Source organism: Ranitomeya imitator, chromosome 3 (genome assembly GCF_032444005.1).
Source record: "Ranitomeya imitator isolate aRanImi1 chromosome 3, aRanImi1.pri, whole genome shotgun sequence".
In the NCBI taxonomy this organism is placed as follows: Eukaryota; Metazoa; Chordata; class Amphibia; order Anura; family Dendrobatidae; genus Ranitomeya; species Ranitomeya imitator.
In genome coordinates, this window is record NC_091284.1 from 387,571,099 (window position 1) to 387,715,277 (window position 144,179).

The following is a 144,179-nucleotide window of genomic DNA, read 5'->3' on the forward strand; positions in this document are numbered from 1 at the left end:
ACCAAAAATTGATATTCTCACTCTTAAGTATATTTGTTCCCCTGGAGGTCCCAGGTGGAAGATATTAATGTCATATTTCCTATCACTATGTTGTCTTTCTTTACATACCACACATGAATAGGATATGCAGTATCCATAATTCATGGTGATATTGCGTTCCTGTGGGTTTCCAACTACCAAAGCTTTTGTAATTGTATATACAGATGCGAATATGTTACCTGATCATGGATATATCCAAGGATTGTGTCAAACTCAGATTATATACCTAATGTATGGAAAATATTGTACTGTCATTGTCATATAACGCCTTCTTAGGGCAGTCTCACTCGTCCAGATAATTCCGGTACCGGAAAAATCGGTACCGGAATTATCCGTGTCCGTGTGCCCGTGCGTTTCTGTGGCACATCAGTGTGGCACACGGGCGGCACACGTGTGCCGCCCGTGTGCCCACTGGGTACCACACGCACCGTGCAGGAGACAAAGCTAATGTTTAGCGCTGTCCCCCCCACTGGTGCTGAAGCCTCCATTCATATCTTCTCTGCAGCAGCGTTTGCTGTAGAGAAGATATGAATATTCCTTTTTTTTTTGTTTCTCGTGTTTACAATAAAGATCCATGTCCCCACCCCCCTCCCTCCCCCTGTGCACCCGCCCGCTGTTCTTAAAATACTCACCCGGCTACCTCGCTGGCTGGCGCTGCTTCCTGTCCTGGCCGCAACTTCTCCTGTATGCGGTCACGTGGGGCCGCTCATTTACAGTAATGAATATGCGGCTCCACCCCTATGGGAGGTGGAGCCACATATTCATGACTGTAATCGGCGGCCCCACGTGACGCTCATACAGTAGAAGGTGCGGCCTTCTCCCACGAACACTGCCATGTCTCCGTGTTTGGCACACGGAGACACGGTCCGCAAAAAATCAATGACATCTGCACAGATGCTTTGATTTCAATGTGTCTACTTGTGTCAGTGGCTCCGGTACGTGAGGAAACTGTCACCTCACGTACCGGAGCCACTGATGTGTGAAACCGGCCTTACTTGGAGCCAATATGTCTGCCTGCGAAGCAGTGTTTGTCACCTTGCATTGATTAGCACAATTATAACTACACTTATCACTTATGACATATGCCATCAATGATGCAGACTTTTGAAATGTGTGCTGATAAACTGGATAGTCCCTTTCTTCTTCAGTCAGCAGGACACGACATTTATGGTTTCCATAAAGAATTTCACATTTTGATTCATCTGACCACAGAAAAGTTTTCCATTTTGCCTCAGACTATTTTAAATGAGCTTTGGCTCAGAAAAGACGGCAGTGTTTCTGGATAGTAATAGGTGAACCCCCAGATGATCCGGATCGTCGGGTTCGCCCGATTTTTTTTGTAAACTTGGAGCTCGGGGCCGGAGATGACATGAACTTGCGTCTGAACAGATATGGGATTGGGTGGGGGGGGGGCTGTAAAACAAAGCATAAAATGAATAATAAGCATTATAATTATACTTACTGGTCCAGTGACACGTTTTTCCGTCTCGCCTTTTCCCACCCGCATTTTCTTCTGGGGCCGCTCATTATCTTCTGGGTGATTCACTGCACTGCTCGGCACTCAGCAATTTTCGGCTGACATGGCAGTGTTTGTGCGATGACGTCACCGCACGAACACTGCTGGAAAAATCCGAAGACTGCCGAGTACAGTGAATACCGCCAGAAGTTAATGAGCGACCCCAGAAGCAGATGAGGCTGGGAGAAAGTGGGATAGGAGGATGCATCGTTTGACATGTAAGTATAATTATAATGTTTATTATTCATTTTATGCTTTTACAGGCCCTGGACCTGAACTGTAACATGGGTTGCCCATGGAAACCCGTTTTCGGGACCTTGTGACTGAACACTATGTGTTCAGTACGGGTCCAGAACTTTACAGTTCAGGTTTGCCCATCCCTATTTCTGGATTGTGTTGATATATCGGTTTTTCTTGACTTGATATAACATTTGTGGATGGCAACTGTGTTCACAGACAGTGATTTCTGGAAGTATTTCAGAGCCCACACAATGATTATCACAACCAAATCATACCAATTTTTAATGCAAGGAGTGTAAATCTTGAGCATCCAAAATTGTCTGATGTGCACATAGATTTCTCCAAAATTTCTGAATATTTTGATAATATTATGTAGTGTAAACGGTAGAATATTCAAAGGCTTTGGAATTATTTCATTGAGGAACATTTTTTTAAATTCATTGAATGGTGATCATCTGACCATCTTTTCTTCTGAGAGACTCTGCTCTCTAACACGCTCTTTTAAACCACTTAAAGACTGCCAATACACCTTTTATAGTTAAGGGTACTTAAACCACAACGACGTTAATTAACGGCACTGTGGAAAAAATATATAGCGTCCCCCAGAGTCGGATTTTCTCCAGGGTCTTGGCTGCCGGGAGTAGCCGAGACCCCAGAGGACATGATTCGAGTCGTTTTTACTGACACCAGGGTTGTGATTGCCGGTGTTAACCGTATACCGCCAACCGCAAAAAAAAGTGCGATTTGCCATTTAATTTCTCTGTCCTCCAATGTGATGGCACATCAGAGGACAGAGAAATAGGGTCTCCGATCACCCCCGATACTTACCAGTGTCTCCCGGTGTCCCTGGATCCTCCTGCTTCTCCCCACAGGCGCTGGTGTCTTCTTCCGGTAAGAAAATGGCGGGCATGTGCACCCGGCAACAATAGGAAGATTTCTCCTATTGGTTCATTTTGGTCACTGTGATAGACCCTATCACAGTGATCAAAATAAAAAAATAGTAAATAAACCCCCCTCTTTATCACCCCCTTAGTTAGGGAACAATAATAAAATAAAGAAAATGTATTTATTTCCATTTTCCCATTAGGGTTACAGTTGGGCTAAAGTGAGTTGGGTTAAAGTGAGTTGGGCTAAAGTGAGGGTTAGGTTTGGGGCTAAAATTAGGGTGAGCGTATGTTTCCACGTTAAGGATTCATTCAGGATTTGCTGCGGATTGGATGCTGCGTACAGCCACAGCGTCCAATCCGCAGCATCCAAATGTTACAGCATAGTGGAGGGGAATTTATGAAATCCCGTCTCCACTATCCAGGCCAATTCCAGGCCGCAGCATGCCTCATTTATCTTGCTGAGATGCTCCGTCTCCTCAAGATAAATAACCCAGTTTATGAACATGATGCGGTGATTCCACATATGTTCAATGAACACATCCGGAACCACTGCGCATACAACAGGGGGCGGCGCTTTGGGCAGAGCGGGGTTTCCACTACATCCAAAGCACAGTGATTACGCCCCGTGGAAACACACCCTTTGGGTTACAGTTGGGATTAGGGTTAGGGTTGGGATTAGGGTTAGGGTTGGGCTTAGGGTTTGGATTAGGGTTAGGGTTGAGATTAGTGTTAGGGTTGAGATTAGGGTTAGGGGTGTGTTGGGATTAGGGTTGAGATTAGGGTTAGGGGTGTGTTGGGGTTAGGGTTATGGTTAGGGTTGGGATTAAGGTTAGGAGTGTATTGGGGTTAGGGTTGTGATTAGGGTTATGGTTAGTGTTGGGATTAGGTTTAGGGGTGTGTTGGGGTTAGGGTTGGAGTTAGAATTGGGGGATTTCCACTGTTTAGGTACACCAGGGGGTCTCCAAATGCGACATTGCATCACCATTGATTCCAGCCTATTTTGAGTTCAAAAAGTCAAATGGTGCTCCCTCCCTTCTGAACTTTGCTGTGCGCCCAAAGAGTGGGGCATAAGCGTACTCAGAACAAATTGGACAACAACTTTTGGGGTCCAGTTTCTCCTGTTATTCTTGGGAAAATAAAAAATTAAGGGCTAAAAAATCATTTTTGTGGAAAAAAATGATTTTTTATTTTCACGGCTCTGCGTTATAAACTTCTGTGAAGCACTTGGGCCTTCAAAGTGCTCACCATACATCTAGATGAGTTCCTTAAGGGGTCTAATTTCCAAAATGGTGTCAGTTGTGGGGAGTTTGCACTGTTCAGACACATCAGGGGCTCTCCAAACGCGAAACGGCGCTCCTTCCCTTCCGAGCTCTGCCGTATGCCCAAACATTGGTTTACCCCCACATATGGGGTATCGGCGTATTCAGGAGAAATTGCACAACAAATTTTGTTGTTTATTTTCTCTTTTTACACTTGTGAAAATAAAAAAAGTGGGTCTGAATAAAATGCTTGTAAAAAAGTTACCATATTTTTCGGCGTATAAGACAACTTTTTAACCCCTGAAAATCTTCTTAAAAGTCTGGGGTCGTCTTATACGCCAGGTGCAGACCAATGTGCATATGGTGGGTGGGGGGGAGTGGTCCCGAGGACGAAGAGAGGGGCGTCTCACAGGAAAGTGTGAGTGGAGTATCCCCTTAATACCTCATTGTGGCAGCGTGGGGTTTCTGTGCTCGTTAGCAGTGGCGGTGGCTTCTCTTTGTGCCGCGTGGGTGCTCTGTGCTGTGGGGCGGCGGCATATCTTCGTGCAGCGTCAGGGCTCCTCTGGCATTTCCTCAAAGCCTGGAGGCACTGGCATCTCCATTGCTGCGATGCGGTGGCCTCCGGGAAAATGGCCGCTGGGGTCGGCGCATGCTCAGATTCAGATCTCGTCCCGAGATCTCAGGAGACGAGATCTGAATCTGAGCATGTGCCGCCCTCAGCGGCCATCACAGCAATGGAGCTGCCGGTGCCTCCGGGCTTTGAGGAAATGCCAGAGGAGCTCCGACGCTGCACGAAGATACGCCGCCGCCACCCCACAGCACAAAGCCCCGACGCGACACAAAGAGGAGCCGCCGCCGCTGCTCCCCAGCACATAGACCCCACGCTGCCACAATGAGGTAATAGGGGGATACTCCACTCACACTTTCCTGTGAGACACCCTCTCTTCGTCATCGGGACCACTCCCCCCCAAAGGGCACATTAGTCACCGGCCCTATAAGATGACACATGGCATATAAGAAGACCTCCAACTTTTAAGAAGATTTTATATTTTAACTGAAATAGTTGGGGGGTCGTCTTATACGCCGGAAAATACGGTACAGTAATTTTTTCCTTCCACATTGATTCAGTTCCAATGAAGCACGTAAAGGGTTAATAAACTTCTTGAATTTTTTTTAGCACATTGAGGTGTGCAGTTTAGGTAATTTCTGTCATGTACACCCCTCAAAGTGACTTCAAATGTGAGATGGTCCCTAAAAAATATGCTTTTGTGAATTTTGTTGTAAAAATTAGAAATCGCTGCTCAACTTTTAACCCTTATAACTTCCTAACAATAAAAAAATTTTGTTTCTACAATTGTGCTGATATAGTGTAGGCATGTAGGAAATGTTATTTATTAACTATGTGTGTGACATATCTCTCTGATTTAAGGGCATAAAAATTCAAAGTTTGAAAATTGTGAAATCTTAAAAATTTTCACCATATTTCCATTTTTTTCATAAAAAAACACAAGTAATATCGCAGAAATTCTACCACTCACATGAAGTACAGTATGTCATGAAAATAACAATCTCTGAATCAGCCGGATCCGTTAAAGTGTTCCAAAGCTATAACCTCATAAAGTGACAGTGGTCAGAATTGTAAAAATTGGCTCGGTCATTAAGCTGCAAATTGGCTCCATCAAGGGGTTAAACACAGTCATGTGACATAGTTGAAAATTGACCACTTCCTTTTTGTTAACCATGTTCTAATGTTTTGGGATGTGCTGCTGCATTTCTAAATATATACGGTATTTCTTTTCAAATGAAATGGAAAATATCTAACTTTCATCTTCTGACACGTGATCTGTTATGAATAATCTACAGCTACAAGAAATTTCCAAATCACTGCATTCTTGTTTTCTTTACACAGTGATAATTTTGGGGGGGGAATTGGGGTTGAAGATGTAGCTGAGCAGTGAGCAGTAGGGTTGAGCGACTTTTACTTTTTTAGGGTCGAGTCGGGTTTCGCGAAACCCGACTATCTCAAAAGTCGAGTCGAGTGAAATTGGCCGATTATGGCGGAAAGTCGGGGATCGACCGAAACACGAAACCCAATGCAAAGTCAATGGGAAATCTTTTCTTTTTTTTCTCTCTCTCTCTCTCTCCTCCGTCCCTGAACAGAAAAGCTGGTGTTACACATTGCAAATCGCTACAGCGCACAAGCGACAAGATGGCGATAGGCGTCCACGCCCCTAAGACCTATGTCATCACTCTGCCCACGCTCCTTCATTGGCTGAAAAAATGGCGCCAAACGCATCATACGAAACGCGACTTTGGTGCGAAGATCGCCGACCGCATGGCCGATCCCACACTAGGATCGGGTCGGGTTTCATGAAACTCGACTTTGCCAAAAGTCGGCGACTTTTGAATTTGTACGATCCGTTTCGCTCAAGCCTAGTGAGCAGCACTACCAGACATAGCCCATGGACATTGTGTGTGAATGTTTAGGGACCAAATACATTAGCATTATGGGATGTATATGGTCCATGTGGTGCAAGACAATAAATCTTTTTTAGATGTTTTTCCTTTGTAAAAATTCTTTTTTTGCTGTTAAAGGATTTAGATACACCTAATAGCAAGTGTTTGGTGAACCTGAGGTGGGTTTGTCCTGAACAAGAAGAGCTTATGATGGGGGGAAGCAGCAACCTTTTTCACGATAGGACACACATTTCTGATTTCCCATTACGCTTAAAAGCACAACCCACAGCAATCGCAGAAAAAAACTACACCCCAACTTGCTTTATTCTTTGTTTGCGCAAAAATTATTCTTTCAGTTATTTATAAAATAATCATTTACATAGATTTACATTTAGAGGAACAATAAAATAAGGTCTTGGTGGCATAACATAGCACAACCACACAACTAAGGACAGTTTAAAGGGAACCTGTCATGTTAAACCTGCAGTCCAAACTGCAGATATCATGTTATAGAAAGGAGGAAATGTGAGATTTAAAAATAGCTTAAACATTCTGCATAACTTCTAATTTATTGCTCTAGTTCTCTGCTCTATGATCAGGAGTCCAGTGGGCGGTCCTACATAGTGTCTGAGTGCTATATCTCTGTCGGCTTATTCATACAGGTTGATGGTTCCTGTGCAGAACCACTCACTGGAATCTTGACCAAAGAAAGTGCAGAGGATTTAAAGAATAATATACCAATTATGAAGAATATTTACCCATAAAACTATCGAGACATACTAAATATCAATCTTTTCGTCTCCACCTGCTCTATAAAATGCTGCCCACAGATAAGACTTTTTTTTAATGTAACAGGTTCTCTTTAATTATTGGGAATTGGAGATAAAATACAAGCACACTTAAATTACAGTTTAAAAAAGATGAACTCTATCAATGGTGTCTTTCTATAAATTCTTTGCAAGAACTAATAATGGGAATGGAAATAGAGATGTTAATTTGCAAAATGTATAAATTGCAGACGGAAAAAAGACATTTCTAATAAAATATGTTTTAATGACAATAGGGCCTAATGAAGAACATTTAGCTCTGACCTCCTAAAACAAAGACTTCAGAAGACTGACCTCCCACATCTTATCACATCCTTAATACACAGACACAAGTTCACTAAGCACCTCCATTTCATCTCACTGCAAACTGGGACATAAGCACCCCTTACTATTTGGTTTTCACAGTATATCGGTAAAATCTACTTTGGTGCATGCCATATATTTACAGCTTGATTGCCTTCTTCTGAATGATTATTTCACATTATAATATTACAGCGACACATGAGGCATGTAATTCACATATATAATGACATTAAGCGAATTTGCATGCACTACATAGAGTTAATGTATAGGCACAGACACAATGGCATGGGAAAGACAGTCAACATGGGGGAAGATGCCAAGCAGAATGTATAAAAACCTAAGCGCCTCCTAATAGAGTACAAAAACACTGCCCAACAAAAAAAGAGGAAAAGCAGAAGATTTCAAGCGACTTTATACACCAAATACAGTACATACGCCACATTTTCTAAATGGCATTTAACATAAAAGGCATGTAATTGTGACAATACGACAACACACAAATGAGAAGCAAACTAAAGCACATAAAAAACACAAAGACCAGTAGACATGAAAGCAAGTCCAGACATGAAAAACACAAGAGGACAACAGACATACTGTACAAAAGAAACACGTAGCACAAGAAACATGTATTCACTGTAATACATTACTCTGCACACACAAAGACAGGGACAAAAATGACATAAAAACAGATAAAAGTAATACACATAACACATACAGGAGACAGATGATACAGAGCATAGCACACACATACAAAAGGAAAACACAGACACATACGTAACAAGACATGCACAAATCCCGCTAGAAGACTAAAGAGCCATGCTTCACAAAGTCAGAAATTAGCATATAAGCACAAAAGTTAAGATTCTGTGCCTGTAATATTATCTCATGAAGATCAAATCTCAACAGAAGACATATCACACTAGTTGCTCTCAGGAAATATATAATTCACAATTCTGAAAATATACTAAGCTTCCTTACAATGGCAGACTCTCTAAGGCTACGTTCACATTAGCGTTGCGCCGCCGTGCGTCGGCGACGCAACGCGCGACGCACGCTAAAACGCACGCAAACGCGCGCAAAAACGCGCGCGTTTTGCGACGTGTGCGTCGTTTTCCGACGAAAATCGAACGCACAGAAAATGCTACATGTAGCGTTTCCTTGCGTCCGACGCTAGCGTCGGAAACGACGCACGTGGCGAAAAACGCCACCAAAACGACGCACGCGTCCCCTATGTTAAACATAGGGGCGCGTCGCCGCTGCGTCGCCGGTGCAACAGCGACGCACATTGGCGGAACGCCAATGTGAACGTAGCCTAATACTGGTACCAAAAAGAAATATATCTGTGTACTGTGTTAGCCATTGGATAGCAAAATATTTAGATTGGAGAGTAATTAGTGGTGGATACCTTTCAATGGCTAACTGAAAAGATGGTAATAAATAGCGAGCTTTCAGGACTACTCAGGTCAGGCATAGACTAATACAAAATCTGAAGAGTCACATATTTATATACAACACAGCACTGAAATAATGCAATAGATAAGACAGGTGACGTGAAGCTGAACTATCATTATGTGAGAGGGATAAACAGTGTTGCCGTAAATATTGGAACAGTTCATAGATAAGGAGTGTGAAATTTTTATTGTCCTGTGATTGGGGTCTGGTTCTGTGTTGTGATGCCCCCAAAATGGTCTGAGAAACACATTCCATAGTTGATATAGAAAGACAGAAATCAAGGAATGAATGTGTCACATCTTTCTACATCAACTAAGGAATTTGCTCCAACACAGAATCAGACCCCAAACACAGGACAATAAAACTTTCACACTCCTTATCTATGAACTGTTCCAATATTTATGTCCAACACTGTTTAACCTTCTCCCATAATGATAGTTCTGTTTCACGTCACCTGTCTTATCTATTGCATTATTCCTTTACCCTATTGTGCATAAATACTGTATGTGATTCTTCAGATTTTGTGTTAGTCTTTGCCTGATGAAGAGACCTGTGTAGTCTGGAAAGCTTGCAATTTGTTACCATCTTTTCAGTTAGCCATTAAATGGTATCAACCACTGAGGACTCTCAAATCTAAATATTCTTCTCTAATACTGGTGCATTAATGGTGTAGTGCCCCAAAGTAACCAATTCAACTTAATGTGTCCAAAAATTGTGACTGTGGATATTGCACTTTTTTATTATGCAGTAGTATCCCTCAATGCTCCACTGTGGGTTATTTAATTTCGTAGATATTACCCACTACTTGCAAATTGGACTAAATAAGTACTAAGGGATATTACCTTGACCAAGAGGTTATTCTCAAAATGTTAGTTAAGTGCTTACACATACTAATGCAGGTAAGCTTGGTCCTCTGATACAGATCTTTACTTTCTAGACATCACCTGAATTTAGCTGATAGGTGATTGCTACCATAACAGGTGTCCAGACTGTAAAAACAGCATAAATCACTCCTGAAATAATCCACATTTTGACTTATACTCCCTGAAGAAATGATGGTGCCTATAACTTGTCTGTCTGCGTCAGCTCATTTACAAAACATAGGGCTAAATGAAAAATCACAGAAATAAAGCAAAACCAATCATGACTTAAATAACTTTTTTTTTCAACTTCGAAACCATTGTACATTGACAATTATGATAAAGACATTTCTTAACGCCCCTTTAGTAGAGTGGGAAAATACAAGGGTGCACTATGGCTTCATTGAGGTCTGCAGTATCTGAAACAAACATACATTGCATTCTATGTCCGGTGGTGGGCATGACTCGGTGAATAGACATCTTCCAAAGTCATAATTGAAGTCAGACACATCTTCACTTATCAAAAGAATGTGGCAAAGAAAGGAAATTGTAGAGGTCAGTGTTTAGGAGGAAAGTGGTCGATAGCACATGGTCACTGAATAATTCTAATGACTTCTAGAAATTGTCATCTGTTCCTCCCAAAGTTAATAGTTATGTTGCTCACAAAAACCTCCTCTCGGCTTGAAAGGACCCATTGGGATGGTTTATATGGGGTGTGGGTCCATCCAGCAGGAAATTGCCTCCATATGATGTCAATTTTCAGTTTCTCTCCTATGTCCTGGGAAATACTTTAAAAGAACAGTATTATCATTAACCTTTGATGGCGCCAGGTTCAGTTAGAGAGGCGGGAGCATATGCGGATGCTGCCAAACATGCTGCTGCTTCACAAAATCCTGTCAGCCCTGGTGGTCCAGGCAAGCCAGGTCTACCGGGTTGGCCTGCAGCACCTTCTGGGCCTCTTTCTCCATCTTTTCCATCAATTGCATAACCAGGAATGCCAGGAAGACCTGAGAAAGAGAGAATTATCTATTAATCTGGTATTAAACATCTCTCAAGTCTTCATTCCAAAGAATTGCTGCTTATAAATGTAGCATAACCCTATGAGGTCTATCTTGTTGGATGAGATTCAAATTTTGTCCGAAAAGAAGGTTGCAGAATAATCGTAGTATAATCAGGCCAGACAACATCTGTACCAGTCTCACCTGTAATTCCATGAGGTCCAGGAAGACCTTGGTGTCCACGGCCCTGTTCTCCCCAGTCTCCCTTTTCTCCTCGTTTACCTGAAACAATTCAGAAAAGTCTTTACCATGATGCAAAGATTGTAATTTCTGTATATTACATATCTGAACTGTAAGTGATAAGGTTTTCCAGAGCGATTTCCTACTAGTAGTTCTGTTTTAAATTCATATAGTGATATCAGGGTTATAACATCTTTACCTGCCTTTCCTGTCAGTTACGGATGCATATGGACGGATGTTTCCATTTTGAAACAAAACGATGTGTAGAACATATGGGAGCATATGCATGGATTGGCACAATTCAGTATGGACCATCAAGGAGGCAACTTATGCCCTACGATTGCTTTTCCTATGTATTTCTTATGTGTTTTTTTGTTTTGGCCGATCTTCCATTAAAATCTCACTCTTGTTTTTCTCCCTCCCCCCTTTTTTCACTATATCTTTATGTTCATGTATTCTACACCGCAGGATTTATACTCACCGCAATGTCCCCTGCTACTGCCCACACTTTATCCAGTACTTAAAATGGCCACCGCGCTGTGCGCCTGCGCGGTACATTTCCCAGCAGTGTCTGCGTCGCCGAAGGCATCCTTAGGACCCGGCGCGGGTCTTTCACGTCACAGGAAATGTTTTCCTTGACCCACGCCGTGGCCCGGATGGCCGGATGTGACGTTCCGGCATTGTGGAGGGTACTGCGCTTGCACCGCATCTGGCGCGGCATTTTTGAGCAATTAGGACACTTAATTTGTAGCGCATATATACCGGACTTTGTTGAGTGTAATGTACAGCCCCCCGAGGAAGCCAACCACGCGAAATGCGCATCGGGGCTATATATCCTGCCTGTCGAGGTCCCTCCTTCCCCACATGGGTAAGCAATTGCGGTGTTTGGGCTACTAAGTATGGGTACTTTTGCCACAATATGATAGGCTAGTGTTAGCCTGGGCTCTCCCCACAAGTGTAATGACTAGTGAGATGTCCACTTTACAAACCCACACTTGCCTGTAGCACCAAACAACTATGGAGGCACTTTTGTTTGGCGGTTTTTTGGATTTTATTCTTCGTGTTCTCTCCCCTACTCTCTCGTCATGTGTTTTGTATTTTGGCTTGTAGCCGGTATTTATTGTAAATTGAGCTTTGTTTAAATAAAAATTGTTCTTTATATTATAAATGTATGACTTGGGCTCTATTTTATAGATACATATCCACACTTATGAGAGTATACTCCTAGTTGTTTATAGGTTTAATGTATTGTTCGGAGTCGCAGTAGCGCTCTCATTCTTGGGTCTTATATTTTTGGACCGCACACAATCTATGTGTTTCCAGTATGTCAGTTACTGTTAACCTTAGTAGCTCTGGTGCCAATGCAAATTTAAAAAGTGAAAGTTGCACATTATTATTATTATTTATCCTGCAGGAATAACCAGACTATGCAAACAAAAAATAGTTTCTCTAGAGAATATCTGCTCACTCGACTTTATTGCTTCTTTGTTAGCATCAGGGGCAACAATACAAATCTATTAAGATTAATTTATGAACATTAAATTACTATAATTTGTTTATTAGAAAACATGCTCTATCTTACCATAAATTCATTTAATTAGAACACTTATCTTGAAAACATATATTTTCTATTTTTTTGTATTTTTTTTGCCAATTCTAGGTACACAACTTTACAAACCTTTGGGTCCTGTATTTCCAATTTGGCCCATAACTCCAATAATTCCTGGGATACCCCGAGGCCCATGTGGTCCATGTGGACCTTGTTCTCCAGGTGAGCCTGGTGGGCCTGGAGGTCCAGGGGGTCCCATAACGCCAGCTCCACCAAGGGCTGCTCTCTTAGCACTGACGGCTACTGCTGATAGTTGTTCTGTGGACAAAAAAAGTTGTTTAAATAACACACAATACTGTCTTGTCCCCTACATCTACCTCCAGGTGAAGTGACGTCAATCATTCTTGATAATTCAATGTTAGGTTGCTGAATATCAATACTAGAAACAAGACAAAATCTATGCTAAAAACCGTGACAAGAAAGGGTGCCTACTATGCACTTCGATTTCATTACTCGCCTACATATTCCCTATTAGTATGTATAACTTGTCAAAAAAAGAAATCAAAAACAAAATGAAAATTGTAATTTTTATAAAGTAAAAATGGCAGTGTTTTTATGAAGCCTAAAAAGCATGCAAAGCATACATGACCATGGATAGATTCTATCAGAAATACTATTGAAGATTCTGAATCATCAATTCTGCACTAACGGTAGAGAAAATAGTAGACAGAAAATTGAAGGTCAACTTGCTGGATAATATGCCAGCCCCAGTAACAGGGGAAATCAGCAATAAAAATAATATTTAAATGTTGAATTGATCTCAAAAGACATTGTAGAGAACATAGTAGATGGGGGAGCACAATGAATAATATCTAAGAAGGCAGAAAAAAAATAAATGAAACAAATTTAAAAAAAAAAAGCCACTGTCAGTCTGAAAAAAGTGTCCAAAAAATACAAATAAATTGCAACAGGAAGGAGAACACACACACACAGTGTTTTGCCATGATTCCAAAAAATAAATTATTAAAAATGTGATAAATAGAAAAGCTCTTCATTTTTTCGTCTACTTTTTCCTGATATAGTAAATAAATATATAAATATTAGACATAAAAATTAAAAATATGTGCCTGGTCATGCACATATGAAAAGGGCCTGGTTTTGAACTAGTTAAAGGGAAGCTGTCAACAAATTTTTGCTACTTAATCTGAGGGCAGCATAGTGTAGAGGCAGAGACCCTGATTCCAATGATGTGTCACGTACTGGGCTGCTTGTATAGTTTTAATAAAATCACTGTTTTATCCACAGCAGATTATCATTAGAGAGCTATTAAACCTGCTGCCGTGTTGTTTTCCATATTCATGGGCTCTGTATTACCCCGCCCCCATCATTGATTGGCAGCTTTTTGTGTACACTGTGCATAGGCAGAAAACGGCCAATCAGTTGTGTGGGTGGATCATACAGAGGTTAGTAATGAGAGAACTGGTAGATCTGCAGCAGAGAAAACCATGATTTTATGGGAATAATAGCCAGCAGCCAAGTAAGTGACACATCGCTGCAATTAGGGTCTCTTCCACTATATTATGCTGCTCTGAGATGGGGTAGCAAAAATCTGCTGACAGAATCTCTGTAAAGAGTACCTACAGATTCACGAGAAAATTATTATAGTGCAAAACTCTGAAGTATACCTGAATCTGTGCAGAAAGTCACTTATAGGATCTTTGGATGTGACTTATTTTAGAAATACTCACCTTGCAACATTTTCAGCACAACTTCAATTATGTGTTGATCTCCTGCATCTCTTCCCTGAAATGAGAAAATATTACTGGAACCTTATCAGGCAGAATGCTGTGAAAGTCATGATGTCACTTTGAGATTCGCTTGTCCTAGACATGACTGTCTGGCTTCCTTACAGTCGGATTAATATTTATGAGAAATCACTTAAGATGATATTGTACTGGTTATTAAAGAACATTTTGATAATACTCACAGGAACGCCTGGGCGTCCGGGCATCCCAGGAACACCTCTTTCTCCATTAAGTCCTCTTGGTCCTGGTAGTCCAGCAAAGCCTTGTATTCCAGGCTGCCCAGGATCTCCAGTGGGTCCCGTATAACCAAGTTCTCCATATACTCCTTGCTATAAAGATGCATACAAATCATTCAACATATGAGCTGCCATTGTAAAAAAAAATATTAAACTAAATAACATTAAATGCCTTAACGAACTAACCTGCCCCTTGGGACCTGGTTCGCCTGAGTCACCCTAGAAACAACAGAAATATACTTGAGACACATTTGAAAACACTGTTCAGTGTTACCCATGTCGTTACTGTATATTATGAAAGTTCTGAAAGTTTACCTGGGCCCTCCATCTAATACTTCTACATAATGCTGCATTATACTTATAAATAAATGTTCTTTTCTATATAGGGATATTACCAAAACGTCTACTCCTAATTATAATGTCCAGATATTATGTGGCTAGAAAAAGTATTTGACTCCACTATTGGAATTTCTACTTATGCAACACCTATATCTAAAAGCATCTGCTACAGTTTACCTTTCATTCCATGTGACTTTAAGGCCTCTTTCACACGTCAGTGTGTCCAGTACTTGTGGTGACAGTTTTCACACGTACCGGAGACACTTACACATGTAGACCCATTCAAATCAATGGGTCTGTGTACATGTCAGTGTATTGCCAGGGATCGTGTATCCGTGGACAAAACACGCTGACTTGTCCATTTTTTACCATCAGAACAGGCCGCAAAACGTCCCACACATGTGCACACGGATGACACACTGGGATATTATCTATGTGACGTGTCCTGGTGTCTGAGAAGCAGTGATTCAGTAAGCGCTGTTCCCCGGCGCCAGGTGCTGAAGACGGCTCTCCTCATTCTCCCCTACTCTGCCGGCGATCAGTGCGAGCTGGGGAGAATGATGAGAGTTATATTCAAGTGACAACAATGACAGCAGGGGGCGGTTAATGGGATTATTACTCCCATCAGACTACACCTACTGTCACTATTAACAGTGACAGTAGGAGCGGCTGATGGGAGTATTCATCACCCGATGCCTGCGCTATAAATAAATAAAAAATTTGGCGTGGGTTCCCCTCTCTTTCCATGAGAATTTCCCACTGTGATCTGCAGTGAAGTCACTCAGCTGAACTGTGGTGACCTCATCACTGACTTTTTCCCACTGTGTTGAGGTCACCGCAGTTCAGCCTGGCCGGGAACGCAGCCTCACTGACCGGTGGTAACCACGATGATGTCACTGCTGGTCAATGATGCTTCGCTCACAGCAGTTCAGTCACCAGTGGTTCTCAGCCTGGACGGTTGCATCTTGGCACTGTCCAGGTTGAAAACTATTGATCCCCCACACATGGATTACGGTGTGAGACAGGACAACGGACATGTGAGGGATATTGTTGTTTTTTATTTTAGTTTTATTACAGGAGACGAAGGATTCAGTGGAATTAGGCATTAGGTGATTATAACTGTGTTTATTATTTTTAAATAAAAATGGAAAACTGTGTTTTGTTTTATTTTTAATAAAATACTTTATTCTGGTGGTGTATTTACAGTACAACCATAGGATTAGTAATGGATAGGAGTCTTGTAGATAACTCTCCATTACTAAGCCGTGGGCTTCATGTCACCTGACAATACAAAGGTGACATCAACCCCACAAATATGAACACCACTTGCCACCACTACAGGGCAATTGGGAAGAGCCGAGCAAAGCACCAGAATTGGTGCATCTAATAGAAGTGCCTTTTCTGGACAGCCATGGGCAGCTATTAATAGGCTGAGGGGTCCATATCAATGGCCCCTTACCAGCCTGAGAATACCAGCCCCCCAGCTGTCAGCTCTAGCAGTAATTTAAAAAAAACAGCATGGGGACCTCTCTATTCTTGATAACCAGCCTTGCTGAAGCTGACAGCTGAAGGTTACACCCCCCAGCTGTGAGATTTGCCTGACTGTTTATAGAAAATACAGGGGAACCTACACCAATTTTTTTATTTATTTATAGTGCAGGCGGCAGGTTATGAATACTCTCATCAGGCGCTACTGCTGTCACTGTTATTAGCAGCAGCAGGTGTAAGCTGATGGGAGTAATAGTCTCATCAGCCGCGGTCTGCTGTCATTGTTATATATTTATATTTCATAAGATATTTTGTCTTTTGAATGCTCCGCACAGTCAGTCAGTAATGTGTGATGAAAACACTAAAGATGTAGCAAAGTTGAGTTTGTGTAATGTAGCAAAGCTAAGTAAGAAGGATACAGCAGGCTTGATAGTGGCCTTACACAGGTCAATAAACCTACTGATTTGTCTTGACTGAGCCTTGAAAACCCTGCTCTGCTTCATTAGCAAGTAACAAGGACAAAGAAATGTGAAAACTTTGTCTAACCCTGATGCAGAAGATTCACTCACCTTCTCTCCCTTCTCACCAGCTAATCCTGCAACTCCGGGATCTCCCTAAAAACATACATCATTTTATTGGCAACCGTGATCATTAACAAGGGAGAAGAAAATAATTATTGACTGGAATGTGTGCATGGTGCAATATGTGCATAAGGCTGTTTTCACACATCTGACAAACATGGAATATGTTCGATTCATAAGGCCCAGCCAGACTGGCAGGTCTCCTCACCCGAGCGAAATGCCTGATAGGCATACATGAGGCAATTACCTTGGGTCGGAAGACAGGCAGTCAGGTTTTGCAATCTGAACATGGCCCGTGTCACGGACATGTGAAACCAGCCTAAGTACTACATATAACAGTGAACCAGACACATAATAATTGCATTTTAAAAAAAACATGAAAACATACATACCAGTTCGCCCTTCGCGCCAACTTTTCCTGGGAAGCCCTATTGAATAGATGAAGCCATAAGTGGATAAAGGGCATCCAATGCATTTCAGGGAATTGTTTGCTAATATAATATATCATGCCTACAAGCTTTGCTTCCTTTTTAAACCTTAGAATTTAGTTACATTTACTTACTAATTCTTTTAAACAATAGAGAAGTAAAGCAAATAAATTACAGATTGTCTGCACTCCATATAATCCCAACTTCCCATGTGTTTACCTTGTCTCCTTTTACTCCAGGTATACCCTGTGGTCCGGGTATGCCAGGAGGACCCTGTTCACCCTTCGCTCCCTAACAAAAAAGAAGAAAAAAACAATTTAATTCAGCTCAGAACATAAAATATTTTAACTGCCAACTTTAGAGAATGGGAAAGAAAACATTTCAACAGTTTTATCGTCATCCGCATGATACCATTATTCAGTGTTGCCATCGGCCACATATGCACCTGACTGTCAAGTGTTGGCTCAGTACTTATACAACCATGCTCGCTTACCTACTGCACAGTATTTGCTTTCTTCTGCAGATCACGTGTCATTAAAGGGGTTATCTGGTCTCGTGGTGAAAGCCCGTTTAGACTGTATCATATGGCTAACAATGCAGTGCAATTGGAAATGGTCAGAGGACAGTTTTTGGTTGATGACTTTTAAGTTTTGGTCAATGATAAAGTGGATAAAGAAACCCAATTTACTAAACATATAGAGAGAATTTTTTATGAATTAGTAACTTTTACACAATCTTTCAGGGTAAAATAAACAGAGCTTTTCATATTAGCAATGTTCACTTTCACAAGAAAATATGGCATTAGAACTAAAGGAAAGCGCGAGAATTCAAGTAGCTATTCTAAGCACAGATAAATGAATCTTTTCAAATTGAGATTCACCAGCTTCGAAGAATTTTCCCAGGAAATTTGATTGCAAATGTATCAATTCACAACAATTCAATAGTGAATTAAAAGTATTCCAGAGCCTCCAATTGCCGTGACAAGACACGAATGACACTCTCTGGTCTCCTAGGGTTGTATCCATTCCCTTTTCAAGCCGTTTAACACAAACGCAGCCTTAGTAATGCCAAATTAACCTCAATGTATATGGCTAAATCAATGGAACCAGTGTTAACTAGCAGCCTTTTTAATAATATAGTGCACTTCGGACTTTTGATGCTTTCCAAAATTAAAAAAACATTCCAAAAGTGATCCATTTACTGTTGGAAGATGCCTGCTATTTACACACATGGGGTTAATACGGAGGAAGCGATGACTTTTTAACAACCAAACCAAAAATAATCTTTTTTTTTTAGGTTTGTCGTTTGCAAACTGAAGATGAAATGACTTGACTTCTTTTAGCTAGCAAAACATTACTAATTATCTGATTTGTAGAGTAGCGCAGGTTTCATGCTTGTTCATAAAATAATTAAGCAATGGGGAAGCAGAAAGCCCAGACAGTAGGGCCAATTAAGAAGCAATGGGAATGACCAGTTGAAGATATATACAACATATACATTAGATTAGTTGAAATGTGATAATTTTGAAAAAAAATTGTATTTTTTTGGCAGCAGTAAGGTTCACTAAAACGAGGGAAAGATGTCCCCTTTTTAGAATGATCAATTGATTTGTTGTTTGGAAAGTGAAAAAGCAATGTTTTTTACAAGCCTTCTGTCACAGGGTCCTTCTCTGATACCACACAATCAACAGAGCAAGAGAATACTGAACCATTCCAAAAGCTTTATTTAGGCAAAAACATGAAAGGTCCATATATACGATCCACCACACAAAGGATAAGATAGTCCAGAAGCCGAATGCAGTTCAGTAACCGGATAAATGTCCAAGGAGATGAGAGTCCAATAATCCAGCAGACAGAGGATAAAAAATGGTCCATATGATTCCCCTTCTCTCTGACGTGCTGTGTTCACATCATCATTCCACACCAGACTCGATGTCTCACCTCCCTAATTTTTACAAGTCTCCCTCCTCATTCACAGGTTAGGGGGGTGGGTCTCAGGGGCTCATTGTTTCAACAAGCTAGTTCAATATGTCATTAGCATATTAGCAAACAACATTATTCACTGACCCTGTACAGGACTGTGGGGGCTGATATCAGATGGCAAATAACAACTCATCCTACAAGAGAACACCATGATAATCAGTAAAATATAAAAATACACAAAATGATACCCACATAACATATCACACCATCACACCTTCTAAACATGATTCTTTTTTGGTATCAGCTACAGGCTTTTTGTTTGGAAAATGAAAAAAACAATAACTATTCAATATACCATCCAAAAATTATTCTTTTTTGTAGGCCAGCATCAGGTATATTATTTTGAAAGTGAAAAGGAAATGGAATTTTACATGCTTTCCAATAATTACAATAATTATACCTTTTTGAGATCTGAAACAGGTTGGTTGTTTGGAAAGTGAAAAAGCCATGGCTGTTAAGGTCTCTTATGTTCCCCCAGCAACAGTACAGTATACATATAGAAAATAAATGTAAGGTTTTCCACACTTAATCCACTTAAGTGAGATGGCATGTTATCTGTAAAGTTACATTTTGCAACACCTCCAGACACTGTAATTGCTGCTACTGCTGTGACGTCTTACAGTAGTAGAGCTGGTACAGGTGAGAAAGTGTTGACCCAGATGTGGAGTGAAGAGGGGTCTTCTGGTCAGACTCGTGCTCGGTAAGCATCTGCTTGGCAAAAACTCCAACAAGCAGGGAACGCAGCTTATCCTGTTGATATACTAATTTTTGACTCCTTTTGGAAGTCAAAATAGATTAATTGATTTTGCTTTTATAGTAAGGCATAGTAAAGCATAGCATTCCAACAGTCATTCCTTTGCCTGATGATAATGTTTAGCCAACAAGTAATTAAGCAAGCAGTTTGCCATGCATTGCTCACCAACATGACTGAGGTCCCTAATGGTTCACTTATATCATCATTACGTTAGTTGGTCACCATAGTAAGCATCATCAGCAATATCACACTGGCTGTCAGCCCCGTCCCCTACCTGCACCTTGAATAACTCAATGTCCCTCTTCACATCTCCCTACTCTCAGTATGTGCATGAAGAGTTGCTGCTCGTCTTTCACATACTGCTGAAATATTACTGAGGGTCCTCAGTAGCTCAGGTACATAATGAACATGTGAATGTTACTAGTCCACTTAGAAGATAAGGCACCAAATATATCATCTGATGACTGTGCTGCATTCACTTCAAGTGATACCTCACACTTATAGTATTAAAGACCTCTTCTAGGTGGTGCTTACACATAGAGTGATGGTATATTTCACAGGCATTGAATTTCTTTAATCCATATTAGATGACATCAACAACTCAATAAAGTGCAAGGTGTGGTGTCCAGCAGAAAGGGGAGTGAGCAGGTGAACAAGCCTGATGGACGACAGCCGTTTCACGCTGTTACTGCACTTCAACAGGTCCATATACTGCACAGTCCATAGTCATGCATAAAACATAATGCACAACCCATAGTCCTCCATAAAGTATAATGCACCTCGTCGTCATCGATAAAGTATAATGCAGAACCCATAGTCCTCCATAAAGTATAATGCACCTCATCGTCATCAATAAAGTATAATGCACAACCCATCTATCCATTACAGTAAATGGCTGCCCACTCTCCCCAGTCCCACAAGCTCGCTGTCTTGGGGTAATCCTTGACACTGATCTCTCCTTTAAACCGCATATCCAAGCCCTTTCCACTTCCTCACTCCTTCAACTCAAAAATATTTCACGGATCCGTACATTCCTAAACCAAGAATCTGCAAAAACCCTAGTTCATGCCCTCATCATCTTCCGCCTCGACTACTGTAACCTCCTGCTCTGTGGCCTCCCCTCTAACACTCTCTCACCCTTCCAATCGATTCTAAACTCTGCTGCCCGACTAATCCACCTGTCCCCCTGCTATTCCCCGGCCTCTCCCCTCTGTCAATTTCTTCACTGGCTCCCCATTACCCAGGACTCCAGTACAAAAGCCTAACCATGACATACAAAGCCATCCACAACCTGTCTCCTCCATACATCTGTGACATCTCCCGGTACTTTCCTGCACGCAACCTCCGATCCTCACAAGATCTCCTTCTCTACTCCCCTCTTATCTCCTCTTCCCACAATCGTATACAAGATTTCTCTCACGCATCACCCCTACTCTGGAACTCTCTACCACAACATATCAGACTCTCACCTACCATCGAAACCTTCAAAAAGAACCTGAAGACCTACCTCTTCCAACAAGCCTACAACCTGCAGTAACCACCGATCGACCAAACTACTGCACGACCAGCTCTATCCTCGCCTACTGTATCCTCACCCATCCCTTGTAGATTGTGAGCCTTCGCGGGCAGGGTCCTCTCACCTCCTGTACCAGTTGTGACTTGTATTGTTCAAGATTATTGTACCTGTTTTTATTATGCATACCCCTCCTCACATGTAAAGCGCCATGGAATAAATGGCGCTATAATAATAAATGATAATAATAACCCATAGTCCTCCATAAAGTTTAATGCACCTTATTGTCATCAATAAAGTATAATGCAGAACCCATAGTCCTCCATAAAGTATAATGCACCTCATCGTCATCAATAAAGTATAATGCAGAACCCATAGTTCTCCATAAAGTATAATGCACCTCATAGTCATCCATAAAGAACAATGTACCTTATAGTCATCCATAAAGTATCATGCACTGCCCAGGGTCATCCATAAAGTATAATGCATGGCCCCTAGTCCTTCATAAAGTATAATGCACAGCTCATATCCTCCATACAGCCCATAGTTATCCACAAATTATAATGCGCAGTCCATAGTCATCTATTAGGAATAATGCACAGCCCATAGTCATTGATAAAGTATAATACCCAGCCCATAGTAAACCATGTAGTATAATGCACAGCCCATAGTTATCGATAAAGTATAATGCACAGCCCATAGTAAACCATGTAGTATAATGCACAGCCCATAGTCAGCCATGTAATAGTATGGCCACTGATTTAAAAAAAAATAGTAATCTTCCCTTCGCTCCCCCCGCTTGTATGGTGTCCGTTTCTGAAGCTGGCAGCTGACTTCAGCTTGTGATGGAAGAGCATGATATCACTGTCATGCGTCCCCATTCATGTGCACGCCGATGTCAGTGAGTCGCCTGCCAGGGCCGTTGGGTACTCAGTACTGGGTCCGGTACTTAAAGGGGATGTCATGGTGGCTGCGACCTGGTCCATGGCCCTGGGCGCTCAAGTAAAAGGGGAAGGTCTTTTAAGGGGATTTCAAATAAATTTTGTGTTCGTGACGCCACCTGTGGTGTTCGGTCACTGGGGACCAATGCTGCTTAAAGGGGTCCTCTGGGGTGATGTTATGGCAGCTAGATGGTATAACTTCCCACAGGTGAAGTAGGTCCCCAGGGCTCCGGGTGTATAGATGAGGATGGTGAGTGGTGCAGTAAAAAACGGAGGACACAGGTTTGCAGTCTCTTTAAGTGGTTTACTGAAGGCTTCAGTCAACCACAGTCCAGGACACAGGATCACAAGTACAGTTATAGTTCAGCCGGCTTGGAAGCGAATTCAGAGTTCCTTTTACCAGGTGGAGTTAAAAGCCTTCCTATTAGCGATGTTGTAGTCCCTTACTGCCTTTGGTTTCTGGCAAGGTCCTCACAATTCTCTCTATCCTCCATGAGGGTTAGGACACAAACCCGTATGACAGGTGGCTCAAGCTTTTTTATAGGGTCTCTATCACGACCCGGGGTCTATGTGCCACTGTGCCTCCTGGGTATTATGGCGGACAGGTTACTTGTAGTCTAGCTGTCCTGCCGGTTTCTGCTGTGCTTCCTAGAGTCCGACACCACCTCAGTCTTCTAGTTACCGGTATCTGTGCTCTGCCAGAGGAGGTAGCCCAGTTGCAGCTGTACTCCCCAATGGTCACTCTCCTGTGCTTTGCTCTCCTGCTCGCTCACTAAACACTGTTCTCCCTTCCGTACTCTCTCAATCCTGGAGCTGCAGCACCTCAGGCTGCACGACCCCTCACACATCTCTGCCTCAGACTGCTCCAGTCTGCTGTCAGACACTAACTAACTGAAACTCCCCTCACCAACTGCCTTTCCCTCCAGACCAGAATGTATTTATAGGGAAGTTCCCTCTAAACCAGGTTTAGAGCTCCCCCTTCTGGCTTGGAGTGTGAACATGTTGTATGCTTTGTGATTACCTGATAAAAAGTATCCTTCATCGCTTCCAAGCGTGACATCACTCTCCCCATGAGGAAAGCAATGCCACTGTGACAACCAGGACCCTGGGGTGTCACATCAACTACTGGCCTTTGATTGGCTAGCAACGTGTATTTTCGCTCAAGGACCAAGTGGGTCTCTGCACTGCAGTTCACTTCAGCTGCACGTGCGCCCAAGGACGCACATCTAGTTTAAGTTTCTGTTGGTGTCGTTGGTCCCTGTCCGGCCAGGCCCGGTCACAGCAGCAACCGCAGTCGATACACCACTGTTCATAATATAATCACAGCTTTATGCTGCTCATACAGAAGCTTCACCATATGCTGCCTTCAGATCTTCAGTTCTATCACACTGCAATGTCCAAAATCAGAAGATTTTCTGGCAGATCATTCTGTTTCTGCAAAACCTTGAGGGTGTCCTTTGCCATGTAAGAACAGTTGAAATGCCATACATTCTCCTGGCATCAGTGCTATCTTCTTTTCTTTAAAAATTTTGCACGGTAAAATTTAGGATGTGTGCCATGTAGGGAGCATGTTTCAATTATCCCAAATGCAGCACAACTGCAATAACCCAGACATTGTTGCTTACTACAATTCCCAGCTGTAAATGAAAGGGAGCATTCCAGTGTGCCATTGGTTGCTTTATGGGAAAGGAGCAATTCATCCACTGTATGGCTTTTGATTTTCACGCTGATACGCTGTAAAACATTTTGGCAGCATTTAAGCCTACAAGAATGAAAAGATTGAGAGAAGGGAGTGGATGTATTCCCAGCCTTTGTAGAGGCTAGCAATGAGGTGGCAGACATTGAGGAGCATGTGAAAGATGCATAGGAGAGGTAGATAAGCACCGCCTGGTGTTGAAACCAGACTAAGTGGCCTACTTTAGAAGTTTCACCCCCTGTTCTGGTTGTGGAGGTAGATTTCTATACTTCATAACATTGACCATGTTTGCTGTGAAATACAGTGCTCAGCATACATGAGTACACCCTAACAGATTTGCAGAAAAAAATCTTTAATTTCATTTCAGCATCAACATTTTCAATGGGATACCATATTACAAAATACTTCCACAAACGTATGCCATTGATTGCTAAGAAGAATTGTTATTTTGCACACTCAAAGAAGTAATTTTTCTAAAAAATTCATTCAAGATTATGTTGCAAAAATGAGTACACACCAATGAAAGTTTTAGTAACAAAGGTAAATTTTCAACTAGAACATTCTAATTAACAAGAACTCAATCACAGGTAAGTCTAATTAATAATTAAACAAGTGTCCAGCAAAATAGTTGACTTCAAAAGGTGCGTTACTTAACAAAGAAACCACTTCCCATTTAATGCAGTGGCACCACATGGAAGAGAAATGTCACGAGAAAATTATTTATTTACGCTGCAAGAAGATCAGCAAAAGTTTACTCCCATATACAAACAAGAATTTGATTCGTATCAAATTGATTACCTCATTACTACAAACAACAGCCTTCTTAACATCAAGGCATAACTAAAAGTTTTGAGTGTGCTTTTCACAGCACTCTAATAATCTGAAAATGAATTACCGTAGTTGCATCCATATCAACCAAAAAGGGCCACTTCCACAGAATACAAGTATACAAACCATAGTTACCGATTGTCCCAGGTATTCAGGCACTCCTGGGCCTAAGCAGACTGTGATCAATGTATACCCTGCCCAAAAGTTGGTATTTGTGGACGATTGGAGGCATTGACATTGAAAGCAGTAGGACATTCCCAAGATGGATTAGGATGGGGTTAAGTTTAAACATGTTGGCAACAGTGATTTAGTATTTTTTACTGAAAGACCAGCAACTTTAACTTAATAAAGAGTGAAAGGCTTAGATAAGCAAAAAGACTCTATAGAGAAGGTTATAGCTCAAGGGATATCATTGTAAGAGAAGCAGTCTTTAAACCGAACCTTAGCTCTGCAAAGCATTTGGATTTGTTTCTAAGATATATCAATAATATCCCACAATACAAAAAAAATCCTATTTACTGAGAAATCTAAGCCCATGTGCACAAGTTGAGCATTTGGTGCATTTTTTACCTCAATATTTGTAAGCCAAAATCAGCAGTGGAACAATCAGAGGAAAAGTATAATAGAAACATGTCACCACTTCTGTATTTATCACCCACTCCTGGTTTTGGCTTACAGATACTGAGCTACAAAACTCATCAAATACTCAACATGTGCACGTAGGAAGAGTTATAGCTGTAGCAGAAGGATTACCAAACCATAGGCAGCATAAATTAGAACTTGTCTGAAAGATTGTAGCCAGGTATATTATTCTCTGAAATATTCCAGCGTTTTTAGAAAAGATATAGTTAGAAGATCTTGCAAGGAATCTGTCACGTGATTCATGCAACCCAACTCACTCTAATAAACTCAAGATGAATTACCGTATTTGCGTCAACATGATTATTAGGTGGACCAAAAGGGACCACATCCTCAGAAAACCAGTATGCCAATTGTCCAGGATATTTGGGGACTGCTTGGCCATCATAAATCAGAGCCTGGCTGCACGATTGCATCCAGGTATGTTCTTCTCTGAAATGTTCTGATGTTAGAAGGTCCAGCTGGGGTCCATAGCCAGAGATGGGACTAGTCTGGCTCCATCTCTTTCTAAGATCCCCAGCTGGGGTCCATAGCCAGAGATGGGACTAGTCTGGCTCCATCTCTTTCTAAGATCCCCAGCTGAGGTCCATAGCCAGAGATGGGACTAGTCTGGCTCTGTCTCTTTCTAAGATCCCCAGCTGGGATCCATAGCCAGAGATGGGACTAGTCTGGCTCCATCTCTTTCTAAGATCCCCAGCTGGGATCCATAGCCAAAGATGGGACTAGTCTGGCTCCGTCTCTTTCTAAGATCCCCAGCTGGGGTCTACAGCCAGAGATGGGACTAGTCTGGCTCCATCTCTTTCTAAGATCCCCAGCTGGGGTCCATAGCCAGAGATGGGACTAGTCTGGCTCCGTCTCTTTCTAAGATCCCCAGCTGGGATCCATAGCCAGAGATGGGACTAGTCTGGCTCCGTCTCTTTCTAAGATCCCCAGCTGGGGTCCATAGCCAGAGATGGGACTAGTCTGGCTCCATCTCTTTCTAAGATCCCCAGCTGGGGTCCATAGCCAGAGATGGGACTAGTCTGGCTCCGTCTCTTTCTAAGATTCCCAGCTGGGATCCATAGCCAGAGATGGGACTAGTCTGGCTCCGTCTCTTTCTAAGATCCCCAGCTGGGGTCCATAGCCAGAGATGGGACTAGTCTGGCTCCGTCTCTTTCTAAGATCCCCAGCTGGGGTCCATAGCCAGAGATGGGACTAGTCTGGCTCCGTCTCTTTCTAAGATCCCCAGCTGGGATCCATAGCCAGAGATGGGACTAGTCTGGCTCCGTCTCTTTCTAAGATCCCCAGCTGGGATCCATAGCCAGAGATGGGACTAGTCTGGCTCCGTCTCTTTCTAAGATCCCCAGCTGGGATCCATTGCCAGAGATGGGACTAGTCTGGCTCCGTCTCTTTCTAAGATCCCCAGCTGGGGTCCATAGCCAGAGATGGGACTAGTCTGGCTCCGTCTCTTTCTAAGATCCCCAGCTGGGGTCCATAGCCAGAGATGGGACTAGTCTGGCTCCGTCTCTTTCTAAGATCCCCAGCTGGGGTCCATAGCCAGAGATGGGACTAGTCTGGCTCCGTCTCTTTCTAAGATCCCCAGCTGGGATCCATAGCCAGAGATGGGACTAGTCTGGCTCCATCTCTTTCTAAGATCCCAAGCTGGGATCCATAGCCAGAGATGGGACTAGTCTGGCTCCGTCTCTTTCTAAGATCCCCAGCTGGGGTCCATAGCCAGAGATGGGACTAGTCTGGCTCCGTCTCTTTCTAAGATCCCCAGCTGGTTCTTTTAACTATGTATTCTCTGAAATGCATTTCAGATAAAAATATACTTTTCTGCAATCTTGCAGCCAGTTTCTGATTCATGCTTCCCCATGGTATGGGCAGCATGAATAGTGTGACAGGTTCCCTTTAAGGTAAACATACTCAATGTATCAAAACAGTAGAAAGACAAGGGAGTGAAAATTCAAGTGTGGAAGAAATTTACCAATTCTTCACTCTGTGAATTTGACTCCTGCAATTTTACTTTCCCACGTTTCTCTTAGGGTATGCTAACACTAGCGTAAACAAAATTGCTCCCATTCTCATCCAGAAGAGTGGTATGATTTTTTTTCTCACTTGTCATCCGTATGCAATAGTTTTTTTTACTCAGCAGCTATTAATCATTTACAGGACCATTTATAGTTTCCTATATTACAGAACTGTAATGTATCCATAACAATCAGATGCCGTACTGATGGTCCGTATGGCTGGCAATTTTTTTTCTCACACCCATCAGATTTCAGAATGAAATCTCAGCATACTGTGATTTTTTTTCATGCCTAATACAGCTGAAAATACGGTCCGAGAGCAATATCTTTTTTATCAGATTGCACTCGTCTGATTTACACACTAGTGTGAGCGTGCCCTTTCCGCACTTTCCTTACACTCACTTTCCGCACCCTCTATTACTAATCCTAGAAAGGGGTGTATCATGCTGAGAGGACAGTGATCATCTTCCTTCGTCTTCTTCACCATCCATGAAATACATAGTGGATGCTTTCCTGAAACAGAAAGTACTTGCAAGCAGCATAATACAAAGAATAGCAGGTTTACCCAGAATCCTTTGCAGTAGGCGGAGCTATGCAAATCATCTCTTTCCACCCCAGTCTAATCCACAGCGCTTGGAACCGCCAAGCGTGCAATGCTGCGGATTAGTTTCTAAATTTACACAGCCAACCAATTCCTACCTGTGGACACGTGTTTCGGGCTTTAGGCCCTCATCAGCACAGGGCTGGAATTGGTTGGCTGTATGGAGTGGGGCTCGGTGAGCAAGCGATACATATATGCTAGCCACCTTAGGGAGAGACCCAAGTTGGGTTAAATGTAGCGGGACGAAAGAGACCGAAAAGCCCTCTACTTAAAGGAAATACATAGTGAATGCTTTCCTGAAACGGAAAGTACTTGCAAGCAGCATAATACAAAGAATAGCAGGTTTACCCAGAATCCTTTGCAGTAGGCGGAGCACTACGTGTCCACAGGTAGGAATTGGTTGGCTGTGTAAATTTAGAAACTAATCCGCAGCATTGCACGCTTGGCGGTTCCAAGCGCTGTGGATTAGACTGGGGTGGAAAGAGATGATTTGCATAGCTCCGCCTACTGCAAAGGATTCTGGGTAAACCTGCTATTCTTTGTATTATGCTGCTTGCAAGTACTTTCCGTTTCAGGAAAGCATCCACTATGTATTTCCTTTAAGTAGAGGGCTTTTCGGTCTCTTTCGTCTCGCTACATTTAGCCCAACTTGGGTCTCTCCCTAAGGTGGCTAGCATATATGTATCCATGAAATAGTGATAAATCTTTAAATCTGGCATGTGAGAGTGCTTTTCTGAACACAGAATTTTACAGACACAGATTGTGAATTACTTTGCACTAGTTACAGCACCATAGGGAGGTGTAGTGGCTGCCAGCTCTTGTTACTTTTCAGTTTTCTGTTATTACACCCAAAAATACAATAATCTGCAATATATTTCAAAAACAGCCCTCATCAATTTTTTTAGATAGTAGTAATATTTTATTGAGTTATTACTTTATCTATACAAATACGAAGAGTCCAAAGTATTGTTTACTCTGTGTCCTCCTTATATTCATATCCCATATAGCTGCCTTTTATTCTAAGGGGAGCGTACTGCTATAAATTCTTATCATAACAAGCTGTCTAGAGTTCCGGGAAAAAAATGTCCTAGAAATATATTATCATGCTCTGTAGCCACCCGAAGTTACTTTGTGAAGTGTCCTAGGTGTACATAAAATACACATCCAAAAACTGAAAACAATGACATGATTGTAAAAGTATCAGGAAATATTTTAGAAATCGGATGCATTTTTTTTCTCGTATTTTTAGGATATACATATATTGATTTGATATGTTTTGCCACATTTGCTCAAAGCTAATTCTTCTATACATCCTTCCCAATAAAGGCAGACAGACTTTTATTTTAATGCAAAAATCTTTACACTGAAGGTTTCTTTAGCTACATGCCATCATTGCTGAAAATAAATTGGCAAAGAAAAATAGGTAATATGGTAGATTTTCACACAAATGGCAATCGCGTAGGCTACGGCCCTTTAATACAGTATATATGTATAAGTTAAAATTTACTAAGTAGTGCCCTCTAGTGGCAAACGGCACTGCAGCAGCACATAAGCATTGCAGCTAAAGAAAAGCTACTATCAGCACTGCATCCTAAGGTCTGTTAGAATCTCTGAATGTTGCCTTGCAAAAATCTCCATCTAAATCCATCTGGCTGTCTATTTATCTATCTTGCCAACTTCATTTATTTTCTATTCTCCATGTACAGATTTCAAATCAACAAATACTTACTACTTTCCCTTCCACTCCAATAGGCCCAACCGGTCCTCTTTCACCACGGTCTCCCTAAAAAGAAACACAACAGTGAAAGTCAGCTTGCAGTAACATTTATACCAATTTCTTCTTCTATTTTCAACCATATAGAATCTAATGAAAACCAATTATATTCATTGTTTAATCTCATCAAATGTTATAAGAAAGTCAAGTTGTGCTGATCATGACTAATGTATTTATTATAATGAATGTAATGATATTCACTTACCTTTAATCCAACAATGCCTCTGGGACCTGCTTCTCCCGGTGGTCCTCTCTCTCCCTAGTAAATATAGATGAACTAAAATTAATTATCCATTTTATTATTTAGAGAGATGATGTCATGCGATGCTCCCTCTATTCCGTTGTAACGATTGGGCAGGACAGCGACCAGGGCAATCTTCATTCTAAACTAGGTGATCAAAAACAGCAACAGGTGATTACTACTAGTTTTGGAAATTGCTAGACCAGTTAAAGAAATTATAGTGGCATCCCAAGGATCTAGGGTTTTGAAGGGTTGATGTCAGTATCCTGAGTGGTCTATGGCAGAAGAAGGGTTAATATTGCATAACTGGTATATAAAGGAATATTCAATTCTACACGTACCAGCTACATGAAGGAAAGTTGAGACTAGAACCCCTCAAACAGTTATCTGCTCTCCATAAATTCTCTTTTTTCACAGACTGGTCCAAATAGCCCCATCTCTCGCATAGATTGCTCCCACAGTTCCCCCCACTTCATTGCTTCTCAAAGTCCTCCATCTTTAGACAGTTTGCTCCCCATGATCCCCGCTGTACAGACTGCTCCCTCCTCTACCATTACAGACTATTCTCTATGATTTCATCTCAAAGACTCCTTAATATGTGGCTCCTTCTCCACATAGACATTCTAGTGAATCCATGGTCGGTAGGAGGCAGAACAGTGATAGTTTAATTTCCTATTTTCTGCATCTTAATATATACTTACCTTGTAATGTCTTCACATCCTGTTCCATCCAGATGTGTCCGGATCCCAGAATTCCAAATGGCGGAAGTTCACCAACTGCCATATTGGGACACCCAAATATCGGGTATCTCAATATGGAAACTGCTGGTGGTACCAGCCTCTTACACGGTACCACCAGCGGAACACCGTCACACCACACACACACACTGTATATGCCGTAGGCACCACACAAACACACACGGTATATGCCGTATGCACAACACACACTGTATACGCCATACGCACCACACACACACTGTATACGCCGTTTGCAGCCTCTTGCACGGTACCACCAGTGGAACACAGTCGTGAACACGCCGCCGCCGGGATTAGCGGCGCCAACTTTGTACAGAAGGAGCGCATGCTCAGTTTTAATGTGACCGCTGCTATCTGTCTGCACAAAGATGGCGGCGGTCTGATTTACAGCGCTTGCGCAAATTCCGCGTGAATCATTCAGCTGATCTTGGTGGCAGATGCACGATGTGTCTACAGGCAGAGGGAAGCCGTTCACATTAACCCCTTAAGCACCGTGGGTGGTTTGCACGTTAATGACCAGGCCAATTTTTACAATTCTGACCACTGTCCCTTTATGAGGTTATAACTCTGGAATGCTTCAACAGATCCCGGTGTTTCTGACATTGTGTTCTCGTGACATATTGTACTTCATGATAGTGGTAACATTTCTTTGATATTACCTGCGTTTATTTGTGAAAAAATGGAAATTTGGCGAAAATTTTGAAAATGTTGCAATTTTCCAACTTTGAATTTTTATGCAATGAAATCACAGAGATATGTCACACAAAATACTTAACAAGTAACATTTCCCACATGTCTACTTTACATCAGCACAATTTTGGAACCAAATTTTTTTTTCTTAGGGAGTTATAAGGATTAAAAGTTGACCAGCAATATCTCATTTTTACAACACCATTTTGTTTAGGGACCACATCTCATTTGAAGTCATTTTGAGGAGTCTATATGATAGAAAATACCCAAGTGTGACACCATTCTAAAAACTGCACCCCTCAAGGTCCCCTCAAAACCACATACAAGAAGTTTCACCTTCAGGTGTTTCACAGGAATTTTTGGAATGTTTAAATAAAAATGAACATTTAACTTTTTTTCATAAAAAATTTACTTCAGCTCCAATTTGTTTTATTTTACCAAGGTATACCAAACCTATAACATAATGCACACAACTCATAGAATCATAGTAAACGTAATTTTATTAATCATGAAAAAATCACATAGCATAAATAGAAGGGAAAAACAAAACAAGGTGGAAAAAAGAGGTACGGGATAACACAGAGACCAAAATACCATATATTATGACTCATAGCATCGACTGCTGAAGATAAGTAAATCTCCAATAAACATCCAAATATATGCAAATGATAATTCCAATATTAGTATCCACAAAATATAAAAATAACAGTCTCGTCTGTAACGGGATCACCAACTATAAAATACTACATAGTACCATATAAGTAATTGTGGTGCCACAAGGTGTATAATTCCGGAGAATTTAATTTAATAGTGCCAGAATATTAATAAATATAAGGATGGGGTATAGATAAAATACCGTACAGAAGACTTTTTGTAAAAGTTATAAGCTATGTGCACAAATTATTATAGCAGCAAGATGCAATTATTTATATGGCAACACAGCGTGGACATTGCACATAGAATCCATCTGGCAGAAAAGGAAAAACCCCTTGCACAATAATGTAATACAGATAGCAGCACAATATAATCACTAGTATAGCAGCACAGTGTGCTCTTAATGCACCTAGAGCCCATAAACCAGACAACAGAGCGGCTATATAAAGCAGTGGGATACTTAACTATATGGGTGGTCCCGTGATAGCCAGCACCCGCCCGACACGCGTTTTGCCTGAGCTTAATAAATAAAATTACATTTACTATGATTCTATGAGTTGTGCATTATGTTATAGGTTTGGTATATTCTGGTAAATGCACACTATATGTTTATTGCTTTTTATATATATATGTGTATTCATTATTTTACCAAGGGTAACGGGAGAAAATGGACCCCAAAAGTTGTTGTACAATTTGTCCTGAGTACGCCCCAAAATTGACAGGAATTGAGATGGGACGCCATGTTGCGTTTGGAGAGCCCCTGATGTGCCTAAACATTGAAACCCCCCACAAGTGACACTATTTTGGAAAGTAGACCCCCTGAGGAACTTATCTAGATGTGTGGTGAGCACTTTGACCCACCAAGTGCTTCACAGAAGTTTATAATGCAGAGCCGAAAAATAAAAATTCTTCTTTTTTCCCACAGAAATTATTTTTTAGCCCCAAGTTTTGTATTTTCCCAAGGGTAACAGGAGAAATTGGACCCAAAAGTTGTTATCCAATTTGTCCTGAGTATGCTGATACCTCATATGTGGGGGGAACCACCGCTTGGGTGCATGGGAGGGCTCGGAAGGGAAGGAGCGCCATTTGGAATGCAGACTTAGATGGAATGGTCTGCAGGCGTCACATTGCGTTTGCAGAGCCCCTAATGTACCTAAACAGTAGAAACCCCCCACAAGTGACACCATACTGGAAACTAGACCCCCCAAGGAACTTATATAGATGTGTTGTGAGAACTTTGAACCACCAAGTGTTTCACTACAGTTTATAACGCAGAGCAGTGAAAATAAAAAATCCTTTTTTTTCACAAACATTATTTTTTAGCCCCCAGTTTTGTATTTTCCCAAGGGTAACAGGAGAAATTGGACCCCAAAAGTTATTGTTCAATGTGTCCTGAGTATGCTGATACCCCATATGTTGGGTTAAACCCCTGTTTGGACACATGGGAGAGCTCGGAAGGGAAGGAGCACTGTTTTACTTTTTCAACGCAGAATTGGCTGTAATTGAGATCGGACGCCATGTCGCGTTTGGAGAGCCCCTGATGTGCCTAAACAGTGGAAACCCCCAATTATAACTGAAACCCTAATCCAAACACATCCCTAACCCTAATCCCAAAGGTAACCCTAACCACACCCCTAACCCTGACACACCCCTATCCCCAATCCCAACCCTATTCCCAACTTTAAATGTAATCCAAACCCTAACCTTAACTTTAGCCCCAACCCTAACTGTAGCCTTAACCCTAGCCCCAACCCTAACCCTAGTCCTAAGCCTAGCCCTAACCCTAGCCCTAGCCATAACCCTAGTCCTAACCCTAGCCGTAACCCTAATGGAAAAATTGAAATAAATACATTTTTTTAATTTTAAAATTTTTCCCTAACTAAGGAGGTGATGAAGGGGGGGTTGATTTACTTTTATAGTGGGGTTTTTAGCAGATTTTTATGATTGACAGCCATCACACACTGAAAGACGCTTTTTATTGCAAAAAATATTTTTTGCGTTAGCACATTTTGAGAGCTATAATTTTTCCATGTTTGGGTCCACAGAGTCTTGTGAGGTCTTGTTTTTTGCGGGACGAGTTGACCTTTTTATTGGTAACATGTTTGGGCACATGACATTTTTGGATCGCTTTTTATTCCAATTTTTGTGAGGCAGAATGACCAAAAACCAGCTATTCATGAATTTCTTTTGGGGGAGGCGTTTATACCGTTCTGCGTTTGGTAAAATGGATAAAGCAGTTTTATTCTTCGGGTCAATATGATTACAGTGATACCTCATTTATATCATTTTTTTTAATGTTTTGGCGCGTTTATACGATAAAAGCTATTTTATAGAAAAAATAACTATTTTTGCATCGCTTCATTCTGAGGACTATAACTTTTTTATTTTTTCTTTGATGATGCTGTATTGCAGCTCGTTTTTGCAGGACAAGATTACGTTTTCAGTGGTACCATGTTTATTTATATCCATCTTTTTGATATTTTTGTTTGGCGGTATGATAAGAAAGCGTTGTTTTTAGCCTTGTTTTTTTTTTTACCGTGTTCACTGAAGTGGTTAACTAGTGGGACAGTTTTATAGGTCGGGTGGTTACGGATGCGGCGATACTAAATATGTGTACTTTTATTGTTTTTTTATTTAGATAAAGAAATGTATTTATATATACATATATATATACTGTATATATATATTTAGGAATTTTTAAAAACATTTTTTACACATGTGAATATTTTTTTTTACACTATAACATTGCCCCGGGGGGGCATCATGTTATAGTGTAAGATCGCTGATCTGACACTTTGCTGTGCACTGTGTCAGATCAGCGATCTGACGTGCACTCCTGCAGGCTTACCAGCTCTTGCTCTGAGCAGGCGCTGGTAAGCCACCTCCCTGCAGGACCCGGATGCAGCCCCGTGGTCATTTTGGATCCTGGCCTGCTGCAGGGAAGAGGAGGTAAGAGACCCTCGCAGCAACGCGATCATATATCATTGCTCTGGGGGACTCAGGGAAGCATGCAGGGAGCCCCCTCCCTGCACGATGTTTCCCTATACCGCCGGAACACTGCGATCATGTTTGATCGCAGCGTGTCGGGGGTTAATGTGCCGGGGCGGTCCGTGACCACTCCTGGCACACAGTGCCAGATGTCAGCTGCAATAGTCAGCTAACACCCGGCCGTGATCGGCCGCGCGCCCCCCGTGAGCACTGCCGATCGCATATGACGTACTATCCCGTCGGTGGTCATACGGGCGCACCCCACCTCGACGGGAGAGTACGTCTAATGTCAGAAGGGGGTTAAAGGGGTTTCCCACGAACGAAAGTTCATTTTAAAAATTGCCTGTGTCTGACCGTGTACAGAGCATACCACATCTTCTGGGCAGGGGAGGAAGCAAAAGACAATACTGACATTACAGCAAGGGATCACAGAGGATTCATTATGTCAGGTAAAATATTTCACTGACTGTTTTTAAACAATATTTTACCTCATAAAATGTATCCTCTGCGATCTCCTGCTGTAATGTCAGTATTGTCTTTTGTTTCCTCCCCTGCTCAGGAGCTCTGGTATGTTCTGTACACGGTCAGACACAGACAATTTTTAAAATGAACTTTCGTTCGTGGGATAACCCCTTTAAAAAAAATATCAACGCCAACATGGCTCCTCCTAAAAAGTACGCCAATGACAATGAAAGGAAAGCAGCAAAGGCACAAGGTTGAAGACAACAAAGGGCAAATGAGACTCTTGAAGAGCAACAGCATCGCTGGGACAAAAACAATGCATATAAGAGTAGGAGACAAGTACATGAGTCCCCTGATGCAAAACAACGCAGCACAGGAAGGAGAAAGTCAGCAGACAAGGGGGATAGCACATGAGGTAGGTCACAGAAGAGCGCACAGATGGGAGAAGTCAACACATGGGGAAAGAGAGAGTGGCTGAGTGGGTGAGCACATGGGGAGAGATTCTCAATGCTGCAAAGCCTGCCCCCATCGTGACATTACCGACCTCCCGATGCGATAGCATAGGGCCTCCATCTAGTACACTTATAATATAGGTGAGCACAGAGAGTCAGAGAGAATTGTGATTATGACTGGGAGAGTGCACTAGATGGCAATGCTAAGCTGCATTCTAAAATACGGTAGAATGTGACCAATTTGATGTCCTTGACAATATATTTCTCATGAAAGGAAATAGCAATAAGATGTAAAATAAAACATATAAAACCAATTTCTACACTTACCTCCTTTCCCGGTGCTCCAATAAATCCTGGTTCTCCACGAGATCCTGGCTCTCCCTTTAAAAAATAATTATATGGCAGGTTACAGTTGACAGTCTATAAAATTTTTGTTTGGAATTTATAATATTGTTAACAAGCTTTACAATGTCAATTACCTTCTTATTAGAGTTGCACAAAACAATTCACAGGACCCTGGTGTAGCACCCATGTTGGTACTCTGTGGCAGCCTGACCATAGTACTGTGAACTTTGTATTGCCTGCTGGCATCGCAAGGGCTTCTTCTGGTAAGTAGGCTGCAGTGAGGTCATCATGACTTTGCAGGACGCACTAATTTAAAATAGCACCCAGGATGACACCTTGATCTGGCTGCCACAATGTGCCAATATCGCTTGGCTTAAAAGGGTTGTCCACTATTAGGACAAACCCTTCTAGATCTGAATGTTTTCCCACATGAAAATAAAAACACTTATACTCACCTCTCATGCCGACACTGTTCCTGAGGTGTCGATACTCACGTTCCCGGGGCTCAAGAGCAGTTGTTGTGAGATGTGAGCTCTGCACCCAATCAGAGCTGGCGTCACTGTCCTTGCCTCGGATGTATTAGAAATCAAGTGAGCAACCAGCCATAGCTCTCATTTCCTATTGATTACAAATACATAGACAGTGACCCCAGCATTGATTGGGTGCCATGCTCACATGTTAGAACAGCCGCACGTGAGCCCCAGGAACAGGAGGTGAGTATAAGTGTTTTTTTTTTTCCATGGGGAACCATTTAGATTGAGCAGGGGTTGTCCTAGTAGTGGGCAATCACAATTAATGCTATTTCTCACTAATTAAATAAAATTATTAAGAGTTACAATAACATTTTTGTTAAGTGTCAATTAAGTGAGTCAAGTTAGCACATTGAAAAAGCTAACAAAAACTCTGTCACTCATCCTCTAACTTACTAATCCTACAAATATAAAACTTGATTTGATATTACATTAAAATACGCTAAAAGCTAAGTTAATAAAACTCGAAACCTCAAGTAAATCGAGAATGATAAAGTGTTTTTTTTATAAAATCAATATACGGTAACATAAGATTGCACTGATCAGCTATGAAATTCAAACCTAATATTGTGTAGGGCAAAATAACTGTGACTCAACAGGATGTGGACTTCATAAGACCTCTGTAGGTGTCCTTTGTTATTCAGCCAAAGATGTTATGAAGTTAGACATCAATGGATTCCAGTTATTTTCCAGCAAATGCCACAAATGCTAAATTGGATTAAGATTTATAGGAGGTCAAGTTTACACCTTCCTTGTATTCGCCAAACTTTTTCTGAACAATTCAGTGTGGCAGGGAGCATAAATCTTTTGAAAAGCAGTCATGGTCATTAGTGAATACTGCTGCGTTGAAGGACTATACTTGATTTGCAAAAATGTTCAGGTACTGTAAGTGGTCCATGTCAATGTATGATCTACATGAATGCCAGGAACCCATTAGAACATTGCCAAAAGCATTACACTTCCTTCACCAGCTTGCCTTCTTCCCTTCAACCTCTTCCATGTGTAAGCAACGCAAACACAAGTGGTTATTAGTCCAGGCCACAATCTTCTACCAGTTCATGATCTAGTTCTTATGTGAACATACCCTCTCACGTTGCAGCAGTGGGTTCTCACGGTGAACTGCGGGGAACTCTCTGCTGAGACTATTTCTCATTGTGCTAGCGGAGATCTCACTGAGGTCACCGTAGCTCAGGGGCAATAACCGAGATTAAGCCACCACTAGTCAACATAGCTTCAGAGGAATGGGCATTAAGTGAGTATAACTGTGTTTGCTATATTAAATAAAAAAGTAATAGTGTGTTTTTTTATTTCAAATAATAGACTTTATTCTGAATGTGTGTTTTTTTACAATGCAACTATAGGATTAGTAATGGAGAAGCATCTTATAGATGACTCTCCATTACTAATTTATGGACTTGATCTCACCAAACAATACAAAGGTGACATCAACTGCACAAATATTAATCCCTTTACCCCCGAGGGTGGTTTGCATGATAATGACCAGGCCAATTTTTACAATTCTGACCACTGTCCCTTTATGAGGTTATAACACTGGAGCGCTTCAACGGATCCTGGTGATTCTGACATTGTGTTCTCGTGACATATAGTACTTCATGACAGTGGTAAAATTTCTTTGATATGACTTGCGTTTATTTGTGAAAAAAACTGAACTTTGGCGAAAATTTTGAAAATTTCGCAATTTTCCAACTTTGAATTTTCATGCCCTTAAATCACACAGATATGTCACACAAAATACTTACTAAGCAACATTTCCCACATGTCTAGTTTACATCAGCACAATTTTGGCATCAAATTTTTTTTGTTAGGGAGTTTATTAACCCTTCAGGTGCTTCACAGGAATTTTTGGAATGTTTAAAAAAATGAACATTTAGCTTTTCTTCACAAAAAAATTACTACAGATCCAATTTGCTTTTTTTTTACCAAGGGTAACAGGAGAAATTGCACCCCAAAAGTCATTGTACAATTTGTCCTGAGTACGCCGATACCCCATATGTGGGGGTAAACCACTGTTTGGGCGCATGGCAGAGCTCGGAAGGGAAGGAGTGCCAATTGACTTTTCAATGCAAAATTGTCTGCAATCGAAATCAGACGCCATGTCGCATTTTTAGAGCCCCTGATGTGCCTAAACAGTGGAAACCCCCCACAATTGACACCATTTTGGAAACTAGACCCCCTAAGTAACTTATCTAGATGTGTGGTGAGCACTTTGAACCCCAAGTGCTTCACAGAAGTTTATAATGTAGAGCCGTAAAGATAAAAAATCATATTCTTTTCATAAAAATTATATTTTCACCCCCAATTTTTTATTTTCTCAAGGGTAGCAGGAGAAATTGGATGCCAAAACTTGTTCTGCAATTTGTCCTAAGTACGCTGATACCCCATGTGGGGGGGCACGACCGTTTTGGCGCATGGCAGAGCTCGAAAAGGAAGGAGGGCCGTTTTGGAATGCAGACTTTGATGGAATGGTCTGCGGACGTCGTGTTGCGTTTGCAGAGCCACTGATGTGCCTAAACAGTAGAAACCCCCCACATGTGACCCCATTTTGGAAACTAGACCCCCCAAGGAACTTATCTAAAAGTGTTGTGAGAACTTTGAACCCCCAAGTGTTTCACTAAAATTTATAACGCAGAACCGTGAAAATAAAAAATATTTTTTTTTTACCACAAAAATGATTTTTTTAGCCTCCAACTTTTTATTTTCCCAAGGGTAACAGGAGAAATTGGACAGCAAATGTTGTTGTCTAATATGCCCTGAGTATGCTGATACCCCATATGGGGGGGGGGGTAAACCACTGTTTGGATGCACGGAAGAGCTCGGAAGTGAAGGAGCACTGTTTTACTTTTTCAACACAAAATTGGCTGGAATTGAGATCCTTATTGCCTTCAGAAGGACTAATATAAGTAAAAATAATAACTACAAATCCTAAAATGTCTATTAGGATAGGTTAATGCTAAATAACTTTTCCTCATCCTAGAATGCAGGCATGAAAAATAATGGTTAAATATACCAAACCTTTTGTCCAAGACCGCCTTTAGAACCAGACTGGCCAGGTAAACCCTAGAAAACATATATAAGGCAACTTATATTATGAAAAGACCACCAAAGTATAACTTCAGAAAAGCATGATTACCAAGAAAATATATCACAACAGATTTAGAGAAATAGAACTAGCTGTGTTATTTATCAATGTATGGAGAAACCTTACTTACAGATAACCCTTGATGACCAGGAGAACCGTGAATGCCATTTTGGCCAGTGCTGCCCTAGACATGAAAAAAAGAAGAATTAAAACAACACATAAAGGCAAAAAATCATTGTGATATTACTAATAAAAGATTGATTACATAAATAACCCACCTTTGATCCAGGAATTCCTGGGGTACCATCCTTGCCATCAATACCTGGTAGGCCCTGTAGTGGCAGAATAAGAGTTGCTAATGTTACTTTCATCTCCCATCAAAAACTTCAATACTACCCTACTTCAGCACTCACTGGTCAAGAGGATTTGATATTTACTTATGCTTACAAGTGCCTGAAACCTCTTATAAACTATTGCTTGAAGAACTTGAAGGGCAGTGGTACATAATTATATTCCACTATTTCCTATTGATCACTATTGCTATGTTAAACAAAAACTTACATTGTTGCCCTTTGGTCCCATTGCTCCAATCTGTCCAATACCTCCCCGAGCACCCTGCAATAGAAATTGGTTGATGACTTAAGAAACACTTGGATGGAAACACAAACTACATGCATAGAATTAGACTTTGAATCATAGCATAGCTGCCTGCATGTGGCGCATGAGGTCCGTGGAACCAGTGTGCCACAGGGCTGCACCTGCCTAGGAAGGAGTGAAACTTAGAGGCTACCTGGTGTTCACTGGGGTTTCTGAGGCTGGAGACAGTCTGTGCTGCTGTTAGCCCCCATGTACCACTGCTAGGCAGGCGTCGATACTGCAGCTGCCAATCCCAGGGGTCGGGTTCGCTGACACTCGGAGACATGACTGAGGTCACTGACTAGCCGAAACTGGATACTGACAGATTGTACTGACAATGTGGATGGAGGAGATAGGTTCTTGTTCACACCCATAGATATCAGGAACAGTTCTGGAGCTGGCCACACTAGGACCAGGAACAACAGACACAGGCCTGTCCACACCAGGACCAGAGTTTGGGTATGGATACCGCAGATGCGGCTTCAGGAATATGATGCCACTGAAGCAGTGACAGGAACATGGGCAAACTATACTGGAATAATGGAACACATGATGTGGGAATAACTTTATAATAAGTTAATCAATATGGAAAAAATGGAGCTATAATAATAAATAATAATATACTATGGGAACGTAGGATACAGGAATAGTACTAACAGACTAGGGATGGGGGACCTGGTAACATACAGTTGCACACACTAATCCACCTAACAGTAACTATAGGGGTTGCTCAGGCACCTCCATATTGGGGAGGGTGCCTTTTGTACGAGATGCCTCACAGGTATTGACTGGGAGACATCTAGCAGATGTTCACATTAAGTAAATGCCTCCCAGCTGTCAGCTGAGGGCATTTCACCATGTTCGCATACTGCCCCGTTAAAAGCAGGGTGCGCACGCACGAACACAGACCAGGAAGCAGGAGCACACCATGGACCACGCCGGAGCAAGGGCGGTGAGTAAGCCTGAGTCTCCACATGGTGGGAGGAGGGGAACCATGTGGAGGCGCCGACAGACGCTACAGTAGATTCCATAATGTATTTATATATTCTTGGTTACAAATATGTTGGGAAGATAAATATTGCAAATTACTGTAAGTTCATTTGTACCATATTAGGTTTGTGTAATGAAAATAGCTGAATTTGGGATTTTTTTAGGTGTAAAATTGTTAAAGAAGAACATTATTATTATTAAACATTGATACCTTATCATCCCTGTCCCCATTGGGGCTGACAATCTAAATTCCCTATGAGTATGTCTTTGGAGTGTGAGAGGAAACGCACACAAACAGGGAGAAAATGAAAACTCCTTGCAGATGTTGTCCTTGGTGGGTTTTAAACCCAGGACTCAAGTGCTGCAACGTAACAGTGCTAACCACTGAGCCATTGTGCTGCCCATCAACATGAAAATAATTTAGGAATAATCCTTTTTCAAACGAGGGAAACTTACAACTTGACCTTTACATATGAGTTGTTATATGTATTTTACACAATTTCATAGGACATTAACATCGCTTCCATACCTATAAGAAGGGTCCAATGATAAAGGTAAGCGCTTCTAGACCATAACTGGTGCACACTATACCTAAGTGGATTTACTAATTTCCTAACTCACTTCTCTATTCCAGATGTTGGTGCATAAAAATAAGAACGAAGAGACAGTGACCATGTTCACAAAATGATAGTGCAGCTCCCTTAAAATATACATCAGTGAATTCTACAAGGATTAGGTGTCTAATATTAAATATAATTATAATATTAAGTCTCATATTAATATTAAACAGAAGATGAAACAAGTTTGACTTACCCTGTCTCCTTTCTCACCCGGCTCTCCTGGAGGCCCTTTTGGCCCCTCCTCACCCTGCAACAGACATAAAGGAGTAAAGACTTTGCAAGGCCGGACTCATTAAGGATAATAACCATCCTAAGTGCAGTTTAATTAAACACTCTTACTCTCCGGGGGATTCTGTAATGAGGACTGAGAAATCCGCACTAACAGGATGTGGGATTTCACCTTTGTGCTCCCTGCTGTAGTAAAATGTAATGTTCTGAACATGTATCCAAACTAGCAAAAATCACTGTATAACGTTAGACAGCATTGTATAATACTGGATGCACTACTTGTATAATATCACACACGCACAAATACGGCGCTGTGTTATGTTATGTCAACTTACAGGCTTCCCTGCTGCACCGACTGATCCGATCATTCCCTTATATCCAATGGGACCCTAATAAATTGACAGGAAAAAGTTTACTGTTAGAATCAATCACAGATCTGTATATTAATGCTTTTCTCCAAAAAGTCTATTTCTATCCATGGCATGGTCGCATCCTCATGTAGACAAAACTTAATAATTCACTGTTTTGGAATGTGTTCAAACACTAAATAGTTGCTGACAGTAGATGCAATTTTGGAAACAACAGCACTGTGAGTTTCCTGAGTACAAAGGCATCGCATATAAAATTCTAGTCTAAAAACTGATACACCTTAGCTATAATTTAACAGTACCATTTCCATAAACAGGTACAGAGAAACACAACAGGAACTTCTTAAAAGGAACCTGTCACCTGAATTTGGCGGGAACGGTTTTCGGTCATATGGGCGGAGTTTTCAGGTGTTTGATTCACCCTTTCCTTATCCGCTGGCTGCATGCTGGCCGCAATATTGGATTGAAGTTCATTCTCTGTCCTCCGTAGTACACGCCTGCGCAAGGCAAAATTGCCTTGCGCAGGCGTGTACTACGGAGGACAGAGAACGAACTTCAATACAATATTGCGGCCAGCATGCAGCCAGCGGGTAAAGAAAGGGTGAATCAAACACCTGAAAACTCCGCCCATATGACCGAAAATCGGTCCCGCCAAATTCAGGTGACAGGTTCCCTTTAACTTCGAAAACTCCATCTTTTGTCTGCAATGGTGATCCCATCATAAAACAATAACAGGATCAGGAAAGTCATTAAAACAAGAATGTAGCCATCCAGACAACATATAATCTAACGCAAAAATATGTCCATTTTGGATTTACAGAGAAGTTCTGGTTATAAAACTGATTTACCGTCTCTCCTTTGGGTCCACTGTTTCCTGGAAAACCACGAATACCCTGTGGGCCCTGTAATAAAAAAATAAAATACTGTACAACATACTGTATACACAAAAAATGGCACATATACTGTAGATGAAATCAAAAGTGTTATATACAAGGGGTGGGCAATTAATAAGATGCCACATGAGAAACCAAGATTCTAGCGGAGAATCAAACCAAACGGCTGAAATTAATTCTGTATTGTATTCAATATTAATATTATTGCTATTATTATTATTTAATATGAATTGTAATGCTTACTATTGAGCTTAAGTATGTTGACTAGCTGTTACTGCCAACAAATGTTATGTACTTATTGTAACATGCTTTATTTACCTGTAGCAGCTAATGAAAACTATATAATTTACTGCTTTTCATAAAGTTTATAGAAAACAGTAAATCATACTGCTTATTATTCAGCCGTTACACCTTGTTCAACAGCTCCCAACACACATTATAAAGCCTCCACAACCCCTCAAGTAGTATGATACCCCCCAGTCACCCACACAGTATGATTCCCTTCAAACCCCCACACACAGTATGATGGCTCCCACAACCCTCTACACACTATGATTTCCCCACAACCCCCCCCCCCCCACACACACACACACACAGTATTATGGCCCCGACAGATCCCCAAACACCTGATCCCCACACAGTGTAATGCCCCCACATCGTCCAACACACAGTATGATCCCCAACGGTCCCTTCACACAGTGTGATCATTCACAGTATCCACACACAGTATGATCCCCCATCATACCTCCATACACAGGCAAACACAGCTCTTCACACAGTATAATCCCCTACAGCCCTCCACACACTATGATGCCCCATCACACATACAGTATAAACCACTACATTCCCCCCATACAGAGTGTGATGTCCCCTCAGCTCACCACGCACACAATATGATGTCTCCACAGCTTTCCACACACAGTATAATATCCCCTCTCTCCCCCCCCCCCCACAGACACAGCATGAAAGCCCCCATTGATCCGCACTCAGAATAATTCCCCAGAACCCTCACAAAGGATGATGACCCCCACTTCTCCCAGAACACAGTTCAATTTCTCCAGCCCTCCTCACAGAATAATTTAAACCAAAGCCTATCACAATGTATTATTTCCCCAATAACATCACCACAAAATATGATGGGTCCCATAGTCCCCAAAACCGTATGATCACCCACAATTCCCCTTTCACACAGTATGATGTCTCCACTGCTAGCCACACACCGTATGATGATGTGGTGCCCCTGAGAGTCCATCGCCACAGAAGTACTGCATCTCAGCCAGAGGTGTGGTACTCCGCTCTCAGGTAAGGAAGGGGCACTACCCAAAACCCACACACTAGCATCCAACACTAGACCTCTATAGGCCTGGAGGGAACTAGGTAGAGGGTGTGGGAAGAGGGAGTGGAGTTGTCATAGCAACAAGAGGGAAGAGTCGGTTAGGGAGTTAGACAGTTGGAACTGAGGACTTGAGCAGTGAGGAGCTTGTCCCAGCACCAGAGGACAGAGAGAGAACAAGGAAGATAGAGAGAAGCTCCTGACAGAAAGAAGAGAGAGAAGGGGTCCTAGGAGCACGGGTAGTGAGAAATCCACCCAAGGTGCCCGAATCCATGCCGACTGTAGTTGGATAGAGGGACAAGGTTGCAGTGGGGAAATGGCCCCCAGACTAGTGGAGAACTACAAGGCTCAGCTAGCCAACCGGAGGCTGTGGTATCTGTACGTGTCACAACCACACATACCCGCTGAAAAGGCAGCCACATAGGATCAAGGGGACCAGAAGGACATCGCCCAACAGGATCCGAGGATGCTGGCTTGGGACACTGTGTATGAAGGCGCAGGGCATGAGAGGCAGGAGCCAGAGCAGTGAGATGGCCAGGAAAGGAACATAAGAATGGGGTCCTGGCTAAGTGTACTCCAAATTACCTGAGAGCTGGCTGGACCACAAACCAAGAGGACACAGCACCCCGGCTGGGGACTGCTTCTAAGAACTGTCAGTAAACTGTGGAAAACTGCACCCTGCTGTGTCCTCTGAATTATTACTGCGTCACCTGCCCTGCATCACAACATTCACCATCATTGACTTCAACTCTTTAACTGTCCTAGGGTCTAGCTCTACCCGTGGAGAGCTGAAACATCTCTGCTGCATCACCATCTGCCCCAGTGGACCTGAACCGCAGCGTTGGCCATTTCCCTATTGCCGAGCACCACGGGTGGCATCACGAACAATTCCCCTACAAACTTTATTTTCCCCTTTCATTAATTTTATTGGACGCCCTGGGCCATGGACCGGGTCACTGCTGCCGTGACATTCCTTTTAAGAACCGCCGGACCTGACTTGAGTACCCCACGGTCCTGGCGGGCACTCCAATGGATCCCCACAGCCTTCCGCACAGTATGATGGCCACCCCAGTCCCTGAACACACAATATGATCCCAGACAATATGATACGCCTACAGCTTTCCTAACAAGTATAAACTGACAATAAGAAAAAGGATGGCAAAAACTATCTGCTCCCCTGTTCCACTGCGGTCTGTGCTGTATGTGGGTTGTGGTTGTGTGCATCAGGTGCAGTCTAGTGACATCATTAATACATTTTTAAGCCACTTATTTACAGAAAATTACTAGAAATTACCGGGGGTCCTGGGATTCCTTGTTCACCAGAAATGCCAACATCTCCTTTTGGTCCCTGTAATTAAGAATACAGAATGATACAATTTATTTACTGAAATGTACTGTATGTATTGTTTTACTTTATAGTAACTCAGTAAGGGGTCACACATGAAGAATATGTTACTATTGGTCATGTTTAATTCACTCACCAAATAGATTGTAAAGACAGTTCCTAACGATCCCTCTTGTCATTTAAATTAACCATAAATCTTGCATATGACCAGACATTATTGTATGCAGGCAGGGCCGGACTGGCCATCGGGCAGTTCTGGCAAATGCCAGAAGGGCCGATGGCAGTAGTCGGCCGCTCGAGTGTGCCGCTGTCGGCACACTCCCCTCGCTGTCAGCACACTCCCGGCCTCGCATTCAACTATACCGGCGTCATAGACACCGGTACAGTTGAATGCAATGATGGGGACAGAGCGTCTGCTGTCGCTCCCTCTCCCATCATTCCCCGCTCTGTCTGCCGCTTACACTGCGGGTGCGCAATGACGTCATATCATCGCGCACCTGCTGTGTGACCGGGCGGGCAGACTGCAGCTGCTGAGAACAGAGCCAGGAGCAGCGCGGGGCAAGAGGAAAGGTGAGTAGAGTCAGTGTTTTTTTGTTTTTTTTATTACATGGCATGGCTGCATTACATTCTATGGGGCTGGGCAGCGCTGCATTATATTGTATGGTGGCTGTGCTGCATTACATTCTATGGGGACTGGCTGCATTACATTCTATGGGGTCTGTGCTGCATTACATTCTATGGACGCTGGCTGCATTACATTCTATGGAGCTGTGCTGCATTACATTCTATGGGGCTGTGCTGCATTACATTCTATGGGGTCTGTGCTGCATTACATTCTATGGGGGTTGGCTGCATTACATTCTATGGGGCTGGGCAGCGCTGCATTACATTCTATGGGGGCTGTGCTGTATTACATTCTATGGGGCTGTGCTGCATTACATTCTATGGGGTCTGTGCTGCATTACATTCTATGGGGACTGGCTGCATTACATTCTATGGGGTCTGTGCTGCATTACATTCTATGGGGGCTGGCTGCATTACATTTTATGGGGGCTGGCTGCATTACATTCTATGGGGCTGTGCTGCATTACATTCTATGGGGTCTGTGCTGCATTACATTCTATGGGGTCTGTGCTGCATTACATTCTATGGGGCTGTGCTGCATTACATTCTATGGGGCTGTGCTGCATTACATTCTATGGGGGCTGTGCTGTATTACATTCTATGGGGCTGTGCTGTGCTGCATTACATTCTATGGGGTCTGTGCTGCATTACATTCTATGGGGGCTGGCTGCATTACATTCTATGGGGCTGTGCTGCATTACATTCTATGGGGGTTGGATGCATTACATTCTATGAGGTCTGTGCTGCATTACATTCTATGGGGCTGGCTGCATTACATTCCATGGGGACTGGCTGCATTACATTCTGTGGGGGTTGGCTGCATTACATTCTATGGGGTCTGTGCTGCATTACATTCTATGGGGGTTCGCTGCATTACATTCTATGGGGTCTGTGCTGCATTACATTCTATGGGGGCTGGCTGCATTACATTCTATGGGGACTGGCAGCATTACATTCTATGGGGGCTGGCTGCATTACATTCTATGGGGGCTGGCTGCATTACATTCTATGGGGACTGGCTACATTGCATTCTATGGGGGCTGTGCTGTATTACATTCTATGGGGGCTGTGCTGCATTACATTCTATGGGGGCTGTGCTGTATTACATTCTATGGGGGCTGTGCTGCATTACATTCTATGGGGCTGTGCTGCATTACATTCTATGGGGCTGTGCTGCATTACATTCTATGGGGACTGGCTGCATTACATTCTATGGGGCTGGCTGCATTACATTCTATGGGGACTGGCTGCATTACATTCTATGGGGGCTGAGCTGTAATGCTGGATACAGCTGTAATTATGTTATATAGTCGTGTTACACTCCCCTCACTTCTTGTAACCTACAAGTGTACAAAGATATTATACAGTCACCATGTGACAAGTGGGCCTGGTGACTTCAAATGCCAGGGCTGAATTTTAGTCCCAGTCCGGCCCTGTATGCAGGTATGCATTCATACCTGCATACAGCCATCTCCCCGTAAATAATTATTTACTTACTGTTATTCCTTGTTTTCCTGACTCACCAAGGGGACCTGGGCGTCCTTTGTGGCCCTAGAAATCAAGAAATCTGATTATTAAAAACAATCTCATAGTTTTGGTATCGTTAATAAAAGGTTTGGTATCAAATTGCTAAATACATAATGTTATACTGTATAAATAAAAAACAAACCGCTATAATACAAAAATGCTTTAATACAAAAATGCTATAATACAGTAAAAGGATGTAAATTAGTTCTAACATGGCTTAACCCCTTCACGACCTTGCCCTTTTTCGTTTTTGCGTTCTCGTTTTTCACTCCCCTCCTTCCCAGAGCCATACCTTTTTTATTTTTCCGTCAATATGGCCATGTTAGGGCTTGTTTTCTGTGGGACAAGTTGCACTTTTCAACGACATCATTGGTTTTAGCATGTTGTGTACTAAAAAACGGGAAAAAAATTCCAAGTGCGGTGAAATTGCAAAAAAGTGCAATCCCACATTTGTTTTTTGTTTGGCTTTTTAGCTAGGTTCACTAAATGCTAAAACTGATTTGCCGTTTTGATTCTGCAGGTCATTACGAGTTCATAGACACCAAACATGTCTAGGTTACTTTTTATCTAAGTGGTAAAAAAAAATTCCAAACTTTGCTAAAAAAACAAAAATTGAGCAATTTTCCGTTACCCGTAGCGTCTCCATTTTTCGTGATCTGGGGTCAGGTGAGGGCTTATTTTTTTGTGCGCTGAGCTGGCATTTTTAATAATGCCACTTTTGTGCAGATAAGTTCTTTTGATCGCCCGTTATTACATTTTAATTCAATGTCGCGGTGACTAAAAAAACGTAATTCTGGCTTTCCAATTTTTTTCTCGCTACGCTGTTTAGCGATCAGGTTAATCCTTTATTTTATTGATAGATCGGGCGATTCTGAACGCGGCGATGCCAAATATGTTTTGGTTTGATTTTTTTTATTGTTTTATTTTGAATGGGGCGAAAGGGGGGTGACTTAAACTTTTATATTTTTTTATTTTTTATTTTTTTCATATTTTTTAAAACTTTTTTTTAACTTTTGCTATGCTTCAATAGCCTCCATGGGAGACTAGAAGCTGGCACAACGGGATCGGCGCTGCTACATAGCAACGATCATCAGATCGCTGCTATGTAGATGAAATGCAGGCTTGCTATGAGCGCCGACCACAGGGTGGCGCTCACAGCAGGCCGGCATCAGTAACCATAGAGGTCTCAAGGACCTCTATGGTTACCATCCTGACGCATCACCGACCCCCGATCATGTGACCGGAAGCGCCGGTTAAATGCCGCCGTCAGCGTTTGACAGCAGCATTTAACTGGTTAATAGCAGCGGGTGAATCGCGATTTCACCCACTGCTATTGCAGCTGACATGTCCCAGCTTTGAAGTGGGCTCAGCGCCGGAGCCCACCTCAAAGCAGAGGACCCGACCTCCGCTGTAATAGTACGGCGGAGGTCGGGAAGGGGTTAATGCTACTTGGATGTTAAAGAATAATACCTGCCAGTATTGTGCCTTAACGTGCTACAATATACGTATCAAGAAGGGGCAGTCATTTTCTTCTAAGCTATGGTTAAATAATAAATTAATGCTTAAGGCTAAACAGGGGAACACTGTTGTTTTGCTGTAATAAACATGACCAGGGCAAATATTTGCAAGAATGAGCTGTGAGTTTTCTCTAATTCTACAGTCCAAATGGATACTGATGGGCATTCAAAGTCATATGCATAAATATAAATATATATATATATATATATATATATATATATATATATATATATATATATACAGTTAGGGCCAGAAATATTTGGACAGTGACACAATTTTCGCGAGTTGGGCTCTGCATGCCACCACATTGGATTTGAAATGAAACCTCTACAACAGAATTCAAGTGCAGATTGTAACGTTTAATTTGAAGGGTTGAACAAAAATATCTGATAGAAAATGTAGGAATTGTACACATTTCTTTACAAACACTCCACATTTTAGGAGGTCAAAAGTAATTGGACAAATAAACATAACCCAAACAAAATATTTTTATTTTCAATATTTTGTTGCAAATCCTTTGGAGGCAATCACTGCCTTAAGTCTGGAACCCATGGACATCACCAAACGCTGGGTTTCCTCCTTCTTAATGCTTTGCCAGGCCTTTACAGCTGCAGCCTTCAGGTCTTGCTTGTTTGTGGGTCTTTCCGTCTTAAGTCTGGATTTGAGCAAGTGAAATGCATGCTCAATTGGGTTTAGATCTGGAGATTGACTTGGCCATTGCAGAATGTTCCACTTTTTGGCACTCATGAACTCCTGGGTAGCTTTGGCTGTATGCTTGGGGTCATTGTCCATCTGTACTATGAAGCGCCATCCAATCAACTTTGCAGCATTTGGCTGAATCTGGGCTGAAAGTATATCCCGGTACACTTCAGAATTCATCCAGCTACTCTTGTCTGCTCTTATGTCATCAATAAACACAAGTGACCCAGTGCCATTGAAAGCCATGCATGCCCATGCCATCACGTTGCCTCCACCATGTTTTACAGAGGATATGGTGTGCCTTGGATCATGTGCCGTTCCCTTTCTTCTCCAAACTTTTTTCTTCCCATCATTCTGGTACAGGTTGATCTTTGTCTCATCTGTCCATAGAATACTTTTCCAGAACTGAGCTGGCTTCTTGAGGTGTTTTTCTGCAAATTTAACTCTAGCCTGTCTATTTTTGGTATTGATGAATGGTTTGCATCTAGATGTGAACCCTTTGTATTTACTGTCATGGAGTCTTCTCTTTACTGTTGACTTAGAGACAGATACACCTACTTCACTGAGAGTGTTCTGGACTTCAGTTGATGTTGTGAACGGGTTCTTCTTCACCAAATTAAGTATGCGGCGATCATCCAACACCGTTGTCATCTGTGGACGCCCAGGCCTTTTTGAGTTCCCAAGCTCACCAGTCAATTCCTTTTTTCTCAGAATGTACCCAACTGTTGATTTTGCTACTCCAAGCATGTCTGCTATCTCTCTGATGGATTTTTTCTTTTTTTTCAGCCTCAGGATGTTCTGCTTCACCTCAATTGAGAGTTCCTTTGACCGCATGTTGTCTGCTCACAGCAACAGCTTCCAAATGCAAAACCACACACCTGGAATCCACCCCTGACCTTTTAACTACTTCATTGATTACAGGTTAACGAGGGAGACGCCTTCAGAGTTAATTGCAGCCCTTAGAGTCCATTGTCCAATTACTTTTGGTCCCTTGAAAAAGAGGACGCTATGCATTACAGAGCTATGATTCCTAAACCCTTTCTCCGATTTGGATGTGGAAACTATCATATTGCAGCTGGGAGTGTGCACTTTCAGCCCATATTACATATATAATTTTATTTCTGAACATGTTTTTGTAAACAGCTAAAATAACAAAACTTGTGTCACTGTCCAAATATTTCTGGCCCTAACTGTATATATACACACAGTATAAATTTAGATAACATAGTGCTTTTCACTAAATTAGGATATCATATCAGTTAATTTATTTCAGTTCTTCAATGCAAAAAGTGAATCTCATATATTACATAGAGTCATTACAAACAGCGTGATCTATTTCAAGTGTTTATTTTTGTTAATGTTGATGATTATGGCTTACAGCCAATGAAAACCCAAAAGTTGTTATCTTAGTAAATTAGTATACCTTACAACACCAGCTTGAAAAATGATTTTAAAATCAGAAATGTTGGCCTACTGAAATGTATATTCAGTAAATGCACTTAATACTTGGTCGGGGATCCTTTTTCATCAATTACTGCATCAATGCGGCGTGGCATGGAGGCGATCATCCTGTGGCACTGCCGAGGTGTTATGGAAGCCCAGGTTGTTTTGATAGCAGCCTTCAGCTCATCTGCATTGTTGGGTCTGGTGTCTCTCATCTTCCTCTTGACAATAACCCATAGATTCTCTATAGGGTTAAGGTCTGGCGAGTTTGTTGGCCAATCAAGCACAGTGATACTGTTGTTTTTAAATCAGGTATTGGTACTTTTGGCAGTGTGGACAGGTGCCAAGTACTGCTGGAGAATTAAACTTCCATCTTCAAAAAGCTTGTTAGCAGAGGGAAGCATGAAGTGCTCTAAAGTTTCCTGGTAGACGACTGCGCTGACTTTGGTCTTGATTAAACACAGTGGACCTACACTAGCAGATGACATGGCTCCCCAAACCGTCACTGATTGTGGAAACTTCACACTCAAGCAGCTTGGATTTTGTGCCTCTCCACTCTTCTTCCAGACTCTGGGACCTTGATTTCCAAATGAAATGCAAAATTTATTTTCATCTGAAAACAACACCTTGGACCACTGAGCAACAGTCCAGTTTTCTCCTTGGCCCAGGTAAGATACTTTTGGCGTTGTCTATTGGTCATGAGTGGCTTGACACAAGGTATGCGACACTTGTAGCCCATGTCCTGGATACGTCTGTGTGTGGTGGCTCTTGAAGCAGTGACTCCATCAGCAGTCCACTCCTTGTGAATCTCCCCTAAATTTTTGAATGGCCTTTTCTTAACAATCCTTTCAAGGCTGTGGTTATCCCAGTTGCTTGTGCACCTTTTTCTACCACACTTTTTCCTTCCACTCAACTTTCCATTAATATGCTTAGATACAGCACTCCGTGAACAGCCAGCTTCTTTAGCAATGACCTTTTGTGGCTTACCTTCCTTCTGGAGAGCGTCAATGACTGTTTTCTGGACATCTGTCAAGTCAGCAGTCTTCCCTATGATTGTGGGGCCTATTGAAACAGACTAAAGGACCTTTTTAAATGCTTAGGATGCCTTTGCAGGTGTTTTTTGTTAATTATTCTAATTTACTGAGATAATGACTTTTGGGTTTTCATTGGCCATAATCATCAACATTAACAGAAATAAACACTTGAAATAGATCACTCTGTAATGACTCTATATAATATATGAGTTTCACTTTTTGTATTGAAGAACTGAAATAAATGAACTTTTTGATGATATTCTAATTTAGTGAGGAACACTTGTATGTATGCATGTGTGTGTATGTATATAGTATATATATATACGTTATATATATATATATTTATACAAATATATATATATATTACTATCGTATTTTAACTCCTTATTGCCATGTTTTTGGAGAAAGAGTGCTGCCATCTTTAGGCCATGTTCACACGTTCCTGATTTCCCTGCTGTTTTTTCTGCACTAAAAACCGCAGCTCTTGGCAGAAAACGCAGGTGCGTTTTTTGGTGCTTTTTGGTGCGTTTTTTGATGCGTTTTTGGTGCGTTTTTTGATGCGTTTTTTGATGCGTTTTTTAATGCGTTTTTTGATGCGGTTTTTAGTGCAGTTTTTTATGCAGTTTTCTCTGCAGAGTCTGTGTGTTTTCTAGGAAGTTTTTTTAGGGTTAAAATGGCTGAAAATACCCTAACCCTACCCCTAACCCTACCCCTAACCCTAACCCTACCCCTAACCCTACCCCTAACCCTAACCCTACCCCTAACTTTACCCCTACCCCTAACCCTAACCCTACCCCTAACCCTACCCCTAACCCTAACCCTACCCCTAACCCTAACCCTACCCCTAACCCTACCCCTAACCCTAACCCTACCCCTAACCCTATCCCTACCCCTAACCCTAACCCTAGTTCTAACTGTAGTGGGGGAAAAAAAAATTCTTTATTTTATTATTGTTACTACCTATGGGGGTGATAAAGGGGGGGGGGCATTTACCTTTTTTTTATTTTGATCACTGTGAGGTTATCACAGTGCTCAAAATGTGGCCGGAACGAATCTGCCGGCCGGCAGATTCGGCGGGCGCACTGCGCATGCGCCCGCCATTTTGGAAGATGGCGGCGCCCAGGGAGAAGACAGCCGGACGGACACCGGGAGGCCCAGTAAGTATAAGGGGGGGAGATTAGGGCACAGGGGGGAAGTAGGAGCACGGGGGGGTGGCATCGGAGCATGGGGGGTGGGATTGGGGCACGGGGGGACAGCCACACTCCACCCACGCACTTCCTGCTGCAGCGGTTCTGCACCACAAACCGCAGAAAACCCGCAGATATTTTTTTCGTCTGCGGGTTTTACTGCGGGTTTGACCTCACAATGGAGGTCAATGGGTGCAGAACCGCTGCAGTTCCGCAAACAGAAGTGACATGGTCCTTCTTTTTTACCGCAGCTATTCAGCGCGGCTTTTTTTCAGGATTTTCCGCAATGTGTGCACAGCAGTTCCTGTTTTCCATAGGGTACATTGTAATGTACCCTGCATGGAAAACAGCTGCGGACCCGCAGCGGCAAAATCGCTGCGGTTCCGCATTAAAAAAAGGATTGTGTGAACATGGCCTTAAACTCTGAAATGTTAATAAAAATATGCTGTTTTTAAAAAAGTTACAAAATCAGAAAAGTGTGTGCAACAAAATCTTACCTTAACCCCTTGCAGACCCTGAGGACCCTTTGGACCAGCTGGGCAATTTGATGGGCACTAGAAAATAACAGCAGACTGAGCAGTTTAGTCATTAATTTGATAAATGTTACATTATACAAAACATTTAAACTAGTAAGTGCATTGCAAAAATAGATAGAATATGTAGAATAAATATTAGACAGTACGTCCAATGTCGGGAAAGGGTTAGTATCAGAGTATGTGAGTGTGCAACCTTCATTAGATTGAGGTGCATATTTACAGCTACCATAGCAATACTGGAGCTGGAATTTCAGCAATGGATGCAGTGTTTTGGGGGATTTTATAGTTATGCTATGGGTTTTAGTAGTAGCCAGGTGAAAGTAACTGGAACCAATAAGGGAATTTTGAATGTTAAATTTGGCCACTTAGGTGTTTTTAATAACAATAGTTGTAAAATTATATTTTTGATAAACGATAATGAGGGATGATAACACAGGTCTACAAAAAAAAAAAAATTCTGGTGACAAAGTTTTTTGAATGGATTTTGAATAATTTGAGGGTGCGGAATTCAAAAATCCATTACCATTGGGGAATTTGTTCTAGTTTTTTAGATAATTCTTCCATGAAAATAATGCATTTCCCCAATGCAACTTGTGTGTGACAACAAATGCAATATATTTTGGTCTTTTGACTCTTTAACAATGTCTTAGGTAATGAAACATCCCATATAATTATTTTGCATTTCAATTTGTAGTCTTATAATGCTATAAAAGCCAGAATTCTCCTGTGATTATTAAATATCTCAGATACTATAGCCAATCTGGCAAAACCGAAGTCATATTATTTATCAGCACCACAAACTTAATATAAAACCATTCAAACATCGTTGGCACCAAAATCACTCTGTACCAGTGTAATATATTTAATACTAGTGTGTTTTAAACATTGATATTTTTCCTTTTAGGATGAAGCATTATTGTGGCCTTATTTACCTAAAGGCACAGAAGATGTGCTTGTAAGCAGTTCTAGGATGTCTGCTACATGTGGATAAAGTAGTAAGGTCTGGAAATTTGTATTTTTGAATTGTAAAGCTATTCCATACATGGCATGAAATAGCTGAGTGAGTGCAAAAAGTGACAGCCACATTTCTGTTGAAAAAATGTTGTTTAAGTCATTGTCACTCCAGCTCATCACCAAACTCTTTCATTATCGAAGAAAGCAAGTACGATATTGAAATCTATAATCATTATAATTAAGAACCATGCCCCTGAAGAAGCAGAGAGTGCGAAACCCTGGGTCAGGAAGGATAATATGCTGTTGTTTTCATGTTTGAATGATGTGCTATTTTACTGATGTTCCCTGTGAGCACCGTGATTACGCTTGGGGAATAAAAGTGGTTTCCTAGTTCTCACTGTGTTTCGCATTTCTCTTTCTATCTCATAGACTAGACCAACGATTCATTTTTTATTTTTAAGACGGACTAAGACCATTTCATGTTGGTTTAAAAGAACATCTATCTCAAATTCTGAACATATATGGTCTGGTTCACAAGTGTCCTTTACAAAAAGAATATCTTACTACAGCGTTCAGCTATATTTCATATATTAAGAAGTATGTATCATTACAAAAAGTAACATAAGACTTTCCTAACAAACACTGCATGGCATGACATTGCCATTTCAGCCAATAAAGTGCTCGGTCTCATTGTCTAATTCTGTCTGGAAGATAAAAGAAACATCTGATCAGCTGCCTTAAGAAACAAAGTGACTTTTGCTTTTTAGCATTTTTCATAAATGTCCCCAATTATTCTCAGTAGAACGCTATTATCTGTCTTTTTGTTTAGCCAACATAAAAGTATTTACCCATTGTCAAGCTGTGAATATTTCCAGACAGCCAATTTCAAGACAGACTACACAACTCCTAATATTGTACTGGGTTTAAATGTCCTCTTTGATCACTTGCTTGTCAGCACTTATTTATTTTGCTTCAAAGAAAATTTCCCTGTGCAGCAAGTTCAGAATAAAGAAACCTCAATTCTAAAGGAAATATTTGGGGAATCAAATAAAAACAATGGAAGCTCCAGCGTAGTAAATGGATCACCCCCCAAGAAGGTCACTCACCAGGAAATCGGCACTGCCTTCCAAGCCTTGGAAGCTCACTGATGGACCCTAAAACATAAAGGAAATCCCATTGTACATTGCATGCACTGAAACTACAGGACTAATCCATTGAGGAATGCTACTGTCTTATTAGCTATTTATACTCTATACTCGTAAAGTCACATAATTACAGACTCAGCATTTACTGTTCATTCTGCAATTTAGGAACTGCACAGGGACAATGTGTTACACCGATAGTACTGAGGAAAGAAAAAAGAACGCTGATAACAAGTTTCGCATAATGAATGTCAATGCAAATAGCAAAATACAGACTATAGAAAGAAGAATGCACTCTCAGATCATACCCTAGAGGTAAATGGTGAAAGGTGACAGTTTCATAGAACATCCTGAGAATATATGCGAACAATATGCTAAAATAAGTCTCTATGGAGGTCAGTTATTAATGGGAGATTCAGCTAGCGGAATTGCACAAGTGACTATTTACATTGTCAGCGCAGTCAGACTAATACGCACTGGGGGACATTTATAAACCAGCAATGAAAGAGAAAAGATTCATAATGAAAATGTTGCAAAATCGTAACAAATATAAAAGTAACAATGTACGTAAATAAGAAAAATGCCAGAAATGGAGCAGTGCTTAAAGGGGCTGTCCTGGTATAGGCAACTATTTACAGGTAGCCAACTACTGCAGCCCGGTTATGCTGAAACAAGACCAGTAACAGCATCTACAACACTCAGCAGCTCCGATCAAAGCATTTACATCTGGCGACAAAAATAGCTGATCAGTGGGGGCGCCGGAAGTCAGAACCACATTGATCTGTATTCTGTAGATGGGTTATTGTTATGTCCCATGAATGAGACATTTTACAGACTGTCCTGTACATTTTACATGCTGTATTGCAGTCTCTCATATTGTTATTGTTGCTATGTGTTCCTGTGTTTTGCATAACTGAAATCCTTCCTTTCCATGAAGTTTGTCCCTTCTGTCTCCCTGTCTCCCTCTGCTGGGTGGCATGTCACTTCCTTCTTCTTCTCCCTGTGTGTCAGTCTCCATCTTGGCTTCATTAGAAGCACATGTGCTTTTAGCCTGTCTGAAGAAAGTCTTTTTTACCTGCTGCTGTTTGTATGCATTCAACACAAATTCTTAAAGAAAGTCTCTTCTGGATTCTTCATAACATGTGTGCCTGCAGCTGAGTTAAGCTATCTGCGAACGTCGCCAATTGTAAGTAAGGTGAAAAGATCCAGCATCTCACAGAGCCATATTTGCAGCCACAGGCCCCGGGGACAGAATAGTTATAAAATACCTATGCCCGGACAACTCATCAAGGGCAGAAGATTTTACCAACTGCATAGTCTTGCTTCTCCTCACCTTAGGTTGTCTCATTTTAGAACTGTCCGTAGTTATCAATTACAAAGCCTAGAACTCATGACATCTTTTTTTCCATTTTTTGTCTTTTAGTATTCTGTGCTATTTTTTGCCTTAAATTCTTCAAAATGGCACAGACTGGTTCATAAATTTTAACAAAAACAAGCAAAAACTTTTTTTCCGGATAGCCTACTTTTTGACTTTATTTTGCACCTTTTTTGCAACTCTTTTAGAGTAAAAAGTCACAAGATGCTTTAAAATGTTGCAGAAAAATAAAATTAAACAAATATTGATACTGATACTGAAGTACAATTGCACAAAATTTCTGACATTTCAAAAAGTCACAAAAGATACATTAGGCTAAATCATCTCGAAAAATTAAACTAGGTCCAGAATGCAGAATAAAAAAAACCGATGAAACCAAGTAATATTAATTTAAAAAGGTAGTAATGTTAACTTTAAAAAGGTGCCATGTCATTAACGAATCAGCTAAAAAAAAGTGTTAGAACCCTTTTTACTGCAGAAAAAAATATAAAGTCAATAACAAATCAGAGCCTATATGTTATACACTTAATTGCTTATGCAGTGCAATTGTGGAGTGTTGAGGAACAGGTAAGCAGACTATTAAATATCAAACATTTTAACTTTTTTTTATTTGTTATTTAAAAGCTATAACAACGCAAACAAAATATACATACTTGTATTTCATATGGTGTTAATTGTAATGACCCCTAAAAAGTGTTAATATGTTCCTTTCGCAACACAGTGAAAATTAAACCATTGATTTTTCTTCCTTTTATGCCCAAATATTTATATTTTTAAAGGAAACACGCCAGCACGAATTTGTAATGTAAAGTAAAGATATGTCTGTAATGATGCAGTAATACTGATTACATTGATACCTTTGGTGAAGAAATCTGCTTTGTGGTTCTTCTTCAATCGCCATTTGAAGTTTTCTGCTAATTAGATTTCGGTGCACAGGGGCCGGACTGTACCCAGGGTCTGCTCCCTGTCTGTGATTCCCTGGCCCGTCTGCCTGCCTCCGGTCTGTGATGACCTGCTTCCTCTGTTTGAAATCTCAGCAGTGACCTGTCATCCACAAATCAGAGGCCGGCGAAGGAGCACAGATAAGGAGGTGAAGACCCCTGCTACAGTTCGGCGATCTGACAGGCAGCGCAGGAGGCTTGCCGGCGCCTGCTCTCAGCATGCACGGATAAGCCACCTCCCTGCAGGACCCAGAAGGACTCCGTGGCCATCTTGGATCTGGGGGCCTGCAGGGAGGAGACTGGAGGAACAACGTGATCACATCGCGTTGTTCTGAGGGTCTCAGGGAAGCACACAGGGAGCCCCCTCCCTGCGCCATGCTTCCCTATGCCACCAGAACGCTGCGATCTTGTTTGATAGCAGTGTTCCGGGGGTTAAAGTGCCGGGTGCGGTCCGTGACCACTCCTGGCACATAGTGCCAGATTTCAGCTGTGATAATCAGCTGACACCCGGACGCGATCGGCCGCGCTCACTGATCGCGTATGACGTAATATCCCGTCGATGGTCATATGGGCCCGGGTCACCTCGACAGGATAGTACATCTGATGTCAGAAAGGGGTTAAAGAAGAACCACAAAGTGGATATCTTCACCAACGGTATCAATGTGATCAGTATTACCGTATTATAGCGCCATTACAGTCATGTCTTTACTTTATATGACAAAATGGTACTGACAGGTTCTCTTTCGCAATACAAGAATATTTTAATCACAGTTTTCCTTCAGTGTTAAAGGGGTTGTTCAGCACTTTTATATTGATGGCCTATCCTTAGGGCATAAGCAGACGGCCATATAAATCAGACTGATATCGGAACGCAGTGCATGTATTTCTATGCAGCTGTCACACTTGTGTCGGGAGAGCCGCCGGCCAGTCTGTGCACTGTGTTCCAATCTCGGTCTGATTTATAAGGCCGCATGACTGTGCCTTTGGGATAGGTTATTAACATCAGTTCTATGGAGGTCCAACACCCAGCTGTTCCTGCTGTTGAAGGCAATCAGATGTGGTCAGTTATAGAGATATACAGGACAGTTCTGTCAACAGTATAGTAGCTAGAGCAGGTACCCTGCGCATCCACCCCCTAATCAAAATGAATACAGTTGTATCTGCAGAACCCTGCTGGAGCCACTTTATAGTTGAAGGAGGTATGCTGTTAGACTTCCCAACTGATCACATTTAGTCGCCACCGGCACCAGGAACAGTTGATTGATGGGGATATAGGGTCTTTCAACTATCTGATATTGGTGAACTATCCTACGAATAGGTCATCAACATAAAAATACTTGATAACTCCTTTTAGAATATATCTGTACATACTGGTTTTCCAGGAGGCCCAGGTGGTCCAACAGGTCCAAGCGGTCCTTTAATTCCCTGAAAAAAAAAGAAGAAACAAACTAATATACTTAATGTAAAAAGAAATAATTTACTTTTACCCCCAGAATATTCCCCATAAATTGACCTAACAGGAAACAACTAAGTAGCGGTCAGAATAGTAATGGAAAAAGGAATATGAGTTAATTAAAAGACTACCACAAAATAAAAAAAAAAATGACTGGTTGTACTGATAAGCCAATAAAATAAAATGTAATGTACATATATGCATCAAATAAAAAGCTGTGTGTTTGTGCAATATTCTAACTCTACACTGGACTTCATACCAATATTGGCATTATTGTGTAGTAAGTATGCACTAAATTTTGAGCAACAGCCCCGCTCTATTTCTTGAGATCCATGGCGAATTTATTCACTGCAAATCGAATATTTTGGGAATATTCGGTAAAGCTGACAAACTCAAATTTTAAAAAATCTGCTCATCTCATTGTCTAACTACCTCTGCCCTAAAGGTATAGAGGTTTATCTATAAAAATCCGCCCCACATTGTAAAACAAAAACACTTTAAAAACTCTTTCCGATACTCTTCTTATTAATTTTAATTTGTTTGCTGTTCATACGAGAAATGTGTTTTAGATTTTTTTTTACCATGAGATTTTTCATAAAAAGAAAATGAAAGCGACTTCTTTGAGGCAGGTCCCTTGTGGAATCCGCTCCAAACTTGACAGCGTCAAGCCAAAAGGCTGCCAAACACAGTGTAGAAAACAAAAGATGCTTCAACAACCTCTTTAAAAATGCTTAAAAAAATCTCAGGGATAAAAAGCTTCCAAAAAACAATAAAAGAGTAGCATTTCCTAAGGTTGATTATTCTTGTTAAACTCGTTAGATTTTCCCATCTCCCCAAATCTCTGTGAATTAAACCAGTATTTTAATTAACTCGATTTGATAAAGGTATATAAGACTTGGCTCATTTTCTTAAAGCTACTTTAATATACCTATATGCCAGATGGCATAAAAAAGAAATGTCTACTTAGCTGCACTAAATACAATACAACAATCTCACTACTGTTCTACAGTTTCTCTTATTGATAAATTCTTGCATCTTACATAAATATGCTAAATTTCCCCCATTTCAAGGATTTGCATATATTTAGCCATGAGAATATTAAAGGTTCTTAAGTTTATAGACAATAAATAAAGATAGTCAGCCAAGAAATGGAAATATACAATAAGCCTTTGTAAATATAAACCTTCTTTCCATTGTTCACGATTTCTCAGTTTTATGAATGCAGCCATCAGTGAAAACAATGGATATTGTTTATTCTTAGGCTGTGTGACAAGTTGGATGATAAAATCTCCTAGCTAGCATTCTCATTTGTAACAAAAGTGATTCTGATTAGATGACTTCAGGGCTTTGTGCAATCCAGTCTAGTTCTTCACATGTGCAGTTTAAACCAGAAGTTTACATACACTATATAAAAAGACACATATTCATGTTTTTCTCAATATCTGACATGAAATCACAATAAATGTTTCCTGTTTTAGGTCAATTAGGATTACCATAATTATTAATATTTGTTAAATGCCAGACTAATGAGATAATGTTTTAAGGCGTTTTTATTACTGCAAAGTCAAAAGTTCACATACATTTTATTAGTATTAGGTACCATTGCCCTTAAACTGAATAACTTGGGTCAAATGTTTGGGATATTCTTCCACAAGCTTCTCATAACAGTTGGTCAGAATTTGGGTCCATTCCTCCTGAAAAAACTGATGTAACTGATCCAGGTTTGTAGGTCGCCTTGATTACACCTGCCTTGCTCGCACACATAAATTTTCAATAGGATTGAGATCAGGGTTTTGTGATGGCCTCTCCAAAGCATTGACTTTGTTATTCTTAAGCCACTTTAGTAACATTTTGGCAGTATGCTTTGGGGCATTGTCCATTTGGAAGACCCATTTCCACCCAAGCTTTAACTTCCTAACCGATGTCTAGTGATGTTGCTTCAGTATTGCCACATCTTGTTTTCTCATTAAGCCATCTATTGTATGAAGTGCACCAGTCCCTTTTACAGCAAAACAACTCCACAACATGGTGCTGCCACCCTCCGTTTCACAGTTGGGATGGTGTTCTTAGGCTTCCAAGCTTCTCCCTTTTTCCTCCAAATGTAATGATGGACATTATGCCCAAAAAGTTCAATTTTAGTTTCATCAGACCGCAGGACATGTCTCCAAAAATTAAGGTCTTTATTCCTGTGTGCATTTGTAAACTATCTGGCTTTTTTATATTCCTTTTGAATAATGGCTTCTCCCTGGAGAGTGGCCTTTCAGCCCATGTTGATACAGTAGTTGTTTCACTGTGGATATTGACACAATATTACCAGCTTCCGCCATCATCTTCACAAGGTCTTTTGCTTTTTGTCCTTGGGTTGATATGCACATGTCGGACCAAAGCACACTCATCTCTGGGACACAGAACCCATCTCCTTCCTGAGCAGTATGATGGCTGAACATTCCCATCTCGTTTGTACTTGTGTATAATCGTTTGTACAGATGAATGAGGCACCTTCAGGTATCTTGAAATTGTACCCAAGGTTGAGCCACAATTGTTCAAGTCCACAATTCTCTTGCTGGTATCTTGGCTGATTACTTAAGACTTTCCCATGATGCTACACAAAGAAACAGTGTGTTTCAGGTGTGCATTAAAATACATCCACAGGTGTGTCTCTAATTAACTCAGTTGTTGCCAGCTTTTCAAACACATGACATCATCATATCGGCGTTCCAGAATTGTTTATAGGCATAGTAATCTTAGTGTATGTAACAAGGTGGCATGGGGTGGTAGTTACGGGCGAGTCTACTGCAGTCAGTCAGTCCACACTCTGACCCCTTACACATAAAATAACAGTTCTGGTCCTCGCCCCAGGTCACAGTGGGTTCCTCAGTTCAGCAGCTGTTTTCCATGACAGGACAGCGTCCTCCGGATGAACCACACTTCACACTATATAGGGCCCAACAGTGGCAACTTGTATTTTAATGATGAACAAGAAGAAATAAACAAGAGATGAAATAATTCCTGTTCTGTCCCTAATCACAGCAATGGCTGCAGCAGCAAAGTCCATGACTCTCAGCAAGCTCTCCGGAGCTAAAGTCTCTGCTGGGGCACAAATCCAGTTACTGTGACTAACAGTCCTGGCAGCCATTATTCTCCCCAGCCGGTGGTCCCTTCTGTCTCAGAAGACTTCTCCTTCTGTCCCAAGCAGGGACACACCTGTGCCCCCAGACGGGGACACACACCCTGCCTCAGGCCATCCTGCCTGGGCTCTGAACAGGAAGCAGGAGCTTCCTGCTTGCTTCAGGCTGCAAGTCCAGCCCCCTAAATTAACCCCTTCTGTCTCTGCCTCTGTCATGTGCATACTAAACACATCACAACAATTATACATGGCAGACACAGCACATAGATTCAGTACAGACATATGAATGCATACTAATGATTACATACAGGGGAGGAGAGAGGGAGCAACCGAGGGTCTTCGCCACCTCCTTACATGTATGTAGACATTTTACTTTGCAGTAAGTAACAAAAATGCCTTAAAACATTCTCTCATTATTCTGGCATTTGGCAAATATTAATAATTATGGAAATCCTAATTGACCTAAAACGAGAAAGGTTTATTCTGATTTCATGTCTGATATTGAGATAAACATGCATATGTGTCTTTTTATATAGTGTATGTAATCTTCTGGTTTCAGCTGTACATGTCTACGGTACATGTTTTTACACATACCGGAGACATGTATCCACATATAGACATTAAATCCTATGGCGATCCTCACATGTCCGTATTATTTTCACCACCTCCAGGTAATGCAGCACTGAGTGACTCAGAAAAGCGGTGATATTAGAAATGTTACAGCTCTTCAGAGTCGCTGTGCATGATCCGAAACATCTGAAAGTGGTAATGTTACTGATGTCGGATTTGTTTGGACTACGTCGGACCTGCTTGGGATTTTTTAAAGAAAGTGGTGAATGAGGGAATGTGTCTTTGTTTTATTTTTCTGTATTTTGTGTATATGTCCTTTTCAGATTACCATTCACCGGACTATGCTGGATTCGCTGGACTACGTTGAACAGCTGTGGAATTCATAGTGTTTCAATAAAGTATTTGTGTGTGTTTCCTTTTTTTGCTGGGTTAGTAATGGGGGTGTCTCATAGAAATTTCTCCATTACTAACACTAGGGCTTGATGTGAGCTGTACTTTTGGACAATTCACAGCTGACATCAAACCCAAGCCACATTATCCTGATTGTCAATGCACCAGGGCATCGGTAAGAGCCAAGGCAACAGAATTGGAGCATCTCATGTGATGTACCACTTCTGGGGTGGCTGCTGGCTGCTATTTTTAGGCTGGGAAGAGCCCAATAACCTTGGACCTTCCCAGCCTGATCATATCAACTCACAGCTGTCTGCTTTACCTTTGCTTCTTACAAAAAGTGGGGCTGACCCCATGTTAATTTTTTTCCATTTATTTATTTCATTGGTTAATACAAAGCTGTACAATAAACTCCATATGCAAGGCACTGGAGTTTATCTATCTATCTATCTATCTATCTATCTATCTATCATCTTTGCACATCTTTGACACATAAAAACAAGCCTTTTTTTCTGTTCTACGTTTGGTACACACTTACACATTGATGGCCAACAGAAAACCACACTGATAATAAAAATATACATGCATTTTTTTAAGTAGACATGTGATGGGTCCTAAAGGGGTGGTTCAAAACTAACATTTATTTTAATCCTAAATATCTGCCTATTTCATGTCATAATCAAAGCCCTTTTCTAATATACTTTAATTAAAAAGTCTCTATCATACCATCACTACGCTATCTGCTTTATTTTTTGTACCTATTTCCTGTTTGATGACATTTTATGTGAGAACCCCTAGTGCATGCTGCGATTTTCAAACAAGTCTACATCAGCGGGCAGCCTCTGCCCACACCCTAAAATAAAGCATAATCAGTGACATCCTTTTCAGAGGCTGGGCTAGTCTCTGGCCTACTGAGCATGCATTGGTTTTCAATTCAAGCGTATGCTCAGTAGGATCTTATCACTGTGCAATATGCAGAGTGGCAATGCACTCCCTTGTCAGCTCTGATGAGAAGTGATGAGGTCTCACAAGAGCGCACTGTTAATACTCATTGTAGTTAGATTACCCGGGGAACAGGGACTAGTTACGCCACTGCAAGTGACATTAAAAAAAAGTCACCAAGTGTACCAATTGGTGGTCATATTGTGCCGCCGATCGTTCCATATTAACAAATCTTTAATCATTGGCAAACTTTTAAAATAGCCCTCCATTTGTTTAACAGGTTGGCCATCCATATGTTTTAATACAAAACATACAACACTATCTAGATGTTTTATAGGTGCTGCCCAGGATTGGAAAAACATGAGTGCTTTGGATTAGAAACTTGTCCACACTTGTCCATGAGCTGAGTCTAATATAGCAGCTAAGCTCCATGGAAGTGTACGGGGTTGAAATAAAATACCCCACACAAAGTGTCGACATGTGTGGCTATATTTCTGAAAAATAAACATTTTTTCCGTTATCCTGGGCAACTCCTTTACAATTTTTTATTCATTAGAAACAAGTGACTTCTGTAAAAAAATACCTGTAATTGCTATTTCATCTGCATGAACACAATAGCATTTCATCTATGAGCATTTGATCAGAAAGCCATTTTTCATTTGTAGATACATTGGTAATCATCTTGCTGCTGAATTTGACAAGCATCGTATAACAAATCTTACCTTTTGTCCTGTTGCTCCAATTTCTCCAGGAAGCCCAACAGGTCCTGGATTACCCTAAAAAAGCCATATTGTCAATCCTTTTACAAATAAAGTTGTAATATTAGTAATAATAATGAGATAGGCTACACTTACTGGAAGTCCAGCAACACCAGGGCCCTAATATGAAAATGGTGAGATAAATAAATAGTTTATATTGTTCCCATAAAAGTACATTTCAGCGATCAAAGAAACATTCATACTCACTGGTTTTCCAGGTGTCCCTGGGAGTCCTGGCTGGCCCTATGTAACACAATTAAAAAATGCTATTAAATGTAAAGAAATTGCACGCGTCTTGTAATTCATGAACTATCTATAACCAATACTGTATATTCTATCTGCCTTCCTTCCACTCTGTTCCTGCTATTTCTTCCATCCCTAGTAATAAAGCCTTGTTCACACATCCATGTCCATTCTGCAAAAAAATAGACTGTTTTACGTGTGATGATCTGTTTTTCCACTGCTTGTTAGTTTTAGTCACTGGACGTTACACAGATGACGAACACTGCCCTCTCAGTGAGGCCTGATTCAAACGTCAGTTTTTCACGTGCCAGTGCTATCTGTTTTTTTTACGGATAGCCCTTGTACCTATGATATGAAACTATTCACATGGCAGATTTTTTTCCTTAGCCCGAGTAATCGGTGCGAAATCACAGAGACGTGTCCAATATTGATCCAAGTGTCAGATCAAAATCGGCAATGCAAGTCTATGGGTCTGTAAAAAACATCTGACAGTATTCGGATGCCATCTAAGTGCTGTCCGTTTTTTTTCACTGACTGATCTGTAGATACTGTATGTAAGGGAGTGACAGGGGCAGTCATTTGCTTCTCACTCTTAAAACAGTGTTTATGCAAAGTGTGTGATTTTATATTATTTTCGGAACTATATTAATATGTGGAGATGCATAGGACTTTATAGGCACTAATGTTTGCAGTTAATGTAATGTACTCTGATAAATGTATAATGTGATTTATGTATAATATATACGGAAAGTACGGGGTTAAGTATAGGACAGATGTATAGAATAGAGAAGGAAAAGTGCAGTTGTGGTCACATTAGTTATGGGAAGTAAGTTGCACAGGTTTAGGAACAGTAAAATGGTGGGGAACAGCTCAGCCAAGGAAGGGGGCAGGGTCAGTTAATAAGGGTGAGCACGTCCTGATTTTAGTCAGACAGATGAGAGTTGGAGATTAGACCTGAGATAGGTAAAGTGTTAGCAGGAATTAAAGGCCAGAGGGATGAAGGGTAGGAGAAAAATGGACGATTTGGCAGTATTAGAACGTCGGCAACTGTTTTCAGCGGACAGTCCTGTAACATCCAGGGCCTAGGGCCCGAACTAGGCACTGGGAAGCATGCATTGTTTCCTTCCAACAAGAGGAAGCCGGGGGCGGGAAGTGTGGCTTATGTGAGTAAGGCCGGGGTCACACTTGCAAGTGCAATACGTGAAACTCACGCGAGTCTCTCGCATCAATACCCGGCACTCGGGACCGTAGTGTGTGGCTGAATGTATTTCTATGTAGCTGAATGCTCCGGTCCCGAGAGATGGCGGCAGTGTCGGGTATTGATGGGAAAGACTTGTGCAAGTTTCTCGCATTGCACTCGCAAGTGTGACCGTGGCCTAATAGTAATGAGTGCTAGTGATCGTTACTCAGGTTTGCCCACTGTTCTCGGGTATGCCCTAAGTGTCACAGGTCTAACAGCCGCGAAACATGTGGGCATGGGGATGTGAACATGTCACTTGAGGACCCGCGATACTCGGTGCATACCCGAGCAACCTAGATAAAGTCAAGTAACGAGCACTTGCGCTCATCACTAGTTAGATGTTTAACATGAATCAATGGTCTTCTTTTACTCTGGTGTACACTGCATGGAAGGACCTTTCTACTTTTGATTTTTTTTCTGCACTGGTGCTGCAATGTAATGGAAGGAGATACCTCTGCCTGGAGCCCAAGCAGCAAAGGAGCCCTGCTCTTACTGCTGAATGTACCAAATTACCAATCATGCAGGATTATTTTTCCATTATTTTTCTTCATTTTGAAGTAACAAAGAGGAGCCCAGTTTAAGAAGGCTGCCGATCGATGCACTGTAGATAAAGTCAGTAGTGTGCATTTGTGCAAGTTAGGAAATAGCCCTCAATAAAGGCTATGAAAACACAAAGTTCATCACTTACCTTTGCTCCATAACGACCTGGTGGACCAGGATCTCCCTTAGCGCCAATTAGTCCCTGCAAGAAAAGTGAATTTGTTGTCATGACAAACTATAGTGTAATGGACCAGGCTGTAATGAGGTCCATGGCAGATTGTTCTTGGTGTAATTAGAAAGCTTACTCATGTCTATTATTTATTTATTATGCTTAGTATCAACAAATTTCGCAGTGCTTCACAGACATCATCACTGTACCCATTGGGACTCACAATCTAAATTCCCTATCATTATGTCTTGAAAGTGTGAGATACCCACGCAAAGATCATACAATCTTTTTGCTGATGTTGTCCTTGGTCAGACTTGAACCCAGAACCTCAGCGCTGGTAAACAATAAGCCATCATGCTACTACTACTGTATATTTTGACCCTAGATTTTCACTTTGGACTGTACATTAATTGTATTTCCCACTGTTTTCTGATAATTAAAACACAACATTTAAAAAAAACACTTATTTGCCGTTTACTCAGCGGAAGCAGAAACATAAGTGATGGAGTATAGTTCTTGGTAAAGGTTGAACTTTTTACCTAATGTGCCATTAAATGGTGGCTCAGTGAGTAGCACTACAGCATTGCAGCTATGGGGTCCTGGGTTCAAGTCTCACTAAGGACAACGTCTGCAAGGAGTTTGGTGGGTTTCCTCTAGATACTCTGGTTTCCTATCACATTACAAAGACATACTAATAGGTAATTTAGATTGTGAGCCTCAATGGGGACAGTGATGTCTGTAAAGCGCTGTGGAATTAATGACAAAATATAAGTGAGTAAAATAAATATATTTTTTTATATTCATTATTCAAGGGTGGATTGCCCCAAGACAATCATTATGTGACAAGATCCAACCAAGTGACTACAGAATATATTGTTAGAAAAGAAGGTATAAAATAATTTTCTTTAAAGTAATTATCCAATGACACAAAAACTTTTTCTTTGGTTTCCAAATGTAAATTAAATTAACCTACCAATGTATGTTAATCCTTTTAGGTATCTTGACAAACTAGTTGTGTGACCGCCACTTTCACTCTAAGGCCGGTTTCACACGTCCAGATAATTCCAGTACCGGAAAAAATCGGTACTGGAATTATCCGTGTCCGTGTGCCCCTACGTTTCTGTGGCACATCAGTGTGGCACACGTGCGGCACACGTGTGCCGCCCGTGTGCCCACTGGGTACCACACGCACCGTGCTGGGTACCACACGTACCAGCTTCTGGTGCTGAAGCCGCGATTCATATCTTCCCTGCAGCAGCGTTTGCTGCAGAGAAGATATGAATAATAGTGTTTAAAATAAAGATCTATGTGCCCCCCGCCCTCCCACCCCCTCTGCGCCCACCCGCTGTTCTGAAAATACTCACCAAGCTCCCTCGTTGGCTGTCGCTGCTTCCTGTTCTGGCAGCATCTTCTCCTGTATGCGGTCACGTTGGGCCGCCGATTACAGTAATGAATATGCGGCTCCACCCCTATGGGAGGTGGAGCCGCATATTCATTACTGTAAATGAGCGGCCCCACGTGACCACATACAGGAGAAGATGCGACCAGAACAGGAAGCAGCGAGAGCCAACGAGGGAGCTTGGTGAGTATTTTCAGAACAGCGGGGGGCACACAGGAGGGTGGGGGGTGGGGGCACATAGATCTTTATTTTAAACACTATTATTCATATCTTCTCTGCAGCAAACGCTGCTGCAGGGAAGATATGAATCGCGGCTTCAGCACCAGTGGGGGGGACAGCGCTTAATGTAGCGCTGTCTCCTGCACGGCACACGGACTGCACACGGACAACGTCCGTGTGCTGTATGTGTTTTACACGGACCCATTGACTTTAATGGGTCGGTGTAATACGTGCGCTCCCACGAACACTGACATGTCTCCGTGTTTGGCACATAGAGACACGGTCCGCAAAAAATCAATGACATCTGCACAGATGCATTGATTTTTATGTGTCTACGTGTGTCAGTGTCTCCGGTACGTGAGGAAACTGTCACCTCACATACCGGAGACACTGACGTGTGAAACCGGCCTAAAACAGGAAGAGAGCTTGCTCTACCTCTCTTTGTTGATGATATGCTTAAAGAGTTGGCCATCCAGCTCAGTTCATTAACTAAGCCAGCCTCCTTTTTCATCATGGCTGATTTAGTGCTGTGTGTTTGACACAATTCATTAGCCGGCCCACTTTAAGCAAATATCTAACAATCAGGAAGTTGAAAGTATATACATAAATTAACAATCAAAAGTATACATAAGGTTCAGCTTCTACCAAAGCCGTCCATCAGACAATGACTAAATACAATTTTTAACAGACCAAATAGCAAAACTTAATACTTTGAAAAGTCCAAAAATTTGGACGCAACTTGGAGTTTCAGCAAAATTTTGTGACTTTTGGCGTTTTCAAGCCAGTTTTCTCCAAGCTTAGCTCACATGGCTGGAGATGGGATGGAGCTGGGGCAGAGCTTGAGAAGGGCAGGTGCACCTTGGGGGCAAGTCACCACAGCTTGTTTAATTCATGGCGAGCTGTGGTGCTCTGCTCCTTATGTCAGAAATCTCACACCCGTCCCTAACGAAGCTGCACACCACTTGTCAGACACTCCTTATTCATGAGGAAGCGTGCACCTCTTCGTGAATCAGTAGCATATGACTCCAGCACGCCCTCTCATCAATACTGGCGTGAACAATGCCAGTCTTGATGAATCGAGTCTTTTGTATCTACTTATTATTACTTTTGATGGAAATGTATCTAAACCAACTTTAGGCCAAGTCACTTTTTGTCCCTTTGGCAAGTATAATAATCCCATTTTTTTTAAAATGTCTTAAGTACTTAATGGGTTTTCCAGGCCTATGAGAACTGAAAAACGTTATAATTTACTTGCTTTTAAAATTCTGCTCTGTTCCTGAGCTGACACATGTGGTGATGTGACCTACTGCTCCACACTATCTGCCACAGAAATTGCTCGGCAGCTGCTCTCCAGTTATCACTGAGCAGTGATATCAAAGAGCACGTGTGCTGTGGTCCTCAGCAAGTTTACAGTGATGATGGATGTGTGAGAAGAAAGAAGAGCAGAAAGGCGGACAGTTGATCTTATTAACTTGAGATGGGAAGATGCTGGGCATATTAGAGTGCTAGATTATATTATTACTCATGAATACATTATAGTACTCATGATCCTTTGCTGTACACTGAGCCTGTGTTGAGCTAATGTCAACACATGTATTATTACTGACTATAGAAATAAGTCAGCATACCACACACTCGGTGAAGTAGGAGGAAAGTTATGAAGAGAAAACTGTGTGTACAGCGATTTAGCCATCTTGAGACTGTTTAGGAGTTTCAGGATGGTGCTTTGTAGCTGAAGTGGAAAAATACAGAATTTTGAAGGGTGAGAGTTGTGGGACAGTTACAGCTCTGCCTTATGAAAAATTATAGTCTACAGGCCTAGAAGGAGAGCTGGCAGGAAGTTCAGAATGCAAACAATAACAAACCATTGGAATGACTGCAAGGTGTGCTGGCGGGCTGCATTTTTGCAACGGGGTTTAAAAAAAATGTTGCACCATTAGCCTCTTTGCGACCTGTGATGTACTTGTATGTCAAAAGTCGCGTCTCTGCCTTTGATGTGGGCTCGCACGACAAATCCGCATCTTCCCAGAACATGACAATTGATTTAATAAGCCATCATGTTCCTCCAACAGGCATAGGGGGAGTGAAGCTCTGCCTGCGGCTGTTAACCTGTTAAATCCTGCTGTCAATCTCTTTAACAAGAGCCGGTAGGTGTGCACTTCATTCCAGGCTCGCATTGGCATGCCCACAATATGATCACTGTGCGCTGATGTGTTACCATGACAGCTGAGGGTCTGCAGAAGACCTATCTACCTGTCATTACGATCCTCCTGTGAAAGCCAGCCCATAATTTTAGCTATATAAAGCACAGATTGCAGATTGCAGTTGTTGCTGCTAAGGGTGGCCCAACCAGTGATTAGGTTTAGAGGGCAATCACTTTTTCACACAGGGCCCTGTAGGTTTGAATTTATTTTTCCCATAATAATAAAGAATTTTATTTAAAAACTGCATTTTGTGCTTACTTGTGTTATCTTTTTCTAATATTTAAATTTGTTTGGCAATCTGAAACATTTAAGTGTGACAAACATGTTAAAAAAAAATTAGGAAATCAGGAAGGGGCAAACACTTTTTCACACAACTGTATACAGTATATACACACTCTGCACACATGCATATACAACATATCTACACACTGCACACATACATACAGTCATGTCCAAAAGTGTTGGCACCCTTGAAATTGTTCCAGAAAAAGAGGCATTTCACCCAGAAAAATATTGCAATTGCACATGTTTTGTTATACACATGTTTATTACCTTTGAGTGTATTGGAACAACACAGAGAAAAAATGGCAAATTGGACATATTTTCACACAAAACCCCCAAAATGGGCTGGACAAAATTGTTGGCACCTTTCGAAAATTGTGGGTAAACAACTTTGTTTCAAGTATGTGACTCTTGTTCAAACTCACCTGTTGCAAGTAACTGGTGTGGGCAATACGAAAATCACGCCTGAAGCCAGATAAAAAGGGAGACGTTGACTCAATCTTTGAATTGTGTGTCTGTGTGTGCTACACTAAGCATGAAGAAAAGATAGAGGAAGAGAGAAGTGTTGAGGACTGGAGATCCAAAATTGTTGAACAATATCAACAATCTCTAGGTTACAAGTCCATCTCCAGAGATCTAGATGTTCCTTTGTCCATGGTGCACAACATAATCAAGAAGTTTACAACCCATGGCACTGTAGCTAATCTGATAGGTTGTAACGCAGGATAGTCTGGATGGTGGATAAGTAGTCGCAATCAAGTTCCAAAGAAATTCAAGCAGTCTTGTAGACTCAGGGTGCGTCAGTGTCAGAACAAACTATTCATTGATATTTGAACAAAATTAAATACTTTGGCAGGAGACCCAGGAGGACCCCACTGCTAACTTGGAGATATAAAAAAACTAGACTGCGTTTAAGCAAAATGTACATGCGTAAGCCAAAATCCTTCTGGGAAATCATCATGTGGAAAGGTGAGACCAAGATACACAGTATCTACAGTCAAATATCATGGAGGTGCAAAGACATTTTGGGGTTGTTTTTCTAGCTCTGGCACTTGGTCCCCTGACTGTTTGTAAGGCATCATGAAATCTGAGTATTACCATAGGATTTGGGGTCGCAATGTAGTTCCCAGTGTCAGAAAGCTGGGTTTGTGTTCTAGGTCATAGGTCTTCCTGCAGGACAATGGCCCCACACATACTTTAAGAAACACCCAGAAATGGATTGAAATAAAGCAGTGGAGAGTTCTGATGTGGCCAGCAATGAGTCTGAATCTAAATCCAATTGCACACCTGTGGAGGGATCTTAAAATTGCTGTTGGGAGAAGGAACCCTTCAAATATGAGAGACCTATAGCAGTTTGCAGTAGAAGAGTGGTCCAAAATTCCAGTTTAGAGGTGTAAGAAGCTTGCTGATGGATATAGGAAGTGATTGATGGCAGATATTTATTCCAAAGGGTGTGTAGCAAATATTAAGTTGAGAGTGGCAATGATTTTGTTCAGCCAATTTTTGGGGTTTGGGGTTTGTGTGAAATTGTGACCAATTTGCCTTTCTTGCTCTGCTTTTTGTATTGTTCTAATACACACAAAATAAATAAACTTGTTTATAACAAAACATGTGTAAACTGCAATAATTATTTTCCAAGGCAAAATATTTAATTTTCTGGAAAAATTTCAAGGGTGCCAACACTTTCGACCATGACTGTATACAGTATATACACTCTACACACATACATATATATTTTGAAGACACACATACAGTGTATACACGCATTACATACACATACAGTACAGACCAAAAGTTTTGACACACCTTCTCATTTAAAGATTTTTCTGTATTTTCATGACTATGAAAATTGTACATTCACACTGAAGGCATCAAAACTATGCATTAACACATATGGAATTATATACTTAACAAAAAAGTGTGAAACAACTGAAAATATGTCTTATGTTCTAGGTTCTTCAAAGTAGCCACCTTTTGCTTTGATGACTGCTTTGCACACTCTTGGCATTCTCTTGATGAGCTTCAAGAGGTAGTCACCGGGAATGGTTTTCACTTCACAGGTGTGCCCTGTCAGGTTTAATTAGTGGGATTTCTTGCCTTATAAATGGGGTTGGGACCATCAGTTGTGTTTTGCAGAAGTCTGGTGGATACACAGCTGATAGTCCTACTGAATAGACTGTTAGAATTTATATTATGGCAAGAAAAAAGCAGCTAAGTAAAGAAAAATGAGTGGCCATCATTACTTTAAGAAATGAAGGTCAGTCAGTCCAAACAATTGGAAAAACTTTGAAAGTGTCCCCAACTGCAGTGGCAAAAACCATCAAGCGCTACAAAGAAACTGGCTCACATGAGGACCGCCCCAGGAAAGGAAGACCAAGAGTAACCCCTGCTTCTGAGGATAAGTTTATCCGAGTCACCAGCCTCAGAAATTGCAGGTTAACAGCAGCTCAGATTAGAGACCAAGTCAATGCCACACAGAGTTCTAGCAGCAGACACATCTCTACAACAACTGTTAAGAGGAGACTTTGTGCAGCAGGCCTTCATGGTAAAATAGCTGCTAGGAAACCACTGCTAAGAGCAGGCAACAAGCAGAAGAAACTTGTTTGGGCTAAAGAACACAAAAAATGGACATTAGACTAGTGGAAATCTGTGCTTTGATCTGATGAGTCCAAATTTGATATCTTTGGTTCCAACCACCGTGTCTTTGTGCGACGCAGAAAAGGTGAACGGATGGACTCTGCATGCCTGGTTCCCACCGTAAAGCATGGGGGAGGTGTGATGGTGTGGGGGTGCTTTGCTGGTGACACTGTTGGGGATTTATTCAAAATTGAAGGCATACTGAACCAGCATGGCTACCTGTTATGAAAGGCAATTCAGTACCAGAATTAGGTTCATCGTACAGCAATCCAAGCGCCAGGAAAAATGCATCGATATTACTCAATGCAGGATCTCCTGGCGCAAGAGAAAATGCCCAGTCCTGAGGGTCGCCGCGCAAAAAAGAAATAACAATCAAAACCTGTTGAACTGGATCACCAGAGGAGCGAGGTTTCAAGGCCAGAAATAATTTACAATTATTTTTGAAACTCAGAAACTTAGTTCTATCTCCAAAAAACAAATCAGGAATAGGAATTCTTGGTTCGAACATAGATTTCTGATCAATAGTGTCTTGAATCTTTTGTACTCTTGCCGAGAGCTGATCCACAAATGAAGACAGACTTCTAATGTCCATCGCTACACCTGTGTACTGAACCACCCAAATGTCTAGGGGAAAAAAAAGGCAAAACACAGTGCAAAGAAAAAAAAAATGGTCTCAGAACTTCTTTTTTCCCTCTATTGAGAATCATTAGTACTTTTGGCTTCCTGTACTGTTATGAAAGGCAATTCAGTACCACAATGGACATAGCGGTCAGAGCACATACAGTGATCTGACAATAACCCAAAATCATAGAACGAGCTCTGAGACGTTGGAACTCTGCAGATCGCAATCCCTAATCCTCTCCAAACAACACTAGAGGCAGCCGTGGATTGCGCCTAACTCTGCCTATGCAACTCGGCACAGCCTGAGAAACTAACTAGCCTGAAGATAGAAAATAAGCCTACCTTGCCTCAGAGATATACCCCAAAGGAAAAGGCAGCCCCCCACATATAATGACTGTGAGTAAGATGAAAAGACAAACGTAGGGATGAAATAGATTCAGCAAAGTGAGGCCCGACTTTCTTAACAGAGCGAGGATAGGAAAGATAACTTTGCGGTCTACACAAAACCCTAAAGAAAACCACGCAAAGGGGGCAAAAAGACCCTCCGTACCGAACTAACGGCACGGAGGTACACCCTTTGCGTCCCAGAGCTTCCAGCAAAACAAATAGACAATCTGGACAGAAAAAATAGCAAACAAATAGCAAAGAAGAACTTAGCTATGCAGAGCAGCAGGCCACAGGAAAGATCCAGGGAAAAACAAGTCCAACACTGGAACATTGACAGGAAGCCAGGATCAAAGCATTAGGTGGAGTTAAGTAGAGAAGCACCTAACGACCTCACCAGATCACCTGAGGGAGGAAACTCAGAAGCCGCAGTACCACTTCCCTCCACCAACAGAAGCTCACAGAGAGAATCAGCCGAAGTACCACTTGTGACCACAGGAGGGAGCTCTGCCACAGAATTCACAACAGTACCCCCCCTTGAGGAGGGGTCACCGAACCCTCACCAGAGCCCCCAGGCCGACCAGGATGAGCCACATGAAAGGCACGAACAAGATCGGGAACATGGACATCAGAGGCAAAAACCCAGGAATTATCTTCCTGAGCATAACCCTTCCATTTAACCAGATACTGGAGTTTCCGTCTAGAAACACGAGAATCCAAAATCTTCTCCACAATATACTCCAATTCCCCCTCCACCAAAACCGGGGCAGGAGGATCAACAGATGGAACCATAGGTGCCACGTATCTCCGCAACAATGACCTATGGAATATGTTATGTATGGAAAAAGAATTTGGAAGGGTCAGACGAAAAGACACAGGATTAAGAACCTCAGAAATCCTATACGGACCAATGAAACGAGGTTTAAACTTAGGAGAGGAAACCTTCATAGGAATATGACGAGAAGATAACCAAACCAGATCCCCAACACGAAGTCGGGGACCCACACAGCGTCTGCGATTAGCGAAACGTTGAGCCTTCTCCTGGGACAAGGTCAAATTGTCCACTACATGAGTCCAAATCTGCTGCAACCTGTCCACCACAGTATCCACACCAGGACAGTCCGAAGACTCAACCTGTCCTGAAGAGAAACGAGGATGGAACCCAGAATTGCAGAAAAATGGCGAAACCAAGGTAGCCGAGCTGGCCCGATTATTAAGGGCGAACTCAGCCAAAGGCAAAAAGGACACCCAGTCATCCTGATCGGCAGAAACAAAGCATCTCAGATATGTTTCCAAGGTCTGATTGGTTCGTTCGGTCTGGCCATTAGTCTGAGGATGGAAAGCCGAGGAAAAAGACAAGTCAATGCCCATCCTACCACAAAAGGCTCGCCAAAACCTTGAAACAAACTTGGAACCTCTGTCAGAAACGATATTCTCTGGAATGCCATGTAAACGAACCACATGCTAGAAGAACAATGGCACCAAATAAGAGGAGGAAGGCAATTTAGACAAGGGTACCAGATGGACCATCTTAGAAAAGCGATCACAGACCACCCAAATGACTGACATCTTTTGAGAAACGGGAAGATCAGAAATAAAATCCATAGAGATATGTGTCCAAGGCCTCTTCGGGACCGGCAAGGGCAAAAGCAACCCACTGGCACGAGAACAGCAGGGCTTAGCCCGAGCACAAATCCCACAGGACTGCACAAAAGTACGCACATCCCGTGACAGAGACGGCCACCAAAAGGATCTAGCCACTAACTCTCTGGTACCAAAGATTCCAGGATGACCAGCCAACACCGAACAATGAACCTCAGAGATAACTTTATTGGTCCACCTATCAGGGACAAACAGTCTCTCCGCTGGACAACGATCAGGTTTATTAGCCTGAAATTTTTGCAGCACCCGCCGCAAATCAGGGGAGATGGCAGACACAATTACTCCTTCCTTGAGGATACCCGCCGGCTCAGACAAACCCGGAGAGTCGGACACAAAACTCCTAGACAGAGCATCCGCCTTCACATTTTTAGAGCCCGGAAGGTACGAAATCACAAAGTCAAAACGGGCAAAAAACAGCGACCAACGAGCCTGTCTAGGATTCAACCGCTTAGCAGACTCAAGATAAGTCATTGTTCTTATGATCAGTCAATACCACCACGCGATGCTTAGCTCCTTCAAGCCAATGACGCCACTCCTCGAATGCCCACTTCATGGCCAGCAACTCTCGGTTGCCCACATCATAATTTCGCTCAGCAGGCGAAAACGTCCTGGAAAAAAAAGCGCATGGTTTCATCACTGAGCAATCAGAACCTCTCTGCGACAAAACAGCCCCTGCTCCAATCTCAGAAGCATCAACCTCGACCTGGAACGGAAGACAAACATCTGGTTGACACAACACAGGGGCAGAAGAAAAACAACGCTTCAACTCCTGAAAAGCTTCCACAGTAGCAGAAGACCAATTGACCAAATCAGCACCCTTCTTGGTCAAATCGGTCAATGGTTTGGCAATACTAGAAAAATTGCAGATGAAGCGACGATAAAAATTAGCAAAGCCCAGGAACTTTTGCAGACTTTTCAGAGATGTCGGCTGAGTCCAATCATGGATGGCTTGGACCTTAACAGGATCCATCTCGATAATAGAAGGGGAAAAGATGAACCCCAAAAATGAAACCTTCTGCACACCAAAGAGACACTTTGATCCCTTCACAAACAAAGAATTAGCACGCAGGACCTGAAAAACTGTTCTGACCTGCTTCACATGAGACTCCCAATCATCCGAGAAGATCAAAATGTCATCCAAGTACACAATCAGGAATTTATCCAGGTACTCTCGGAAGATGTCATGCATAAAGGACTGAAACACTGATGGAGCATTGGCAAGTCCGAATGGCATCACTAGATACTCAAAATGACCCTCGGGCATATTAAATGCAGTTTTCCATTCATCTCCTCGCCTGATTCGCACCAGATTATACGCACCACGAAGATCTATCTTGGTGAACCAACTAGCCCCCTTAATCCGAGCAAACAAATCAGATAACAATGGCAAGGGGTACTGAAATTTAACCGTGATCTTATTTAGAAGGCGGTAATCTATACAAGGTCTCAGCGAACCATCCTTCTTGGCTACAAAAAAGAACCCTGCTCCTAATGGTGACGATGACGGGCGAATATGCCCCTTCTCCAGGGATTCCTTCACATAACTGCGCATAGCGGCGTGCTCAGGCACGGATAAATTAAACAGTCGACCTTTTGGGAATTTACTACCAGGAATCAAATTGATAGCACAATCACAATCCCTATGCGGAGGTAGGGCATCGGACTTGGGCTCATCAAATACATCCCGGTAATCAGACAAGAACTCTGAAACCTCAGAAGGGGTGGATGACGAAATTGACAGAAATGGAACATCACCATGTACCCCCTGACAACCGCAGCTGGACACCGACATGGATTTCCAATCTAATACTGGATTATGGGCTTGTAGCCATGGCAACCCCAACACGACCACATCATGCAGATTATGCAACACCAGAAAGCGAATAACCTCCTGATGTGCAGGAGCCATGCACATGGTCAGCTGGGTCCAGTATTGAGGCTTATTCTTGGCCAAAGGCGTGGCATCAATTCCTCTCAATGGAATAGGACACTGCAAGGGCTCTAAGAGAAACCCACAACGCTTAGCAAACTCCAAGTGCATCAAATTCAGGGCAGCGCCTGAATCCACAAATGCCATGACAGAATACGATGACAAAGAACAGATCAAGGTAACGGACAGAAGAAATTTTGACTGTACCGTACCAATGGTGGCAGACCTAGCGAACCGCTTAGTGCGCTTAGGACAATCAGAGATAGCATGAGTGGAATCACCACAGTAGAAACACAGCCCATTCAGACGTCTGTGTTCTTGCCGTTCAACTCTGGTCAAAGTCCTATCGCACTGCATAGGCTCAGGTTTAAGCTCAGGTAATACCGCCAAATGGTGCACAGATTTACGCTCACGCAAGCGTCGACCGATCTGAATGGCCAAAGACATAGACTCATTCAAACCAGCAGGCATAGGAAATCCCACCATGACATCCTTAAGGGCTTCAGAGAGACCCTTTCTGAACATAGCTGCCAGCGCAGATTCATTCCATTGAGTGAGCACGGACCACTTTCTAAATTTCTGACAATATACCTCTATCTCATCCTGACTCTGACAAAGAGCCAGCAAATTTTTCTCTGCCTGATCCACTGAATTAGGTTCATCGTACAGCAATCCGAGAACCAGGAAAAATGCATCGATATTACTCAATGCAGGATCTCCTGGCGCAAGAGAAAATGCCCAGTCCTGAGGGTCGCCGCGCAAAAAAGAAATAACAATCAAAACCTGTTGAACTGGATCACCAGAGGAGCGAGGTTTCAAGGCCAGAAATAATTTACAATTATTTTTGAAACTCAGAAACTTAGTTCTATCTCCAAAAAACAAATCAGGAATAGGAATTCTTGGTTCGAACATAGATTTCTGATCAATAGTGTCTTGAATCTTTTGTACTCTTGCCGAGAGCTGATCCACAAATGAAGACAGACTTCTAATGTCCATCGCTACACCTGTGTACTGAACCACCCAAATGTCTAGGGGAAAAAAAGGCAAAACACAGTGCAAAGAAAAAAAAAATGGTCTCAGAACTTCTTTTTTCTTTCTATTGAGAATCATTAGTACTTTTGGCTTCCTGTACTGTTATGAAAGGCAATTCAGTACCACAATGGACATAGCGGTCAGAGCACATACAGTGATCTGACAATAACCCAAAATCATAGAACGAGCTCTGAGACGTGGGAACTCTGCAGACCGCAATCCCTAATCCTCTCCAAACAACACTAGAGGCAGCCGTGGATTGCACCTAACTCTGCCTATGCAACTCGGCACAGCCTGAGAAACTAACTAGCCTGAAGATAGAAAATAAGCCTACCTTGCCTCAGAGATATACCCCAAAGGAAAAGGCAGCCCCCCACATATAATGACTGTGAGTAAGATGAAAAGACAAACGTAGGGATGAAATAGATTCAGCAAAGTGAGGCCCGACTTTCTTAACAGAGCGAGGATAGGAAAGATAACTTTGCGGTCTACACAAAACCCTAAAGAAAACCACGCAAAGGGGGCAAAAAGACCCTCCGTACCGAACTAACGGCACGGAGGTACACCCTTTGCGTCCCAGAGCTTCCAGCAAAACAAATAGACAATCTGGACAGAAAAAATAGCAAACAAATAGCAAAGAAGAACTTAGCTATGCAGAGCAGCAGGCCACAGGAAAGATCCAGGGAAAAACAAGTCCAACACTGGAACATTGACAGGAAGCCAGGATCAAAGCATTAGGTGGAGTTAAGTAGAGAAGCACCTAACGACCTCACCAGATCACCTGAGGGAGGAAACTCAGAAGCCGCAGTACCACTTCCCTCCACCAACAGAAGCTCACAGAGAGAATCAGCCGAAGTACCACTTGTGACCACAGGAGGGAGCTCTGCCACAGAATTCACAACAGCTACCACAGCATCTTGCAGTGGCATGCTATTCCATCCGGTTTGCGTTTAGTTGGACCATCATTTATTTTTCAACAGGACAATGACCCTAAACACACCTACAGGCTGTGTATGGGCTATTTAACCAAGAAGGAGAGTGATGGGGTGCTACTCCAGATGACCTGGCCTCCACAGTCACCAGACCTAAACTCAATCGAGATGGTTTGGGGTGAGCTGGACCGCAGAGTGAAGGCAAAAGGGCCAACAAGTGCTAAGCATCTCTGGAAACTCCTTCAAGATTGTTGGAAAACCATTCCCGGTGACTACCTCTTGAAGCTCATCAAGAGAATGCCAAGAGTGTGCAAAGCAGTCATCAAAGCAAAAGGTGGCTACTTTGAAGAACCTAGAATATAAGACATAATTTCAGTTGTTTCACACTTTTTTGTTAAGTATATAATTCCACATGTGTTAATTCATAGTTTTGATGCCTTCAGTGTGAATGTACAATTTTCATAGTCGTGAAAATACAGAAAAATCTTTAAATGAGAAGGTGTGTCCAAACTTTTGGTCTGTACTATATAAACACTGCACACATACATGAACAGTATGTATAAACACACACATAGATAATATATGCACAAACTGCACATATATAGTAAATACACACATTACACAAACATATATGCACAACTCAAAGTTGCTCCAAAATTTGGAGACTTTTTGCATTTTCATGCCAGTTTCTCCCAGCTCTGCCAAAATATCATAAGCTGGACTGGGATGGGGGCACAGTGGGGATGTCACGCCACAGCTCGTCTAATTAATTAAGTGATCTGACAGCTGCAAATATGCCGTCCCCTATCCTCTGCAATCTTAGTCATGTGCTCATTGGTGCCTAATTGTAAATACGGCCTTGCAGGTTTAATGATGTATCGATTCGTAAGTGATCACTGCAGGACGTATAAAAAGACAGTTAGAGACAACTGGACAGGTGAAGACTACATTTTGTTACCCCATGTCTTGCTTTTGGTTACCATGTCAAAAATCCTGGAAGCCCTTTTACTTTTATGTGCAATGTTCACAAAGATTTACAAACATAGCACATGTGTCACTTATACATTACAAAATTTGGTGTATGTATTTTGTTTATTCAGCAAAACAAAGGAATTATCCGAAATAAATTAAACAGCTTTTATTTCCTTTTTTTCCGGAGTCTGAGTTTGATTAGAACAATGTGTATAAAAACTGCACTTCATAAACCTCGTGCTTAATTATCCATGTAGTCTAGCTAAATACATCTCGCAATGCATTAAAGGTCTGTAACATTAGAAATCAGTGTTTTATTCCCCCAGTGCATTCAAATAAAAAAACAAAGCAGCTTTGCAAATCTTAACCTTCAGACAGTTGTGACAAAACACTTACACTATTAGCTGCTTGGGGTCCATAGTACCCCAGTGTTCATATGGAAAAATAAGCAACATATATTAATGACGAAGTGCCCCCGAGCTAGGAAGCTACTGAAACGGATGGTTACATACCTTCCATACTTGTGGAAATATGTCGAAAACAAATTCCCTTGGGGTTCAATAGACCCATGTGACTGTTTAAACATTAAAGAGGTTTTCTTTTCTATAGTATTGATTATCTATCCAACTTCAAATCAATAAGAGCCGAGACCTGACACATCCACTGAACCGCTGTTACCAGCTGCGGCAGTGGCCGGATGTGAATAGTGTCCGGAATATAACAATATGCTCCATTACAATGACTAGTGGCCACTCATGGGTGAGGCATTAAATCTCCTAGTCAAATATTAAAAGCTTATCTGCAGTCCATGGCGATAGCTACTAATCACTGTAACTGATGTATCCGTGCAACAAACATTAGTCCAAAATCCACATTTTACTTACATCAATTCCAGATTCACCAGAGAGTCCATCTGGCCCAGGAAGACCTGGTTCTCCTTTTGCACCCTGAATCAATAAAGCGTGACAGTTATTTGAGGTAGTTACTAGCCAACAAAAAAATATGTAATATAGTTCTTTCTTTGAAAATATTCAAAGTCCCCTGAGGAAGCCACGCTTTGAGGTGGCGATACGCGTGAGGTCCTCCTCCCTACCATTATAATGGAGGTTTTGTGCGCCTAACTGCTTTGGGCATATTCCTTTGAAACCATTGTATTTTATATGCCTTAACCCTTTATTGCAATTACCTGAAACCTTTTTTGCTTAAATTTTTGCCTTTATTTCACGTTCAATCTGCATGTGAAGTGTATATTTTACTTATTTTTGTACAAAATCATTCGTTTACGAGAATATCTTTAGGTTCCAGGTTATTTTGGGTATCATTATGCCAGAAAACAATTTATTTTGGCACAATTAATTCAGATTGAGAGGAGGTCACTGAGTGGTCCTTACACGGACTGTCTAGTGGTTATTGTTCAGCCATTTTTTGGCTTTTTAAAATGTTTTTATCTTGTATGTTGCTCAAATTGTGTTGCATGATAAAGGTTATTCATTTATTATGGGTGATCTTGACCAATCAACACACACTTCTTTCCTTTCTTGTCTTGTTCCCAATCACACAGGTAAGTCTGCATGTTGAACAATGTGGATTTACCGCATCCAAATACATTCTATTGTGGAGGTTTCTAACACGCTGCGGCTCGTAAAGCAGTGCAGCGGGTGAGTTTACGCAGCGGTACATAGAAGCACATTTCTATATATCCCATCCACTGTGCTTCTAATGTAGAAGGCAGTGTTTTGCATGCAGCACAGGTGAACAATGTCAATAACGCTGTTATTCTGGATCGTAGACATGTGGTCTTAGGGATAAGCCACCACCAGCAGTATATGGCTACTAAGCCGTACAATATGCATGCATGTTTGGCTAATTGCACAGTCACGTCCAGCTCACAGGTATCGAATATGTATGGTCAGCAATAGTCTAGAACTAAAATTATACATACAACAATGTGATGTGATCCTTTTCTGATTATGCTTCAATTTAGGCTTCATTCTTAACTTCACTCATAAAATGGCCCAAAAACATCAATTAAAGTAATATAAAATATCAAAAGTGAACCTTTTTAAACAAAGGTCTAAGGCTAAGGTAAAACTTTCTGTGTTCTGAAGGATGAAATCAGTTGTTTTATTGGTACTCACCACAGGTCCGATTCCTGGAGGCCCCTTATCACCCTGTAGAGAAGCAGACGTCAATTAACAAACCATCTCTTCATTTACCGTGACCGCTCCAAGGGTAATAGTATACATAATTTACCAGAGAACAGCTTAAACATATTGTAGAAAAATTGCTGGTTGATTAAGAAACATTTACAATAAATCTGTATAAGAAAAAGCCTTTTTGTGAATTCAAAATGTAATTTCTATTCTGTAAAGATGGAAGGTTGCATCTTAGAAACAGGTCATTTCATAATATCGGAGTGGTTGTCATAAAATGGAATTAACTTTATTAGATCGTTTTAACCATCAGTCATATCATTACATTTACTATTGAGCAATTTAATACGCTTTGCATGCCGTGGGCTTCGCTTTGGTTTTTGAAAGAGAATAGTATAGTGTGCTCTGTAGGTGTGAAAAATCTGAAAGCTCACTTTAATCTTTGTAGGGATGTATGTCATCAGTATATAGCAATTGGTAGGAGGATAGGAGTATTCAAAGTAGAACCAACTTCTTCACCAGGAGAACTACAATATAGGTTTAATATTGAGGTCCTCCTGAAGAAGAAGTAGGCTCAACTTTGAAATGCACTGAGAATAAACCGCATGATCTAATCCCTTACTACATCCTCTGGACTTCTTGAATCTTGCACAGTAGTGCAGACTACTACTCCTATACTCCTACCAATTGTTCCACAATGCAGAATCTCCTGACCTGAGAGAACTACATACTTTGATTCCTCAGTTGTGGGTTAAACAACCCCAAAAGGGGAGCAATTTCTATACCTCTACCCTAGACCAATTTCTCCACCGGATAAGACCCTATTGCGCTTGATGTCTCCCCCTCTCTCTAATCAATATATAGTAATAATAATTGTAGTAAAAATATACATATATTTGTATTAGTAGATTAATTATCCATAGTGAACAATGAGATTCCATCTCTTATTTTCTTGGAGCTCTTTAGAAAATAGCAACTGCTCCATTTTTACCTTAGCTTTAATAAGTTTTGCAACTTGGCTAGTGTCAGCTTTTAACCCCTCTGTGACCTTAGATGTACTATCCCGTCGAGGTGCCCTGGGCTTATCTGACCCTGGACGGGATAGTACGTCATAGCCGATCGGCCGCGCTCACGGGGGGAGCGCGGCCGATCGCGGCCGGGTGTCAGCTGCTTATCGCAGCTGACATCCGGCACTATGTGCCAGGAGCGGTCACGGACCGCCCCCGGCACATTAACCCCTGGCACACCGCGATCAAAGATGATCGCGATGTGCCGGCGGTGCAGGGAAGCACCGCGCAGGGAGGGGGCTCCCTGCGGGCTTCCCTGAGCCCCCCGCAGCAACGCGATGTGATCGCGTTGCTGCGAGGGTCTCCTCACCTCCCTCCCTGCTCGAGCCCCGGATCCAAGATGGCCGCGGATCCGGGTCCTGCAGGGAGGGAGGTGGCTTCACAGAGCCTGCTTAGAGCAGGCACTGTGAAGGCTGCAGCGCTGCATGTCAGATCAGTGATCTGACAGAGTGCTGTGCAAACTGTCAGATCACTGATCTGTGATGTCCCCCCCTGGGACAAAGTAAAAAAGTAAAAAAAAAATTTTCCAAATGTGTAAAAAAAATTAAAAAAAATATTCCAAAATAATGAAAAAAAAAAATATATATTATTCCCATAAATACATTTCTTCATCTAAATAAAAAAAAAAAAACCAATAAAAGTACACATATTTAGTATCGCCGCGTCCGTAACGACCCGACCTATAAAACTGTCCCACTAGTTAACCCCTTCAGTAAACACCGTAAGAAAAAAAAAAAAAAACGAGGCAAAAAACAACGCTTTATTATCATACCGCCGAACAAAAAGTGGAATAACACGCGATCAAAAGGACAGATATAAATAACCATGGTACCGCTGAAAGCGTCATATTGTCCCGCAAAAAAAGAGCCGCCATACAGCATCATCAGCAAAAAAATAAAAAAGTTATAGTCCTGAGAATAAAGCGATGCAAAAATAATTATTTTTTCTGTAAAATAGTTTTTATCGTATAAAAGCACCAAACCATAAAAAAATGATATAAATGAGGTATCGCTGTAATCGTACTGACCCGAAGAATAAAACTGATTTATCAATTTTACCAAACGCGGAACGGTATAAACGCCTCCCCCAATAGAAATTCATGAATAGCTGGCTTTTGGTCATTCTTCCTCACAAAAATCGGAATAAAAAGCGATAAAAAAATGTCACGTGCCCAAAAATGTTTTCAATAAAAACGTCAACTCGTCCCGCAAAAAACAAGACCTCACATGACTCTGTGGACCAAAATATGGAAAAATTATAGCTCTCAAAATGTGGTATTGCAAAAAATATTTTTTGCAATAAAAAGGGTCTTTCAGTGTGTGACGGCTGCCAATCATAAAAATCCGCTAAAAAACTCGCTATAAAAGTAAATCAAACCCCCCTTCATCACCCCCTTAGTTAGGGAAAAATAAAAAAAAATGTATTTATTTCCATTTTCCCGTTAGGGCTAGGGTTAGGGCTAGGGCTAGGGTTAGGGCTAGGGTTAGGGCTAGGGTTAGGGCTAGGGCTAGGGTTAGGGCTAGGGTTAGGGCTAGGGCTAGGGTTAGGGTTAGGGCTAGGGCTAGGGTTAGGGTTAGGGCTAGGGTTAGGGCTAGGGTTAGGGCTAGGGTTAGGGCTAGGGTTAGGGTTAGGGCTAGGGTTAGGGCTAGGGTTAGGGCTAGGGTTAGGGTTAGGGTTGGGGCTACAGTTAGGGTTGGGGCTAAAGTTAGGGTTAGGGTTTAGATTACATTTACAGTTGGGAATAGGGTTGGGATTAGGGTTAGGGGTGTGTCAGGGTTAGAGGTGTGGTTAGGGTTACCGTTGGAATTAGGGTTAGGGGTGTGTTTAGATTAGGGTTTCAGTTATAATTGGGGGGTTTCCACTGTTTCGGCACATCAGGGGCTCTCCAAACACGACATGGCGTCCGATCTCAATTCCAGCCAATTCTGCGTTGAAAAAGTAAAACAGTGCTCCTTCCCTTCCGAGCTCTCCTGTGTGCCCAAACAGGGGTTTACCCCAACATATGGGGTATCAGCGTACTCAGGACAAATTGGACAACAACTTTTGTGGACCAATTTCTCCTGTTACCCTTGGGAAAATACAAAACTGGGGGCTAAAAAATAATTTTTGTGGGAAAACAAAAAGATTTTTTATTTTCACGGCTCTGCGTTATAAACTAGTGAAACACTTGGGGGTTCAAAGTTCTCACAACACATCTAGATAAGTTCATTGAGGGGTCTAGTTTCCAATATGGGGTCACTTGTGGGGGGTTTCTACTGTTTAGGTACATTAGGGGCTCTGCAAACGCAATGTGACGCCTGCAGACCAATCCATCTAAGTCTGCATTCCAAATGATGCTCCTTCCCTTCCGAGCCCTCCCATGCGCCCAAACGGTGGTTCCCCCCCACATATCGGGTATCAGCGTACTCAGGACAAATTGGACAACAACATTTAGGGTCCAATTTCTCCTGCTAACCTTGGAAAAATACAAAACTGGGGGCTAAAATATAATTTTTGTGGAAAAAAAAATATTTTTCATTTGCATGGCTCTGCGTTATAAACTGTAGTGAAATACTTGGGGGTTCAAAGCTCTCACAACACATCAAGATGAGTTCCTTAGGGGGTCTACTTTCCAAAATGGTGTCACTTGTGGGGGGTTTCTACTGTTTAGGTACATTAGGGGCTCTGCAAATGCAATGTGACGCCTGCAGACCATTCCATCTAAGTCTGCATTCCAAATGGCGCTCCTTCCCTTCTGAACCCTCCCATGCGCCCAAACGGTGGTTCCCCCCCACATATGGGGTATCAGCGTACTCAGGACAAATTGGACAACAACTTTTGGGGTCCAATTTCTCCTGTTACCCTAGGGAAAATACAAAACTGGGGGCTAAAAAATAATTTTTGTGGGGAAAAAATTTTGTTTTATTTTTATGGCTCTGCATTATAAACTTCTGTGAAGCCCTTGGTGGGTCAAAGTGCTCACCACACATCCAGATAAGTTCCTTAGGGGGTCTACTTTCCAAAATGGTGTCACTTGTGGGGGGTTTCAATGTTTAGGCACATCAGTGGCTCTCCAAACGCAACATGGCGTCCCATCTCAATTCCTGTCAATTTTGCATTGAAAAGTCAAACGGCGCTCCTTCCCTTCCGAGCTCTCCCATGCGCCCAAACAGTGGTTTACTGCCACATATGGGGTATCAGCGTACTCGGGACAAATTGGACAACAACTTTTGAGGTCCAATTTCTTCTCTTACCCTTGGAAAAATAAAAAATTGGGGGCAAAAATATAATTTTTGTGAAAAAATATGATTTTTTATTTTTACGGTTCTGCAATATAAACTTCTGTGAAGCACTTGGTGGGTCAAAGTGCTCACCACACCTCTAGATAAGTTCCTTAGGGGGTCTACTTTCTAAAATGGTGTCACTTGTGGGGGGTTTCAATGTTTAGGCACATCAGTGGCTCTCCAAACGCAACATGGCGTCCCATCTCAATTTCTGTCAATTTTGCATTGAAAAGTCAAACTGCGCTCCTTCCCTTCCGAGCTCTCCCATGCGCCCAAACAGTGGTTTACTGCCACATATGGGGTATCAGCGTACTCAGGACAAATTGGACAATAACTTTTTGGGTCCAATTTCTCCTGTTACCCTTGGTAAAATAAAACAAATTGGAGCTGAAGTAAATTTTTTGTGTAAAAAAGTTAAATGTTCATTTTTATTTAAACATTCCAAAAATTCCTATTAAACACCTGAAGGGTTAATAAACTTCTTGAATGTGGTTTTGAGCACCTTGAGGGGTGCAGTTTTTAGAATGGTGTCACACTTGGGCATTTTCTATCATATAGACCCCTCAAAATGACTTCAAATGAGACGTGGTCCCTAAAAAAAAATGGTGTTGTAAAAATGAGAAATTGCTGGTCAACTTTTAACCCTTATAACTCCCTAACAAAAAAAAAAATTGGTTCCAAAATTATGCTGATGTAAAGGAGACATGTGGGAAATGTTACTTATTAAGTATTTTGTGTGACATATCTCTGTGATTTAATTGCATAAAAATTCAAAATTTGAAAATTGCGAAATTTTCAAAATTTTCGCCAAATTTCCGTTTTTTTCACAAATAAACGCAGGTACTATCAAAGAAATTTTACCACTATCATGAAGTACAATATGTCACGAGAAAACAATGTCAGAATCACCAGGATCCGTTGAAGCGTTTCGGAGTTATAACCTCATAAAGGGACAGTGGTCAGAATTGTAAAAATTGGCCTGGTCATTAACGTGCAAACCACCCTTGGGGGTAAAGGGGTTAAGGTTGTAATAATGTAATCTCAATCTATGATGAATGACATTCCTCTTTTAATAGGAACTTGAGTCCCTGTGTGTCTCCATGGCTTTTTGTCATGTTGTTATGTTCCTCTTTCGAAAACCAGTAGAATTTTGTTAATCCCCCCACACCATGATTTAGCATGGATGGATGTGGAAACAAGTCCAGTGAAGTAAGCAATGAACCCAAACATCTCTAGGAAAGGAAATAACTTAATTACATACATATAAATCTCATTAGTGAAGAAGAAGAGAAGCCATCTGTGCAATCTAGGAATATCTCTAACTTTTCTTTATTGTTATCAAAGCTTATCAGATGCAAAAAAAAAAGTATGATAATTATCAGTGTGAAGCAGCCATTAATTAGTAAGGTATGCTTATATACACTCCTCAATATGGAAATTGTAACACCAAGAACAAAAGTTTTGAAATTATGGAAATTACAGAATTGATAGATATGATAATGATATGTAAATGATGAAAAAATGGAATCAACATTTTCAAAGCATCTAGATTTATTCGGTATGAAGTCTGAGCACCACGTGCAAAAGTAGACACATTTACACACCTTGGCCGCTATCACTGTGGTTATTGATGGTTGTTCTGGAGTTGCCCTGCTTGAATGAAATGATGGTCCTGCATGGCACTCACTACTTAATTTACTGACTATAGGATAGCGGAGTATGAATTAACTGACAACTGGCTGTTACCATTCCTATGTGTCTCAACACCATGAGTCTCCAAACCATGGCTTCTGGGCCCAAATATGTGGCTCACTGCTGTCTTCTGTGGCCATGGCTGATAAATGAAAGTTGCTTGTAAAGTTACTTATAAAAAGTGGTGAAGAAGAAAGAGAAGGAACCATGATAAGGATGTTGGATCATTGCCGCTTCCGCCTTCACCTTGCAAGTGATGTCACCCTACTGTCTGCACCCTGGCTCCCTGCCCCCCACTTGGTATAGGTACATACAGTATAATATATATCAGCCCACATTGGTCCCAAAATGTGAGGTCTAGCATCAGTCAGTAAGTATCTACACAGGATCAAAGTTCAAGTGTCATTGTTATGGCGTACATGACATACACACGCTGTTATCTAAGGAAGTGTACACTGTACTAAGATGTAGGCACGTCATGTTCATTTTGGTGAAATAATACATTTAACAATTAAATAGGTTTGCAAAAGATCGAAATCATAACGATTTTCTGTAACTTGTGCATTATTATTATTATTATTTATATAGCACCATTAATTCCATGGTGCTGTACATGTGAAAAGGGGTTACATACAAGGTTATAGATATCGTTAACAGTAAACAAATTTACAGTGACAGACTGGTACAGAGCGGAGAGTGTTATGACCTGGTGGTTAGGAGCACCCGACCTGATAGTTAAACTTATACAGGACGAGCTCTGGGATGTGGGAGCTCTGCTGACCGCAAGCCCTAAACCTATCGCACACACTAAAAATAGCCGTGGAGCGCTCCTGACGCTCCCTAGGCGCCTCGTCACAGCCTCAGAGCTAGCTAGCCCTAGAGATAGAAAACAAAGCCTACCTTGCCTCAGAGAAATTCCCCAAAGGAATAGGCAGCCCCCCACATATAATGACTGTGAGTAAAGATGAAAGTCACAAACGCAGAAATGAAATAGGTTTCAGCAAAGGGAGGCCAGACTTACTAAATAGACAGAGGATAGGAAAGGAATCTTTGGGGTCAGCACAAAAACCTACAAAAGACCACGCAGAGTGTGCAAAAGGGTCCTCCGCACCGACTCACGGTGCGGGGTGCCACTCTGCATCCCAGAGCTTCCAGCTAGCAAGACAAAATCAGGATAACCAGCTGGACAAAGAAACAATGAGCAAAAATAACAATAAGGAACTTAGCTTCTGCAGGAGAAGACAGGTCACCAGGCAGATCCAGGAGCGAACTGAACCAATGCTAAAACATTGACAGCTGGCATGGAGTAACGATCTGAGTGGAGTTAAATAGAGAAGCCAACCAAAGGATAAACCACGTCACCTGTGTAAGGAACCTCAGAAGCAGCAGCTTCACTCACAGCCACCAGAGGGAGCCCATAGACAGAACTTGCCGAAGTACCATTCACGACCACAGGAGGGAGATCGACAACAGAATTCACAACAGGAGAGGACCCTGTCTTTGCGGACTTACATTCTTCAGGATAATGGGGAAGAGACAGGAGGTTGGTGTGCTGCAGCACTGGTGGTGGTGAGGTGGCAGCTTGGGTGGTCGTGGTAGCAGCTCGGGTGGTCGTGGTGGCAGCTCGGGTGGTCGGTGATGTGGCAGCTCGAGTGGTCGGTGACATGGCGGTAGCTCAGGTGTTCGGTGACGTGGCGGCCGCTCGGGCGGTTGGTGAGGCGGCAGAATGGTTATTGCAGGCTGTAGGCTTTCCTGAAGAGATGGGTTTTCAGGTTCCGTCTGAAGGATCCCAGGGTGGTGGATAATCGGACGTGTTGAGGCGTGGAATTCCAGAGGATGGGGGATATTCGGGAGAAATCTTGGAGGCGGTTGTGTGAGGAACGAATAAGTGTGGAGGAAAGTAGGAGGTCTTGGGAGGATCGAAGATTACGTGAAGGAAGATAGAGGGAGATTAGTTCAGAGATATAGGGAGGGGACAGGTTGTGGATGGCTTTGTAGATCAATGTGATTTGTTGGGGAATTAGGAGCCAGTGGAGGGATTTGCAGAGGGGTGAAGCAGGGGAGTAGCGAGGAGAGAGGTGGATTAGCCAAGCAGCAGAGTTAAGGACAGACTGGAGTGGTGCAAGGGAGTTAGCGGGGAGGCCACAGAGGAGGGTGTTGCAGTAATCGAGGCGGGAGATGATAAGGGCATGCACAAGAGTTTTAGTAGATTGTGGGCTGAGGAAGGGATGGATTCTCTCAATATTTTTGAGTTGGAGGCGACAGAAGGTGGCAAGGGTTTGGACATGCGATTTGAAGGATAGGGCAGAATCGAGAGTTACCTCGAGGCAGCGGATTTCAGGTGCGGGAGAGAGCGTGATGCCGTTTACTATAATAGATAGTTCAGGTAGGGGGGATACGCGAGATGGGGATAAGATGATGAGTTCGGTTTTGTCTACATTGAGTTTTAGGAAGCAAGAGGTGAAGAAGGAGGATATGTCTGACAGACACTCTGGGATTCTGGACAGAAGAGAGGCGACATCTGAGCCAGAGAGGTAGATCTGAGTGTCGTCCGCATATAGGTGGTACTGGAAGCTATGGGACTTTATGAGTTGTCCTAGGCCAAGGGTATAGATGGAAAAAAGTAGAGGCCCTAGGACAGAGCCTTGAGGGACTCCAACAGAGATGGGGCGGGGTGAGGAGGTAGTGTCGGAGTGGTAAACGCTAAATTAACGGTCGGAAAGGTATGAGGCAATCCAGGACAGGGCAAGGCCTTTGATGCCGAGGGAAGAAAGAATCTGTAGCAGTAGGAGGTGGTCGACTGTGTTGAAAGCAGAGGACAGATCGAGAAGGAGGAGGATGGAGAACTGTCTGTTAGCTTTGGCTGTGAGTAAGTCATTAGTAATTTTGGTCAGAGCAGTTTCGGTGGAGTGGTGGGGGCAAAAGCCAGATTAGAGGTTGTCAAGGAGAGAGTTAGATGAGAGTTGAGAGGAAAGTTGCCCATGGACATACTGCTCAAGGAGTTTGGAAGCAAATGGGAGCAGTGATAGGGGGCGATAGCTGGGCATAGCAGTTGGGTCAAGGTTAGCTTTTTTGAGGATGGGTGTGATGGTGGCATGTTTGAAGGCAGAGTGGAAAGTACCAGAAGATAGAGGTAGGTTGAAGAGATGGGCTAGGGCTGGAATGAGCGTGTTAGTGAGGTTGGGGAGCACGTGGGAAGGGATGGGGTCAAGTGCACAGGTGGTGAGGTGTGATTTGGAAAGGAGGCGAGTAAGTTCTCCTTCAGTGATGTTGGAGAGGGAAGTTATTGGGGAAGGGCAGAGGTCTGGTATATAGAGTGGTTGTGGTGGTGGAAAAGTAAAGGTTTGCCTTGTTTGGTCGATCTTGTTTTTGAAGTAGGTGGCAAAGTCCTCAGAAGAGATTAGGGGAGTTGGAGGTGGCAGAGGTGGGTGGAGGAGAGAGTTAAATGTGCTGAACAGTTGTTTTGGGTTGTAGGATAGTGAAGATACAAGGTTAGTGAAATAGATCTGTTTAGCATAAGTGAGGGCTAGTTTGAAGGCAAGTGTAGCTTGTTTGAAAGTGGTGAAGTTGTCTGGCAGGCGTGGTTTTTTCCAACGCCGTTCAGCGACCCTGGATGCTTGTTGGAGTTTTTTGGTGAGGTTGTTATGCCAGGGTTGCCTATTGATTTGTCGCACTTTGTCATGCATGAGAGGGGCGACTGAGTCTATGGCTGATGTGAGGGTGAAGTTATAGAAAGCAGTGGCGCTATCCGTGTCGTGGAGTGAAGATATGGAGGGCAGGGGTAGAAGAGAGTCTGTGAATGTCTAGGTGTGCAAGGTTTCTGCGAGGATGTGGTACTGGCTGGATGTGGGGGGCAGGTGAGGAGGACAAGGAAGAGAAGGTGAGTAGATGCTGGTCAGATAAGGGGAAGGGAGAGGTTGTGAGATTAGATAAAGAACAGAGGCGAGTGAAGATGAGGTCTAGCGTATGACCGTCTGTGTGGGTGGCTGTGGAGGACCACTGAGTAAGTCCCAAGGGTGAGGTAAGGGTCAGGAGCTTGGTGGCTGCTGGTTGGCGGGTGTTAGTAAGGATATTAAAGTCACCCATTATGATGGTAGGGATGTCAGCAGAGAGAAAGTGAAGAAGCCAGGTGGAAAATTGGTCAATGAAGGCAGTGGCTGAGCCCGGTGTTTGGTATATGACAGCCATTTGGAGATTAGAGGGATAGTAGATACGGACAGAGTGAACCTCGAAAGAAGGGAGGTTAAGGGAGGGTGCAGGTTGGATAGGGTTGAAGTAGCAGTTTTTAGAAAAAAGGAAACCCACTCCCCCCCATGTCTGTTGCCAGGGCGAGGAGTGTGGGTAAAGTGGAGGCCACCGTAACTTAGTGCAGCAGGGGAGGCAGTGTCAGGGGGCGTCAGCCAGGTCTCAGTGAGGGCCAGGAAGGAAAGGTTGCGGGAAGTAAAGAGATTGTGGATCACGTGGAGCTTGTTGCAGACAGAGCGGGCATTCCAAAGCGCCCCAGAGAGAGGAAGCAGGGGGGTGGGAGTCAGTTGCACAGGTTTTAAGTGTGAGGGATTGCAAAAGTTTCTCATAGTGTGAGACGGATAGGGGTGAGGATTATTGGAGTGAAAATAGTGAGGGCAAATGTAAGTATGGTTAAATAGCAGGGGAAGAAAGGAGATGCAAGTAAAATTAGGATACAGATTAGCCTTACCGTCTGGTCGATTCATGGACTATTTCTAGCATATTTCTGACGATACACTTAAAGATATCACTTGAAGTGATGTCACATCTGACTAAAGTCAAATCTGACTGACACCATTCAACTTATACCATTCAAGTGTCCAAGAAATGAAGCCAGGTGAGAGGAGGAAGGAGGTGGAGGACAGTCCACAGCAGGGGATAATTGGCAGATTGCAGTTAAATGAACATTTGACGGCCATGAAATCTGAAGAAAGATAGGATAGGATAGGAGGAGAGTGTTAGATGTGAAAAGCATAGATATATCAATTAGCATGCAGTAAATTATAAGTATGATTCATTGAATTAAAGTCAGAAAAAAAGTAGCAGTGGACCAGGTAGAATAGGGGGAGAGAGGTGCATGGATTCAGGGGTGCAGTGGGTATTTCAAGTTAGCAGACAGTATGTGCATCACATCAACTTCAGGTCATAATACAACAGCATTCGCTTCTTACATTATGCTGCAATGTAGCAGTGGCATATCAAGATCTTTGGCTGAAAGTCACTGTGTAGCCCCAGCCTCGGGTCACAAGTCCACCAGTCTCATAGATGCTTATGGATCAGTTGATTTTGGTCAAGAGACCAACATCCGGTCTGTGCTTTACAGTTTATATATAGACAGTGAAATATGCTCCATGAAATAAAGTAACCTAATGTGGCTTAGGTATATCGATCTCAACAGGGTCAATGGTAACCCAAAAAATTGGCGATATATCTGTTCTGAGCCATGCTGATTAGTTTAGCATGTAAAGATGACCAGCTTTTACTTTTTTGTATATCATGTTCAACCTTCTTACAAGCTGACAGGTCCTCAGTAAGGTTAGACATGCATATTTGCTGAAATTCTGAATCAACAAAATGAGGAAATACACATTATTATCTGTATTATATTTATGTTTGGAATTTGTCTATCTGTATTTTGTTATGTAATTACAAAAATCCATATTTTTAGGGTTCCAAGCTTCTACAAGAATATGGTACCATATATATTATCATGACAAGCCCACTAATGTACAATTTTGTAGCTTCATTAAAGGGATATTCTCAAGTTCTTAAATTGCATTAATTAGTTAAACAGCAAGAACATAAGAAAGTTTGCAATTAACTTGCTTTTTCTATCTATTCCATTTTTATCGTGTATAGCTGATTTCCATGTAGTTTGGCCTCCAGATAATGGCTCAGTAGTTACATCCCAGGAGAGGAGTTAACTCTTAACATCCAAGTCAGCTCTCTACTGCTCACTGATTTTTAATTAGCAGTTAGCTCACCTCCCTAATCTTCCTCTCATCTTCTAAATAGATGCAGTTATAAATCATTAGCCCAGCAGATTTCAGAGTAGGTCTTCTAAGCACATCTCTGGTCTCTCGCAGTCCAGAGCTGTGTGCTTGTTGACATGCCCTGTTATCTCTGTGTCAATGCAGTGATGGTAATGTACACTCCAGAACAAACCACTGATAGCTGAATGTGTTACAGCAGAACTTGTGCTGAGCTTTATAGTTCTACTAATACTACAGTTCTACTATTCACCAGAGCTGTCACTCAAGGAGGAGAGCCTGCCATGTTAGAAACCAGAAAGTAAGGAGATTACATTGTTCTGAACCACTCAAGAGATAACTTGAAAATACCAATTTTATAGCTTGTCGGAAACAGTTCATTAGATTACTGTTACGGTTACTGAGTTCGGTGCTTCTTTCCGCTATCCATGGTATAATTGTTCTATTAAGGACTTGTTTTTATGAAAAATATATTTTTATTGCATAATACTGATATCCCACTTAAATAAAGGTGCTTCTTAACCTTTTCTGTGTATAAAAGATGTTTTCAACCCTGCAATAGATAGCATGATTATTTTTTTCTGATTATATTTACAAAAAATGAAGTTGTGGTCATGCTAGTGTAACACCCCAGGTAACCGGTTGTTACAGTGATGTTACCTTTCTTTTGGGGAGGGCGATATCATGCTTGGAGGCAAGGAGGATTCTCTTTACCAGGTAAGCACCTACACACAACACATTCTGAATCCAGGCCAGAAGGGGAGCCCAGGACCCGGATTCAGGGGAGCTTCCCTCAGCTTTAAGTATTCTGGTCTGGAGGAGGAGTTAGATTAGTTCTAGAGAGACACTGAGGAGAAAGGAAGTCTGGAGCAGAGTGCAGACTACAGAGCCGTGCAGCCAGGACTGAGCTGCAGCTCCAGGAAAGGACTAGAGCCCAAGGGGTTGTTGTATACAGTGGAGCAATTGAGGGAAGAAGCACAGGAGTGGAAAAGCGCTCAGAGGGGAACCGTGACCGGGCACCCTCAGAGCCGAGGCACAGAGACCGGACATCGGGAGCCCGAGGCTATAGTGGGACTCTAGGACACTTAGCAGAACCGGAAGGGCTTAGAACTGTATGTGATTTGCCCACAGCACACCTGGAGGTGAAGCAGCACCTGAAGAGCCCAGGTCGTGTTAGAGTCCCTGTAAAACGGCTCAAGCTGCCCATCATATGGGTACCTGTTATAGGACGGGAGTGAGAGGACTTGCCAGCAAGCTACAGGCAGCGGGGACCTCTCATATTAGCGTAGTAGGAAGGCTTACGGATCTCACCTGGGAGAGGGATCACCTTTGCCTCCAAGCCGGCTGGACCACATCACCACCCGTGCCTGGTATCCTGGAAAGTGGACTGCTTCTACCAGTAAACCAGGTAAAGACTTAACAACTCTGCGTCCTCCACTTATTTACCGGCATACACCATCTTTGCCATATACTTTGGGAGCCCTGGGGACCCTGCTTCACCTGTGGGAAGCATCACCATCTTGCTGCAACAACATCACCCCAGAGGACCCCTTTAAGCAGCGTCGATCCCACTGACCGAGAACCACAGGTGGTGTCACGAATAGACTTTATTACCAAATTCCCTTTAAAGACCTTGACACCCCTTTTAAGAGCGACCGGACCCGGTACCGAGTATCCCCATTGCCCTGGTGGGTGACTCACTAGCCTGTGATAGAATTGAGTTAAAGGGGCTTTTAGAATAGTAATCCACGAGACCCCTGTTTTGCTCACTAAGCAACCAATATCAGGAGTTGGGATTTTTCAAACATAGCAGACACAGCTGATCACTGTACTGAGTTGTTGCTAGACTACATAGGCCAAGGCTATCCTGGTATTACCACCTGACCTCCATTAAAATCCTGCAGTGCTAGAAAATATTAGGTAGAACTTCTGAATCTGGCTGACAATAGAAACAAGATAGTGGCTATGTGAAGTGCTGAATCATGGTGGGATTTAAACAGCTTCTGCAGAACATCTGAAATATATTAGGAATTATTTTATTTTTATGGAATTCATTGTGTTGTACAATGAATCTTTATTCTGCAGGTCAATATAATAAGAGATTCACAAGTTCTATAGTTTCTTTTATGTTTTACTACTTTTGCATATTAAATAGCTTTACAGCCCTCTTCACATGTCCGTATAATGCCGGTACCATAAAAACCAGTACTGTGTGATCAGTGTTTTGGATCAGTGTGCCATCAGTAAGCCATCTGTGTGCCATGCATTTTTTCCAGAATGGCTTAAGAAAAAACAATTTAAAAGCTTCTCTTATACTTTGTTATGTTAAACAGGTACAGCACACGGACGGCACACAGATAACCCATAGACTTGTATTGGCACTTGACATCAATGCTGATGGTAAAAAAATGAGCATGTCTCTGTGTGGTTTGCGTGTCCATGCAAACACACAGATATGTGTGCAAAACCAAAGATTATATTGGGTAAGTGTGGTATCTGTAAAAAAAACGGAAATATGGACATGTGAAGGAGACCTAAAGGGAATCTGTTAATACCTTGATATCTGCCATCCAATGTATTGTTCCAGAGAAATCCAGGTATTTCTATTGAAAGAATGTTGCCTGGAAGATAACTCGGCCTCCAGAGCTTATTTTACATGAAGGGGAGTTACCAGTGTGAGACAAGTAACTAACACAGAACAAGAAAAATTATATTTGTCTTCTTGCAAACACATTTTTTCTGCTCTTGAGCTCTGCTGTATTGCAAGAATATTACAGTCTTGTCTGCTTGTGAGCTGGAAGCCGAGGAACCTGCAGATGTGTCAGTTATTGTCACACACAGCTCTGCAGTGAGATCAGGAGAGGAGAGAGCAGTCATTAAACATCACACTCGAAACCATCACACATCACACTGGTAAATCCCCTTTAATGTAAAACAAGCTCTGGAGGCAGAGTTATCTTCCAGGCACCATCCTTCCCATAGCCCAGAAGAGGTAATTTACATAAAGTGATAAAAGATGATTTCTCAACAACAAGCTATCTGATATGAGACATATAGGTAGGACTTTTTTCAGCAGTCTATAACCTGTGTGCCCATCTTAGTAATTTAGATAGGTCAAATGTGTTGACAGGTTCCCTTTAACCCTTTCATGACCCAGCCTATTTTGACCTTAAAGACCTTGCCGTTTTTTGCAATTCTGACCAGTGTCCCTTTATGAGGTAATAACTCAGGAACGCTTCAATGGATCCTAGCGGTTCTGAGATTGTTTTTTCGTGACATATTGGGCTTCATGTTAGTGCTAAATTTAGGTCAATAAATTCTGTGTTTATTTGTGATAAAAACGGAAATTTGGCGAAAATTTTGAAAATTTCGCAATTTTCACATTTTGAATTTTTATTCTGTTAAACCAGAGAGTTATGTGACACAAAATAGTTAATAAATAACATTTCCCACATGTCTACTTTACATCAGCACAATTTTGGAAACAAAATTTTTTTTTGCTAGGAAGTTATAAGGGTTAAAATTTGACCAGCGATTTCTCATTTTTACAACGAAATTTACAAAACCATTTTTTTTAGGGACCACCTCACATTTGAAGTCAGTTTGAGGGGTCTATATGGCTGAAAATACCCAAAAGTGACACCATTCTAAAAACTGCACCCCTCAAGGTGCACAAAACCACATTCAAGAAGTTTATTAACCCTTCAGGTGCTTCACAGCAGCAGAAGCAACATGGAAGGAAAAAATGAACATTTAACTTTTTAGTCACAAAAATGATTTTTCAGCAACAATTTTTCTATTTTCCCAATGGTAAAAGGAGAAACTGAACCACGAAAGTTGTTGTCCAATTTGTCCTGAGTACGCTGATACCTCATATGTGGGGGTAAACCACTGTTTGGGCGCACGGCAGGGCTTGGAAGGGAAGGAGCGCCATTTGACTTTTTGAATGAAAAATTGGCTGCACTCTTTAGCGGACACCATGTCACGTTTGGAGAGCCCCCGTGTGCCTAAAAATTGGAGCTCCCCCACAAGTGACCCCATTTTGGAAACTAGACGCCCCAAGGAACTTATCTACATGCATAGTGAGCCCTTTAAACCCCCAGGTGCTTCACAAATTGATCCGTAAAAATGAAAAAGTACTTTTTTTTCACAAAAAAATTCTTTTACCCTCAATTTTTTCATTTTCACATGGACAACAGGATAAAATGGATCCTAAAATTTGTTGGGCAATTTCTCCTGAGTACATTGATACCTCACATGTGGAGGTAAACCACTGTTTGGGCACATGGTAAGGCTCGGAAGGGAAGGAGCGCCATTTGACTTTTTGAATGAAAAATTATCTCCATCGTTAGCGGACACCATGTCGCATTTGGAGAGACCCTGTGTGCCTAAACATTGGAGCTCCCCCACAAGTGACCCCATTTTGGAAACTGGACCCCCCAAGGAACTTATCTAGATGCCTAGTGAGCACTTTAAACCCTCAGGTGCTTCACAAATTGATCCGTAAAAATGAAAAAGTACTTTTTTTTCACAAAAAATTTATTTTCGCCTCAATTTTTTCATTTTCACATGGGCAATAGGATAAAATGGATCTTAAAATTTGTTGAGCAATTTCTCCCGACTACGCCGATACCTCATATGTGGGGGTAAACCACTGTTTGGCCACACGGCAGGGCTCGGAAGGGAAGGCGCGCCTTTTGACTTTTTGAATGGAAAATTAGCTCCAATTGTTAGCGGACACCATGTCGCGTTTGGAGAGCCCCTGTGTGCCTATGCATTGGAGCTCCCCCACAAGTGACCCCATTTTGGAAACTAGACCCCCCAAGGAACTTATCTAGATGCATACTGAGCACTTTAAACCCCCAGGTGCTTCACAGAAGTTTATAATGCAGAGCCATGAAAATAAAAAATAATTTTTATTTTCTCAAAAATGATTTTTTAGCCTGGAATTTCCTATTTTGCCAATGGTAATAGGAGAAATTGGACCACAAATGTTGTTGTCCAGTTTGTCCTGAGTACGCAGATACCCCATATGTGGGGGTAAACCACTGTTTGGGCGCACGGCAGGGCTCAGAAGGGAAGGCACGCCATTTGGCTTTTTAAATGGAAAATTAGCTCCAATCATTAGCGGACACCATGTCGCGTTTGGAGAGCCCCTGTGTGCCTAAACATTGGAGATCCCCCACAAATGACCCCATTTTGGAAACTAGACCCCCAAAGGAACTAATCTAGATGTGTGGTGAGCACTTTGAACCCTCAAGTGCTTCACAGAAGTTTATAACGCAGAGCCATGAAAATTAAAAAAAAAAATTCTTTTCTCAATAATGATTTTTTAGCCCGCTATTTTTTATTTTCCCAAGGGTAACAGGAGAAATTTGACCCCAAAAGTTGTTGTCCAGTTTCTCCTGAGTACGCTGATACCCCATATGTGGGGGTAAACCACTGTTTAGGCACATGCTGGGGCTCGGAAGTGAAGTAGTGACGTTTTGAAATGCAGACTTTGATGGAATGCTCTGCGGGCGTCACGTTGCGTTTGCAGAGCCCCTGATGTGGCTAAACAGTAGAAACCCCCCACAAGTGACCCCATTTTGGAAACTAGACCCCGATTGGAACTTATCTAGATGTGAGGTGAGCACTTTGAACCCCCAAGTGCTTCACAGAAGTTCATAACACAGAGCAGTGAAAATAATAAATACGTTTTCTTTCCTCAAAAATAATATTTTAGCCCAGAATTTTTTATTTTCCCAAGGGTTACAGGAGAAATTGGACCACAAAAGTTGTTGTCCAGTTTGTCCTGAGTACGCTGATACCCCATGTGTGGGGGTAAACCACTGTTTGGGCACACGTCGGGGCTCCGAAGGGAAGTAGTGACTTTTGAAATGCAGACTTTGATGGAATGGTCTGCGGGCGTCACGTTGCGTTTGCAGAGCCCCTGGTGTGCCTAAACAGTAGAAACCCCCCACAAATGACCCCATTTTGGAAACTAGACCCCCAAAGGAACTTATCTAGATATGTGGTGAGCACTTTCAACCCCCAAGTGCTTTACAGAAGTTTATAACACAGAGCCGTGAAAATAATAAATACGTTTTCTTTCCTCAAAAATAATTTTTTAGCCCAGAATTTTTTATTTTCCCAAGGGTTACAGGAGAAATTGGACCACAAAAGTTGTTGTCCAGTTTGTCCTGAGTACGCTGATACCCCATGTGTGGGGGTAAACCACTGTTTGGGCACACGTCGGGGCTCCGAAGGGAAGTAGTGACTTTTGAAATGCAGACTTTGATGGAATGGTCTGCGGACGTCACGTTGCGTTTGCAGAGCCCCTGGTGTGCCTAAACAGTAGAAACCCCCCACAAGTGACCCCATTTTAGAAACTAGACCCCGCAAGGAACTTATCTAGATATGTGGTGAGCACTTTGAACTCCCAAGTGTTTCACAGACGTTTACAACGCGAGCCGTGAAAATAAAAAATAATTTTTCTTTCCTCAAAAATTATGTTTTAGCAAGCATTTTTTTATTTTCACAAGGGTAACAGGAGAAATTGGACCCCAGTAATTGTTGCGCAGTTTGTCCTGAGTATGCTGGTACCCCATATGTGGGGGTAAACCACTGTTTGGGCGCACGTTGGGGCTCGGAATTGAGGGAGCACCATTTGACTTTATGAATGCTGGAATCAATGGTGGCGCCATGTTGCGTTTGGAGACCCCTGATGTGCCTAAACAGTGGAAACCCCTCAATTCTAACTCCAACACTAACCCCAACACACCCCTAACCCTAATCCCAACTGTAGCCATAACCCTAATCACACCCCTAACCACAACCCTATTTCCAACCCTAACCCTAAGGCTATGTGCCCACGTTGTGGATTCGTGTGAGATTTTTCAGCATCATTTTTGAAAAATCCGCGGGTAAAGGGCACTGCGTTTTACCTGCGGATTTACCGTGGATTTCCAGTGTCTGTGTCATGTGGATGGATACCATGCTTGGCATAGGTGGCTTTCCTTCATAGGATGCTGCCCTTCCCGTGGTTGTTCCTTCCCAGGGAAAGGCCTGGCTATTCACTGCTTGCATCGAGAAACACGTGATGGTGTCTCCGCAGCTTCTTTACTTGCATCTGCATATTTCCCATAAGGGATGGGGGCAGTGTTCTGGAATCACTGCGTTGAGAAACACGTGATGGTGTCTCCGCGGTGTTGGATGTTTTGGTCTCCCCGAGGCCAATCATCTGTGCCTTTATAGCCTTTTTACTAGGCACTGCTCCTAATAGCCAGATTCCTACTCCACACTGATGAGGGGCAAAAACCCCGAAACAGCTGTCTGTGGATGGATACCATGCTTGGTATAGGTGGCTTTCCTTCATAGGATGCTGCCCTTCCCGTGGTTGTTCCTTCCCAGGGAAAGGCCTGGCTATTCACTGCTTGCGTCGAGAAACACGTGATGGTGTCTCCGCAGCTTCTTTACTTGCATCTGCATATTTCCCATAAGGGATGGGGGCAGTGTTCTGGAATCACTGCGTTGAGAAACACGTGATGGTGTCTCCGCAGTGTTGGATGTTTTGGTTTCCCCAAGGCCAATCATCTGTGCCTTTATAGCCTTTTTACTAGGCACTGCTCCTAATAGCCAGATTCCTACTCCACACTGATGAGGGGCAAAAACCCCGAAACAGCTGTCTGTGGATGGATACCATGCTTGGCATAGGTGTCTTTCCTTCATAGGATGCTGCCCTTCCCGTGGTTGTTCCTTCCCGGGGAAAGGCCTGGCTATTCACTGCTTGCGTCGAGAAACACGTGATGGTGTCTCCGCAGCTTCTTTACTTGCATCTGCATATTTCCCATAAGGGATGGGGGCAGTGTTCTGGAATCACTGCGTTGAGAAGCACGTGATGGTGTCTCCGTGGTGTTGGATGTTTTGGTCTCCCCGAGGCCAATCATCTGTGCCTTTACAGTTCAATGTAAACCTATGGGAAACAAAAATCGCTGTACACATGCTGCAGAAAAACTGCACGGAAACGCAGCGGTTTACATTCCACAGCATGTCACTTCTTTCTGCGGATTCCGCAGCGGTTTTACAACTGCTCCAATAGAAAATCGCAGTTGTAAAACCGCAGTGAATTGCGCAGAAAAACCGCGGTAAATCCGCGATAAATCCACAGCGGTTTAGCACTGCGGATTTATCAAATCCGCAGCGGAAAAATCCGCAGAGGAACAGAATACGTGTGCACATACCGAAACCCTAACCCTAACCCTACCCCTAACCCTACCCCTAACCCTAACCCTACCCCTAACCCTACCCCTACCCCTAACCCTACCCCTAACCCTAACCCTACCCCTAACCCTACCCCTACCCCTAACCCTACACCTACCCCTAACCCTACCCCTAACCCTACCCCTAACCCTAACCCTACCCCTAACCCTACCCCTAACCCTACCCATAACCCTACCCCTACCCCTAAGCCTACCCCTACCCCTAACCCTAACCCTATTCTAACCTTAGTGTAAAAAAAAAAAAAAATTCTTTATTTTTTTATTGTCCCTACCTATGGGGGTGACAAAGGGGGGGGGGCATTTACTATTTTTTTTTATTTTGATCACTGAGATAGGTTATATCTCAGTGATCAAAACTCACTTTGGAACGAATCTGCCGGCCGGCAGATTCGGCGGGCGCACTGCACATGCGCCCGCCATTTTGGAAGATGGCGGCGCCCAGGAAAGAAGACGGACGGATCCCGGGAGGTAAGCATAAGGGGGGGGGAGATCAGGGCACGGGGGGAGCGTCGGAGCACGGGGGGTGGATCGGAGCATGGGGGGGTGGATCGGAACACGGGGGGGTGGATTGGAGCACGGGGTGGGGGATCGCTGTGCAGGGGGGTGGATCGGAGTGCGGGGGGAGCGGACAGGAGGACGGGGGAGCGGAGCACAGGACAGAGGGGAGCGGACCACAGATCGGGGGGCTGGGGGGGCGCTCGGTGGGGTGGGGTGGGGGCACATCAGTGTTTCCAGCCATGGCCGATGATATTGCAGCATCGGCCATGGCTGGATTGTAATATTTCACCAGATTTTTAGGTGAAATATTACAAATCGCTCTGATTGGCAGTTTCACTTTCAACAGGCAATCAGAGCGATCGTAGCCACGGGGGGGTGAAGCCACCCCCCCTGGGCTAAACTACCACTCCCCCTGTCCCTGCAGGCCGGGTGAAATTGGAGTTAACCCTTTCACCCGATCTGCAGGGACGCGATCTTTCTGTGACACAGCATATGCGTCACAGGTCGGATTGGCACCGACTTTCATGACGCTGTGTCACAGGTCGGGAAGGGGTTAAAAAAATGACTTTTTTTTTTCAATCAACTTATTATGTGAGCCATAGCTGAGCCATTGTATTTTTCCATCCTTAACCCTGTGTGATGGCTTAGTTTTTTTTTATTGTTACCCTGTGATCGCAATGCATTTGGGAGTTGATGGACTATCTAACTCTTTAGATGCCATGGTCGTAAAGACCGTGACATCTAATATTGAAATGTAAGTCAATAGATGTCAGCCCCTATCAACTTGTACCAAATTGTACCACGTGCTATTCATCTAGGCTCTGAGTTTTTATAATTTTTGTTTTTTTAATGCAGGCTTATTACATTTCCATGAACTGTCCAGATTAAAGGAGGTCAGTCATGCACAATACCTCATCTTCATTGTAAAAGGAGCACCAAAGATCAGAGTGCAGCACTCAACTATCTCATAATGTAATGATATGTACCTGCAGATTAACCCTATATCTGAAGCTAAATAGCATTTTTCAAGGTGACATGTTCCCTTTAATTATTATTTTTAAAAAGAACACTAACATCAATATAAGTAAAAATGTATGAATAGTTTTAAATGGCTGGTTATGTGCATGGTTATATCAACATCTAGTGGTTGAGATGGATACTGCATTTACTTTCCCTCCTTTACAAACGTATTGGTAGCTAATTCACTAAGTAATATTCTCATATCGTCAATTAGTGACAAGCGAGCATGCACGAATAAGGTAAAATCCGAGCATGCTCATGTTCTAATACAGAGTCTTTGGCATACTCAAAAAATATGTTAGGGTCCCCGCTGCTGCATGTCTCGCAGCTGTTAGACAGCCGCAGCACATGAAGGGATTGTCTGTTTGTTAGGCTATCACGCCATGTATTGTTGCTGTTGAACAGCCATAAAACAATGCAGCAGAGAGGACTTGAACATATTGTTCAAGCACGCCGAAGACACTCGGTTAGACCCAAGCATGCTCAGATAACGCTTTATTCAAGCACGTTCGCTCATCACTATCGTCAATCCTTATCTCCTGAGTTGCATACATACATAGTAACATACATAGTAACATAGTTAGTAAGGCCGAAAAAAGACATTTGTCCATCCAGTTCAGCCTATATTCCATCATAATAAATACCCAGATCTACGTCCTTCTACAGAACCTAATAATTGTATGATACAATATTGTTCTGCTCCAGGAAGACATCCAGGCCTCTCTTGAACCCCTCGACTGAGTTCGCCATCACCACCTCCTCAGGCAAGCAATTCCAGATTCTCACTGCCCTAACAGTAAAGAATCCTCTTCTATGTTGGTGGAAAAAACCTTCTCTCCTCCAGACGCAAAGAATGCCCCCTTGTGCCCGTCACCTTCCTTGGTATAAACAGATCCTCAGCGAGATATTTGTATTGTCCCCTTATATACTTATACATGGTTATTAGATCGCCCCTCAGTCGTCTTTTTTCTAGACTAAATAATCCTAATTTCGCTAATCTATCTGGGTATTGTAGTTCTCCCATCCCCTTTATTAATTTTGTTGCCCTCCTTTGTACTCTCTCTAGTTCCATTATATCCTTCCTGAGCACCGGTGCCCAAAACTGGACACAGTACTCCATGTGCGGTCTAACTAGGGATTTGTACAGAGGCAGTATAATGCTCTCATCATGTGTATCCAGACCTCTTTTAATGCACCCCATGATCCTGTTTGCCTTGGCAGCTGCTGCCTGGCACTGGCTGCTCCATACATCAATAAATAAATAACCATGGGTGGATCTGTCACGTGATTGCCACTCAAACCACTAGCATAGAACAAACTCTACAGTCTCTCTTGTGTAAGTCACCTACTGTGAACTACAGGGTAATATTCTCACCCGCCAAATTCTTCATGGCAGCCCGTAGACACCTCTCTGCCCCATCCATCTCCCCCCCTTCTTGTTCTTCTTTATGTCCCTCTATGCAAAGAGTACTGTTGTTGAGCAATTATATAATTGGGGGTCTTTATAGTTTGTCTGCAGAGATACAACCTCCTCAGCTCATACTGTCTGCCTTTATTACCTGTATGTGCTGTGTAAAAACCTATAAAGAAATCTGTGTAGCCAAGATAAAAGTATAGATATAAGTTTCTTGTACCAATATTTCAAAACACAAATTCTGAACACTAGAGGGCGACAGACCCAGCAGGAGGAGATTAAAAATATAATGTGTAAATATGGACGGATGATGCTAAACAAGTGAATGAACTATGGGAAGATGACAGAAGGTAAGGTAAGTATATGGGAATAGTGTGTAAATATGGATATGCACAGTAAGTGTTAAATAACGTGTATAAACATATTAATCTGCATATATACAGGTGCTTCTCACAAAGTTAGAATATAATCAAAGAGTTAATTTATTTCTGTTGTTCGATACAAAAAGTGAAACTCATATATTATATAGAGTCGTTACAGAGTGATCTATTTCATGTGTTTATTTCTGTTAATGTTGATGATTATGGCTTACAGCCAATGAAAACCCAAAACTCATTATCTCAGTAAATTAGAATAATTAACAAAAATACCTACAAAGGCTTCCTAAGTGTTTAACCCCTTAGGGACGGAGCCAAATTTTTGAAATCTGACCAGTATCACTTTATGTTGTAATAACTCTGCAACGCTTCAACAAATCCCAGTGATTTTCAGACTGTTTTTTCATGACACATTATACTTTATGATAATGGTAAATTTAGGTTGATATGCTTTGTGTTTATTTATAAGAAATATCAGAAATTTGAGAATAATGTTAAAAAATTTGCAATTTTCAAACTTTGAATGATTGTTCCTTTAATCCAGATAGTCATTCCATAGTAAAACATTAATAAATAACATGTCCCACATGTCGGCTTTACATCAGCACCATTTAAAAAATGTTCTTTTACTTTGTTAGCATTTTAGGAGGTTTAAAAATGTAGCAGTGATATTTCATTTTTTTCAAGGAAATTTACAAAATTTATTTTTTTAGGGACCTATCCATTTTTGAAAGGGTCCCATATATTGGGAAACCCCCCCCCCAAAGTGATCACATTTTAGAAACAGCACACCCTGACATATTGAAAACTACAGTCAGGTAGTTTATTAACCCTTCAGATGCTTTTCAGGTATGAATGCAAAGTGGTATGTCAGAAATGAAAATGTGTATTTTTACCACCTATATGCCTCTATCTTCTGAATAGGTTACACCAGCCGGCAGATTGTAAGGCTGCTATTTGGTCATGAATTGCCATGGCAAACATCAGGACCACACAATCATGATCTGAAGGCACCAATTGGGATTAGGAGGAAGCCCCCACACTCTGCTAACCATTTATAATGATGTAGTCACTATTGAAAGCAGCATCTAAGGGGTTAAACAGAGTTGGATGGTGCAAACACTGATCGTGGCTGATGCAGCAAGTTGTCAGCTATAGTGTACAGCCGACAGCTGCGGGATTGTCACCTGTATGGGGAGGCTATTCTCTTATATCTCAGGTCAGTTAAAAGACGTATTGGCGGTCATTAAGGGGTCCCTTAGTCTGTTTCAGTAGGCTCCACAATGATGGGGAAGACTGCTGATTTGACAGATGTCCAGAAGGCAGTCATTGACACACTCTACAAGGAGGGTAAAACACAAAAAGTCATTGCTAAAGAAGCTGGCTGTACACAGAGTGCTGTATCCAAGCATATTAATGGAAAGATGAGTGGAAGGAAAAAGTGCAGTAGAAAAAGGTGCACAAGCAACCAGGATAACCACAGTCTTGAAAGGACTTTTAACAAAAGGCCATTCAAAAATTTGTGGGAGATTCACAAGGAGTGGACTGCTGATGGAGTCACTGCTTCAAGAGCCACCACACACAGACGTATCCAGGACATGGGCTACAAGTGTCGCACACCTTGTGTCAAGCCACTCATGACCAATAGACAACACCAAAAGTATCTTACCTGGGCCAAGGAGAAAAAGAACTGGACTGTTGCTCAGTGGTCCAAGTTGTTTTCCAATGAAAGTAAATTTTGCATTTCATTTGGAAATCAAGGTCCCACAGTCTGAAGGAACAGTGGAGAGGCCACAATCCAAACTGCTTGAGGTCTAGTATGAAGTTTCCACAATCAGTGATGGTTTGGGGAGCCATGTCATCTGCTGTAGGTCCACTGTGCTTTATCAGCACCAAAGTCAGCGCAGCCATCTACCAGGAAATTTCAGAGCAATTCATGCTTCCCTCTGCCGACAAGCTTTTTATAGATGGAAATTAAATTCTCCAGCAGGACTTGGCACCTGTCCACACTGCCAAAAGTACCAATACCTGGATTAAAAACAACAGTATCACTGTACTTGATTGGCCAGCAAACTCGCCTGACCTTAACCCCATAGAGAATCTATGGGGTATTGTCAAGAGGAAGATGAAAGACACCAGACCCAACAATGCAGACAAGCTGAAGGCTGCTATCAAAGCAACCTGGGCTTCCATAACACCTCAGCAGTGCCACAGAATGATCGCCTCCATGTCACGCCGCATTGATGCAGTAACTGATGCAAAAGGAGCCACGACCACGTATTGAGTGCATTTTCTGAACATACATTTCAGTAGGCCAACATTTCTGATTTTAAAATCATTTTTCAAGCTTGTGTTATAAAGTGTTCTAATTTACTGAGATAATGACTTTTGGGTTTTCATTGGCTGTAAGCCATAATCATCAACATTAACAGAAATAAACACTTGAAATATATCACTCTGAAATGACTCAATATAATGAGTTTAACTTTTTTTATTGAAGAACTGAAATAAATTAACTTTTTGTTGATATTCTAATTTTGTGAGAAGCACCTGTACATATATAAAAATAATAAAATAAGAAACAGAATCCAAGATCAGAGTCATCTTTACCCATGTACTCCTCCTGCTGCACTTGTTTCTCCTATTTATAACATTTATCTTTGGAAATATTGTTACAATAAACTTATAGTTATACTTTTATCTTGACAAGAAGCAGTTTTTTGCCAGGGAGACTCATTCTTTCTGGTGCTGCTGCTTTTTTTCTTTTTGTGCTTTCATCTTGGCTACGCACATTTCTTTATAGTTTTTTATAGAAGTGCCGAAGTCTTGCGAAACTTAACATCGGCACTAACTTCAGTGGAGCATGGAGACCCACTCCACTGCGCAGGCGCCAGATTCCCAGCCCTGCAGTGTGAATACATCATAACACACTGCGGGGCGGGATCTGGGGCCTCCGCTACATGCAGCCGCAATATCGTTACATCACCTGATGTAAGTTCCCAGGCAGCGCGCTTGGCGCTTGCCCAAGAACTGATTGCAGAGTGCAGGCACAGGGCATGTAACAGGAACCCAGGAGGCGGCGCACAGACGCAAGAGGGAGATGATTGATGGCCCTGAGGCGGGTGACACCGGGGGAGAAAACACACCTATGGGACACATTAGCGGTATGGCGGGAAATTTATAAAAGTGATTATTTCAGTGTTCCTAGGGATAAGAAATATAAGAGCCACCTTCACAGAATGCATCCCTAGTGCTGCTGAAGGTGGCTCTCCACTTAAAAACGCCCTGGGGGGGGGGAAAGGTTCCCTTTAATTTAGTAATTTTACATCACAAGAACCATTTGGGGTCCACTTTTTTAAAAGCAGAAAACCCCTTTAAATGACACCACAGATGGTCATAGATTATAAAATGATTCAGCCAACATTTAAGAACCTCAAGCAGCTTTATAAAGTAATATTAAACAGCACTAATAGTAAGCGTTACTGTATTTTGGACGCATGATGTTGGTCTTCACCTTCTAATAGCTTAAAGTGTAATTGTCATTTTCATTTTTATCTTGTAAATCAATAGTACACTTGATAATAAGAAACTTTTGATTATATCTCATCAGAGAAATCTGCTTCTTTTATCTCCTGATCATTTATTCACAAAATTCTGACTTCACGGGTAACATCTGTACTCAGTGAAGGCAGATTGTAACATTACTGAGATAGGAGAAGGGAAGTACTACCGATGACATGCTCTAGGTACCTTTACACCATTTTTCCATAGAAATTTTGCATATAATCCATATGCAAATCAGGAAGGAAGTGCAAGGGGGGGGTGGTGTTAAAACACTTGAAAGAAGCTGTCAAAGTGCACTGACGCGCCCCCAGTGCACTTCCAGCCTGATTTGCTTTTTTTTTTTGCTAGCTTTCCCATGATGACTGGCTCATTGGATCTCTACAGTAAAGTTATCATTTTATAAGAGAGCAAGCTCTTATACTGCCATACTGCTATTTCTGTATGTCAGAACGTGCTGAGATGTTTCCTGCGCTTTGCAAATAACCATGATGTCTGTGATCTATCTGGATAGCCCAGCTGCCAGGTCAGTACAATTAACACCCAAAAAAGTGACAAAAAAAGCCCACTGCTAAACATCAGTGGCAAGACGCCAAAGGTTTGGGCCAAGGATCTTTTTTACCCACTGTTTAAGCAAATGTCCTGGAAGTTGAAACAGAAAAATACAAGTAGAGGGCCTAACACCCTTGCTATTACTTTAACCCTTACATATTTAAGATAATACCCATAGTAGTAATACAGAACATTAAAAAAAATCGAAGCCTAAAGATTTCGTAAAGATGTTTTCATTAAAATAATGTAAAAGAAAGCCGTAATCAGTCCATGTTGGTAGATTTTTACATTCACTTCATACTAAACCGAGCAGAATTCTGCAGCCATACTGGGAAGGATAACGCTACTCTCGCCATCTAGTGGTAGTATTTAGGAAGTGTTCAGATTCTGACTGGTATACACAGTGGCTCTTTGTTCCAGGTTTGTATACTCACATCTATGCCATCTGATCCCGGGATACCTGGGAGGCCAGGAGGACCAGGAGGCCCTGGTGGACCTGGAGGACCAGTCTGTAGGAGAAATAAATCAGAGGTTAGATAAAAGTATATGTGTGCATCATTTCATTAGTTAGTTTACTGCAGTGGATTACAGATGCAATATATGTGTAAAACGGAATATTCATAAAATCTAAAACATTCTCATACTCATGAGTTTAGAGACTTTTAAGCTTTATCCTTCAGAATAATGACCTAGGTGAACAATCTATCCTGTTGCCATCCCCGTTATGGTGACATTTCTACCAACATGAATGTGTAGATAATTCTGCATATTGATATAATACTATACAGAACGATGTAAACAAAATGTGCTAAAACGATCACTGGTGACCCCAAATGACTACAATCTCTGCAGAGGTCTGTGCCCACCAAAGAAAAGCGGTATCTCGGGGCAGAGAGGGTTATGGGGGTTCATTTGGATCACACCCAATGCTGTCGATGTTCAGTGTTCAGCATTAGTTATCCGTCATCCGTAGCCGGGAAGAGAGAAACTAAAGTCATATAGCGGCCCCACAATGCACTGGGGCGTTGCAGATTCTCTCCATGACCGGTGGCCTGGCAGGAGCATCACCGGACAGATTCTCTCCATGACCGGAGGCCTGGCAGGAGCATCACCGGACAGATTCTCTCCATGACCGGAGGCCTGGCAGGAGCATCACCGGACAGATTCTCTCCATGACCAAAGGCCTGGCAGGAGCATCACCGGACAGATTCTCTCCATGACCGAAGGCCTGGCAGGAGCATCACCGGACAGATTCTCTCCATGACCGGTGGCCTGGCAGGAGCATCACCGGACAGATTCTCTCCATGACCGGAGGCCTGGCAGGAGCATCACCGGACAGATTCTCTCCATGACCGGTGGCCTGGCAGGAGCATCACCGGACAGATTCTCTCCATGACCGGAGGCCTGGCAGGAGCATCACCGGACAGATTCTCTCCATGACCGGAGGCCTGGCAGGAGCATCACCGGACAGATTCTCTCCATGACCGGAGGCCTGGCAGGAGCATCACCGGACAGATTCTCTCCATGACCGGTGGCCTGGCAGGAGCATCACCGGACAGATTCTCTCCATGACCGGAGGCCTGGCAGGAGCATCACCGGACAGATTCTCTCCATGACCGGTGGCCTGGCAGGAGCATCACCGGACACATTCTCTCCATGACCGGAGGCCTGGCAGGAGCATCACCGGACAGATTCTCTCCATGACCGGAGGCCTGGCAGGAGCATCACCGGACTTAGAGACGCATAGAAAATCCAGTTTAGCCTTTCATCTCGTGCATATTTTCAGACACATAAATCAGCTGACAAAAACACCATATATATTGTAGATTAGTGGTTATATCTAGTTTTCTGGCTTATTAATGTGTTTTGTGCTTATAGCATAGTCCAGGACGTCCGTGGCTTTAATTGTGTGAACTAATTACCGTATATCGTATACGTATGTATGGGTAAAAACGACCACGCGTGGCAGCGTAAAACAGAGGCCTCGCTTATCAAAATTGCACAACTGTCTTGGTTGTCCCAAGCAACCAATCAGAGCCTGGCTTTCATGCTCTCCAGAACAGTCTAAGAAATGAAAGCTGAATTCTGACTGGTTACTACGTGAAGCCAGGTCAATAAGGCGTGTGCTATATGGCTGCCACCACGGTAGTTGGCGCTTATCTAAGGATGCGTACAGAACCGTAGGGTACATAGTAAGAAGGTGAGAGGCCGTACATGAAGGGTAGGGTTAACAAACATGAGAAAAACATAGGACCACCCCGAGGAAGTCACAATTGTCACAAAACTCATGGGATTGCCTCATAAACCCTTATTCTCCTTTAGCATTCCTTCTTATTTTTTTATGAAGTAATAATTTTGGTAATATTTATAATTTTTTACATATTTATTCATCTATTGTATTATTTATTAGGATACTTTATCTGGTTCATTTACAGTTTTGAACGTTCATGCATTGACAAGATTCTTTTTGCACTTTATATGCTGTATTCTCTATGCTTTCAGGTTTGCCAACTTATATGGTGAGATAGGGGCTATTTTTGACCCCAACACTTATTAAGGTATTTTTTGAGGGTTTTGTATTAAGCTTTATGCACTTTTTATTTTTTTTATGGCTTTTTGTGTTACGTGAATTCTTTTTATTAATCTAATAAACGATATTATTATTCAGTGTGTTTAATCCATTCTATATCGCTGTCTTTTTCTCTAATATATAAATGTCATAATATAGTTGCTACTACTGTGCTATGCTGTCTTTTGTGAATACTTATGGTACTGCAGTGTGACTATAGGGGTAATGAGCCATAGACAAAATGGCTGCTCCTACTGCGGTTGTCTGTCACGTATGAATGCCTATTATAAAGCACATTGGTGGATGATAAGACACAATCCTAGATTAAGGCTACGACCAGACAGACGTAGATTCTCTCATCCAAGAGAATAGGGACAATTATGAAATTGACACTCTGATCAAACTCTGATCAGAGATTGATCAGTGTCAGTATAGGGTGATCCGATTCTGTTGGGTGAGAGAATTGGAGAGGAGAAGATGGGGAACAAAATTTCAACATCTTTTCCATTGTCTGAGCCAACGGAAATCAGATGACATCCAAGTGCAGTCCAATGTTTTCTACGCACCCAAAAATTTTAATGGGAGAGTGACATCTGATTTCAAAGTGAAATTGCAACATGCTGCGATATTTTTTCCACCTACAAACATCGATCATCAGCACTGCCTAATTGAATACAATTGATCCGAGTGCTAGCCGATAAAAAATTGGATAGTACTCATCCGATGTATACGCTCATGTGAGCGAGCTCTAAGAACGTTTGGCACATTTGAAACGCATTGCCCAAAATTCGGTGCATTGTATTAGGGTTTCAACCAGATGTTAATCAATGTTGGATTTTAGCCCTTAATTCAAGCGGTAAGTTGGACCGATTGTGACTAATGTGAATATCCATGGGCAGTGTTGAAGTTCTATGCTTCTGATTGTTCTTATTCCGGAACAGGTGAGCTGTCCTTTATTTTGGATATTATTATTATTTATCTATATAGCACCATTAATTCCATGGTTCTGTACATGAGAAAAGGGGTTACATACAGGGTAATAGATATCGCTTCTATTAACCAAATTTATGATGACAGACTGGTACAGAGGTGAGAGGACCCTGCCCTTGTGTGCTTACATTCTAGGGGATTTATACAGTAAATACCTAGAGCATTGTGTATACGTATATGCAATAGATACATAGGGCATTACCTATACAGTACATACCCAAGGCATTGGGTGACAGCACATACATAGTGCATATATCTAAACAGTCCATACGCAGGGCATTGTGTATAAGTATATACACTACATACCCAGGGCATTTTGTATAAATATATACAATAGATACTTACAGCATTACCTATACGATATATACCCAGATTATTGAGTAACAGTACATACATAGAGTACATACCTAAACAGTCCATATGCAAGGCATTGTGTATAGGAATATACACTACATACCCAGGGCATTGTGTATAAGTATATGTAATGGATACATAAGGAATAACCTATACAATACATACCCAGGGCATTGTGTTTAAGTATACACAATAAATACATAAGGCATAACTTGTACAATACATACCCAGGGCATTGTGTATAAGTATATGTAATGGATACATAAGGAATAACCTATACAATACATACCCAGGGCATTGTGTTTAAGTATACACAATAAATACATAAGGCATTGCCTATACTATACATACCCAGGGCATTGTATATAAGTATATGTAATGGATACATAAGGCATAACTTATACAATACATACCCAGGGCATTGTGTATAAGTATACACAATAGATACATAAGGCATAACTTATACAATACATACTCTGGGAATTGTGTATAAGTATACACAATAGATACATAAGGCATAACTTATACAATACATACCCAGGGCATTGTGTTTAAGTGTATGCAATAAATACATAAGGCATAACCTATACTATACATACCCAGGGCATTGTATGTAAGTATATGTAATGGATACATAAGGCATAACTTATACAATACATACCCAGGGCATTGTATATAAGTATACACAATAGATACATAAGGCATAACTTATACAATACATACTCTAGGAATTGTGTATATGTATACACAATAGATACATAAGGCATAACTTATACAATACATACTCAGGGCATTGTGTATAAGTATACACAATAGATACATAAGGCATAACTTATACAATACATACTCTAGGAATTGTGTATATGTATACACAATAGATACATAAGGCATAACTTATACTATACATACCCAGGGCATTGTATATAAGTATACACAATAGATACATAAGGCATAACTTATACAATACATACTCTGGGAATTGTGTATAAGTATATACAATAGATACATAAGGCATAACTTATACAATACATACCCAGGGCATTGTATATAAGTATACACAATAAATACATAAGGCATAACTTATACAATACATACCCAGGGCATTGTGTATAAGTATACACAATAGATACATAAGGCATAACTTATACAATACATACTCTGGGAATTGTGTATAAGTATATACAATAGATACATAAGGCATAACTTATACAATACATACCCAGGGCATTGTGTATAAGTATACACAATAGATACATAAGGCATAACTTATACAATACATACTCTAGGAATTGTGTATATGTATACACAATAGATACATAAGGCATAACTTATACAATACATACCCAGGGCATTGTATATAAGTATACACAATAGATACATAAGGCATAACTTATACAATACATACTCTAGGAATTGTGTATATGTATACACAATAGATACATAAGGCATAACTTATACAATACATACCCAGGGCATTGTATATAAGTATACACAATAGATACATAAGGCATAACTTATACAATACATACTCTGGGAATTGTGTATAAGTATACACAATAGATACATAAGGCATAACTTATACAATACATACCCAGGGCATTGTATATAAGTATACACAATAGATACATAAGGCATAACTTATACAATACATACCCAGGGCATTGTGTATAAGTATACACAATAGATCCATAAGGCATAACTTATACAATACATACCCAGGGCATTGTGTATAAGTATACACAATAAATACATAAGGCATAACTTATACAATACATACCCAGGGCATTGTGTATAAGTGTACACAATAAATACATAAGGCATAACTTATACAATACATACCGAGGGCATTGTGTATAAGTATACACAATAAATACATAAGGCATAACTTATACAATACATACCCAGGGCATTGTGTATAAGTATATGTAATGGATACATAAGGCATAACTTATACAATACATACCCAGGGCATTGTGTATAAGTATATGTAATGGATACATAAGGCATAACTTATACAATACATACTCTGGGAATTGTGTATAAGTATACGCAATAGATACATAAGGCAATACTTATACAATACATACCCAGGGCATTGTGTATTGTACATACCTATGCTGCACATACCTGTGGCATAGTGTATAATTTACTGACAAGAGTTCCATGGTTAATAAAAATGATCATAATTTGCAGCAATATCAATGTAGATGATTAATATGAGATACAGGCCTAATTTGATCTCTGAAACCGTCAACTGTTCATTTATTTCTGGCATACATCTAAAGTGGCTGAAAAATAAAGCTAAATCCCCAGAATGTGCAGTCTTCCCTGCAGGATACTGTAAAGACTAGCTAAGCATTCATGTCGGCAAGCAGCAGTGGCTCTGTCCTTTCATTTGTTTGTGTTCAGGGGCTCTGTGACTGTGTGGGGAACAGGATCAGACTCCTGAATGGCAAACTTTGTTCTCACATATGAATGCCAAATGTCTCAGGATTCTGCATTCCTCCTGCCTCCTGACCTACAATCACCTTCACATATCCAGCCCACTCCCTCTCTGCCTCCAAGTCTCTACACACCGTCCCTGCTAACTTTTTATATATGAGGATCTATGTCAAATCTGTATATTTTACACATTGTTCACAGAGTTGGGTGACGGTGAAAATGGCAGCAATTACAGTACACACATGCATTGTCACCCAACTTTTCCAGGTCCCTGAACAGCACATTTTCTTAATTATTCAATGATGCCCAGGTAGACATATGAAAAGGTTGCTGTTCACTCTGGCAAAGGTGGGTGCAATCTCTATGGGGGGCTGTATTGGTGGTCTTTTAGATTGTCAAACAACTTTCCCAACTAGAAATACATATAGAAACTGCAAAATTACCGAGCACGTTTTTAACAATTTGAAAGAATACTAATTGTCATTATATGAATATAGCGTATATATATATATATATATATATATATATATATTGTTCTTATTTTAAACGGAAAGGCTAGTAAGATTGAAAGTTGCTACTAAGATGTTCCTTTACAGGCCCAGTGTGCCACAATGTGTAAAAGAGCTCAGGTATATGGGAGCATAGCAAAGCAACTAAGTAGTAACGTTACACATTACATAAAACAGATACATGTATGTGTCTGAGCCATGAACTAAGACTAAGGCCTCATTCAGACATCACTTTTTGTGTACAAGTTCCATCTGTAGTTTTTTCCCCATAGAAAATGAACCTATTATAGTCTATGGTGTAGTTCCCATGTCCGCGTACTGTTGTAGAACGTGTGGTGAGCGCGACATCTTGGAGACATGTCCAATATTGATCAGATTTTCGTACCAAAATCACCAATGCAAGTCCGTGGGTCCGTGAAAAATCGGACATCACTCAGATGCCTTCCATGTACTGTCCTTTTTCACGGACTGTTTCATAGGAGAAGCTTGAGAAACCTTCAACAGTTTTTTTTTTTTCATTTAAGAAAAACTGGTGAAAGTCTGACCCGACTGATGGTAAAAACTGACACAACTATACTCTGATAATAAAAAACAGCCATAAAACTTCTTACATGGGTTGGCTCACAATGAACCCCTGAAGCATCAGATATTGACTTCTATCACCTTATGGCCACCATGGGCCTCCATTCTCTCAGACATCCTTGCAGTATATTTACAGATTTGTTCTCTCTTCTGCCATTAGAAGTATGAAAATAGAAAAATATTTAGAATTGAGAGTCCTCAGTGGTTGATATCAGTATGAAAATAGTAAGAGGTAAAAGTATAAGGTCATTTCTAAGAACAAAACCAACTCCTACAGTAGATTCAAGCTACACATCCAAGGACAATGCACCAATGCAGCCTCGAAATGTCATTATCATTCCCAAAAATGATCCACAAGATGTAAAATAGACTTACAAACTGTGCCAAGGAAAGGCAGACGAGATGAACAATCACAGAGAGCTGCAGGCTTCCCCATACACTGGCCATGGTGCTAGCTTCAGGTTGCCAGAGGACCTCCGGGGAGGGCAAAGCCACACGGGCCTTTCAAAAATCCTTCTAGGAAGGCTAGAGCTCCAGCTAGCCCTGTGTTGCCAGACCCCAAATACTGGAAGCTATGGGATGAAGACCACTGACACACTGAGATGGGGTACGGTTAGAGGAGGGAGGAGAATCCAAGAATATTCAATAGGTGGGAAAAGTGGGCAATTGGCTGGTGGGAGAAAGAACCCTCCCTTCATCCCTTCCTAACATCAAGTGAAGGCTTCAGGTACCAGGTCTTAATTCCCACAGCCCCTTCCTGCGCTCCGAAAATACTTTACAAAACCTAACTTTAGCTTAGCCGACTAAAAGACTGTCATTGTACTGAAATTAAGTGAGGTCCCTGTGTATTCAGATTTATATAAATTCATATTTCATTATCAAGCAGTGCACATCATTAGAATGAAGTATAAACGTAGCAGAACTGGTCTCTAGACCTCCACGAATGAGAATTTACTTGTATTTTTCACGGTGATGAAGCAACACCATGCAGACACATAAAGGATGGGTGAAGGAGCCCAGAGCAAACATTTGCAGAACTCCTCAGTAGGACGGAGAGGGCACTGAATGGCTCCTTGTTCAGAGCAGACAGCTACCCCTCTATCTACTTTACATGCTCCTTCCCTGCATGCTCCTCACTGACGTCCTGTTTAATTGACTCCGGCCTGGTCTTATAATGTACCCCATTGTGCAAACTCAAACTATACATGAGAAGAACTGAGGGAAACACCATGTAACCCTTAGTGTGCTGACAGGGAATTAACAGAGGGAAAACAGCACATTTGTACATGGTACTTGTGGTTGTTTGCGTCACTAGGGGGCACTCATGCCCAGTCAGAAAATCCCATCATTTCCATCAAGATGCTACATTGTCTGACTATTTACTTGAGAATGTAATTGTTTAATTGCTTGGTGTAGTTAATGACAGGCAATTAAAGGGAATGTGTTAACAGGTTTGTGCTACCTCATCTCAGAGCAGCATGATGTAGGTAAAGAGACCCTGATTCCAACGATGCATCAGTTAGGTTACTGGGTGCAGCGGTTCTGACACAATCAGAGCTTTTAGATGTGGGATGCAGCAGAGCTGAGAAAGCTAACCCCGCCCACACCAGGCTCTCCTTGTATTTGTGGATAGACAGGGAGCTGCTAATCACAGTAGGGAGGTGGAGTCAGACGAGTGCTATCCACCAGCTAGTCACGGCAATGATAATGTTCTAGTGATAAAACCTTCAGTGTAAGTAAACAACAGCACACCGCCTGACATGTGTTACATAGTTCAATATTGTGTTTTAACCCCTACCTTATTCTCTCCTCAGATTACATATAAACATATTGACTACCCGGCTAGATATTAAACTGCACTTAGTCAAGAAGTGTTTTTTTGTTTGATTAAAAGAAATACAACTTTATTGATACACATAAAAATACACACAATTAAAATTAGTGCCTCAAAACTAGAACAAATTATGCAAATAAGGTAAGCGAAAGAACATATGGGTATCCAGGTAAGGTTACTCAGCTCTATTCACCTGTTATGCAGCAAAAGTCATAAAAATTAGGACCCATTGATCATAGAAAAAGTCTTCTGCGGTACGAGCATTCTTGAATATTTTAAAGTGACAGTGCACATTACTCATTGGTAAATTATGTAAAACTGCATACAAAATTGTAAATACGCTCACCAGAAAAAATTCATTGAGCCATCAAACTGCAACAACTGGGACCACAAACTCTTGCTGATTAGAATATGCCCCGAGGAGGAAGCAGATGCGAAACGCGCGTCGGGGTAGCACAGGTACAGCGTGCCACACGGCAGGACATTGGGGAACACCACTCTATCCAGATAATATGTATATATTAGGTTTATTAGGTTTACTGAGTCTCCCCCTAAAATTGAATATGCGGCATTCATGAGATGAATGAGTAGGCAATATCGCAGGACGTATATTGATTCAATTGGCCTTAGGTTCCGGTTCCATATTATGTTTATGAGCGGTGAAATCAGCCTTGTGTTCAGGTGATCCTATCAATGTGCAGTTGCATACTTTATCTCGAATGAGTAGGATGTATACGGTCTAGTAGGCATTAGGCTCTGGTTCCATATTGCATTTATGGGCGGTGGAATCAGCTTCATGTCCAGGTGACCCTACCAATGTGCTGTTGCATTTTTTGTCCTGAAGAGGTAGTCTGCACTGCCACTTCGAACTTTTGCATATGAGAGGTGGATCACTATGTACAGTAGAGTCCGGCGCTTTTTCTAATCAGCAAGAGTTTGTGGTCCCAGTTGTTGCAGTTTGATGGCACAATGAATTTTTTCTGGTGAGCGTATTTACAATTTTGTATGCAGTTTTACATAATTTACCAATGAGTAATGTGCACTGTCACTTTAAAATATTCAAGAATGCTCGTACCGCAGAAGACTTTTTCTATGATCAATGGGTCCTAATTTTTATGACTTTTGCTGCATAACAGGTGAATAGAGCTGAGTAACCTTACCTGGATACCCATATGTTCTTTCGCTTACCTTACTTGCATAATTTGTTCTGGTTTTGAGGCACTAATTTTAATTGTGTGTATTTTTATGTGTATCAATAAAGTTGTATTTCTTTTAAGCCCTTTACCCCCAAGGGTGGTTTGCACGTTAATGACCGGGCCAATTTTTACAATTCTGACCACTGTCCCTTTATGAGGTTATAACTCTGGAACGCTTCAACGGATCCCAGTGATTCTGACATTGTTTTCTCGTGACATATTGTACTTCACGATAGTGGTAAAAATTCTTTGATAGTACCTGTGTTTATTTGTGAAAAAAACGGAAATTTGGCGAAAATTATGAAAATTTCGCAATTTTCCAACTTTGAATTTTTATGCAATTAAATCACAGAGATATGTCACACAAAATACTTAATAAGTAACATTTCTCACATGTCTACTTTACATCAGCATAATTTTGGAACCAAAATTTTTTTTGTTAGGGAGTTATAAGGGTTAAATTTGACCAGCAATTTCTCATTTTTACAACACCATATTTTTTTTAGGGACCACATCTCATTTGAAGTCATTTTGAGGGGTCTATATGATAGAAAATACCCAAGTGTGACACCATTCTAAAAACTGCACCACTCATGGTGCTCAAAACCATATTCAAGAAGTTTATTAACCCTTCTGGTGCTTCACAGGAATTTTTGGAATGTTTAAATAAAAATGAACATTTAACTTTATTCACAAAAAAATTACTTCAGCTCCAATTTGTTTTATTTTACCAAGGATAACAGGAGAAAATGGACCCCAAAAGTTGTTGTACAATTTGTCCTGAGTACACCAATACCCCATATGTGGGGGTAAACCACTGTTTGGGCGCATGACAGAGCTCGGAAGCGAAGGAGCGCCGTTTGACTTTTCAATGCAAAATTGACAGGAATTGAGATGGGACGCCATGTTGCGTTTGGAGAGCCACTGATGTGCCTAAACATTGAAACTCCCCACAAGTGACACCATTTTGGAAAGTAGACCCCCTAAGGAACTTATCTAGAGGTGTGGTGAGCACTTTGACCCACCAAGTGCTTCACAGAAGTTTATAATGAAGAACCGTAAAAATAAAAAATCATATTTTTTCACAAAAATTATCTTTTTGCCCCCAATGTTTTATTTTCCCAAGGGTAAGAGAAGAAATTGGACCCCAAAATTTGTTGTACAATTTGTCCTGAGTGCGCTGATACCCCATAAGTGGGGGGGAACCACTGTTTGGGCGCATGGGAGGGCTCGGAAGGGAAGGAGCTCCATTTGAAATGCAGACTTAGATGGAATGGTCTGCAGGTGTCACATTGCGTTTGCAGAGCCCGTAATGTACCTAAACAGTAGAAACCCCCCACAAGTGACCCCATATTTGAAACTAGACCCCCCAGGGAACTCATCTAGATGTGTTGTGAGAACTTTGAACCCCCAAGTGTTTCACTACAGTTTCTATTGCCGTGAAAATAAAAAATCCTTTTTTTTCCCACAAAAATTATTTTTTAGCCCCCAGTTTTGTATTTTACCAAGGGTAACAGGAGAAATTGGACCCCAAAAGTTGTTGTCCTATTTGTCCTGAGTACGCTGATACCCCATATGTTGGGGTAAACCCCTGTTTGGGCACACGGGAGAGCTCGGAAGGGAAGGAGTACAATTTTACTTTTTCAACGCAGAATTCGCTGGAATTGAGATCGGACGCCATGTCGTGTTTGGAGAGCCCCTGATGTGCCTAAACAGTGGAAACCTCCCCAATTATAACTGAAACCCTAATCCAAACACACCCCTAACCCTAATTCCAACGGTAACCCTAACCACACCTCTAATCCTGACACACCCCTAACCCTAATCCCAACCCTATTCCCAACTGTAAATGTAATCTAAACCCTAACCCTAACTTTAGCCCCAACCCTAACTGTAGCCCCAACCCTAACCCTAACCCTAGCCCTAACCCCAGCCCTAACCCTAGCCCTAACCCTAGCCCTAACCCTAGCCCTAACCCTAACCCTAGCCCTAACCCTAACCCTAGCCCTATCCCTAACCCTAGCCCTAACCCTAGCCCTAACCCTAGCCCTAATGGTAAATTGGAAATAAATACATTTTTTTAATTTTTCCCTAACTAAGGGGGTGATGAAGGGGGGTTTGATTTACTTTTATAGCGGGTTTTTTAGTGGATTTTTATGATTGGCAGCCGTCACACACTGAAAGACGCTTTTTATTGCAAAAAATATTTTTTGCGTTACCACATTTTGAGAGCTATAATTTCTCCATATTTTGGTCCACAGAGTCATGTGAGGTCTTGTTTTTTTGCGGGACGAGTTGACGTTTTTATTGGTAACATTTTCGGGCACGTGACATTTTTTGATCGCTTTTTATTCCGATTTTTGTGAGGAAGAATGACCAAAAACCAGCTATTCATGAATTTCTTTTGGGGGAGGCGTTTATACCGTTCCGCGTTTGGTAAAATTGATAAAGCAGTTTTATTCCTCGGGTCAGTACGATTACAGTGACACCTCATTTATATCATTTTTTTATGTTTTGACGCTTTTATACGATAAAAACTATTTTACAGAAAAAATAATTATTTTTGCATCGTTTTATTCTCAGGACTATAACTTTTTATTTTTTTGCTGATGATGCTGAGTGCTGGCTCGTTTTTTGCGGGACAAGATGACGTTTTCAGCGGTACCATCGTTATTTATATCTGTCTTTTTGATCGCGTGTTATTCCACTTTTTGTTCGGCGGTATGATAATAAAGCGTTGTTTTTGCCTTGTTTTTTTTTTTTTTTTTTCTTACGGTGTTTACTGTAGGGGTTAACTAGTGGGCCAGTTTTATAGGTCGGGTCGTTACGGACGTGGCTATACTAAATATGTGTACTTTTATTGTTTTTTTTTTATTTAGATGAAGAAATGTATTTATGGGAATAATATTTTTATTTTTTTTTCATTATTTAGGAATATTTTTTTTTATTTTTTTTACACATTTGGAAACATTTTTTTTTACTTTTTTATTTTGTCCCGGGGGGGGACATCACAGATCGATGATCTGACAGTTTGAACAGCACTCTGTCAGATCACCAATCTCACTTACAGCACTGCAGGCTTCACAGTGCCTGCTCTGAGCAGGCTCTGTGAAGCCACCTCCCTCCCTGCATGACCCGGATCCGCGGCCATCTTGGATCCGGGGCTGGAGCAGGCAGGGAGGGAGGTAAGACCCTCGCAGCAACGCGATCACATTGCGTTGCTGCGGGGGGCTCAGGGAAGCCCGCAGGGAGCCCCCTCCCTGCGCGATGCTTCCCTGTACCGCCAGCACATCGCGATCATCTTTGATCGCGGTGTGCCGGGGGTTAATGTGTCCGGGGGCGGTCCGTGACCGCTCCTGGCACATAGTGCCGGATGTCAGCTGCGATAGGCAGCTGACACCCGGCCGCGATCGGCGGCACTCCCCCGTGAGCGCTGCCGATCGCATATGACGTACTATCCCGTCGGTGGTCATAGAGGCCCACCCCACCTTGACGGGATAGTACGTCTAATGTCAGAAAGGGGTTAATCAAGCAAAAAACACTTCTTGACTAAGTGCAGTTCAATAACTAGCCGGGTAGTCAGTATGTTTATATATAATTTGGAGTGTTGTCCTCCCTAGGTCTAATGGAGATGGGCTGGTGCGTTATGTTTATCTTCTCAGATTACGTAGCAAAAACCTGCTCACAGATTCCCTTTACACTATACATTGTCTGTGTCTGCATTTATAAACATAAAACAATTATTATGTGTTTTTGCTTTGTGCTTTGTGAAAGGAAAATAACAAATTTACACATGGTCTGATAGATGTACCATAATTTATGACAGAAAGTGGTGCAAATTACAGTGCACATTTATGCGATACGTATGTCCTGGTTAGTAAATTGGGCACATCTTACACCAGCATGCTTTTTTATTAAAGGGAAGCAAGCATGTCCCCAAATATTTTTAACCTGCAGGTAAGGGGTAAGTCTGCAGCCAGCTTAATAGCATGCTTAAGGCCTCGCACAGTGTCACAGATCCCAGGGATGATATCTTTATCATCCCCACCGCTCACACTAATATGTCATGAACTGGGGTTGTTTGGTTGCCCAGTTCTTTTCTGAAGGGGATTTATCTACATCTCACTTCCCAGTTCCGGTTTGGAACTTGCAGCTCTCTGGTGCCCCCCCCCTTACCCTCAGGTCAGACAGGGTACTGCACCTAGGACAATTAGTCGCCAAAAAGGTTGCCTTACTTTGTACTGGCTAATGGGCACGCTGCAGGGCGATATAGCTACTCCCACTCAGGCGGGAACAATAATTATCAACGCCATCCATCGCTACCGGGTCTCCCAAACGCACAGGACAAATCCGCTGCCACCAGCTCCGATTCCTTAATTAATAACGGGTCCAGAGCCAACCCAAATTAGTAGTGTAATTTACTTCAGAGGACGTGACAGAATGTTATAGAGCAAGGAGAAACGAAGCTAGTAATTTTATATATTTTACTCCAATAGATAGGCATTGTTTACAAAAGGGTAAAAAGATATTATAAAATGGGACAATTATGTATATACAGATGATTACTATTACAAAGGGATTAAAGATGAAAAAAACACTTACGGTTCGTTCATATCATTCAATAGTACGCCATGCGGTGGCGAGGAGGGGACCTTCCCCACTTATCTTCAGGTCAGATTGCACAGCCTGCCATAGCTGAATCCCCCGGCAAAAGACCCCCCTTTGTCTGGGCCTGGTGGGCAGAGCTATGGAATGCACTCCTCTTTCTTGAAGATATGAAAAACCATCATCCCTCATATCTTGGCGTATGAACCTCACAGAAAGACGACACAATGATCATGATGCTCCCCACGTCATGGGGGTTCCTTTAAGTGTAAACATGACGTAGATATATGACCCGCTTAAACTGCAATCCGTCTCTCGGTCCCTGCAAGGCACTGCACTCAGAAAGCGCATCAGCGTGTAGCCCTATTGTCGCACATACCAAATATATACCTTTCATATCTCTGTCACTAATTGTGGTTGAGTTATGACTCACTATTAAGTTTCTACAGAAACAGAAGAGCACATGGTACTATGGCTGCCTTTCCCAGCCTAAAGTCATAAACTGCTCAGTGAAGATTGCTGGCACGCTGGTCTCTCTCACATTACAGCTATATAGCAGGGGGGAGGGAGGGGGAAAGGTGAACTTGCACACAGGCACATGCAGGCAGAGGAAACTGCAGCTGAGAGTCCTGTATGTGTAATTGAAGTACTAAGAAATTCTTCCTATTTCCTGACACCTCCCCCTTTTGGACTGTGCTATGGAGGCAGACCGGTACTCCTCCATGCACACCTCAGCATGTTCGCCCCAGCGGGACAACCCATCTGCATTGCCATGCTCGCTGCCCTTTTTGTGTTTCACAGTAAAGCCATATTGTTGGAGGGCAAGGCTCCAGTGTAGCAACCTTCCATTGGTTCCATACATGGTTTATAGCCAGCGCAGAGGGTTGTGGTCGGTCACCACAGTGAAGGTTCCACCGTACAGGTAGGGCTGCAACCATTGCAGGGCCCAGACCATTGCCAGGCACTCCTTCTCGATGGTGGAATAGGCAACTTCCCTTGGCAGAAGCTTCTGGCTTAGGTACAACACGGGGTGCTCTTGGTGCCCCGAGTCGACCTGGCTGAGTACAGCACCGAGGCCAAACTTGCTGATGTCAGTCTGCACCAGGAATGGTCGACTGCTGTCACCTGCTTTTAACACAGAATTGCACAGGGCTGTTTTCAAAGCCTGGAAGGCCCCCTCCCAGCCATCGGTCTAGTCGACTATTTGGGGTAGCTTCTTCTTGGTGAGTTCCGTCAAGGGTTTTGCCAGGCTACTTTAGTTCTGTACGAAGTGTCTATAGTAACCTGCAGTGCCCAGGAAGGATATCACTTGCTTCTATGTCCTGGGGATGGGCCAGGACTTGATCGCATCCACTTTCACAGGAACTGGCCTCATGGAGTTTCCGTCTACCAGGTGCCCCAGGTAGTGGACCTCTCTCGTGCCCATCTGGCACTTTACCGGCTTGATGGTTAGACCTGCTTGGCGAATTCACCTGAGCACCTCTTGAAGATGCTGCAGGTGTTCATCCCAGGAGGAACTAAAGATGGCAATGTCATCCAAGTACTTCTCCAGTCTCTGAAGCAGGTGGTTGACCATCCACTAGAAAGTGGCAAGGGCATTCTTCATGCCGAAGGGCATGACCATGGACTCGTACAGTCTGAAGGGTTTGATAAAGGTGGAATTCTCCTGCTCCTCGGGGCTCAGGGGAATCTGCCAGTATCCCCAACTGAGATCCATTATGGACAGATATTTTGCACCAGCTAACCGCTAAAACAGCTCCTCGATGCGTGGCATTGGGTGCGTGTCAGAGGCTGTGATGGCGTTGAGCCCCCTGTAGACCAAGCAGAACCGGGTGGTCCGATCCTTCTTTGTCACGTGAACTACAGGTGAGGCCCACGCGCTTTTGGACTGTTGAATCACCCCCAGCTGTTACATCTCATCAATCTCCTGGCCCATAACCTGCAGAGATCCGATAGGGTGTTCGCTGTAGTGGGGCATGATTCCCGGGGTCCACCTCGTGGACAGCTAACTCAGTCCTTCCAGGTCAAGGTGCTTACCTCCACATCCTCGATGGACCCACCGGCCTTGGCTTAGGCCAGCATGTCCAGGAGGGTGTCTTCCTCTCCATCTTCGGGCAAGCTGCAGACTGGTAGGACTTAGGCTTCATGCTCGTGATGAGCCCTCATATTGACGTGAAAGGCCTTTCGCCTACCCCGAGCGTGGTCAAGCGTGACCATGTAGGTGACTGGGTTGAGCTGTTGGTGGACGACGTACGGGCCTTCCCAGGCTGCCTGAAGCTTAGCCTTCGGACCAGCACCCACACCTTTTGACCCTCCTGGTAGGTCCGCTCCTGAGCGTTCTGGTCGTACCAGTGCTTCTGGTCAGCCTGAGCCTGCATCATGTTGTCATGCACCAACTGAATCAAGGTCTGCATTTTGTCACGGAAGCGCATGAGATACTCCACTAAGGACACTTCAGAAGGGATTGGCTCCTCCTCTTCCAAGGATTCCCTTACCAACCCAAGGGGTCCCCGGACAGGAGCTCGAAGGAGGAGAACCTCGTCGAGGCATGAAGAACCTCTCGGTAAGCGAATTGCAGGTGTGGGAGGTACCACTCCCAGTCGTGTCCTTGGGTCTCAACCAACATGCGTAGCATCTGTTTGAGTGTACCATTGAAGTGCTCACACAAAACATTGGTCTATGGGTGATACACACTCGATACCAGACACTTCACCTGCATTCTCTTACAGAGAGCCTCCATTAGGCAAGACATGAATTGATCGGTAAGCATCTCCCTGGGAAATCCTACCTGTAAAAAAATGGCCAACAGTGCATCCGCCACCTTATCCACCCTGGTTGAGGACAGAGCCACTGCCTCTGTGTACCGGGTAGCGTAGTCTACCACAGTGAGGATGTATTGCTTTCCAGAGCTGCTGGGGACGGCCAGTGGGCCCACAATGTCTACCATGATATAGGAGCGGCAGTAGTTTGTCACATCTGTCCCCATCTTGGGCCAATAGAAGTGTTGAGACAGCCGGGCCTTAGTTTTGCTGATCCCCAAGTGTCCAGTGAACGGGATCTCATGGGCAATCCGCAAAAACTCTTCCCCGAATTGGTACACGACAGCCAGCTGTCTTTCCCTCAGCTACTCCTTTTGGGATTTTCAGGTACTGTCTCCTGATACAACCTCCCTCGTTCCCAGAACACCCTCCTCTTATCAGTCACGGAGGTGGGCGTCTCTGCGAGGTGTCTCAAATTCTCCAGGCTTGCTTCTGAGTGCAGAGCAGCCTGGAACTCCTGGCTAGGGGCAGCCAGAAGCGAAGTCAGGGTCCCTTCCCCATGGGAACCCTCTGGGACCTGCTCTGGGTTATCTGCATTCCGGACACTCTGACTGCGGGTGAGAGCAGCTACGTAGGCTGTCTCCCCGGGGATTTCCACAGACCCATCAGCCGACGCTGCTATGGGTACTACTTCCCCATCCACCCCCAACATCTCAGGAGCAGTGCTACTTATGGGGCAGTTACCTTCCTCTGTGGCACTGGTCAGTTGCACAGCATCACCTTCCGCATGGTTCCCATGCCTCTCCCCATTTCTCTTAGCACCATTGCATGCTCCTGTTAGGGGTTCCTCAGCCATCTCACCGTCATGCATTCGATACACATGCATACTTCACATTAATCATGTCCAGGAAATGATGTCAACACCTACAAAATCACTGATGTATAAAAGGAGTTCTGAAGACAGGTAGTCCATTACTCTCAAGACTCTGGATGGAAGCACAAGACTCTGGGCAAGACTCAGGATGTAAGTATAGAAGCTTTGAACATGTCTGTTTGTCTTTCGCAGTCTGTACTCTGCACTAATTTTTTTCTGTTCCTTGTAGACTGTTTGCTGCTCCGGTCCTGTTGCTGCCGTCCTGTTGCTGTCGTCCTAGTGCTGCCGCCACCTTCCTGGTGCTGCTGCCACCTTCCTGGTGCTGCTGCGATCTTCCTGGTGCTGCTGCCGTCCTGGTGCTGCTGGATGTAAGTATAGAAGCTTTGAAAATGTTTTTTTGTCTTTGCAGTCTGTACTCTGTACTAATTTTTGTCTGTTCCATGTAGACTGTTTGCTGCTACGGTACTGTTGCTGCCGTCCTGTGTACTCTGTACTAATTTTTTTCTGTTCCTTGTAGACTGTTTGCTGCTCCGATCCTGTTGCTGCCATCCTGTGTACTCTGTACTAATTTTTTTCTGTTCCTTGTAGACTATTTGCTGCACCGGTCCTGTTGCCGCCGCCTTCCTGTTGCTGCTGCCTTCCTGGTGCGGTTGCTGCTGTCCTGGTGCTGCTGCCGTCCTGGTGCTGCTGGATGTAAGTATAGAAGCTTTGAAAATGTATTTTTGTCTTTGCAGTCTGTACTCTGTACTAATTTTTTTCTGTTCCTTGTAGACTGTTTGCTGCTCCAGTCCTTTTGCTGCCGTCCTGTGTACTCTGTACTAATTTTTTCCTGTTCCTTGTAGACTGTTTGCTGCTCCGATCCTGTTGCTGCCATCCTGTGTACTCTGTACTAATTTTTTTCTGTTCCTTGTAGACTATTTGCTGCACCGGTCCTGTTGCCGCCGCCTTCCTGTTGCTGCTGCCTTCCTGGTGCGGTTGCTGCTGTCCTGGTGCTGCTGCCGTCCTGGTGCTGCTGGATGTAAGTATAGAAGCTTTGAAAATGTATTTTTGTCTTTGCAGTCTGTACTCTGTACTAATTTTTTTCTGTTCCTTGTAGACTGTTTGCTGCTCCAGTCCTTTTGCTGCCGTCCTGTGTACTCTGTACTAATTTTTTCCTGTTCCTTGTAGACTGTTTGCTGCTCCGATCCTGTTGCTGCCATCCTGTGTACTCTGTACTAATTGTTTTCTGTTCCTTGTAGACTGTTTGCTGCACCGGTCCTGTTGCCGCCTTCCTGTTGCTGCCACCTTCCTGTTGCTGCTGCCTTCCTGGTGCTGCTGCTGTCCTGGTGCTGCTGCTGTCCTGGTGCTGCTGGAGGTAAGTATAGAAGCTTTGAAAATGTCTTTTTGTCTTTGCAGTCTTTACTCTGTACTAATTTTTTTCTGTTTCTTTTAGACTGTTTGCTGCTACAGTCCTGTTGCCGCCTTCCTGTTGCTGCCGCCTTCCTGTTGCTGCTGCCTTCCTGTTGTTGCCCCCTTCCTGGTACTGCCATCTTCCTGGTGCTGCCGCCTTCCTGGTGCTGCCGTCCTAGTGCTGCCTTCCTCATGCTGCATGACTGCTGTGCTGTTGGACTACTGCCTGTAATGTAAGTATTGGTGTCCATTGTTCTTCTCTTTTTTTGGGAGCTACATTGAGATTTGCTCTTAACAAGTTAAATTTTCTTATCTGTTCTTTTCTCTAGATTTTCACTTGACTGCTCCCTGCTCTTCCAACATGTCCTCCACTGAAGCTTCCGAAAGTGGACATGACGCTGATTATGTAATCACATTTGATTTATTGATTGGTATGTATTGACTGTCAATACTAGACATGTGTTAAATCATGTATTTTCTTTACAGGTACCTGACAGTGCAGAAGAGCAGGAGCAGTCTAGTGGAAATGATTCTTCCCAGGGTCGTTGACCTCAAGTTGCTGAGGAGGAAAGACGGGGTGTAAGTAGCCTGTATCAGAGTTGTAATTGAATTTGTTTTCAGTTTTACTTACAATTTTTTTGTGTATTTCATCTATAAGTTCCACAACGTGAGGAAGGACAACTGGATATCGATAATGATGTCCTTATTCAAGCTGTGCAAGAGCGAGCAGCAGGCCCGGATGGCAATCTGCCAAAGTGGGCAGATGCCCGGTGGGCCAATGTCTCTGAACTACAATATGGGCCACCGACCTTTTAAAATCTTCTGACTCTGACTATCTGTAGTGTTTGTGTGTGTCTGTGCGTTACCTGTAGTGTGCGTGTGTTATCTGTAGTGAGCGTGCGTTATATGTAATGTGTGCGTGTATTATCTGTAGTGTGTGTGTGTGTGTGCACGTTATCTGTATTGTGTGTGTGTGAGTGTGGGTTATCTGTAATGTGTGTGTGCGTTATCTGTAGTGTGTGCGTGCTTTATCTGTAGTGTGCGTACATTATCTGTAGTGTGTGTTATCTGTAGTGTGAGTGTGCGTTATCTGTAGTGTGCATGTGTGTGTGCGTTATCTGTAGTGTGTGCATGCGTTATCTGTAGCGTTATCAGGCATGTGCTGTGTATATGATGTGTTCCTGCTGAGTGTTTCTTATATAGCCTTTGTGCTGTGTACATGTATGATGTGTGTACCTGTGTGACTATATCAGGTGTTTGTAATGAGTCTGTGTTGTCCAGCATGAGTGCTTTGTGCTTGTATATATTGTGTGTAAGTTTCTATATTTCTACATTATGCAGCATTCTACATTGTATGTAATCTGGTGGTGCAGTGTATGGCAATGTTCGGGTATATAAACACATAGGCCCCAATTCATCAAAGTGTTTTCAGCCAGAAAGCTGGCATAAAACTTTGATTAGTCGAAAAATTTTAAGACGCAGCAGGATTCAATAAGAAGCATAATGAATAAAGCGCCTCTCACTCCAGCACATCTCATCAAACCCTGAATGAACAGCACCAGTATTGGGTCTTGATGAATCAGGGTCATAGTAGCTGCTGTCTGGCCTTAAAAGGGTTGTCCACTATTCGGACAACCCCTTCTGAATCCCTACAATACCCTAGTACAATAATATCACCTATAGTCACCTCCAATTGAGTCGCCCAGCAGGCTTGGGGTATTCGGTACCAGGTCCAGTGTTCACAGGGGGATGTCACGGTGGCTGTGACCCCGTCCGTGGCCCTGGGCGCCCATATAAAAGGAGAAAGGTCTTTAAAGGGATAAAGTTTATGTTCGTGACGCCACCTGTGGTATTCGGTCAGTGGGGTCCGCTGAGGTGATGTTATGGCAGCTAGATGGTATATCTTCCCACAGGTGAAATAAATTTCCCTGGGGCTCCCGGTGTGTAGATGGTGGAATAGTGAGAGGTGCAGAGAAGAATGAGGATATAAGGTTGCAGTTTACCGAAGACCTCAGCATCCACAGTCCAGGGCACCAGACCACAGGGCAGGCAGAGAAGTCCGGGCAGTCCAGAGACAAGCAAGCATGCAAGTTCCCCTGGGTAAGTCAGGTGGGAGCCTACCTCTGCGCTTTCTGTCTCTAAGTCCCTGCTGCCACTGTCTCAACAAGGTATTTAATCATTCTGCTGTCCTAGGACAGGTACCTGTATGGCAGGCAGCTCGGGCCATGTGAACTGGGGTCTGTTCTCGGTGACACCAGGCTCCTAGGTGCTGCTGTGTCACAGGTAATTATTGGCAAAGTCCTTTTAGAACAATACCCTCCGGTTCTGCTCTGTGGTTTATAATCCACAAAAGCCTCGGGCTCCCGATGCCCAGATTTTTGCGCTGATACTCGTCAGAGGTCTGCTCATTGCCTCCTGGAGCTCTCTCTTTCCTCTGTGCTCCACTCCTGTCTGTCCTCGCACACAGACTTCTGCTATAATCTGAGCTCTCTCCGCCTCCAAACCAGAATCTTTATTGAGGGAAGCTGCCTTAAAACAGGGCTTGGAGCTCCCCATCCTGGCCTGGAAGTGGAATCTGTTGTGTGAGTGTAAACCTACCGAAGGAAACCTCACTTGTCTCTGGACATAGCACTATTGTCCCCATGAGGAAGACAGCACTACTGTGGTACCCGAAATCCTAGGGTGCCACACAATCCTGCATCGTTCCACCAGTGTGGGTACTGGATCTCCCAGATATCATGTGACATTGCTACAGTATGTCACGTAATCTCTGCAGACAAACAGCTACAGCTCTTCCTCTGGATGTCTGATTTGTCTGCTGAAGAGGAGAGCACTGCCAGGGCTGATTGTCTGCAGGGATAACGTGACATCCGGGAGATCCAGTGTCGACAACGCTGGAACGGCGCAGCACTGGAGGTGACAATAGGTGATATTATTTATTATTATGCTGGCGGAAACACAGGCCTTCAGTCACCGCTCAGTACATAGTGGCTGTAACCGTGCACCATCACTGACAGATGGCTCAGTTCATGGTGAGCAGCAGCTGTAACCGTGCACCATCACTGACTGATAGCCGGCTCTGTACATAGTGAGCGGCGGCTGTAACTGTCGGCCATCACGAATGGATAGCCAGCTTTGTACTGATGAACTGCTGAGCCGGTTGTCAGTCAGTTCCGGCGGCTATGTATTGATTGGGGGCTATGTATTGAGTGGTAACTGAAGGCGCACCAGCTGCTCCTGTATAACTGAAAACTGGAGGTCTCTGGGACAAATAAAGTTCAAATTAACCCCATATCTGTAGGATTAATAGCATTTTGGGATGTGATTGGTTCACTGTAAAGACCAGGCTGGAGCGAGCCGCCCCACCCCCTCTCCCGGGCGGCGTACGTGAAAGCCGACATGACAGGGGGTTTGGAGCAGGGAAAAAGGGGGCGTGGAGTCTAGCTCTTAGGGGAGGGTTAATGCTGGTCTGGAGAGAGTATGGGTTGAGTGGGGGGAGGAGCCGGTCACTTCCTGCTCTGAGGACCTGTGAGCAGGAAGCACCAAGCACCAGCAGCTTACCATGGCGGCCATTAAAGGAGTCCTGTCACAGCTGCGGGCAGCGGCGGCGGCCAGAAGCACGGGGATTGTTGGCAGTTCAATGAGGGCCAGTGCAAGTTCGGAGCGACTTGTAAGTTCAAGCATTTGTGCTCGAACTGCAACGGCGCTTCGCACGGAGCCGCCAAGTGTTTTAAGAAAAAAGGGAAGCCAGAGGGTAATTCCAAAGGGGAGGATTTTTTCACGTAGATTGGCTAGCGCTACGGCCGGGATTACCGCCCCACATCATTTTGTTCGTTTGTCATCCGACCACAAGGCCGACTTGGAGGTTTGGGACCGTTTTTTGTCCTGTTACAATGGGCGTTCATTGTTGATGGAGGAAGCAGTGGGTAGCGCGGATTTGGATTTGTTTACCGACGCATCAGGCGGTATTGGATTTGGGGCCTTTTTCGGGGGCCTTTGGTGTGCTGCTCGATGGCCGGAAGCTTGGTTTGAAACAGGGTTGGTACGGAACATTACTTTGTTGGAGATTTTTCCGATTTTGGTGGCGGTGCAGCTTTGGGGCGATGATTTTCGAAACATAAGGGTGCGCTTTAACTGTGATAATATGGCGGTCGTGTGTGCCATTAACAGTTTGACGACAGCGTCGCCCCCCATGATCAGAGTTCTTCAGCAGTTGGTTTTGTCTTGTTTATCCTTTAACACTTATTTCACGGCATTACACGTGCCCGGTGTTAATAACTGCATTGCCGATTCTCTGTCTCGTTTCCAGTGGGAGCGTTTTCGGTCGCTGGCTCCGGAGGCCAAGGAGACGGGGCTGGAATGCTCAGCGGAGCTTTGGAGCGTGGTGTCCGGGCTGCAGAACCTTTAATTCAAGCGTCCTTGGCGCCGAGTACGTGGTCGTGATATCAGGCGGTATGGAGTTCGTGGGAGAGCTGGTTGGCATCTTGCGGCGTTGCGGGTACTGGTCGGGAACAAGTGGGGGCGTTGTTGTTGTGGATGAGGCACGGGGCGGACCAGGGATGGTCGGCAGCAAAGGTTGATAGGATGATAGCGGCTTTAGCTTTTGGTTTCAGGTTCTGGGGCCTGCAGGACTTGACGAAGTCCTTTTTGGTAAAGCAAGCTGAGAAGGGGTTGAGAAGAACGGGTAGCCGTGGCGATTCCCTTGCGCTGTAGTGGTGTAGTCCCTTACTGCTAAGCCTCTGGTAAGGTCCTCACAGATGTGGTGTTTCTCTCTCTCTGTCCCCCGTATAGGATAGGACAAAACCCATATGATTGGTGATTTGAGCCTGTTTATAGGGTCTCTTAGATAACTGGGCTCTGTGGGTTGTCACCGTGCCTCCTGGGTGTAGGTGCGGACAGGTAACGTGCAATTAGCTGTCCTGCCGGTCTCTGAACTAAGGTGTAGAGGTCCTTACTACCTCGGTGTTCCGGCTACCGGCTCTCTGCGCCTCAGAAGGAGGCAGCCTGCTTGGGGCTGGTCCCCTTCTGGTATCCTCTCTCGTGCTTTGCTTTCCGGCATGCTCACTGCAACGTATTCGGCTTCCTATGTGCCTCTTTCTGGGAGCTCCAGCTCTTAGGGCATGCTCCGTGAACCCTCTATCCTTCTCAGATGGCTGTCTGGAACTGACTCCGTCCGGAACTAACTGACCTTCCCTACAGACTACCAGTTATATATATATGGGGAGTCACCTAGTAAATAGGATCAAAAGCTCCCCCGGTGGCCTGGAGTATCAATATGCTGCATGCTTGTGGTACCTGAATGCAGTTATCCTTCCTTGCCTCCAAATGTAGCATCACTCTCCCCTGGAGGAAAGCAATGCCACTGTGACGACCAGGACCCTGGGGTGCCACATCCCCCCCCCCCCATTCAATCGAGTACTCCCGGACTGGGGAAAGAAGAACAACAGTACATGTTAATGCAAAAAGACATACTTTTTTTTTTGGAATGCTATAAATTTATAAAACTAATTAATACTATATAACTAGAGCTTCCTTTTATGGGAGGTGAGAACAATTGAACATTGCAAAACATATTTACATTGTAGGCCTATTTTTGTGAATAAAGAAATTTAATAAAACAATATAACTATGAACTAACTATAGGCCCCTTCACATTAAGCGACGCTGCAGCGATACCGACAACGATCCGGATCGCTGCAGCGTCGCTGTTTGGTCGCTGGAGAGCTGTCACACAGACAGCTCTCCAGCGACCAACGATGCCGGTAACCAGGGTAAACATCGGGTTTCTAAGCGCAGGGCCGCGCTTAGTAACCCGATGTTTACCCTGGTTACCAGCGTAAAAGTAAAAAAAAAAAAACACTACATACTTACCTACCGCTGTCTGTCCCCGGCGCTCTGCTTCTCTGCACTCCTCCTGTACTGGCTGTGAGCACAGCGGCCGGAAAGCCGCTGGTAACCAGGGTAAACATCGGGTTACTAAGCGCGGCCCTGCGCTTAGTAACCCGATGTTTACCCTGGTTACCAGTGAAGACATCGCTGGATCGGTGTCACACACGCCGATCCAGCGATGTCAGCGGGAGATCCTGCGACGAAATAAAGTTCTGGACTTTGTTCAGCGACCAACGATCTCCCAGCAGGGGCCTGATCGTTGGTCGCTGTCACACATAACGATTTCCTTAACGATATCGCTGCTACGTCACAAAAAGCAACGATATCGTTAACGATATCGTTATGTGTGAAGGTACCTTATGAGATACAATTACCCACTACGGGTATACTATCTTAGGACTTCAAAGTGCAAAACAATCATTTTATCTCTACTCTTCTTCAAGTGCAAAACTTTCTATCAACCCCCACGGGCTCACTATATCTTCTTCATTTGATTCAAAAGTAGATCATCATGAATTATCTCCCTATCTATCTGCATACAATACTATTTAACTCCAACTCTCAGTTTTTATTATTATTTACTATATTAACTCTGTAATATATTAACCTTCTATCTTGCAACATACAAGTCTATCTGGCAAAGTGCAACAAGTAAACATTCCCTTTAAGGGCTCAAGCAATATTCAAGTCTCTTAACCCCTTAGTGACAGAGCCAATTTGGTACTTAATGACCAGGCCAATTTTTGCAATTCTGACCACTGTCACTTTATGAGGTTATAACTCTGGAACGCTTCAACGGATCACGCTGATTCTGAGATTGTTTTTTCGTGACATATTGTACTTCATGTTAGTGGTAACATTTCTTCGATATTACTTGCGATTATTTATGAAAAAAACGGAAATATGGCGAAAATTTTTAAAATTTTGCAATTTTCAAACTTTGGATTTTTATGCCCTTAAATCAGAGAGATATGTCACAAAAAATAGTTAATAAATAACATTTCCCACATGTCTACTTTACATCAGCACAATTTTGGAAACAAAATTTTTTTTTGTTAGGGAGTTATAAGGGTTAAAAGTTGACCAGCAATTTCTCATTTTTACAACACCATTTTTTTTTAGGGACCACATCACATTTGAAGTCATTTTGAGGGGTCTATATGATAGAAAATAATGAAGTGTGACACCATTCTAAAAACTACACCCCTCAACGTTCTCAAAACCACATTCAAGAAGTTTATTAACCCTTTACGTGCTTCACAGGAATTGAAACAATGTGGAAGGAAAAAATGAACATTTAACTTTTTTTTGCAAACATCTTAATTCAGAACCATTTTTTTTATTTTCACAAGTGTAAAAACAGAAATGTAACCATAAATTTTGTTATGCAATTTCTCCTGAATACGCCAATACCCCATATGTGGGGGTAAACCACTTTTTGGGCGCACCGCAGAACTTAGAAGTGAAGGAGCGCCGTTTGACTTTTTCAATGCAGAATTGGCTGGAATTGAGATCGGACGCCATGTCACGTTTAGAGAGCCCCTGATGTCCTAAACAGTGGAAACTCCCCACAAGTGACACCATTTTGGAAACTAGACCCCTTAAGGAACTTATCTAGATGTGTGGTGAGCACTTTGAACCCCCAAGTGCTTCACAGAAGTTTATAACGTAGAGCCGTGAAAATAAAAAATCGCTTTTGTTTACACAAAAATGATCTTTTCGCCCACAAATTCTTATTTTCGCAAGGGTAACAGGAGAAATTAGACCACAAAAGTTGTTGCGCGATTTCTCCTGAATACGTCGATACCCCATATGTGAGGGTAAACCACTGTTTGGGCGCACCGCAGAGCTTGGAAGTGAAGGAGCGCTGTTTTACTTTTTCAATGTAGAATTGGCTGGAATTGAGATTGGACGCCATTTCGCGTTTGGAGAGCCTCTGATGTGCCTAAACAGTGGAAACCCCCCACAAGTGACCCCATTTTGGAAACTAGACCCCTTAAGGAACATATCTAGATGTGTGGTGAGCACTTTGAACCCCCATGTGCTTCACAGAAGTTTATAATGTAGAGCCGTGAAAAAACAAATCGCATTTTTTCTACAAAAATGATCTTTTTGCCCACAAATTTTTATTTTCACAAGGGTAACAGGAGAAATTAGACCACGAAAGTTGTTGTGCATTTTCTCCTGAGTACGTCGATACCCAATATGTGGGGGTAAACCACTGTTTGGAAGAGAAAGAGTGCCGTTTTACTTTTTCAATGTAGAATTGGCTGGAATTGAGATCGGACGCCATGTCGCGTTTGGAGAGCCCCTGATGTGCCTAAACAGTAGAAATCCACCACAAGTGACCCCATTTTGGAAACTAGACCCCCCATGGAACTTATCTAGATGTGTGGTGAGAACCTTGAATGCCCAAGTGCTTCACAGAAGTTTATAATGCAGAGCCGTGAAAATAAAAAATATTTTTTTCTCCACAAAAAAGATTTTTTAGCCCCCAAGTTTTTATTTACACAAGGGTAACAAGAGAAATTGGACCCCAAAAGTTGTTGTCCAATTTGTCCTGAGTATGCTGGTACCCCATATGTGGGGGTAAACCACTGTTTGGGCGCACGGCAGAGCTCGGAAGGAAGGAGCGCCGTTTTGGAATGCAGACTTTGATAGAATGGTCTGCGGGTATTATGTTGCGTTTGCAGAGCCCCTGATGTACCTAACCAGTATAAACCCTCCACAAGTGACCCCATTTTGGAAACTAGACCCCCCAAGGAACTTATCTAGATGTGTGGTGAGAACTTTCAATGCCCAAGTGCTTCACAGAAGTTTAGAATGCAGAGTCGTGAAAATAAAAAATATTTTTTTTTTCCACAAAAAAGATATTGTAGCCCCCAAGTTTTTATTTTCACAAGGGTAACAGGAGAAATTGGACTGCAATAGTTGTTGTCCAATTTATCCTGAGTATGCTGATGCACCATATGTGGGGGTAAACCACTGTTTGGGCGCACGGCAGAGCTCGGAAGGGAAGGAGCGCCTTTTTGGAATGCAGACTTTGATAGAATGGTCTGTGGGCATTATGTTGCGATTGCAGAGCCCCTGATGTACCTAAACTGTAGTAACCCCCCACAAGTGACCCCATTTTGGAAACTAGACCCCCCAAGGAACTTATCTAGATGTGTGGTGAGAACTTTCAATGCCCAAGTGCTTCACAGAAGTTTAGAATGCAGAGTCGTGAAAATAAAAAATATTTTTTTATTCACAAAAAAGATATTGTAGCCCCCAAGTTTTTATTTTCACAAGGGTAACAGGAGAAATTCGACTGCAATAGTTGTTGTCCAATTTATCCCGAGTACGCTGATGCGCCATATGTGGGGGTAAACCACTGTTTGGGCGCACGGCAGAGCTCGGAAGGGAAGGAGCGCCTTTTTGGAATGCAGACTTTGATAGAATGGTCTGTGGGCATTATGTTGCGATTGCAGAGCCCCTGATGTACCTAAACTGTAGTAACCCCCCACAAGTGACCCCATTTTGGAAACTAGACCCCCCAAGGAACTTATCTAGATGTGTGGTGAGAACTTTGAATGCCCAAGTGCTTCACAGAAGTTTAGAATGCAGAGTCGTGAAAATAAAAAATATTTTTTTTTTCACAAAAAAGATATTGTAGCCCCCAAGTTTTTATTTTCACAAGGGTAACAAGAGAAATTGGACACCAGAAGTTGTTGTCCAATTTATCCCGAGTACGCTGATGCCCCATATGTGGGGGTAACCCACTGTTTGGGCACACGGCAGAGCTCAGAAGGGAGGGAGCACCATTTGACTTTTTGAGCGCAATATTGGCTGTCGTGTTTGGAGACCCCCTGATGTACCTAAACAGTGGAAACCCACCAATTCTAGCTCCAACCCTAACCCCAACACACCCCTAACCCTAATCCCAACCTGATCCATAATCCTAATCACTAACCCTAACCATAATCACAACCCTTACCCCAAAACAACCCTAATGTCAACCCTAACCATAACCCTAATCAAAACCCTAAATCCAACACAACCCTAATCCTAATCTCAACCCTAACCTCAAACCTAACCCTAATCCCAATACACCCCTAATCACAACCCTAACCTTAACCCTAATCCCAAACCTAACCCTAATCCCAAGCGTAACCCTAATGCCAACCCTAACCCTAATACCAACCCTAATCCAAACCCTAACCCTAATCCTAGCTCTAACCCTAACTTTAGCCCCAACCCTAGCCCTAACTTTAGCCCCAACCCTAACCCTAGCCCTAAGGCTACTTTCACACTTGCGTCGTTTGGCATTCCGTCGCAATCCGTCGTTTTGGACAAGAAACGGATTCTGCAAATGTGCCCGCAGGATGCGTTTTTTGCCCATAAACTTGTATTGCCGACGGATCGTGACGGATGGCCACACATCGCGTCCGTCGTGCACTGGATCAGTTGTGTTTTGGCGGAGCGTCGGCACAAAAAAACGTTCAATGAAACTTTTTTTGTACGTCGCATCCGCCATTTCTGACCGCGCATGCGTGGCCGTAACTCCGCCCCCTCCTCCCCAGGACATAGATTAGGCAGCGGATGCGTTGAAAAACTACAGCTGCTGCCCACGTTGTGCACAATTTTCACAACGTGCGTCGGTATGTCGGGCCGACGCATTGCGACGGCCCGTACCGACGTAAGTGTGAAAGAAGCCTAACCCTAAATTTAGCCCCAACCCTAACCCTAAATTTAGCCCCAACCCTAACCCTAAATTTAGCCCCAACCCTAACCCTA

The 144,179-nt window shown here is 42.6% G+C and overlaps 1 protein-coding gene across 1 annotated transcript; it reads right to left on the bottom strand.

Annotated features, from left to right (window-relative positions):
* Positions 1-6,699: 6,699 nt before the first annotated feature.
* Positions 6,700-121,456, bottom strand: COL9A2 (collagen type IX alpha 2 chain). The gene is made up of 33 exons (XM_069756980.1): positions 121,233-121,456; positions 113,846-113,920; positions 85,696-85,728; positions 84,442-84,504; positions 69,263-69,316; positions 67,299-67,334; positions 67,188-67,211; positions 67,056-67,109; positions 61,223-61,276; positions 57,500-57,547; positions 55,401-55,457; positions 48,993-49,046; positions 46,821-46,874; positions 44,149-44,202; positions 43,268-43,321; positions 42,898-42,951; positions 41,020-41,073; positions 40,737-40,790; positions 40,589-40,642; positions 40,392-40,436; positions 36,811-36,864; positions 30,447-30,500; positions 30,197-30,250; positions 17,724-17,795; positions 17,469-17,504; positions 17,065-17,109; positions 14,855-14,887; positions 14,615-14,761; positions 14,376-14,430; positions 12,757-12,945; positions 11,043-11,120; positions 8,841-10,847; positions 6,700-8,519 (listed from the first exon to the last, which is right to left on the bottom strand). The coding sequence occupies exons 1-32, from the start codon at positions 121,302-121,304 to the stop codon at positions 10,651-10,653; spliced, it is 2,061 nt and encodes a 686-aa protein (XP_069613081.1). The 5' UTR covers positions 121,305-121,456; the 3' UTR covers positions 6,700-8,519; positions 8,841-10,650.
* Between the last annotated feature and the right edge of the window lie 22,723 nt (positions 121,457-144,179).

Excerpts from the sequence above, each read along its gene's own strand:
- COL9A2 (XM_069756980.1), bottom strand. The coding sequence starts at position 121,304 with ATGGCCAGTGTATGGGGAAGCCTGCAGCTCTCTGTGATTGTTCATCTC. Across the intron at positions 84,505-85,695 it reads CTCCAGGAATCGGACCTGTG|GGTGCAAAAGGAGAACCAGG; the intron begins GTGAGTACCAAT and ends TTATTGATTCAG. Across the intron at positions 11,121-12,756 it reads TGGAAATACAGGACCCAAAG|GTAAACGAGGAGAAAAGGGA; the intron begins GTTTGTAAAGTT and ends GAATTGTTTCAG.